General features: G+C 36.2%; 4 protein-coding genes across 4 annotated transcripts; 3 read left to right on the forward strand and 1 right to left on the reverse strand.

The window, feature by feature from the left end:
* Positions 1-34,309: 34,309 nt before the first annotated feature.
* Positions 34,310-40,567, forward strand: LOC113834987 (prolactin-3D1-like). The gene is made up of 6 exons (XM_027409249.1): positions 34,310-34,394; positions 35,186-35,370; positions 36,735-36,833; positions 39,129-39,308; positions 40,088-40,141; positions 40,376-40,567. The coding sequence occupies exons 1-6, from the start codon at positions 34,310-34,312 to the stop codon at positions 40,565-40,567; spliced, it is 795 nt and encodes a 264-aa protein (XP_027265050.1).
* A 16,737-nt stretch (positions 40,568-57,304) lies between these two features.
* LOC100751961 (prolactin-6A1-like) lies at positions 57,305-64,632 on the reverse strand. Its single transcript, XM_035441723.1, has 6 exons — positions 64,565-64,632; positions 64,082-64,233; positions 60,446-60,621; positions 59,861-59,974; positions 58,244-58,423; positions 57,305-57,496 (listed from the first exon to the last, which is right to left on the reverse strand). Exons 1-6 carry the CDS (start codon positions 64,630-64,632, stop codon positions 57,305-57,307), a joined length of 882 nt encoding a protein of 293 aa, XP_035297614.1.
* A 20,425-nt stretch (positions 64,633-85,057) lies between these two features.
* LOC100750601 (prolactin) lies at positions 85,058-92,408 on the forward strand. Its single transcript, XM_027409574.2, has 5 exons — positions 85,058-85,085; positions 86,530-86,702; positions 88,094-88,201; positions 90,607-90,786; positions 92,217-92,408. The coding sequence occupies exons 1-5, from the start codon at positions 85,058-85,060 to the stop codon at positions 92,406-92,408; spliced, it is 681 nt and encodes a 226-aa protein (XP_027265375.1).
* Positions 92,409-136,343: 43,935 nt separating this feature from the next.
* On the forward strand, positions 136,344-142,396 carry LOC100752249 (prolactin-3D4-like). The gene is made up of 5 exons (XM_027409248.1): positions 136,344-136,374; positions 137,467-137,624; positions 139,232-139,339; positions 141,098-141,277; positions 142,196-142,396. The coding sequence occupies exons 1-5, from the start codon at positions 136,344-136,346 to the stop codon at positions 142,394-142,396; spliced, it is 678 nt and encodes a 225-aa protein (XP_027265049.1).
* Positions 142,397-144,179: the final 1,783 nt, after the last annotated feature.

Below are 144,179 nucleotides of genomic sequence, written 5' to 3' on the forward strand. Positions count from 1 at the left end.
TGAAGAAAAAAATAACCTTAAATATGCAAATCAATTTATATATCCAAATATACACAAGGGAGAACATGGAATAAGGTAATGCATATGAGAAATGTTAAATGTTTAAAATGATAGTGTGACCTACAGAAAAAGCAGGCCAGGGACATTTAAGGACTTCCTTCACTGCAGTAAGTGCTATTAACATAAGCAGAGTCCCCAAAACACAAAACCAGGATAAGGCTGAACTTCAAAGAATAGACTAAGAAATTACAGTAGTCTCATGTATTGAATAATGGGGTGGATTATTCATTAGAGGAGATTGTAGTCTGAACATTTGGAAAATGGAGAACAGTCACTCTCTCATATAGTTCACACTTTGAAACTAAGCAAAAGGAGGAAGATTCTGTCAGTACTGAGGTATCTGACAGCTCTGAAATGGTCAAAGAATTTTAAAAGGAACCTATGGGAAGTCTTTGTAGCTTTACAGATCCTATTTAAAAATAATTTGTGACTGTGGTGGTAAACAACATAAGCCCATGACTCCTGCCTAGCTATTGGTCATTCAGCTTTTTATTATACCAATCACAGCAATACGTTTTCATACAGTGTGTATGCCCAGGTCCCCTCTTTATGCTTTCAGTGATATGTTGTTATAAATGCTGCAATTGCTTTAGAGGAGTAAAATATTTATCAATATTGTTATTTTTTAATTATGGTCCATTAGGTTTATAGTATGTTAAGATTAGTATCAAAGTAAAGGATCAAAGTACTGAAACTGTAGTGTATAGAGAATACCATGATGGAAGAGAGGTAGAGGCAGGAATTAGACATTAACAATGAACTTAAGGAAGGCTGGAATTACACAATGGTGAAGCTGACTGCCTGTAATTCCAGGCAAAGCTGACCACAAAAATCAAGTGAGAAACCAGGTCAAATTGTGACTGGCAGTGAAAGGAAAGATGAATACATTAAGAAATATGGTAAAGCATAAAGCAAGTTGTAGATGAGGAAGAGAGAGAGACTAATTAGCATATATGTAGATACTGATACTCAGAAGCTAAGTTCATAAGTGAATGCCAGGAAAGTGAAACACAAACACTCCTGAAAATAAACATCAAGATCTCCCATTAGTCTGATGGAAAAAAAAAAAAGCAGAAATGAAATTGGTAAAAGGATGTCAGTAGCTGAACCATGGGATGTTTAGGAGTCAACCAACAGTCCATTCTTAGAAGAAGAACCATGGATGTTCAAAAGAAAATGGTATAGGCTTAGAAGCAGAACCATGGGATATTCAGGAGTCAAAAGTCCAGGCTTGGGAACAGAAAACTGAGGTGTTCAAAGGAAGACATTTGGGTCACCTCTGCACAGTCCTCAGATCAACACCTCTTGGAATATGTGGCAAACACAGTACCCATTTGGGCGGGCAGAAGGCCATGATGAAGAGGCCTTCAGATGAAACTGAATTGAAGAAAATGCACTTGCTAGTTCAAAGTTCCTATTAAACTGTGAAAAACATACATATTCAAACCATCACTGAGGCCCCAGTTCATGGTCAGAAGAACCCATTCACACCCATATGGTATTTACACATATACCAGTAAACAATTGAGCATCCATCATTAAGACCTTAGCATAACTCCTCTTATTCACAAACAAAATCTAATTTAAATAAGACTGTAAGTGTTATGTATGAATAAAAATTTGAATTTATAAAATAGATTATATAAATATACAGAAAAGATATACACATACACTTATAAAAGCTGTTGTGCCCTTTTTTGCTACAATAAAGTCAGATTATGAAATAATTTATTAAATTTATATATTCTTTCTTAGAGCCATTTCTCTGTTTCCATTGTCTAATTATAGGTAAAATTTTGTCTTGGATAGTATACCCATTCACCACTAGACTGACACTAGAAAAAATATGGCTCATCTAATTGTCACTTTTCCAATATTAAGTTGAAAATTAGTCATGCTTCACTCTCAGGGAGAGAAACTCTTGTACATCAGTCTTTGTTAAGACTGAATTCTTTCTCATTATAGTCTTGGATTCTGATTCGTTTTAAAACTCATTGGATACATTATTCATCCACTCTTCATTAAGGCACTCAGTATTGTTCTTTTTTTTGGTTTTAGGATTAAAATGTCTCAATATTTAGAACTTGATAACAGCACAAAAAGTTAGGATCAACTGACTACAACAACATCCGTGGACATTCTTTCTTTCTTTCTCCAAGATAACTTTGAAATAAAATATTGAAATTAAAAGCATTTAAAAGAAATAAGAGACTCAATATTTTATATAGAAATGGACTTTTGATTATTTTCTTGTATTCCTTCTATAAAATGTACAATTAGTGCACAGTGTTGCAAACTATGGATAAATAGGAACACAGGAACTGTGTTTATTTAACTGCAGCTATCTTTATCTGTTTAAAAGAGTTAGTACTTTATATCAAAAATCATGGGGATATTTATGTTTTTTAATCCAGGATATCAAAAATACGTGTTTTGTTTGAATTTGAAAGGAAGTTTATTATCTTCATAATCTCATGTAAAAGAACCTTTTATTATGAATATACTGAAGAAAATGCTAGGCAGAAAACAGGAAAAGAAAGGACAACTAGAAGAATGAGTCATAATGAAAGGATGATGTAGGAAGAAAACATAAGGAGGGAGAAGAAGAGAGTGAGAGAAAAGAGATGGAGAGATAAAAAGGAGCAAACACAGCAAGAAGGGGCAGAATAAAAAAGAAAACAACAACACAACTTGAACTTCTAAAACCCTCCCTGAACAGTATAGACAGTGACACACAGACCCGAGACCCACAGAGGATGGTCTGCTTCTGAGAGAAGAGAAGAGTAAGGGATGTTTGCCTTTATTGCATAGTTCTGACCTGGGTTAAATGGTAATAATGCCATTCAAAGTGGCTAAATCTCTACTAGAGACCTCTACTAGAGACTAGAAATTGGAATGTGAAAGACAAAGTCAAGAAGGAAAATAGACTGAGAGGAGTTACCTTGAATTATGTGTATATGCTAGGCTGAACTGTGTGTGTTAAAGAGATATGAAGCAGTAGGACTAAGGATCATAAACACACATTTGATTTGAGAGCCTGATGAAGGATGGGATTTAAACATTAGAATCCTATCTTCTTTTATCAGCAACTAGAGAAGCAAACCAACAGCATTCTTCATGTACCATAACAAAATTCAAGCACAGCATGCAATTCACAATGTGGAGAACAATCTAATTGCCCAGGATGTGGAAACATGAAGACTTCAGGCATTATTGGAGAAAACTCAATTAATCTTGATATGATACACAAGGAAGCATGCACAAGAGAAAATGCTCATGGAAACATAAAAAATACCGACGAAATGTCTGCAGAAATAAAATTGGTAAAACTACGAGTGAAGTTTCTGGAAAGGTATAGTATCTATTTTTATTAATCATAAGTGGTTAGCAAAAAATGGAAACATAAAAAACAGAGTAGTGACTTTGATAATATAATAATAGAAATAATTAGTGAGGAATAAAGACTTTGAAGAGAACCCAAATAAAGCCACCAGAAACTGTGTCAATAAAACTCAATATTACTGAACTTGGCAGTAGGATCCAACACACCCAGACACTGCCAAGGCCCCTGTGGAAGTTCTGCCTCCATCCGTGAGAAGAGGACAGACATCAGAGTATTGGAACTGTTTGCATCTACCAGAAGGGAACCTTGGTGCCATACCCACATGGAGAGGAAGAGACTCCTGCTACACCCACCAAAAGAAAGGATGAGAAGAGGACAATGTAAAAGCACATTCATCAACAGAAAACCCAATATGACACCACCAGAGACTAGGAACCATGCACAAGGAAGACCTGAACATCACAATGAAGATGAACCAAAAGAGAATGACCTTAAACACATCATCAAGAGAATAATAGAGGACCTCAAAGAGGACATGAGAAAATCCCTCAAAGAAATGGAAGAAAAAACAAACCAAAAAATACAAGATGTCAACAAATCTCTCAAGGAAACAGTTCAAGACCTAAAAATTGAAATAGAGACATTAAAGAAAGCACAATATGAGGGAATGCTGGAAATAGAAAAGCTGGGTAAATGATCAGGAATTACAGACGCAAGCATAACCAACAGAATAGAAGAGATCAAAGAGAGAATCTAAGGAGTTGAAGATACACTAGGAGAAATAGACTCATCAACCAATGAAAATCTTAAGTCCAACAAATTCTTAACACAAAATATCCAGGAAATATGGGACCAGGAAAAGACCAAACCTAAGAATAATAGGTATAGAAGAAGGTGGAGAAATCCAACTCAAAGGCACAGAAAACATATTCAACAAAATCATAGAAGAAAACTTTCCCAACCTAAAGAAAGACATGCCAATGAAAATACAAGAAGCCTACAGAAGACCAAATAGAAGGAACCAAAAAAGGTCTCATTGCCACATAATAATCAAAACATCAAACATACAGAATAAAGAGAAAATGTTAAGAGCAGCAAAGGAAAAAGTTCAAGTAATATATAAAGGCAAACCTATGAGAATTACATCTGATTTTTCTATGGAGACTCTGAAAGCCAGAAGATTCTGGATAGATATTCTACCTACACTAATAGACCACAGATGCCATCCCAGACTACCATACCCAGCAAAGCTTTCAATCAATATAGATGGAGAAAATAAGATATTCCATGACAAAACCAGATTCAAACAATACATACCACAAATCCAGCCCTACAGAAAGTTCTGGAAAGAAAACTGCAACCCAAGGAAGTTAATTACAACCAGAAAAATATAGGCAATAGAAAATCCCACTTTACCAACAGCCAAAAGGAAAAAGGGATAGAATCCCACACATAATTTTGCCACCATCTAGAAATAAAATACAAACAAGAATGAACAATCAATGGTCATTAATATCCCTCAACATTAATGGTCTTAACTTGCCTATAAAAAGACACAGATTAGCAGAATGGATAAGAAGACAGAATCCATCCTTCTGCTGCATACAAGAAACACACCTCAACTTCAAAGACAGACAGTACCTAAGAATTAAAGGTTGGGAAACAATTTTCCAATCAAATGGACCCAAGAAACAAGTGGGCATAGCAGTCCTAATATCTAACAAATTAGACTTTAAACTAAAATCAATCAAAAGAGAAGAAGGAGGTTGATTCATATTCACCACAGGAGAAATCCATCAAGATGAAGTCTCAATTCTGCACATCTATGCCCAAAATACAAAGGCATCCACATTCGTAAAAGAAACATTACTAAAACACAAATCGCACATAAAAACACGTACACTTATAGTGGGAAACTTCAATACCCAACTCTCACCACTGGACAAGAACACCAGAGAGAAACTTAACAAAAAATCAAAGGAACTTATAGAAGTTATGGTGCAATTGGGCTTAACAGGTATCTATAGAATATTCCATCCAAATACAAAACAATTTACCTTCTCAGTGCCACATGGAACCTTCTCTATAATCGACCACATACTTGGCAACATAGCAAACCTCAACAGGTACAAAAAAATGAAATAACACCATGTATCTTATCAGACCACCATGCTTTAAAGTTAGAATACAACAACACGAATTACAGAAAACCTACAAACTCATAAAAATTAAGTAACACCCAATTGCAGAATTCCTGGGTCGAAGAAATAAAAAAGAAATAAAAGATTGCCTAGAATTCAATGAGAATGCAGACACAACATACCCAAGCTTATCAGACACTTTGAAAGCAGTGCTAAGAGGAAAGTTCATAGCACTAAGTGCCCACATGAAGAAACAGGAGAGTAATCACACTAGAGAATTAACAGCACAACTGAAAGCTTTAGAACACAAAGAAGCCACTACACCCCTGAGGAGCAAACACCAGGAAATAATCAGATTGAGGGCTGAAATCAATCAAATGGAAACTACCAGAACAATACAAAGAATCAATATAACGAAAAGTTGGTTCTTCAAGAAAACCAACAAGAGAGACAACTTTTATCCAAAATTAACAAACAGCAGAGAGTGAACATGCAAATTAATAAAATCAAGAATGAAAAGGGGGACATAACAACAAACACAGGAAATCCAGAGAATCATCAGGTCTTACTTCGAAAAACTATATTCCTCAAAATTAAAAAATCTAAAGGAAATGGACAATTTTCTGGACAGATTTCACTTACCAAAAGTAAATCAAGAACAGGTAAGCAACTTAACTACACCTACAGCCCGTAATCAAATAGAGGAAGTCATCAGAAGTCTCCAACCAAAAGAAATCACAGGGCCAGATGGCTTCAGTGCAGGATTCTACCAGAAATTCAAGGAACAGCTAATACCAATTCTCCCTAAAGTATTCCACACAATAGAAGCAGAAGGGACATTGCCAAACTCTTTGTATGAGGCTACAATAACCTCGATACATAAGCCACACAAAAACATAACTAAGACAGAGGACTACAGACCAATATCACTCAAGAACATTGATGCAAAAATTCTCAATAAAATACTGGCCAATCGAATCCAAGAACACATCAGATAAATCATCCACCATGATCAAGTAGGCTTCATCCCCGGGATGCAAGGATGGTTCATCATATGAAAATCCATCAATGTAATCCACCATATAAACAGACTGAGGAAAAAAACCCATGATCATCTCACTAGATGCCAAAAAAGCTTTTGACAAAATTCAACACCCCTTCATGATAAAAGTCTTGGAGATGTCAGGGATAACAGGAACATACCTCAACATAATAAAAGCAATATACAGCAAGCCGATAGCCAGCATCAAATTAAACGGAGAGAAACTGGATCCAATTCCCCTAAAATCAGGGACAAGACAAGGCTGTCCACTCTCTCCATACCTCTTCAATATTGTTCATGAAGTTTTAGCTAGAGCAATAAGACAACAAAAGGAGATCAAGGGAATACAAATCTGAAAGGAAGAAGTCAAACTCTCACTATTTGCAGATGATATGATAATTGACATAAGTGACCCAAAAAAACTGTACTAGGGAACGCCTGTAGCTGATAAACACCTTCAGCAAAGTGGCAGGATACAAGATTCACTCAAGAGAATCTGTAGTCCTATTATATACCAATGACATATTGGCGGAGAAAGAAATCAGAGAAACATCACCCTTTACAATTGCCACAAACATAATATAACTGGGGGTAACACTGACCAAACAAGTGAAAGACCTGTATAGCAAGAACTTTGAGTCTTTAAAGAAAGAAGTTAAATAAAATACCAGAAAATGGAAAGATCTCCCAAGCTCTTGGATAGGTAGGATCAACATAGTAAAAATGGCAATCTAGCCAAAAGCAATCTACAGATTCAATGCAATCCCCATCAAAATCCCAACACAATTCATCACAGAACTTGAAAGGACAATTCTCAACTTTATATGGAAAAACAAAAGACCCAGGATAGCCAAAACAACCCGGTACAATAAAGGAACTTCTGGAGGCATCACCATCCCTGACTTCAAGCTCTATTACAGAGGTATAGTCTTGAAAACAGCTTGGTATTGGCACAAAAATAGACAGGTAGATCAATGGAATAGAGTTGAAAACCCTGATATTAACCCACACACCTACAAACACCTAATTTTTGACAAACAATCCATATTTACGCTGGAACAAAGAGAACATCTTCAACAAATGGTACTGGCATAACTGGATGTGGATATGTAGAAAACTGCAGATAGACCCAAGCCTATCGCCATGCACAAAACTAAAGTCAAAATGGATCAAAGACCTCAACATAAATCCTGCTTTACTGAAACTATTAGAAGACAAAGTGGGAAATACCCTTGAATTAATTGGTACAGGAGACCGCTTCCTGAACAGTACACCAGTAGCACAGACACTGAGATCAACAATTGATAAATGGGACCCCCTGAAACTGATAAGCTTCTCTATGGCAAAGGACACAGTCAGCAAGACAAAATGGCAGCCCACAGACTGGGAAAAGATATTCTCCAACCCCACACCTGACAGAGGGCTGATCTCCAAAATATACAAGAAGCAAGTCTCCAAAACACCAAACAATCCAATTAAAAAGTGTGGTACAGAACTAAATAGACAGTTCTCAATAGAGGAATCTAAAATGGCTAAAAGACACACAAGAAAGTGTTCAACATCCTTAGCCATCAGGGAAATGCAAATCACAACAACTCTGATATACCATCTTACTCTTGTCAGAACAGCTAAAATTAAAAACACCAATGACAGTTTATGCTGGAGAGGATGTGGAGAAAGGGGAACACTTCTCCACTGCTGGTGGGAGTGCCAACTTGTACAGCCACTTCAGAAATCAGTATGGGGACTCTTCAAGAAAATAGGAATCAGTCTACCACAAGATGCAGCAATTCCACTCTTAGACATATACCCAAAAGAAACACATTCATACAACAAGGTCATGTGTTCAACGATCTTCATAGCAGCCCTATTTGTAATAGCCAGAACCTGGAAACAGCCTAAATGCCCCTCAACTTAAGAATGGATAGAGAAAATGTGGTACATTACACAAAGGAGTACTACTCAGTGGGGAAAAAAAAAACTATGGAATCTTGAAATTTGCAGGTAAATGGATCGGACTAGAAGAAACCAATCTGAGTGAGGTAACCCAATCACAAAAAGACAAACATGGTATGTACTCACTCATATACAGATTTTAGACATAGAGTAAGGATTATCAGCCTACTGTCCACACTGCCAGAGAAGCTAGTAAACAAGGAGGACCCTAAGAGAGACATACATGGTTCCCTGGAGAAGGGGAAAGGGTCAAGATCCCCTGAGCAAACAAGGAGCACGGAAAGAGATGGAGGGAGCTAGGAGAATGGGAAGGGTAGAAGAGGAGAGATGAAGAGGACATGAGGGAGCAGAAAGGTTGAGTCAGGCAAAGAATAGAAGATAACAAGAATGGAGATACCGTAATAAAGGGAGCCATTTTAGTTTTACAGAGAAATCAGGCACTAGGGTAATGTCTGGAGATCTACAAAGTTGACACCAGGTAGCAATCTAAGCAACAGAGGGGAGGCTACCATAAATGCCCTCCCCGATAATGAGATTTATGACTGACTTATATGCCATCCTATAGTCCTTATCCAGCAGCTGGTTGAAGTAGAAGCAGACACCCTCAACTAATCACTGAACTGAACTGGAGTCCAGATACAGAGAAGGATGAGTGAATAACAAAGCGGTCCAGACCCAGGCTGGTGAAACCCACAGAAACAGCTGACCTGAACATCAGGGAACTCTTGGTTCCCCAGACTGATTGCTGGGATACCAGCATTGGACTGATGCAGACCCCAGGAACATGGGTTTCAGTGAGGAAACCTTGGAAATCTACAGGACCTCCTGTAGTAGTTCAGTACTTATCCCTTGCATAGGTGTGGACTTTGGGAGCCCAGTCCACATGGAGGAATACTCCCGGAGCCAAGACACACGTGGGTTGGCCTAGGCCCTATCCCAAAGGATATGATAGACTCTGATGTCACCCTATGGAATGCCTCACCATCCAGGGGGAGCAGAATGGACATGTGATAGATAGGGTTTTCGTTGGGGTATGGTGGTAGGGGAGGATGGATGGGAGAAGGGAACTGGGATTATGTAAAACAATCTTGTTTCTAATTCAAATAAAAAAATCTGCAAGAAACCCCCTCAATATTAGTTGACTAGAAAGTAAGACAATCTCTTCAAATAAATAGTAAAAAGGAAGGAAGTTGGTGATTATAGTAAATGTATAGATGCAATTTTGTTAATGAAACAAAAGCAAGTAAATTCAAAGAAAGCCATGCATAAGAAAGAATGTGGTAGTAATACCCACTACAGAAAACCTGAAAACATCAAGAAGAAATACATTTTACTCAGGACAACCACAATTAATTTAACATTTGAAGATTAATCTAGAATTACAGTGAAAAGAAGAGACATAGCAAATAGCAAACTCATGAATTTTCAAAATAGTGAAAACTGGAATATGTTACTTTTATATGAGAAAAACTATTCTTGAGAAATAAAAGCAAAACTGGGCATGGTGGTGTAAACTGTAATTCTACCACTTAGAAGACTGAAGAAGGAATAGCATTAGATCAAAATGAAACTGAATTTAAGTAGAAAAAGTCCATCTTAAATGAAAAGAGATAAAAAGAATCAAAGAGAAAAGAAATAAGGAAAGAAGGAAGAGAGAAAAGATTGAAAGAATGAAGGAAAGAAGAGAGGAAGGAAGGAGGGAAAGAGGAAGAAAAACATGTAAATATGAAATGAATACATGCTAAAATTTTAAAAATAAGACAGTTTGCATAAATTTTATGGAATGTGTAATTATGAAACAGGTAATGTTAATCATGCTAAAGGAAATCTTTATGAAAAATGATATCACAAATAAACTTGGATCCCTAAGAAGAAGAGGAAAATACAAGAAAAAAAAATAAATACTATTTTCCTTTTCACATTCTAAAACAGAAAATAGCCATAGCTGTTTCAAAGCCAAGGTAATATTCTGTTGTGATTTGTAACATACTCTCCATATAAAGTATGACAGTAACAGGACAAAAGGCAAAGGAAGTAATTGGATAATTATGGTTCCAAAGTTTCAGCATTTTAGACATAATATAACATTATTAATTCTAAATATTCTGAAAGGAGTTTAATATGTGTTTCAAACTACTAAATCACAAAGGCTCAAACTTTTATAATAAACATTCCAAAACAGTGTCCATTGTTTCAGGCAAACCAAAGAAAACAAATACATTGAATTCTCAAAGAATAAACATCCACAGTACAGTCTTAACCAAATCTAACCTGGAGCTGTTCCAACATAAGCAGCATGCATGCATGTCAACGCATGACAGAAATTCTAATAGATTCAGAGAGACTGTGAAGAACAGACTCAGTCACAATAGTTACCAGACCTTTAATTTCAATTCTGTTCATTCTCTTTTTTACATAAAAACAGAAACAAAAGAATAGTGTTTTTTGTTTTTGCTTTTTGGTTTTTTGGGTTTTTTTTTTTGCATTCATGTTCTTAGAAAATGCTGTCTGTAATACTGGATAGGTAGAGTGGGAAGCATAAGTTGGAAACAGCAGATTATAGCAACATGAACACATCTGTATCCAAACAAAGAGTAGATAAAGATATACTACACAGAGCATACAGTGACATAAGAATCATGAGAATTCTGTTAATTATAATACAATCATATATGGTGATAAAAGAAAGTTGAGGAAGGAAGAAACATTAAGAAAAGGTGTATGATAGTTGATAGATAATGGATAAGGACATGAAAGATATAAACATATGGTATAAATTATCTAGATATATATAACACAGATAAACATATAGACATATCTAGATGATGTACAATAAATGCAAAGCTAGACAGATGATAGATGGATGGACATATTGATAGGTAGATAGACTGATAGATGCTTAGAGATAGATGAATTACAGGTATAAATATATAACAAAAAAGTAAATATATTTACTATATTAATATGTTATATATTTATAATAATAATGTATAAAATAAACTTGTTTAAATTAAATAATAAAATACATAAAAATAAAGCAGTAAATGTATATAAATAGATGGATAAAAAGACAATGGCTATAGAGATAGACAGTTGACTATATCTAAAAAGTGAGAGAAGTCATGTGATGAAAATATGTCAATATATTTTTTTGAAACACTAACAATGTGTAAAACAACTCCAAGATCTCTCTGCTTCCTAAGGTAAATTCAAAAGAGAGAATAAAATGAGCAAATAAGCTGTGATTTCTTTCTTTCTGCTTTTTGTTTTGTTTTGTTTTTTTTGTTTTTGTTTTTTCGAGACAGGGTTTCTCTGTGGCTTTGGAGGCTGTCCTGGAACTAGCTCTTGTAGACCAGGCTGGTCTCGAACTCACAGAGATCAGCCTGCCTCTGCCTCCCAAGTGCTGGGATTAAAGGCGTGCACCACCAATGCCCAGCTTTAAACTGTGATTTCTAAACCACCTTCCTTTATGCAGTGACTTATATGTGTGTGTGTGTGTGTGTGTGTGTGTGTGTGTGTGTGTGTGTGTGTGTGTGTGTACATATGTATGTATATATGTATCCACAACAAATAGTGAATTAGAATTTGTTCTGTAAACCTATCTATTTCTTCATTCACAGTCTTCGCTTTCACTCATACAAACCTTTCTACAATGACAAGTCTTATGCTATTAACTTATAATTTTGATGGTAATGACAGTAAGACAATCTTAAGGTCATTCTTATGAACTGTGTTCAGATGTGTCTGTTACAAGCACAAATAGATGTATCAAAGCCTTCCACAACATTACAGAACAACACTTTTGGCTGCATGATTAAGAGGTCTAATTTTTATGCTCGAATTGCCACTGAGGTAAACTACAATGCTTGATTTATTCTTCACAAGGTCAAAGCCATGACATTTTCACAAAGCCATTGGTCTTAACCTTGGAAATCCAGGTGCTCAGGAAAAAGGCAGAGAAAATTAACAGGAAATCTCTAAAGGTGCCTTTTTATTATTGAATGGAAATGTATTCATTAAAGAAGAGGATAAATAGATAGGTATACTCTACTTTTAATGAATTTGTTTAACACACAAAAAATCAGTGAGTGTGCATTTTAATTTAACCTTTGAAGCAAGAATGATTGAGTGGAAATAGTATGTCTGAAAAGATCCTATTTGCATCTTTCTATTTTCTTTTAAATCTGTTTCTTAAAAATGTAGCTGTGACATGTAAATTTTAGGTTCATAAAAAGTTGCTTTATTTCGATTTTGCGCCCTCAGCCTTCATGAAGAGCAACTCAAGGATCTATCAGAATCATTTTCATGTTTAGTTGCATTGCTAGAAACAGCCTTCTATTCTGGAAATAAGATGAATAGCTCTTTATAAATAAAGCTAAAAATTTAAAACACTGGAGAGTAATTTAATGAATTTAAACACAGTTAATGTTTTCAATGAAAATTGAACTTGTTATAGTCATCAACACAATTCATTGCATTACACAGTCACTCTCTGTATGTATGTATGTATGTATGTATGTATGTATGTATGTATGTATGTATCCCTGCTCCAATATACACAAAGGGTAAATATAATACTTATATGGCATTTACAATTAAATGGGTAGTACAGCTCTCAAGCAAGATTGATAACAATATGTCAGTGTTCATGTTACAACAAGATTCTGATAAGACTTCTGGAATGAAAGGTTTGGGGGCCCAAGGAATTCAGAAAATAAAAAGTATTCAAGAATACACTAAAATGCCAGGCATTGGTGGCATATGTCTTTAATCCCAGGACTAGGGAGGCAGAGGCAGGCAGGATCTTTGTGAGTTTGAGGCCAGCCTGGTCTACAGAGCAAGTTCCAGGCCGGGCTCCAAAGCTACACAGAGAAACCCTGTCTCAGAGAAAAAAAATTAAATCACACCCAAAAACCACTAAAATGTGTTTGGGCCTTCTAAGCTTAACAATTTGAGTGTTTTCAACCCTTCTTTGGTGACATGAAAAAAGTTTTAAACATTTTAAACAAAAATTAGAAGTTGAGCTGACAGGCTTCTTAAAGGTCCCCAGAAAGGCTCAAATTTTACTGGGTCAGGTGACACTATTATCAGGTGTGTAGGGAAGTCTTCAGAAATTTGATAATCTCTTAATCATAGTACTTTCTAGCCTTTCCCTCCCTCCCTCTGTCACTGCCCCCCCTCCACTCCCCCCTTGCTTCTAGCCACCAACTTACCTGTTCTGCCATGCAATTGCACTGAGCAATGCTGCTACCTCTCTCTCAGACCCAAACAACAGGAAGATCAGAGATGGAAGTCTCCAGAAGTATGAGCCACTGTCAATCTTTCATGATGTTAAGTAGAATATAGTTATTATAATGACAGAAAGCTGGCAACAGAGAAAACATACAGAAGAAAGTCTAATGGCATTTTTTGGAAATGCCTGAAAATTAAAACAAAAACAAACCATTTAAACCATTTAAACCAATTAAACAGATTGAAAATCTGTTTATATTGAATCACATGGGTTAATTGCATCACTACTAAACTCCATTTATAAAGAGAATATATTTCAAGATAGTGGTTTGGTATCCTTCAAAAATATTTTCATTTTACAGTTTATTACTCTAAAATGTAACAAAATCTGTCATCTATATCATCTCATTAATATGTTTATTGTCAAAATAATGAAATTCATTTTGGAAATCTTGTATATTGTCTTCTTTGATCATGGCTTCTATCCTTTCTCATTCTTAAATGATCAAATAGGTTTTTCTGAGCATTTAATGCAACTTTAATTAAGAGGTATTCTAGAAGCCAAATATGAAAACATACAACTCTATTTCTGCTTCCATATACCTAATCTACAACCTTCATTATTTCAATGGCTGTTTTGTTTGTGTTTTGGAAGCTACCAGAAACTGAGCTTGTATCCATTCTCTTCTTCTCTGCCTGAAACCAATGGCCTTTTCAAGAAGAAACACCCATTTCTTATCTATTCTATTGACTTCTAAGGCATAAGTACAAAGTGGCCTACAGAAGAGGGAAAATCCAAATGTCAAGTCACCCATAATGGTGTTAATAATACTGCCTTTCTCAAGTAGTTGACAGGTAACCTTTTATTTTCTTTTTAATCTGCAAAAAATCTGTGACTTTCATTCTTGTAATGATATAGAAATGACAAGTGGGAAAGTTAAATGAAGATTTTTATGACATATGCAAGACTCATATTAGTAAAGTAACTCCCAGAGACAAAAATAGAAGACAAATTGAGCACCAATTTTAAAAAGAAAAACATTTAAGAGCTTTGCATCACTTATCTAAATAGCATATTCAAATTGTCTAACATATGAATTGTTTTTATTACATGATTTAGAATTACACTCAAATACACTTTGACACGAACACTGTATCCCTGAAGGTCCCATTTCTCTCTTGTTACTTGTTGCTGATCCAATTACCTTGACATTTTTTTTCTTGAGGTAATGATGTGGTTTTCAATATACCTTCAAGGTCACATCCTCATTTTCTTATAAAGGCTTTGATATACAATGTTGTAAGCCAGATGACAGAAGGAAAGATGTATCACTGTGGAACATGTGTTTACAATGTCAGTTTATAAGTAAGTGTATACGTTTGCCTCATTTTCCCATCTGTAAAATGTTGCATTTGATCAGATTTAATCTATTATCCTTCTGGCTCACTGACGACCACACTCTAAAACAAGTAGGATGGCTCAGAAGTTGTTCTTGGGAATGATCAGTCTTCCTGATGAATGGGGTGGGGAGATTGAAGTTGTTTTGTTTAGAAAAAGAGAAAAGAAAGAAACTCAATTATAAATATCCAGGTCAAGCTAAACTGGAGGGAGGCATAATGAGGATTTCATGGAACTTCAGGGCAAAATAATATCCATGTGCCACCAGAATGAATGTGATGCAAGAGAAAGAAGAGGAAACACTGAGACATCAACTGAGGTGATATTAGAATCTATGAACTCCAGAGTGAAAATGAAATATCTTTAATAATTCATAGTGTTTTCCTTAAAGATGTAGGCTAAAATATATATCAGATGATTGGAAACTCAAGAGCACTAAGTTGGGATGTTACAGATTTGGGGACATGTTCATAGATCTGGTAAATCTGACACCATATTGATGGCCAAGCCCAAGAGTGTAGAGTTGACCAAGAAGTTAACAAAGATAATGATGCATGGTATATATACATATATTCTCTCTTTCTCCTTCATTTCATTCCCTTTCCTGTGTGTGTGTGTGTGTGTGTGTGTGTGTGTGCGCGCGCGCGCGCGTGTGTACAAATAAGCAAGAATGCTTTTTTGATGGTCAAAGGAAAACTTACAGGAGTTTGTTTTTTCTTTTTTTACCATGAGGATCCTGGTGATAGCTTTTTTATGTCATCAGACTTTTGGCAACACCTTAACAGTGTTTTTTATATTTCAACAATAGAATGACCACTACTGACATGGTATTGAATGTGTTGTCAGAGTCTCTATTAGTTTGTGTGAATATCAGTCCCCTTGTATGTAGCAGTTATTTTCTTTGAGTCATTCACCTCCTCTGGCTCTTAAAATCATCTCTTCTACAGAGATACATGAACCTTAATAGTAGGGGTTTGATAAAGACATCCTATTAAGGGACAACTGCTCCAAAATTTTTCCATCCCTGTACATTGTCCTGTTATGGATATTGTTACTAATTATCATCTACTGCAAGAAGGAAATTCTCTGATGAAGACTGAGAGATGCTTTGATACATGGGTATGGTGATATTTCATTAAAAGTCATTTTATCTTTATGTTCCTTTATCAGAATAAATCTTAACATTTTTAGGCACCTCATTATAAATCAGGCTTTCTTAATAAATTCTGACTAGCATTTGATGACATAATGATGCTCTGAGGTTGTTGCTATGCATGCAAGATGATTAGCATCACATCTGTCATTTAATTAGCAAAGGGCACCAGAATGATCAAAAATATTCTTAGGCATCCATATGAGTCCCAACTGAAAGAAAAAATTTTCCACTAACTCATTTGGTAAACCAGTTTTACATCTAAAGTATCTGAACTTCCTACCCTACTGACAACAGCCTTTTATTAAAGCGATCCTAAAAGCAGAGAGACCCCTCTTGGAGCTTCTCTCAACCCTGTTTCCTGTAGCAAGCTCATAAAAGAATTCCCAGACCTTTCTGTAAAGTAGATCACAAGACACTCTGTTCCTGAGATGCCTTCCTTCACACAGGACCTCATTTGTCTTACAATGACAGAGATATGATTAAGAGCTGAAGAACTAGACGTTTCTAAGTTCACATACAGTTATTACCATTAGCTCAGATGACTTTTCCTCTGGTTATCCTTCTACACAGCTGTCTACCCTGCCACCTACTTAAGCATAAACATGCATTTCTAGATTCCTTTGCCTATCCACTTCTTAAGGCTGTTTGACATTTAACATTTACGTTAAGTAAAGTTGTATATTTTGAACTTGTTTGCACATTCTAGCTATAATACTAGAGTAGACAAGGGAAGAAATGCTTCTTTTCCTAAAGTTTTATTACTTGAATGCAAGCATGAATTTGAATTTTGGTGTTTTTTAAAGAGAGTGCCTCATTATCTCTATCAATAAATAAAGATACCCCATATATTGGAGTTTGTTCTAATTTTGCATCTTTTCCTTCTATTTCTTTTATTCTTCACCTTTTCTTCAAATGGAATGTTTCATATTTTTATAAGCAAAAGTTTGCTATCTTTTTTTTTTAAAGAAGGATCATCTTTGTGAAATCTTTCTTTTTCCAAAATCAAAATAATTTTGACTGTTTATAAACTATGAAATCAATAAAACCATATTGCTCCCTACTTTTGATCACAGATATACATATTAGCTTTTTAAACATAATATCCATTAATTTCATCACAACCAGCCATAGGCAAGATTCTGTGATCTTCCTCCTTTCAGATACCTTCCTTGTGATCTTGAAACTTTGCTTTTTCCCTATCATTTACAGATGATGGATATATACTTTATTTATAGAACTTATCATCAAGGAATTGATTTATATCTGTATTTACATTTTCTCCTTTATTAATCCTAAAGGATAAGGAATACTGCTAAGCGATTATCATTTTAGTTACTATCTGAATATGAAACTCCATATAACATTAGGAAAACTTGTTTCAGGGATTAGATAAACTGGTGATGCCATGAACAATAGAGGAGAAGCCACTCCTGCTACTTTTCTTATTAAATCAGTGACCATATTCCAAATACTTATCCTCGTATCTATATAGGGTGTGGGTCTCACTTTTAAATAAAAACCTTCTTGTTGCAGCATAGAAAGCATATAAAAGAAGTTCACATCTGGTCAAATGGTCAAAATACAGAGAATAAATGGCTGTGAAAAGCCCAGCCTCAGCTGCTTAATCTACAATGCAACCCATACCCCTAAGTTTCATGGGGAAAACAGCAGAAAATATTTAAGAACCAGAGGACCAGGATGTGTACTGTGAACTATTGTCTTCTATGTGTGACAGGGAAACTGCACACAAGAAGACACAAAAATAGAGTTCCCTAAACAACACCTTCAAAACGACAGCACCAGTTTATATGTTTATGTGGATAGGGAAATATCACACAAAAACAACTTCTAAATGAAGAGCTATGAGAAATTAATGGCTGCAGAGAAAGAGAGATAGAGGAGAGAGAGAGAGAGAGAGCGAGAGCGAAAGAGAGAGAGAGAGAGAGAGAGAGAGAGAGAGAGAGAGGAGAGAGAGAGAGTCAGAAATGGTGCTCCCAAATATGTTATCCAATCCCAAGTGGATATATATATATATATATATATATATTATATATATATATTATATATATTGTACTCAGTCTTATGTGTGTATACAAAATATAAAACAATGAAAATTTGAAAAGAGTTAAACAATTTTGATGAGGAACTGGGGGAAACACAGGCATTTAAAACAATAAAATCATCAGGATGAATGATCAGTTGGTTGGAGAGGAAGATATTTCATTCAAGAACTTGCTCTGCTTCTCAGTATGAATTGGCAGTGAAAGAAGGCAGAGGAAATATGCAAACACATATAAAGCTCCATGAGTTGTCACAATATCGAAGAAGTTCTCTGTAGAATAGTGTCTTGACCCCCCAAGTGTCCTGATTCCCTCCAACTACAGCAGCAATCTACCCAGGACTCCCACAAGCTCTCAAAGCAGCAGCAAATAATTATTGCCTGTCATTCTGGTCCCCTAAGGACTAAAATTTTTGCTTTAACATTCTGTTGTAACTGGTAGTATTAGTGGTAATTACAATTTTGAATTATAAAATTTATGTCTGGGTCTAGTTAGAGATCATACTTCCATTTCTCACTAGACTAATAATGATAGATGAATGAATGGCTGGGTAGTTGGCTGTATAGACTGAACAATGAAGTGATTGATCAACTGAATTAAAAAAATCTAAGAATAGGAAGACACCTAGATTAGATAAATCTGTGGATAGATAGATAAATGATTACATGGTAGATAGATTATCATGAAAATGATAGGTAATGGACTAAATTGACACTATATAGGTAAATATATGGAGATAGACTAGGTTGAAATAGATTGCTATTTAGATGATACATTACGGAAAGATATAAATATATGCTTTATTATACATAGATAAATGATAGAGAATGATAACTGCTAAACAGATATACAGTTGACTGGTATTGGAAGTAAGTTCTTTTCAGATTTACTTTTCATTGGATCAGCAATGGATATGTACACACATGTAATATTGAAGATTAAAGAATTTTTAAGCAACTAAATCAGCAGCTTTCTCAATTCTTATCAACATACAATTAAATATTTTATGTTTTACCTGTAAAAGATCACCATAAAATGCCATAAACCTCCAAATGTGATGATTAAATCTCTGAGCACATTGTCCATAGATATGACAGTATTGAGTCATGAATTAGAATTTGTACATACTGACAGATTATTTAGAACAAGCCCATGAGGAGTTTACAACATACGCTAACAGAGAAGTGATATGACATGATAAAAGAACATAGAATATACAGGGAGATAAACCTAAGTACAGGAAATATTTTAAATAATTCTACTGTGGTTTACTTCAGAACCAAATGTCCTAAACACTACCAACAGAATAAAGATTTAGGTGCTTACATCACTCAGTCTTAGGCAAAGGTTAACAATGGACATAAACTTAGAAATAAAAGAGGTATAGATACTTGTGAAGTTAGCCTATATAATGGTATGAAATTAACCTATTACATTTTGATTGCCATGGCAAAAATATTCCATTTAAGAAATTCACCCTGGCCCTTTCTGCAAGACTTTCTTTATATAATCTGACCTATTATTTTGAAAATAATAATTATTTTGTCAGACCATTTATACAATGCTTGGAAAGACGGCTGTTAAACAATTTTAAATTTGTAAACCATATATCTTCATAATAATTAGTAAATGTATTTTGCTGAGCAATTAGCTACTAATGTAAGTTAAAATACCCATTAGGTACATTAAGTTTATTAGGAGAATTTTTTTGTTTGATATGTTTTAACAATTTCTTTATTCATTTAAATTAGAAACAGGCTTCATTTACATGTCAATCTCAGTACCTCTCCCTCCCCTCCTCCCCTGCCCCCTGATAAAACCCCATCCAATCCCCTTTCTGCTTCCAGGGAGGGTGAGGCCTTCCATGGCAGATCTTCAATGTTTGTAACATCACTTGTAGCAGGGCCTAAGCCCTCCCCTATGTGTCTAGGCTTAGAGAGTATCCCTCTTTGTAGAATGGGCTCCCAAAGTTCCCAAAGTCTATTCCTACATTTGGGATTAATACTGATCCACTACCAGAGGCCCCATAGATTGCCAAGGCTTCCTCACTCACATCCTTGTTCAGGGGGTCAAGGGTAGTCCTATGCTAGTTCCCCAGATATCAGTCTGGGGTCCATGAGCTCCTCCTTGCTCAAGTCAGCTGTTTCAGTGGGTATCACAAGCCTGGTCTTGACCCATTTGCTCATCATGTCTCCCTCTCTGCAACTGGATTCCATGAGTTCAGCTCAGTGTTTAGCTATGGGTGTCTGCTTCTGCTTCCATCATCCACAGGATAAAGGCTCTAGCTTCTTGAATTCTTTTTAAATTTTGGAGATCAGCCCTCTGTCATATGTGGGGTTGGAGAATATCTTTTCCCATTCTGTGGGCTCCCATTTTGTCTTGTTGACTGTGTCCTTTGCCTTACAGAAGCTTCTCAGTTTCAGGAGGTCCCATTTATTAATTGTTGATCTCCGTGTCTGTGCTATTGATGTTATAAGTTCATGAAGCAGTCTCCTGTACCAATTCTTTTAAGGGTACGCCCCACTTTCTCTTCTAAGATGTTCAGTGTGCTTAGGTTTATGTTGAGGTTTTTGATCCATTTGTACTTAAGTTTTGTCCATGGTGATAGATGGATCTATCTGCAGTCTTCTACATGCCAGCATCCAATTATGCCAGCACCATTTGTTGAAGATGCTTTCAATTTCATTGGTCTGTGTGTCTGTTTTTGTGCCAATACCAAGCTGTTTTCAGGACTATAATAGAGCTTGCAGTCAGGGATAGTGATGCCTCCTGAACTTCCTTTATTTTAAAGAGTTGTTTTGGCTATCTTGGGTCTTTTGTTTCTCCATATAAAGTTGAGAATTGTTCTTTCAAATTCTGTGAAGAATTGTGTTGATATTTTGAAGGGATTGCATTGAATCAGTAGATTGCTTTTGGCAAGATTCCCATTTTTACTATGTTGATGCTACCTATCCAAGAGCATGGGAGATCTTTCCATTTTCTGGTATCTTCTTTAATTTCTTTCTTTAAAGACTCAAAGTTCTTGCTATATATGTTTTTCACTTTTTTGGTTAGCCTTACTCCAAGGTATTTTCTGTTGATTGTGGCAATTGTAAGGGTTATGTTTCTCTTATTTCTTTCTCAGCCCATCCATCATCGGTATAGAGTAGGTGTACTGATTTTTTTGAGTTAATCTTTCATCCTGCCATGTTTCTGAAGTTGTTTATCAGCTGTGTGAGTTCCTTAATAGAGTTTTTTCGGTCATTTATGTAAACTACATATCATTTGGAAATAGTAAAAATTTAACTTCTTCCTTTTCAATTTGTATCCCCTTTATCTCCTTTTATTGTCTTATTGCTCTAGGTAGAACTTCAAGTACAATATTGAAGAGATATGGAGACAATGGACAGCCTTGTCTTGTTCCTGATTTTAGAGGAATCACATTGAGTTTCTCTCCATTTAGTTTGATGTTGGCTGTTGGTTTTCTGTATATTGCTTTTTTTTTTTTATGTTCATGTATGCTACTGTTACCCCTGATCTCTCCAGAACCCTCATGATAAATGGGTATTGTATTTTGTTTACGGATTTTTCAACATCTACTGAAATGATGATGTGGTTTTTCTTTTGCAGTTTGTTTATATGGTGGATTATATTGATACATTTTCGTATGTTGAACCATCCCTGCATTCTTGAGATGAAGCTCACCTGATCATAGTGGATAATTTTTCTGATGTGTTCTTGGATTCGATTTGCCAGTATTTTTTTTCTGAGAACATCTTTTCTTTTTATTATTTAAATTAAAACAGCCTTATTTTACATATTAACCTCAGTCTCTCTCCCTCCCATCCTCCCATGCCCCCACCAACTGCCCCTCCTGTCCTACTGCCTATCCATTCCTCCCTCTTCCCCCTCCCTCTCCCTTGTGCACCCAATTTGCTCAGGAGCTCTTATCACTTTCCCTTCTCCAGAGACTATGTATTTCTCTCTTAAGGTCCTCCTTGTTTCTTAGCTTCTCCATCGGTGTGGATTGTAGTCTGGTAATCTTTGTTCTATGTCTAATATCCATATATGAGTGAGTACACACCATGTTTTTTTTTTTTTTGTGACTGGGTTACCACACTCAGGATGGTTTCTTCTAGTTCCATCCATTTGATTGCGAATTTCAAGATTTCATTGTTTTTATTTAAGCTGAGTAGTAATCCATTGTGTAAATGTACCACATTTTGTTTATCCATTCTCCAGTTGAGGGGATTTTCCAGTATTTTATTGAGTATTTTTGCATCAATATTCATGAAGGATATGGGTCTGTAGTTCTTCTTCTTCGTTGTGTCTTCCTGTTGCTTGTATACCAAGGTAATTTTCACCTTGTAAAGAGTTTGGCAATGACCATTCTGCTTTTATTGTGTGGAACAATTCGAGGTGCATTGGTATTAGGTGTTTCTTGAATTTCTGGTATAATTCTGCACTGAAGCCATCTGACCCTGTTTTTTTTGGGGGGGGGTGGTTGGGAGACTTTGATGACTGCTATTTCATTAAGGGTTATAGGTTTGTTTAAATTGCTTGTCTGCTTTTGATTTTATTTTGGTAAGTGGTATGCAGAAAATTGTCCATTTTCTGTAAAATTTTGCATTTTGTGGAGTATAGGTTTTTGAAGTCTGACCTGAAGATTCTCTGGATTTCCTCAGTATCTGTAGTCATGTCACCGTTTTCGTTTCTGATTTTGTTACTTTGAATGTTATTTCTCTGCCTTTTGGTTAATTTGGAATAAGGTTTGTCTATCTTGTTCATTTTCTTGAAGAACCAACTTTTTGTTGCATTGACTCTTTGTATTGTATTGTTTTCTTTGTTTCTCCTTTGTTGATTTAAGCCCTCAATTTGATTATTTCATGGCTTCTATTCATCTAGGGTGAGTTTGCTTCTTTGTGTTCTAGAGCCTTCAGTTGTGCTGTTAATTCTCTAGTGTGACTATTCTCTACTTTCTTCATGTAGGTATTTAGTGCTATGAACTTTCTTAGCACTGCTTTCAAAATGTCCCATAAGTTTGGATATGTTGCATCTTCACTTTCAGTGAATTCTAGGAGTTTTTTAATTTCTTTCTGTATTTCTTCCTTGGTCCAGGAAAGGTGCAATTGTACATTGTTTAATTTTCATAAGTTTGTAGGTTTTCTCCAATTTGTGTTGTTGAATTTTAACTTCAAAGAATTGTGGTCTGATAAGATGCAGGGGGATATTCCAATTATTTTGTACGTGTTGAGGTTTGCTGTGTTGCTGAGTATGTGGTTGATTTTAGAGAAGGTTCTATGTGATGCTGAGAAGGTATATTCTTTTGTGTTTGGATGGAATGTTCTATAGATGTCTGTTAAACCCAATTGTGTCATAACTTCTGTTAGTTCCTTTGTTTCTTTGTTAAATTTCTGTCTGGTGGTCCTGCTTAGTGGTGAGAGTGGGGTATTGAAGTCTCCCACTGTGTGTGCAGTTTTTATGTGTGATTTAATCTTTAGTAATGTTTCTTTTACAAATGTGAGTGCCTTTGTATTTGGCGCATAGATGTTCAGAATTTAGAGTTCATCCTAATGGATTTTTCCTGTGATGAATATGACATGACCTTCTCTTTTGATTGATTTTAGTTTGATGTTTAATTCATTAGATATTAGGATAGCTATACCAGCTTGTTTCTTGGGTCCATTTGATTTGGAAAATCTTATCCCAAACTTTTATTTGAGGTAATGTTTATCTTTGAAGTTGAGATGTGTTTCTTGTATGCAGAAGAATGGTGGATTCTGGCTTCATATACATTCTGTTAGTTTGTGTGTTTTTTTTTAAAGATTTTATTTATTATGTATACAACATTCTGCTTCCATGTATATCTGAACACCAGAAGAGGGCAACAGATCTCATAACGGATGATTGTGAGCCACCATGTGGTTTCTGGGAATTGAACTCAGGACCTCTGGAAGAGCAGTCCATGCTCTTAACCTCTGAACCATGTCTCCAGCCCCAGTTTGTGCCTTTTTATAGGCAATTTGAGTCCATTAATATTGTAGGAAATTAAAGGCCATTGAGTGAGTGTTAATTCTTTTAAGTTTTGGATTTGTTTGTGGTCGTGGTATTGTATGTGAATTTACCCCACTTTTTCTTTTGACTTTTGGTAAAGTGGGATTATCCAATGCCTATGTATTTGTGAGTATAGTTGACTTCCTTAGGTTGGAGCTTTCTTTCCAGTACTTTCTGTAGGGCTGGATTAATGGATATGTATTGTTTAAATCTGGTTTTGTCATGGAATATCTTGTTTTCTCCATCTGTAGTGATTGAAAGCTTTTCTGGATATAGTAGTCTGGGCTGGCATCTGTGGTCTCTTAGTGTTTGTAGAATGTCTGTCCAGGACATTCTGGCTTTCAGAGTTTCCATGGAGAAGTCAGGTATAATTCTGATAGGTTTTCCTTTTTAAGTTACTTGGCCTTTTCCTTTGCTGCTCTTAATTTTCTTTCTTTATTCTATATGTTTGTTGTTTAGATTATTATGTGATGATGGTGACTTTTTTTTGGTCCACTGTCTTTGGTGTTCTGTAGGCTCCTTGTACTTTCATTGGCATGTTTCTTTAGGTTGGGAAAGTTTCTTCGGTGATTTTGTTGAATATATTTTCTGCCCCTTTGATCTGGTTTCTTCACTTTCTTCTGTACGTATTCTTTTAGGTTTGGTTCTTTCAAGGTGTCCCATATTTTCTGGATATTTTGTGTTTGAGATTTGTTGGACTTAAGATTTTCTTTGGTCGATGGATCTATTTCTCTTAGTGTATCTTTAACACCTGAGATTCAATTGGTAGACCAATGGAATCAAATTGAAAACCATGATATTAACTCACACACCTAGGAACACCTGGTTTTTACAAAGAAGCTAAATTTATACAATGGAAAAAAAGCATCTTCAACAAATGGTGCTGGCATAACTGAATGCTGGCACATAGAAGACTGCAAATAGATCCATATCTATTGCCATGCACAAAACTTAAGTCCAAATGAATCAAAGACCTCAGCATAAATCCAGGCACATTGAAACTCTTAGAAGAGAAAGTGAGAAGTACCCTTGAATGATTTGGAAAAGGAGACCACTTCCTGACCATAACAACAGTAGCACAGACACTCAGGTGGACAATTTGTAAATGGGACTTCCTGAAACTGAGAAAATTCTGTAAGGCAAAGGACACTATCAACAAGAAAAAAACTGCAGCCCACAGAATGGGAAAAGCTCTTCACCAACCCCACATCTGACAGGGGGCTGATTTAAAAAATATACAAGGAACTCAAGAAGGTAGTCACCAAAACACCAAATAATCCAATTAAAAACTGGGGTACACAAAGAATGCACATTCATGTATTAAGGACATATGTTCAACTATGTTCATAGTAGCATTATTTGTAATAGCCAGAACATGGAATCAACCTAGGTGCCCCTCAAATGAAGAATGGCTAGAGAAAATGAGGTACAATTACACAATGGAGTACTACTCAGCAGAAAAAAAAAAATCAATGGAATCTTGAAATTTGCAGGTAAATGGATGTAACTAGAGGAAACAACCCTGATTGTGGTTACTCAGTCAGAAAAAGATAAACATGGTATGTACTCACTCATGTAAGATTTTTAGACATAGAGTAAAGTATTTCCAGTCTGCAATCCACACTGCCAGAGGAGCTAGGAAACAAGGAGGACTCCAGAAGATTGCATAGTCCATGGAAGAAGTGGAGGAGGACAAAAACTCTGAGCAAAGTGGGAGCAAAGGGGTGGGAGAGGAAGGGGGTAGAAAAGGAAGAAGGGAAGGGGAAGGAGAACAAGAGAACTGAGACAGAAGAGGAATAGAGAAGGGCAAGAAAGGAGATGCCTTGATAGAGGGAGATAGTACAGGTTTGGATAGAGCTCTGTCACAGGGGAAATGTTAGGGGATCCATAGGGATGACCCTAAGAATCCAGGAAGTGGTGGAGAAGATGCCATTGTTCCTCTTCACCTATAATGAGATTGATGTCTATCTTGGTTACCATTTCTAGAGCCTTCATCCAGTAGCTGTTCAAAGCAGAAACAGGCACCCACAGGTAAGCACTGAACCGTACTCCTGGAATCCAATTGTGGAAAGGGAGGAAGGATGAGGAATGAGCAAAGGGAGGAGGAATGAGGGATGAGCAATGGAGCCAAGACGGTGCTTAAGAAACCCGCAGAAAAGTTGACCTCACCTAGAGAGCATGTAGTCCTTAGTCATAAAGCTGGGGAAACAGCATTGGACTGAACCAAGACGTCTGAATGTGGGTGCCAGCTAGGAGGCCAGTGCCATCTATGGGAACTCTAACAGTGGAGCCAGTCTTTATCTCTAGAGCACAAATGGACTTAGGGAGCCCATTCTCTATGGAGGGATACTATTGCAGCCCAGATACAGCAAGGAGGGTCAAGGCCCTCCCCCAAATGATCTGATGGACTTTGAAAGTTCCCTGTGGAAGGCCTCACTATTCCTGGGGAGGAATTGGGGGATGGTTGTGGGCTTGGTGGAGAACATGGAAGAATGGGAGGGCGAGGGAATGGGGGGATGGGTGTGTAATATGAGTAGTACTTAAAGAATAAAAATAATACAAAAGAGGAGTACAGAACTAAATAGAGAATTCTCAATAGAGGAATCTAAAATGGTTGAAAGGCACTTAAGAAATTGCTCAATATCTTTAGTCATCACTTACAGCTAAACACTGAGCTGAACTCTGGAATCCAGCTGCAGAGAGGAAGGAATGATGAGCATAGGGGTCAAGACCAGGGTGGAGAAATGCACAGATACTGCTGACCTGAACAAGGGGTTGCCCATGGACCCCAGCCTGATTGCTGGGAAACCAGCATAGGACTGTTCCAACCCCCCTGATGGAAGAAGTCAGTTTGGAGGTCTGGAAAATCTACAGGGCCACTGATAGTGGATCAGTATTTACCCCTAGTACACAAATGAAGTTCAGGAGTCCTCTCCTCATAGAGTGATTCTCTTGCAGCCTAGACACTGGGGGGGGGGGTCTATGCCCTGCTCCAAATCATATGGCAGACTTTGAAGATCCCCCAAGGAAGTCCTTTCCCTCCCTAGGCAGCAGAAAAGTGTTGGGATAGGGGGGTCCCTGGGAGGCAGGAGAGGAGAGTAGGGAGAGGGAACTGAGATTTACATGTAAAAGAAGCTTGTTTCTAATTAAATTAAAAATAAGATATGAGGCAGAGGAATAAAATATCCTTAGTCATCAGGGAAATGCAAATCAAAACAACTCTGAGATATCATCTTTCTCCTGTCAGAATGGCTAAAATGAAAAACACCAATGATAGTTCTGCTGGAGCGGATGTGTAAAAAGGGGAACACTCTGACATTGCTGATGGGAGTGCAAATTTGTACAGCCACTTTGGAAATCAGTATGGTTGTTTTTCACAAAAATGGGAATAGTGTATCTCAAGATCTAGCAATTCCAATCTTAGGCATATATCCAAGGGATGTACATTCATACAACAAGGACATTTGTTCAAATATGTTCATAGTAGAATTATTTGCAATAGGCAGAACCTGGAAACAACACAGATGCCTCCCAACCAAAGAATGGATAAATAAAATGTGATACTTAAACACAATGGGATTACTTAATGGGAATATAAAACACACCAGAGGAATCTTGAAATTTGCAAGCAAATGGATGGAACTAGTAGAAACCATCCTGAGTGATGTAACCCAGAACCAGAGAGAAAAGCATGGTATGTACTCACACATAAATGTAGAGTAGACACAGAATAAAGGATCAGCCTGCAATTTACAACCCCACAAGTGGGTGAAGGATGGGTGATATCTGGTTTTCCTTAGATGTGAGTACACATAGATGCATTGTAACTGGCAGTTTTTATCTTCACATGTTTTTCCATTATTCATCAACCAAAAATACTCCCCACATCTAATCTTATCATAAAAGAGTGTCTACTATCTTAGCATTTATTTTCTCCAAACCACTGTTTTTACTATATATCTTAAGGGTGAAAATACACCTTCACATACAAAAATCAAGTGAAAAACATATGAAACTATATGTTATAACCAAAAGTTACAACTACCATACATGCCACTTTTAAAAGGACAAAACCATTTATGAGATAGCAAAGGCAATTTAAAGGGGATCAGGGTGTTAGAGGGAACAGAAAATCCTGCCCTTTCAACTTAAGTCTACGCTCCTTGGTGTTTAGCACATACATTTGGAAGATTTTAATTCACCCAATAGTTTTCAATGAGAAACATTATAATCAACATTGTTCAAACCTATTTTGTAAGTCAAAAGCCATGATTCATGTTTCAGATTCTATGATGAAATTAGGGTGAATTTTAAAGGAATCACCTTCTATAAGTTTTATAGCTTCTCTACCTTAAACTACCTCAGTGTCTCACCTCATTCCTTTTGCTGCAATTAATCAAAATCCTTCATTTCTGGCCAATATGTCTTCCTGCATATGAATAAGAAATAAAATGCAACTTGATGTTTAATATTATGGGGGCAATCTTTATGATGGAAATAGATGAATAGGGTGCCTGATTATATATATTCATAAAGAAGTCAAAGGGTTATAAAGCCAATATCTGCAGTTGAGAAAGCTGTGTTCTCTCAAGTCTTCTTTGGTGAAGTGTGTTCCCAGGAATAATCATCACCATGAACATCCAGGGGTCAGACTGGAAAGGTATGTGCTGCAGCTCTGTGAATAATTGGCTTTCTCTGTATTCTTGGGGAATTATGGGAGTATCTAATGTAAGAATTTACCTAACACAGGTTTAACTCTAGAGGGGAGTGGGCAATATCTCCTTTTCTCTAAACATGACATGATTAGAACCAATATGGACCCAAGACAGCTGTGGTGATGTGCAAGAAAGGAAGGCTGTAGTCAAGACGTATCCTATGAGAGAAGAATGAAGAAAAAGTTCATTTCACAATTTATAAAATGAAGTATCAGGTCATCTCAATGGTTGTTGTTTTTTAGAAAAATGAAATATTTGAAAATTTAATAGGGAAACCCAATCTGTGGAGATTATTATGTATGGTTATATGTCATGTTTTCAGATCCCATTTTTAAGAATTTCTTTTTTATTAAAATGAATTTTTGTTATGACTATAAACAAGAAAAAAGAGTTGTTGCTATATAGCAATCATTCATTTTATTTATTTTGTGGTTATAAACTTCAATTACAAGTATATTTTTATCTACATTAAGAAAGTGAATATAAGTAATTCCTCCCAGATTTAATCAAGGAAAATAAATTTATTTTTACTTGTTCTAAACTCAGGTAAAAAGAAACTGCTGTAGCATTTTTACAATTCTATATGAAAGCTGAAATAACAGTCATGAAAACAGATAGTTTCTAAGGCTTAGTAATTACTTTCATGCATTTAATGTGCTCCCAGCAAATCCACATCCTATAACTTCCCTTCCAATTCTTCCCCCATCTGCTCCCTCATTTGTTCCCTTCAACTTTGTGTCTTCTGATTTGATCCCATGGAGTCTACTATGTACAGTAGGTACCATGGGGATAGGATCATCTACCTGAGCATTGGTTGTCTCTGAAAGCCTTCATCCTTATAGAAAACTCACATTCCTTCTTCCATAAGACACTACCCCGAGTAACAACTCAGAAAATTGTAGGACTTCATTAGTAAAACAAACTAGTTGCTAATTTAAATAAAAATAGAAAAAAAGAATCAATATTCCAAGTCAGCACTGGTTTCATTTATCCATACCCCATGATTCATGTATGTGGTGTGAGCATCAAACCAGAAAAGAGATGACACAGGTTTTTGTGAGACCTTGTCACAACTATAATGTACCAGGAACAACTTGTGTTCACATCTGATCAAAACTCACAAACACACACACACAAAAAGAGACAAAGACATAGAGAGACACATACAGAGACACACAGGAATATCACATGCATTCAAAACACACACATTCTAGCAATTTAATATTTTGAATATATTATCCTCAGCAGACAAAGGCAGCATCACTGTTTAATCTAAGTCACAGATATGAGATAGTATTGTATGACACTAATCCTCTCAATGAGACATGAACACACATTCACTCACAGCAGACATAGGAATGATGGTAGAATAAAGTCAGGTAGCAAAAATTCCATATTTGACAAACCAGTGATCTCATTGTGCTTATATGCACTAGTATAAGTGAAAGGATACTGACTGGAGAAGGCATTACAGAAGGAGAATTAGATCTCCCCAAACTCACACCAGGATGGATGAAAACTCAGGGGAACTATAAATCTAGAGCAAAATAGATACTATACCAGTACCTCAAAGGTTGTGTAACTGATTTTCAATCTGCTGGATCTGTTTATCCATTTACTTCTCTGTCTCCTGCATCAAGCACAGCTAGTCTGAGAGTGTTTGTTCAGCTCACCTTGTCCTGAAAGTCTCCCTGTAATCTTTATATGGTATATATTCTGCCACACAGAAGTCAACTGAATGTCATAAATTTCAGAGTCTTCCTGAAGCTGTGGAACTATTTTCTACCTCAGCCGAATGAGGTTCCCAAAAGAATGAAAATTTTCACATACTCTTAGGATATTTTGTTTCATGTAGCTTGTATTCTTCTTCTTTAAAAAGTTCTTACCAAAATGGAAGGATTGAATTGCTGTGAAAATGGCTGAACAACAGATGCTTTACTTCATAGAACTCCATATTAAGTATAAGATGAATCCATATACCATTGACAAAAAAATGAGGAAAGAAAGTTTAAAAAATTAAATACAAGATAAGTACATAAGACTAAGTAAAATATACAGAACCCTTTTCTATACCATGAAGACTTGAAAATAAAAAAAAAAAACCAATTGAGCAAAACATTCACCAAAATTGTTAAGATTATGTTGTTTACAAATTGTCAAAAGAAAACACAGAGAATTTTCTATAACTCTTGGAATCATGATATTTAGCAAATTTGACATTCCTTACATATAAAATCTGAATTCTAGGGTGGAGGGCTCTTTCTGTGAAGTGTTTGCCTTATAAGCACAGGTCCTGAGTTTGAACTTCAGAAATAAGAACATGTGCCATGAGCTTGAATCCTAGCACTGGGGACAAAGACAACCAAGACCTCAGGTTGTATGCCCTTCTAGTTTGTCTTAATTAGTGAGATTCACGTCAACAAGGCAAACTTTTTAAAGTGAGGTCAGCTGTGTTCTTCAGAATGACACTATGACTATTCTCTGGCCAGTATAACTGCACACACATAGCCAAAACACACATACATAGAGACATAGAAACACCTGAGAGAACCACAAAACCAAAGTGTGTGTGTGTGTGTGTGTGTGTGTGTGTGTGTGTGTGTGTGTGTGTGTGTGTGTGTATTTTTCAAATGTGCACTGATATAACATTTATAGCCTCAGTCTTACATCAGAACACCAGTGAAAACAAAATGAATTTTGTTTTATTGTTTTCCATCTGACTGAACTAGGGGGAGGGTAAAGTGTAAATGTCTCCTTCCACCCAATCCTGGGGGAGAGCCTACAATTTCTGAAACTATTTAGGAGATAGTTTAGAACATACGTTAGTCTGACTGTGATGCTGAGTGACTGGCCCTATCTTGAGGGTTTGGAGCTGTAAGCCTCGTATTGTCCTTGCTCTCTACAGCAGAGATATTCTGCAGGCTATAGGAAATACAAACACCACTGGTCTGCAGAGTTCTATACTGCATAGACAGACGAAAGGGACTTATCATCTCTTTTTGGAAATATCTATTGACTGAGATGCAACAAAACTGAAGAATATACTATAATGTATCAGCAGTGTTCATATTTAATACTCAGGAATCATAACTTAACCACAGGATGATGGTTACCATAAGAGAGATTATGGATGATCCAAGTATTTAAGCAATCTAGATGGGCTATGGGGAAAAAGTATGTCTATGGAAGCTAAATGTCATAATGTTGGTTTGAGGTCAAGCAGGTACTAAACATCACATATACTGTGATAATATTCTTCTTGTATTAACAATATAAAAAGAAAGGAGTTATTTTGATTCAAGTTTAGATAACTGTATGGTTGCTTCAGGGTTATTTATAGACAGTTGTACAATATTGTGAGTAACTGGAGATGTAACGATAGAAATTTCAAAGTCATTCTTGGGCCCTCTAAGTAAAAAGATTTTGTCAATAAACAACCTGTAGTGACCAGACTATTTTAGTGCATGTCACAGCCTTTAATGGGGCTTGAGGGAGCGGTGAGTGTGGCAGAACCAAGCAGGATGTGGTCCTATTTGACCCCTAATGTATCTAAGTATCCCCCAAATTCTTTTTTCTATTTTGAGGGGCAGTGAAATTCAATATCCCAAGGTTAAGAAAACAATATTCAGGAAAATGTTGGTAGATTCTAGATTGCTAGAGTAGTTTCCAGCAAATATTCTCACATAATCAACTTGCTCTCTTACAGTGGATAAGCCTAGTGCTTTTTCATTCTCCAGTTAGAGCTTGCTAAAATATTATTCGTATTATTACAGATTCTCAATGTCAATGACATTTTGCATTATCTCAGAAATGTCCATCATTTCTAATTGCTCCTTCAAATAGGACTATGTTGTAAGTGTCTTACTGATAAAGTAAACCATTTTGAACAAATATACATAGCAGTGAAAATGCAATTGTACAAGGGACTCTCGGGCATGGAACAGAAAATCCCAGATATATATCTTATTTGAAATCCTTGTATCCAAAGTCAGTTTCTTCTCTAGTAATTTCCATAGGAAGCACATGATACCAAAACTTATTCATGCTGTTGCTACTGTTGTTATTTGTATAGCAGAATTATATGATTACAACAATTGGTAAAGAAATTGAAAATTTTGCTCAAACAACATGAAAATTTTGGGCTTCTATGTTATAGAACCTTTTATAACATGGAATATCTTTCATGATGCCATCAGTCACTATGTAGAATATTTGAGGATAATTGCCTAAACTTGCTATTATTCAGAGACATGATGAGCACATTAGCAACCCTGGCAAAGTGTGGCAAGTAGGGAAACCATGGTACAGCAGATGCCATTGCAACCAATATTTACATGATTTGTTTTCAGTCTCAAGCCACATAAAGCAATCAATATATTATAGTGTAAGACAGGAAAACAAGATGTTTACAAATGTCATGATCTGCATTTATAAATAGACTTTGCATAAGTAGATATGATGTACTTGTCAAAATGCCTTCTAAATATTTGTGTTTAGACCTGTTGATATTGAGCTACATACTTTACAATGTTAATTCGTAATGAAAGAGATTTGTTTTTAGTTAAAACAGTCTGAAATAATTGACTTATGGGGACATATTAGATTATTGAAAGCATTCATCCTTACTGGAAACACTAGGGAACATTGCAGAAGACATGGTAGACATGTTAAGACCTTGAAATAGGGAAAAATAGGTTCTTTCTCCTGCTTACCTGAAACTGAGTAATGAATTAGAAGAGATTGTCTTGCTGATTTGGAGAAAGACTGAACTCTGTGGATCATAGTTGGGAAATGCAGCATGACACACATGGTCATATAACTGTAGTAAGAGTAGGGAGGATGCTAATACTCCCTGAGGGAAGAATGTTGGGCAATATAGATATTAATTAAAATTGGCCTCCAGGTCTGCCTGTATCTGCATATAATCTAGTAGTATAAATAGGATCTGTTGAGTTCACTGAAGGCAGCCCTTAGGTGAAGCAGCCTTCCCAAATTGAAGATTATATTGTCGATCATCTCAGAGATGCAGCTCTCTTCAACTTTACTAAGGCCTGGTAAGTAGACATTCAGCATGAACCTCTAAGTCCAGTATCTCAGTAAGCCTTATATTTATTATAGTATATTATCTTTGGTATGCTCTATTCCTTATTTCTTGGGAACTGATATTTGATAATGCTTCATTTAGGGACAAGTCAGTACAGAGCTGAAAAAGCTCAGAGTTTTTCAAATGGTATGCTCTTTGTGTTGCAGACACAAGGTAATGCTCAGAGTTATTTTGTGTTCTCTTTATTAACAGAAGGTTCAGTGTTAGTGGTATTTAAGAACTATTAGTTAGCTGGTCAGTAGTGGCGCATACCTTTAATGCCAGCACTGGGGAGGCAGAGGCAGAAGGATCTTTGTGAGTTGAGGCCAGCCTGGTCTACAAAGCTACACAGAGAAACCCTGTCTCCAAAACACCAAAAAAAATAAATAAAAAAAGTTAAAAAAAAACCTTCTGTAACACCTACCATTTCAAGTGCCACCATCTAGAACAACAACAAAAAAATAATACATCTCAAAGTGTTCAATTTACATTATAGATAAATGAGGCTATATTGAGAACACAAGACAAAATGAATGATGCAGTTTCTTCAAGCACAGAGACAGGAATCTATAATCAATCTGAATAAACTATCTCATCATGTAAGTTTTAAATGGCACATATGAGGAAAATAAATTAGATACAATAGCAATGTACTTAAAAATGAAAGACAACCATAAATTCTCTGGAATTTCATATATGTATAGATAATCATTTGGAATCTCAGGCCCACAGTTAGTCAAACTCCATGTGTTTGCAAAGATGAGACGCTCCTTTGGAGCAAATGCAAATTGTGAAAATTCTCTTACGTTTCAAAATCTGTACTGGAGAAAGATAGCTATTTCTCTGCATTTTCCCCAATTGTAACAGTGAATACTCTAGGAAGGTATATCAATCCAAATCACATACCAGAGGGTCTTCAGAGTACATTCCCAGCTTCTTTAACTGTTGTAACCTCATTTATATAGCTCATCTCATTGCCTTTTCTCTGACAGCAGGGGTGTCTATGTTGCTGCTAGTGTCAACTCTGTTCCTTTGGGAGCATGTGGCCTCCAATCCAAGTGACGCTCTGCCCAGTGAAGCCCTATATGAGTATGTGGTCAAAACGGCTAGTGCCACAGATGTCCTGGCTTCAAATATGCACGATGAAGTTGTAAGTAATGTCCTTTCTTCTAGATACTTATATAAATGGGACTTCTAATGGCTAATCACTAATTAAATTGGAATGAGTCATGTATCCAATTCCAAATAATTTACTTTTATTGGTAAGAAAGGAATCATATACCATTAGTTGGAATGGGAAGTTTCATAAGCTCTCAAAAGATTGTTAAGAATGAAATGATATTTCAAGATTTTCTATACTAACTTTAACAATAACAACTTTAAAGTTTTTAATTTGAAAGTTGATTTCCTGGTCATTTATCCAAGGGGGCTCTCTTTATGAGTATTCCTTACATACTAATATGAAGATAACTAGTGCTGGAGAACTGAATTGAAGTTAGTATGTGGAGAGAAATAAAACTAAAGAAAACTATAACAGTATAAACAGTGAAATACAAAACTAAAACAGAACAGATACACACAACTTGTAAATGGAAAGAATCATGGCTCATAGTTTTCAGTAATGAACGTTTTAGTGAAATTGAAGGGCTACTTTACACATAAATTATATTCTCTCTTCCTAAAGTATATGGCTTACCTATGCATGCTCTGTCGGTGGGGAAACAACAAGGCAAATTCCCATTGAAAATTGAATATGTGGATTATATTTCTCTACATTTATAGGTTATGCTTTCCCATTTTTCCTCATTAGTTTTTCTCATACCATTTCTTCTTCTCTCCTTACCCTTAGCTGCACCGCATTTCTAAGAACCCTTTAACTCTATCAAATTATGAGAAATTTGAATCAAGTATCAAACAACCTATGTAGTCCATGCTTCTTACCATTAATATAGAAACATTAAATATTTTTGTGAATTCTTGCTTCACTCACTGCTGAAATGTTTCTTAAAAATATGCCTAGAGATTAATGATTAAGTTTTGATCATAACAACATTAGTGAATCCTACATTTATCATGAACTTTTTATGGTACTTAGATTTGGTAATATTTGAGAGCAAAATTATAAACAAATAATTCTATTTTTAAAAATTAAACATTAGTTTGTGCCAATGAAAATAAGATCTTTATAAATATTGACAAATAACAACAAATATATTACTTTCAGTGTAGCAAAACTTATAAAGACATAAGAAATTAGAATTTTGTTTGGTTTCTTTCCAAACAATAACAGTACCAAGTAGAGTACAAGGGAACAGTAAAGAGGGGAAGAGAATGGGGGGACTTCAAGTATATTGCATATGTAAAGGGAGTGAAAGGTAGGCAGATGATATTTCCATCATTCTACTGTTTCAAAATTTTGTTTTTAAATCTCAAAAATGTACATAACATGTCATGTTTGTTTGTTTCTGTTCAATTCTGTATCCCCAATACATTAAATCATTTAATCTCTTCTAGAATTTAAGATTTCTCAGGAGAGTTGCATTTGCCAACAAGCCATGCCACACAGATGTCCTCAAATCTCCAGAGTCTCCTCAGGAAGTTCATAACACAAAAGTAGGTTTCATCCCTGTTTTCTACTATACAAGTAATGCTATACTCAGGCTAATTGTGTTGTGTGTGATTACAAAGCACATAAGAGGTATGGTAACTTCATAACTAATAGATAAACTAAGATGCAACTGTCAGAGAACAATCAGATCATGCAGTTAATGATATTAGCACTATGTAAAATGCCTGCCAACTCATGGTCCCAGAGCTTTACTTGTCCACATAGAAAACTTTTGTACCAGGCCTAGGCCCTATCCCAAAGGATATGACAGACTCTGAAGACACCCCCCCATGGAAAGCCTCACTCTCCCTGGGGAACAGAAATGGTATTGGATAGGTAGGGTGTTAGTGGGAGGGGAGAAGGAGAGGGAGAGGGAATGGGGATTGACATGTAAAACAATCTTGTTTCAAATTTAAATAAAAAAAATAAAAAAATGAATGTGAAATATCAAATGTAAGAAATCTCCAAATGAAATTACGGATTCCCCTCAAAAGAAAGAAAACTGTTCTACCAACAGCTTCTCCTTGTCCATGGAAAGTTTAATTCTGATCTTGACACTCATTTTTAACATATTACTACACATAGAGAGTAAAAGCAAATCCCCTTGTGTTTGTGATACAACATTAAAGGATCTTTGCTCTGGCATCATGTTACACAAGTGAGTAGTGTGTCCTTTCTTAAGTTTCTAAACTATCTTTGATCTATTTGTATTCTGTCATTATGTCTACTGTCCTCCCTGATTGGTATGCCTTTTCCTGCATCTTAACTGAAATTCTTTGCAAAAGACTCATGTGTAGACTATATCATTGTCCTCTGGATGACTTCTGTTTTCATAAGGTCCACATAACTCTGAGGATGTATATGTTTTATGATCTCTTGCCTCTGGCTACCTGTAATAAACATCAGTTTATTTATATAAAGTTAATGATATATCCATCCCATACACATAATCCACTCTGCATTGATGCTTGTGTTACTGAAACAGGTATCTCATATACAAGATATTCTCATCAATATAGTGTGGCTATAAAAGAAAAAGAAACAGAAGAAAACATTTGTACTGTTTACTTTTCTGGACAGTATAAATAGCATACTTTTGGCATTGAAATATTTAATATTGACAAACATTCTTTGATAATAATTCTTCTAAGAAGAAAATGAATTGCCAGGAGTTGGTGGTGCATGCCATTAATCCCTGCACTTTGGGAATCAGAGGCAGGCAGGTCTGTATGAGTTCGAGGCCATCTTGTTCTACAGAGTGAGTTCCAGGACAACCTCCAAAACAATACAGAGAAACCCTTTTCTTGAAAGAACCAAAAAAAAAAAAAAAAGCAAAACAAAACAGACAGAACAGACAAAACAAAAACAAAACAAAACAGAAGAAGAAGAACTGGGGCTCTAAACAATTGGCACAAATCATTTCTATTGCATCTTAAGAAGAATTTATGCTAAACTTTTTCTTGTCATGCAATCCTTCCTAACCATTATTGTCTACTGCTCCTAGCAATTGTTGACCATCACCATTGGTGTGTCCATTTCATTCATAAACTGTCTTTTCAATTACATGTGAATTTCTCTCTATTCTTTATTTTCATAGCCTCAGAAATATCATATTAAACAGCTAATATAAAATTTATTGTGTTTGACTTTGGTCTTGAGCTAATACTTACTGAGTTAAAATTCCATTCTGATTTCTACCAATGCCTGGAATGACAGAAATGCTTTGTAATAGATTTCCTTTTGTACTTGTCAATAAACAGACAACTCCTCTAGACCCAAGTGTAGGGGGAATCATGCAGATATGTGAAATTATGATTTGTCTGCAGTCAACTCATATGATAATTAGGGAGTCTAAAGTATATGAGAAACCAATTTGATCAGTAGTGTAGAAATCACTTGACTCATTTACTCCTGACAGTGTTGGCATCTATGTTTTATGAGTCATATCTTTGGACACCTACTGAGTCCTGTCCAACCAGTTTTTTCAAATGACAGTATAAGCAATGCAAGAGAACAATTCTAACAACTGGGACAAACGATAGAATGTAGAGGAAACACAAAATATGATCATTTTGAGTAGTCAAAATTATTAAGGCCTCATTTGTTTTATTTAACATAGTGGAATTCTGTAGGTGTAATTTTATATTCATGCAGTATTTCTACACTATGAAATCATTACCATATACTATTAAAAATAAAAGTATACTGTCATTTGCCTCCCTTATGAAAAATCTACAATTATTTCTCTACATAGCTGTGTGACACCTAGTTTAATATGATGTCCACTGATATTTGCCTAGATCCCAGACCTTTTGAAATCAGTCGGCATTATTACTCATGCCTGGGTAAAACCACTGACAAACCTGGTGTCTGCAGTGCCTGCTCTCCCGGGAGCTTCTGATAATCTGCTGAGAACAGCCACTGGTGTGATGGAAGGAAACAATATGCTTCGGGAGGGACTTAAGCCCATCCTCAACAGGGTAAGCTGTTTCGACATGTCTTTGTTTATCCTATTCCTAAAATTTGCAAATTATGTAATCCAAAACAATTTTGAGACACTCAAATACAAGGTTACTTAGTAATCCCACGGAACAGTGATCTCTGTAGAAAATAGTTGTGTGTGTCCTAGAAATTCCACAATAGCTTTCTGGAATGGGGTGGACACTCCAGACTAACTCAGATGGTCTTAGAGCATTCACTGTCTGGATCAGCTGTACCATAATGCATTAAGTGAAATATACTGCTCATGTGCAAGGATTCGTAAAGTATATAGAGTGTAGAAAGAATTTATCTGAAAAGAAGGAACGAATCAGAACACTGCACCAGAAGAAGTGTGGTATAAAGCACATATCAGGGAAAGTAATGAGTTCGTGTAAAAGTTCACAAAGTGAAAGGATGATACTAGCCCTTTCTTGATGTTTAGTTAATTCCATATATACAGCCAAATATTATATTGCTGATTTGCTATCTGTCTACTTGTGTATGGTTATATCTCATCTGAGATCAGTGACATGTCAGAAAATACATATTATGCCTGTCTCGAATTTATGTGTTGTCATCTAACACCTTTATGCTAATTTCCAAGTTTTCTCACTACAAATCTATAGTTCTCTATGTTCTACCAAAGTTCATTAAAAATTTACAAGGAATATGCATTGAGAGATTTCTCATGTCTGTAAGTGCCTGTCTTCCATGTGTGAGGACCATGTCCATTTCCAGAATTGGTGTCAAATGTCAATGTGGTGTCTTCGCTTTGTAGCCCTCAGAATGGGGAATCAGACTTAAGGAGATGTGTCATGAGTTTCAGGTGAAAGTAAGAACAACTCTCTCAAAAATCCAAGTAGATGTCACTGAAGGAATTATGCCCAAAATTGACCACTGACATCCAAATCATTTGTAGTACAAACACACACACACACACACACACACACACACACACACACACACACACAGAGAGAGAGAGAGAGAGAGAGAGAGAGAGAGAGAGAGAGAGAGAGAGAGAGAGAGAGAGGATAATGTCAATAATACGTTTGCATTTGATGTTTAGACCCATGTTGAAGATGATGACTACCCTGAGTGGTCTGGACAGTCAGATTTGCAGTCATCTGATGAAGACACTCTTCGTTCTGCCGTTCATTCCCTGACCACCTGCCTGAAAGGAGATATGCAAAAGATTACCAATTATCTCAGGGACGTGTGGTGCAGAACTAGCATTAGGGCGGAGTGTGGCAATCAGTAATGATTGCTGAGTGCGTCTCCCAGTAATGTTCTCCGGTCATGATACTTGTTGAACCAGATCTTTAATGTCTTTTTTTATGCTTCTTGGTGCATGCATGATTAAAATGGAATTCTTTCAATAAAATAAAATTCTTTAGAAACAACAGATTCAATGTGAAAATTTAAGAAAGTCTCTTGTGTCCATTTAATATAATTGAGTCTAGGCTTTTGTGATGTTCATTCAAAAACCTCAAGTTTGACAAGCACCAGTGTAAAACTGACTTTATATAATAGTGAATGAAGGTGGACAATTTACTTAAGAACAAGGCCAGAGCCTAGTGCTACTCATTAAATCAATTACATCAAGGGAGTAGATATCTGATGGAGCTTATAAAAGAAAACCATTCTGTGAGCAAAGTTTTAGTCTAATAACAATCAATAGAGGTTCAATAATATTGGACTATCCCTAAGTATCATTAATTTAGACATTCAAATATGTAGTAGGTAGAAGTAGGAAACAGATCTATATTTTTCTAGTGCCCATCTGCCACCTTGATTATCCTTAGGGCCTTCTTAGGAAAGAGGCAGATTTCCCTCTTCCATAGTTCAGAATCCAGGACCATTTTAATACTTTAAAAATAAAAATATAAAACAAACAAGCTTATCCCACATTGATAGACAAGATTCAGCAGGCCAGAGGACATGGGAACATATCTCTTTGTGGTTTGATTCTAATTGAAGTATGAAGTTTTCAGGCTAGATTAAGAGGAAGCCGATGCAATATACAGGATCACCAAATGAAAAGCAGAAAAATATTTGGGAAGTATTAGCAATTGCTCACTATCACACTAGAGTGGTTCTGCTTTCTATTACCTCTAGGGTATTCAGCTTACAAGATTACATTTGAAGAACTTGTCCCAGCATAAGAAGAATAAAAAGAATCATATTAAAGCAGACAAAACAGTAGAAAAATATTGAGCGGGGCACAAGTGATGCATTGTAAGCCTCAATGCTTGACCCCTAGTGATAATCTTCTCCAGCTATTTCCCACTTCCCCATGATCCGCTTCATTTCACCAAATTCCATGACCAAAGTTTACACATACTTCCATCACACTTTCAAGAATTATACAAATTTTACTACCTAGTATTGGACATCTTTCAAAAGTTACTGTTCCACTAAAGGATTTCATTATCTGTCATATTAGATGAGTATAAGGAGAACCTTGCACAGTTCTCTAGCTCAAGGAGATTACAGAATGGCATCTTTCCTCTTCATGTCATGTTATTAATCAGAAAACAAACTCAAATTCTATTACAATTACTGGGTAGAAATTAACAATTTATGAACTTCTCAGACTCTCCTATGTATGTAAAGGAAGTGGGGGCTAGGGAAGGCTGGACATGAACTGCTATCTGTAGAAACATTGGATACTCATTTTGTATAATCAGCCTTCCATGTGTTGCTGGTATTTGGAATTTTGATTTTCACATAGGCTGCCTGTTTCCCCTATCAACATGGATCCTATGTGCCAAATAATGCCTAGGGACCATGAAAATCACTAGGATTCTTACCTCTGACATGATTTTTAGGAACAATATTGCTATCAAATAATGTGTCCTGCTTTTATATGATTTTCTAAGTCATCAATGTAGTTTTTGAGGATTGGACTGGATGAAAGTGGGAAGAAGCCAGTTGCATCATTTGCCAATCAAACATCTATTCTTTATGTTAGGAGAAGTTCTATGTTTTTGATGTGTTTACTACTAAATACTAGGAAGTATTAATAACTGTCACATTACACTTAACATATATAAAGCACAATTTTGCTAATTTAGAAAAATAGCAATTTTGTAATACAGAGAAATATTACAGTCAAGCACATATTAAAAAAATCATTAAAATGTATCATTAAAGAGCGTCCCAGTCCTCTAAGTTGTAGCAGATGTCACCATGAATATGTACACACCTCAAGAATTTGAGATAAGTATTAACTTTATCTGTGTCAACACACAGGCTATAGGACAATTTATAAAAAGCCAAAACAACATGATTTTTCATTCACTGATTATAAGGATGCAAGCTCTGACCAGGCAGGGTACTACTCAATTTCTTCAATTCCAGATGAACCTAATGATGAATTTAATAGTTGCATTGTTACTGTTTGTACTTGATTGTCCTTTCCCTTCTAAGTATTAGATTATGCTTAAGATAATGCCATCAGTATAGGCTTAAAGAGAAATCTGGCACTAGGGAAATCTTCAGACATCCACAAAGATGATCCCAACTAGAATGTAAGCAGTAGTTCAGAGGCTGCCTTTGATGCCCTCCTTCACCTATAATGAGATTGATGACTACCTTAATTGCATTTCTACAGATTTCATCCAGTAGCTGATGGAAGCAGAAGCAGGCACCCACAGCTAAGCACTGAGTGATACTCCTAGAATCTAGTTGTAGAGAGGGAGGAGGGACAAGTAAAGGAGTCAAGACAATGCTGGAGAAACCTACAAAATCAGCTGACCTCACCTAGTGAGAGCACAGGGACCTAAGTCATAAAGCTGGGGAACCAGCATTGGACTGAACCAAACCCTCTGAATGCGGGTGCCAGTTAGGAGATCTGATCAGTCTATGGGATCTCTAATAGTGGAACCAATATTAACCCAAGTGCACAAATGGACTTTGGGAACCCATTCTTTATGGAGGGATATTATATCAGCCCAGATACATGGGGCCCTCCCCCAAATGATGTGAAAAATTTTTGATGATCCCCATGGAAGGCCTCACCATCCTTGGGGAGTGGGTTGGGGAGGGTTGGTATGGAGCATGGGAGGATAAGGGAAGGGGGGATTGATATGTGAAATGATTGTTTCTAAAGAAAAAAATACTTAGTGCATTGATATTTGTAAGCAACTCTGCGTTAATAAATGTATAGTCTATAAAGGAAAACAATATAAAGATATGAAGGAAAATACCATACCAAATGAAGACGGATCCAGGGAGCGTTGTGGAGGATCACTAATAGTGAGTGATTGCATTGGAAGGACCACAGACTCCCAATCTTACTGGGCAAGCTGGTGGTTAAAATTCTGTATAAAGTCTTCACTTTATATTTATCAGCCAGTGTGATAATATTCCATGTTGTAAAGACACTGGAGTGAAGTCAATACAGTAGTTTATGAAGTGTCTACCAGTATAAAATGTCATAAAATATTATTCCTATTTCAACCTCTACCTTCACTTCTCATTACTTCCATATGATTCTCAAATCAAATGAAATCATTTCAAGGTAAATTATGGCAAAGGTCATACAGGAATGATCATATCAATTATAAGTGAAAGGTGCCATAGTAAGTAGATCTCTCCGTAATATTTGAGGGCATGGTTTCATTCTGGGGAACATTATATAGCATATGCATGAGCCTCATGTTTAGTCTTTGTGTACAGTCATAGGAAATGTGCAAGAAAACAGAGAATAATAACATATAAATAAAGTTATTTATGGAGCTAGGATATTCTTGAGAATCAAGAGGAGCTGATTTCGTGGTCAATAGTATAAAATAATGCCAATGTGGTACCATTATTAATATGTGATTAAAACAACTGCACTTGTGTTGTTACGCATATACATGAATATATATTGAAACATGTATCTTCTTTAATTTCTTTCTTTAAAGACTCAAAATTCTTACTATCCAGTTCTTTTACTTTTTTGGTTAGCATTACTCCAAGATATTTTATCTTGTTTGTGGCAACTGTAAAGGGTGATGCTTGTCTGATTTCTTTCTCAGTGCATTTATCATCTGTATATAGTACTTGTACTGATTTTTTGGAGTTAATCTTGTATCCTGCCATGTTTCTGAAGGTGTTATCAGCTGTAGGAGTTCCCTGGTACAGTTTTTGTGTCACTTATGTAGACTTTCATATCATCTGCAAATAGTGAAAGTTTGACTTCTTTCTTTCCAATTTGTATCCCCTTGATTCCCCTTTGTTGTCTTATTGCTCTAGCTAGAACATCAAGGACAATATTGAATAAGTATGGAGAGAGTGGACAGCATTGTCTTTTCCCTGATTTTAGAGGAATGTCATTGAGTTTCTCTCCATTTAGTTTGATGTTAGCTGTTGGCTTGCTGAATATTGTTTTTTATTATGTTTGGGAATGTTCTTGTTATCACTTATCTCTCCATGACCTTCATATTGAAGGGCTGTTGGATTTTGTCAAAGGATTTTTCAGCATCTAGTGAGATGATCATCTGGTTTGTCCTTCTCAGTTTGTTTATATGGTGGATTACATTGACAGATTTTTGTATGTTGATCCATCCTGGCATTCCAGGGATGAAGCCTACTTTATCATTTTGGATGATTTCTCTGATGTGTTCTTGCATTCCAAAGATCTACAAAGTTGATCCCAACTAACAATCTAAGTAATAGTTGATAGGCTACCTTATATGCCCTTCTCCTATAATGAGATTGACCTTATATACCATCCTGTTACCTTCATCCAGTAACTTATGGAAGCAGATGCAGACACCCACAGCCAAACACTGAGCTGAACTCTGGAATCCAGTTACAGAGAGGGAGGAGATATGAGCAAAGACCAGGCTGGAGAAACCCACAGAACAGCTGACCTGAACAAGGGGCTGTGCATGGACACCAGACTGATACCTGGGAAACCAGCATAGGACTTTTTCCAGACTCCCTGAATGAGGAAGTCAGTTCGGAGGTATGGACAACCAATGGGTCTACTGGTAGTGGATCAGTATTTACCCCCAGTACACAAATAAACTTTGGGAGCCCTCTCCTCATTGAGGGATACTCTCTCAGCCTAAACACACTGTAGAGGCTGTAGTTCCTGCTCCAAATGATATGACAGACTTTGAAGATCCTCCATGGAAGGCCTCACCCTCCCTGGGGAGCAGATATGGGTTGAGATAGGAAATCTGTGGGTGGCAGGGGAGGAGGGGAGGAAAAGGGAACTGAGATTGATGTATAAAAGAGATTGTTTCTAATTTAAATAAAAAAGAAAACAAAACAATATTCTGACTAATAGATCCTTGGTGATGACAAATCCCAGTCAATGTTATATAGTTTTATTTATTATTTATATTATTATTTATATTATTTATAAATGTAGTAAATATATATATATGTGTATATATATACACATATATATATATTTACAATAAATCCTTTCAGTGCTATATATTTACTACATTTACCCTGACACATATTTGGAGAAGTTGATGTGGAAAAATTTTTGGTTGGCTATTAGAAGCAACACTGAAATTTTTTTAACACTTGACCCTAAGTTAATTCTAAGTGAGCATTTTCAAATCATTCACCAATGATGATTTAATTTGGGGAATTTAGCCTTATCTTCAGTGGTCTGATCTCTAAGCCTTTGTCTGTAGCTCAGCATGCAGTGTTTGAGTTTTTGACAAGGACAGCACACTTTATCTGTTTAATGTATCTTCATGTCTGATAATAGTAAAAACATGATTTCTATTTCTTGATGTTTAACAGTAAGAGTAATGAGCATTCAGTCATGAAAGCATACTGTATGCTGGATTTGGTAACTCCAATAAAGCCTTTCAGTGCTATTTTACCAGACTTAAGTGATATTTCCTATGAAGATGAACTTTACAATAGCCTGTGAGTACAGTGGGCCTATGTAATATTATCAGACTGTGCTGATGAAAGAGAGTCTTACAAAGTCATGTGATTGTTTTTTATTGCTGATCCCTGTTAATGCTGAGAGGCAGAATGCCACCACTATGGACTTTCTACCCTATATGGAACTTTACCTTTAATTACATGAACACAGAAGCCCTAGGAATCTTCATTTTATATACATTTCTTACTCTGTAGAAAAATTATGTTTATATTTTTGAGAATGACTACTGATGAATTTCTCCCTAGTTTGCTGAATAAATAAATAGACAGTGATGTGTCTCTAACATAGCAACAGTTAAATTCTCAACCCAAAAAACTAGATACAGAAACCAAGCTAACAGCACATTTTACATATCTTGACATTACCTACAAGTAATTAGTAATTTTTTTTTTAAATGTGATTCTCAGTAAACTACATTCTACACAAATTTTCACAAGGCACTGAACATGTGCTTAAGATAAAGTAGGCCAATGTTAAAGACTGATGAATAAGAATACCTAAACTCCCACAGTTGTGGTGGCACACACCTTTAATCCCAACACACAGGAGGCAGAGGCAGGCAAATTTCTGCGAGTTTGAGGCCAGCCTGATATACAGAGTTAGTCCCAGGATAGCCAGGGCTTTTATGAAGAGAAACCCTGTCTAAAACAAAACAAACAAACATTAAAAGAATACCTAAACTCAATTGATCAAAAGTAATTGGATCTAAGCATTTTATACTATGCAATTTTTCTGAAGGCTTCTGAAGAATTTCCATTATCTAATGTGAAGTAAAAGACACAATACTTTTGTTCTCTATTTCATGAAATTCATTGATCTCATTAATTTTGTTTTTCTGTGATGGTCACCTACAGAACTTTAGTACCAAAAACTGTTCATAACTACATGGTTTAGCTAACCATTACTCCTGTAAACAGAGCTGTTGTGTCAAAATGGTTGTGGTGGACACTCCTTGTTGTGCTTTGCTCTTAGCATTAGAATGTAACTGAGGTCTTTCATGGGTGTCACTTCGCCCCAGGCAGATCTTTTAGTGTCTTTGGACCTATGAAACAAGTAGCATGGAAGAAGATTCCAGTTCAACTCTAGTCTGATTTTTCCTTATCATGGAATAAAATAATGAAATGTCTTTCAGACACTGGTTCCAATCAGTTCCTTCCAACAAGTGTCCAAAAGTAGCCTCAATAGCATGAATTGTGTAAGATTTAGAAACTCTGCTTTCCATTAAGTCATAGTGAAATGTGGGAGCCCACACATTTGAATCCATCCATCTTGACTTAAGGTCAGAGAGTTCAAACCTATTCTTGATCCTCAAGGGCAGATAACAGGATGTTTGATCTAAGGCATGGTTACTAGATGTTTTACTCCTCAAGGCCAAATGGCACAATGTTTAGCAAAGGACATGGTTACTAGATGCTTTGAGAATTAAGGAATTAGCTACACTTTTTTGTTCCTTACAACCTGGTAAGAAAGTCTTTTGCCCTGCACGTTTGCTCTTGACATAAAAGTACAATGTTAAATAAAACTCAGAACTGCTGCAGTATTTACTGAGAGCCCTCCTGACTCTAACTTCTGACTCTTGTCTCTATCTTTTCTCAGTCCTCACTCCCTATCAGGTGTGTTCAAAAAGGTCAGATGGTTTCCAACAGTGAGGTAACTCATCCCAGGCAGTGGAATTTTGTCAATAAACTCAGAACTGTTTTTAAATGTGATTCTCAGTAATCTACATTCTACACAAATTTTCACAAGGCACTGAACATGTGCTTAAGATAAAGTAGGCCAATGTTAAAGATTGATGAATAAGAATACCTAAACTCCCACAGTTTTGTGGCACACAACTTTAATCCCAACACACAGGAGGCAGAGGCAGGCAGATTTCTGCGAGTTTGAGGCCAGCCTGATATACAGAGTTAGTCCCAGAATAACTTGCCTATTTATAACATCTTATTATTTTAAGAGCTGGCTTTAGCTGGTAATCTGTCAGTTTTCTCCTGATATATTGCTAAATTATTAAGACAAATAGAGGTTACCTTTAGATAATGGTAGCTTTAGAGAGGGTCAGCATGCTATGCCATTGCCAGTGTTGCCTACTTCATTGAAGTGTAGAACTGCAAATGTAATTTTCATCTATGTGGATGCTAAACAAAATCCTCTTTATTGTTCAATGCATGTGAACAGGTCCCAATCTCATTTCAATGTTTTCCTCTAGAGCAGTGCTTCTCAACCTTCCTAATGCTGTGACACTTTAACACAGTCCCTTATGTTGTGGTGAACCCTCAACCATATAATTATTTTCATTGATACTTCATCATTATAATTTTGGTACTATTATGAATCTTTATGCAAATATCTGTGTTTTCCAATGGTCTTAGGTGACTCCAGTGATAGGATCATTTGACATCCCTTAAAGTGTCATGAACCACAGGTTGAGAAACACTGCTCTGAAACAAAATTCTTGTTTATAGTATAATGGATATCAATACCTACTTTTCATAACCGGTAATCTATTTTTTTTCATGAGCTGTTTGCAGTAGCAGATGCTTTGCCATAGCTTCACCATCCTTGATAGATGTTGGTCATCCATGACTCAGTCAGTTGTCAACATTTGGCTTTGTGTAGCCCTGTGTAAAGGAGCTGTTTGACTGCAATGAATGGTTTTTGAAATGGCCTGGTGTTGGGTGAGCAGCTTCTTCTCCACAGATAAACATCTGGGAAAACAAATGATTTCCTAATATTTCCCAATCACAGAGAAAAGTTTACAAAAGATTGTAAAGCAGATGATACACGGAGCACCATCATGCATCATTCCTATGCTTAGCACAGAACTGTACCCAATGTACTCTTTGAGGAAGAGATCATTGTCCATGCTTAAGATGAGTTCAAGTTTGTTCATCTTCACATATCTGTGCTTAGCCACCCACAGTTTCCTGTAGTCTGGACAATTTTGATTTGAGGGTGTATCACATTTTATAAGTTTTTCAAATATACCCTCTTTAAAATATTTGTTAGAATATACTTAAAATGATAATAATGGGTTTCATCTTAGCATTTTGTGTTTTGATTGCAATGACTCTGTTAGCCTCTTTCCCTCCATCATAATGATCTCTGTCTTTGCTAATCTTCCCCTTTCTACTTAAAAATATTTTATTTATTTGATAAATTTGTATAACAAGTTTTGATTATATTCACCTATCTCCTCAATTTTCCCAGGGTCTACCCTACATCCTACTCACCCACCTTTAACCTTTTGTTGCTGTTGTTATACTTGTAAAGACCAATATTGTGTGCTGACAAAATATTTTTGGTTGTATGGATTATATTGAATCATGGTCATCTTTCCACGGTCTGAAATTTTAGAAAAATCTCTCTTTGTGTCTGTCTGTCTGTCTGTCTGTCTGTCTGTCTGTCTGTCTGTCTGTCTTTCAGCAGCTATCAGCGAAAATGGTCTTTGGATGGGGTGGAGCTTCCCTTCAAAATCCCCTTTCCAGATTGGGATTTTGTCTGGCTTGGGCAAATACAAGTCTTATGCATACTGCCAGAAGTACCATGAGTTCAAATGTGCAGCTGTCCCTCACATTCTTTTGGCACCCACTCTATAATGGATCCTTGAGTTATGAAAGGAAGGAGATATTCTGCAGTCCTTTATATTGTTTAACTTGTTCAAATGCAGATCTATTAATTAATCAACATCTGCTGCTAAAAGAAGCTTTTCAAATGATAACTGAAAAATGCACTTATCTACGAATATAATTAAAATTTATTAAGAGTCTTTTAAAAACAATGTCCATTAGGAGGAGACTAAGTAAAATACTCGACTATGGTCAATAAACTCTCTAGTTATGTGTTCTTTGTCCAATGATGGTGTCAGGATCAGGCTTCCTCTTGCAGAGTTAGCTCTAAAACCAATCAAAATGTAGCTGCTTACTCCCATGATGTTTCTGCCACTATTGAACCAGGGGTTATGTCTTGCCAGCCAGTCATTATTGTAGTTTGCATGTTTCATGACTGGGTCAGATTGGTAACAACTTTTTCTTCCCTGATACTGTTATTGGCATAATCTAGCACTATGGAATTTATGCTGTAGTGATACAGCTTCTGTATCTATATAACTTTAATTTCTCCGTTGTTATATGACTTAAATGTCAGTGCCTTCACCAATAGGGTCTTACCATTAAGTTTTGGAAAATATCACGAATATTTTCAAAAGCCTTTCGTGTTGGGTATGTATGGTACTTTACTGAGAAACAATTACAAAAATCACCATTTTTGACACTGGACTTTTTGTTTCTTAGTCTATGGTATCAAGTAAGATCTTGTTGCCCCTTGGATGAAACTTTGGTTTCATCTTCATTCTTTAATCTCCATTAAGCCGCACATATTACTGAAGTGCGCGCATCGACTCTTCTTTATACAGCAGAATGAGCTGCATGCAATGGCAGCAGAGAATTCAACATCTCCATAGAATCTTTAACAATATCAGACTCTTACTCCTCCATCCATTACATAAGACAATTATTTTCTGTACAAATTTAGTTTAAGACAAAGACAGGTGTTATATGTTTCTTCCTGTGCCTCCTACCCCTCCCCTCTTCTTTGTCTACCCTCCACTCACCTTTAATTTTCCTGTTTTCCTTCTCATTTTATCTATTTCATTGACGTTTTTCTCTCCCCATCTCTCTTTTTCCTCTTATATTTATTTTCCTTTTGATTTCCCTTTGTGTTGGTACTACTCTTAATTATTTTGTTATTCGAAGTCTACCCCAGAGAGACTTAATTGAAATTTAGATTTTATAATCTTAGGGAAGATTTTTAAGTTCTTCCATCTCCTAGATGTACAGCCTGGAAGGAAGTATAATCCCTTCAGGCTCACAAGCCTGTGAGAAATTTTTTCCTTAATTAATAATGTAATAATTCTTATTTCAATTCTTTTCCTACACATGCCTTTCTTTCGTTTTTATTGATTTTATTTAATTACAGTCTTTTTGTAATAGTTATTATTATTATTATTATTATTATTATTATTATATGAAACTCATTCTCTCTCCCAATACACACTGCTGTACATCTCTTTCATTTCTGAGGTCTTTTTCCTTTTCTCAGATAGTTCTATTTCTTTTTTATTCCTGGAGAACATAACTGGAATTTTGACGTGACGAGCACTGAACCTTCAGTGTGTTCTGTATTTTGTTTTTATCTTTGGTTTTGGTTTTTCTTTGTACCCATTTTCACATGACAAAATATGGCAGTCATGATATAGAGTCTTCTTTACTTTTGCCTTCAGAAAATATTTTTATGGTACAGCACTATATTTTTCACTTTCAATGGTAGGCTTATTCCCAGGTATAATTTAGGTGTTTCTCCATTTTTGTTCTGGTTCTTGGATGATAAAAGCTTAATATCTTCACATAACTAATCAAATCTCTTAGTTTCATATGACTCGTTCCTAGGAAAGATGATACCAAATAGGTCAGAGATTTCTGGTGTAAAGATAGGACTAGGGTCTCTCCCAACTAAAGGAATATGAATAGTCAAAGAAAAAGCTCTACCCAGATAGGAAGAAGTAGACACTCTAGAACAATTCTTGATCTGTAAAGCCTTGTGGTGCTTAAAAAATACTCTATAACACATGAATATTGATCCCTCCCTGACTCGCTGTGATTTTTTTAAAGAAACATGTTAGCTATTTTATTAATATACTAGATCACATATTCTTTTTTATTTCTTTATTTTTATTTTTTACTAGAAAGAAAATTATTCTACATATCAATCCAAGATCCCTCTCCCTCCCTTCCTCCCCTGCCCCCCCCAACTAACACCCTACCCATCCCATACCCTTTTTGCTCCCCAGGAAGGGTGAGGCCTTCCACAGGGGGTCTTCAATGTCTGTCATATTCTTTGGGATAGGGCCTAAGTCAACCCCCTTTTGCCTAGGCTCAGGGAGTATCCCTCCATGTGGGATGGGCTCCTAAAGTCCATTCCTATGGTAGCGATAAGTATTGATCCACTACAAGAGGCCCCATAGATTTCCAAGGTCTCCTCACCGTCACCCACATTCAGTGGGATTTCCCAGAGTGGGCAGTAAGAAGTTGAGCCCTAGGCAGGGGCCAAAGCAGCTCACCTCTGTACTCTGTGGGGGGCCAGAATAGGCTCCTGGCTGTGATTTTTGTTGCTTTCACATATGAGTAATTATCTATAAAATGTAATTATCTATCTTCTGTAATTATCTATAAAAATGAGGATGTGTCATTGTAACCACAGTGAGTTTTGTTCATTGTTTACATAATTATTTTGCTTTCAGAGTCTCTTGGGATTTACATTATTCAAGAAAAGATTCTAATGTGAAATTTCAATTCAAAATTTTATTATTTGACAAATTGACAATCAGATAACAAAAGGTCTAATTGGGATTAGTCATTGATCTCACTAACTCTTATGCATGCATATAGAGACATAATTTTATTACCAGCTGCTCCTGTAGTTACAAAGGCTTGGATTAAAATTATACATAAAATATTACTAAATTAATATTATTAATGTAAATAAATTCATTCTGTTTGATGACTATACAAAAGTTCATATATTTACCTATGTTTATAGAGCATATTGACTGTTAAGCTTTAACAATGAGTGTCCTTACCAAAATAGCCACATCTATTTTCAAGATATCTTGTTCTTCACTCAAAACTCTGTATGAATTATACATTATAATGCAACAGTAACAATATGCATGTTACAATTTAAATTACATAATGCTGAGTATTGGTAAGACTTGAATAAAGTGAGATATAGTTTCTATACAATGGAAACCATTTTAAACATTATTAGGCAATACATCCTAAATCTCCAGCTGTTTGCTGAACAATTATTCATACAAATCTTTCCATTTAACTGGAAAGTTTGCATATTTGGGACACTCTTGTTCAGATCAACCTCAAGTACACACCTGAAGCTTAGCTTGTGCTAAAAAGAGACATTGTGAAATCATGTAGGTGGGGACTTAAAAACTGAAGGATAGAGCAAACGCTTGATCTATGATACCAGAGAACACACATAGTCTGATGTAATACAAAAAAAATAAGCTTTGCCTTGGAGTTTACACTCCCCCAGAATCTGCTCATCTGCTTCACAGTGTTCTTGTATCCTGTTTGTGTTATGTGTCTCTCCCAGTTAGAAATTACTTGTTTGCTCTTCAGTGGGAAACCAACACTTGCCAAAGTGGCTGAGAAACTGGAAAAGAAAAATGTGTTAGTTAAGTGGCCTATAAATTTGGAGGATCAATTTATTGGCTTTTTAAAAAAATAATATTTATTTTAGAAGCACCCTTGTTTACATATCCATCCCCCCATTTCCTTGCCCTCCCATCCTCCCCTGCTCTCCACCAACCCTCCAGCACATCCCTACTCACTATTCAGGGATTGTGAGGCCCTCTACCTTGGATCATTGGGTCATCAAAGTCCCTCACTTCATTTGGGGGAGGGCTCAGGCCCTCCTTCCCATATCTGGGCTGCATTAGTACCCCACCATAGGGAATGGGCTCCCAAAATCCATTTGTGCTCTAGGGATAAACACTGGCTCTACTGTTAGAGGTTCCATAGACTGACTTTTGAAGATATATTATTCACTTTATCTGACATAGTTAAGACATTTTTATTCTCTGAGCAAGACCATGAACTACATTTCAATTGTGCTAAGCAGAATGAGAATTTACAAGAAGAGTCCTAAATGTTTACATCATTTAACTTGATCTTTATAGTATTTATTTATTTAATGCAATTAAGTGAAGTGAGTATTTCTAAGTAGTAATTTTGGAAAACTATCTTAAACACTGGGATTGATAAGCTTTTCCCTCCACCCCCTTTGTCTTTTGGTTTTCTGAGACAAGGTTTCTCTGTGTAGCTTTGGAACCTATCTGGAAATACTTCTTTAGACCAGGTTGGCTTCAAACTCACAGAGATCCACCTGCCTCTGCTCCCAACTGCTGGGATTAAAGGAGAGTGCCATGATCACCCATCTTTAAAACTCTCTCTTTCAGCTGGGCGTTGGTGGCACAAGCCTTTAATCCCAGCACTTGGGAGGCAGAGGCAGGTGGATCTTTGTGAGTTCGAGGCCAGCCTGGTCTCCAGAGTGAGTGCCAGGATAGACTCCAAAAGCTACACAGAGAAACCCTGTCTCAAAAAAACAAAAACTAAAACAAAAAAAACCTTCTCTGTCCCCTCTCTCTCTTTCTTTCTCTCTCTCTCTCTTTACAAAGATAAGCTTCTAAATGAAGTATTCACATGACTGTCCTGGCTGAAGTACCTCTATTTTGACTTATACATATTCCTTTATGGTATGTAGGTGCACAAGAGTACATAATAAAATAAGTTACCATATCTATATGTGGTGAAATGGTTCCCATGTTTTTCATGGTTGGATTTTTTTGCCTCTTCTTTCAGGTATATTGGTCATGATTTCGGTAAAAGATTTTCATTTAGAAGAAACAGTTATGGGTGCCTGTTGGGTATGTGGCGAAGGTGCTAAGGTAGAGACATTATACTGCTAATATACCTTTTACAAGATATTAGAATGTTTCTTTCAGTCATCAATGAAAGGAGCAATATTTTAAAAGTAGTCTTAGAACATAATTATTTTCATTAGTGCTTGGTTGACCATCTCTCAAGCATAAGACATGAGAAGAAAAATCACAGGGAGATTTGAGAGAAGAACACACAAAGCATTATTAGTAAACTTTTCATCGCTTTGACATAGTAATTGAGGCAATCATATTAAGAGTGAAATTGTATAATTGATTAATAGTTTAAAAGAGTTTTAGGTCATGGTACCTTGAAGGTGTTGCATTGATCCTAATAATGTATAGTTCATTATGTTGTGACTACGAGGAAGAGTGGAGGGCGAATTAGCATCCCAGTGTGTCAAGAATTCCAGGCACACCCTAGTGTGTGCCTCCTTCCACCATGTGTTCCTTGTAGAGTTATAGAGTTTTTCCCAATTAGTCATAGTGCCAATGGACTTCAAAATATACCTATTTGTAGATATTCATGATGGGGGATGTCCTTCTGTATACATGTTTCTCTTATTGAATGATGAACAAAACACTGTTTGGCCAGTAGAGGCAGGGATATAGGTCGGGCTAGCAGATGAGGAGAATGCTGGGGGAGGCGTGGAGAGGCAGAGAGATGTGGCAAGAATAGGCCATGTAGTCAAGGAAAGAATAAGAGGTGTGGACCTTTCTCCAGTAAGATAAGACCATGTGGAAATAATTAGATTAATGAAAATGGGTTAATAATTAAGAGATAACTAGCCTGTAAGAAGCCCTAGCCATCAGCCAAGAGTTTAATAATTAATATAAGTCTTTGTTTGCTTATTTGGGGCTAAAGCACCTGTGGGACCTAGCAGGACAAGAAAATCCAGCTACATATTCTAGTTTTAAACAAGAACAATTAGGAATGCTTAGAGAAAAAAGACAAAACTTTAAAGGGAGCAGGGTTTAAATTCTACCTTTAACTGAAATAGTCATAGTCTAATTCATGTTAATTTTTTCAGTCTTAATACTAGTGACTTATTGTGTATATCATATTTTACTTTCTGACCCAGTATGTGTTTTCATAAACAGGAAAGGAAGTGGTTGAGATTCTAGGAATGGTTCAGTAGTATTGAATGCTATTGATTTTCCTGCTTAAATAGACCCAATTCAGGTTGAGATCTTGTCAATATTATGTGTTCAAGTTCACTAAGCAAATTAGTAATGGGACATTTTTTTCCATTTCTACTAATTTACCATCCTATTTTAAGAACATGAAATGACTATATATTCAGTGGCAGAAAGATGAAAAGAAATGTTTTAGGGAAGGATCATCTCAATCTTCTTTGTCATGTGACTTGAGCCATGAGAAGACAAGTGGAATGGTTATACAATTTGAATGAAATGGATTTGAAATTATACAAAATAACTACACTCTTGTTAGACAAGAGTGAAAAGAACACATGGAGGATGCCCAATATGAATTTCAGGAGAAACTTTATGGGAACATGATAGAAGACTGTTGCATGTTTGTAACCTCACACTTTCTGCTGTTAGAAGTTTAATGGCATTTGGGGAGAGTGCAGTTACATAGTAGTATTTGTACTCCTTAGCATTTCACAATGAAAGTTGTCTTATACACAGTGTCGGCCTTTTTTCTTTGCTTTTTAAAGAATCCAGAGCATACCTTTAATCCCAGCACTTGGAAGGCAGAGCCAGGCAGATCTCTGTGAATTAGAGACCAGCCTGGTCTACAAGAGCTAGTTTGAGGACAGCCTCTGATGCCACAGAGAAACGCTGTCTTAAAACAACAACAACAACAACAAAGAATCCTTATTCTTGGTACAATAGGGCCATTAATTAATCACATTATCACCCTACTTTAATAAGGTGACCCAAACTGACTTGCTGTGACTTTAAGTAAACAGGGAATTGTCTTATTTGCAATCAAGCTTCTGTTAATGATAATTGTTGTGGAATATTTGTACGATGTGTGAAGATGTATTGCTCTGATTGGTATAAAATAAAGCTGAACATCCAAAAGCCAAGCAGGAGAGATTGGCAGGACTTCTGGTCCAAGGAGAGGAACCCAGGATGAATCTGGGTGCATGAGGGAAAGACTAATGAGACACAAAGGGAGTCAGATACACAATGAAAGAAAGGTAAAAAGTCATGAGACAAAATATAGATTGAAGGAAATAGGTTAAAGTTCTAAGATATAGATAAGAACAACTCTAAGCTATAGCCTGAGCTTTCACAATTAATATGAAGTCTCTGCGTCATTATTTGGGAACTGGCTGGCAGGATAGAGAAAGACTCATTACCTGTATGTCTATGCTAGTTATATATTTCCTACATCTCTGTATTAGTGAAACATTTGTATTTCAGGGGAAAATGAAATGTCAACAAACGTGGCTTTTAGATAATAGCAGGTATAAAGAATCTATTTTTATTTTTAATGAAGGATTCCTCATAGACAGACATGCATTCAAAGTTACAAATTAAAAATTTGTTAAAGCAAGACAGATTAACAAATAAACACCTCAAAATTAGTTTTGAGGGCTGGAAGATTAACAATCTGTTTGGTACAGAAGTTGACACTGCAGGAGCTTGAGATTAGAGTGAACCTTGCGTGAATCCTTGGTCAGGCAATGGAGAAAGTTATACAAGGCAAAAAAGCGAGTTTCTTCATCAGGTGACTGCAAAGATGCCAGTCCATTCCAGGTGGGGTATGCATAACTTTCTGGGAATCCAGGTTGAATCTAATCACGAAAAGACATTCATTTATCATTCACTACTTTTTGCTTTATGTTATTCATTTTAAATGTGGAGTGAACTCTTGGGATGAAGATAGAATTGTAAAATCACAGACAAAGTCATGAATTCTAATATTTATGTCCCAGAGTAGTGTGAATGTAGTGGTCATGAAAGTTCTACAAGAGAGACTCTTGGATATGTTTCCTGTGTATAGTGGGAGCCAAACTAACTATTTTTTTTTACATACAAGGCAGATAGAGGAGCATGAAAGTACTTCTTGCCTGTAGAGATGAACTTTACCTTGGAACAATGTCAGTTCTTTCATGATGGGTTTCAAACATGTCCTAAGCGATGGACCAGACCATGCTTCCCTGATCCTGAAGGAACCATTGTGCTTATGTACTTTTCAACTAAATTTATTGTCCACATAATACATGAAATCGAAATCTCAGACTTGGCCAGGACTGCACCTGATATTTTCAGATGCAGATGGTCAAGAGATGGTTGTGATGAGGAGATATGGTGATGTTAGGAGTTATTCCTTTTACCAAGCAAACGTAATTGCTCAAGGGAGTATAAAGAGCATCTACTTTGTATTGGGATATGTAAATACTTAGTAAAGCACCCTAGAGATGGATAGCACTGCCAGTAAAGCTTTAGTAAAGAGGCTGCATTTCTGTATTCACTTCTTACTACAGTGGTCACCTCTCTGATGAATTAGAAAAGCAAAGGAGTATGAGAAGACTACACACCTTGCTGAGTATCCTCTTCAGATCTGCTAGAAGTTCTTTGGTTTTTGCTTCAATGTTTTTGGCTCTTGATATGATATCATTGGGAGCGTCTTCCATATGACTTAGCACAGTTGCTATGTGATGCAGAGGATATTTCCAAGCTTCCAACAAACTGATTGTCTCTTTCAGAAGGAATACACCCTAAATACCCATAATTAAACAATTGTATAAAAATTGGTCAAATAGATATCAGAGTTAATCCATGTGGTATATTCTCAAAGAAAATGGACTACGGTATCCGTGTATTATATTTATGTAGATGGCAGTTGCCATGGGAATTTTAAACTAATCCTTTGTCTATAGCTTGATGGAGTCACACTAAATGTGTCACATTTGCTTAGATACTTTTCTTATGGTAAATATATCTTATAATATTTCTGTTTCCATCTGAATTTCTACCATCTATCCTCCTGCTTTATTCAATAATCTTTTGGGTTTTTTTTCCATGTGTTTTTTCTCCACAAGTAACCACAGGAACCGAGTAGGTTCATGTCTCATAGGACATGTCTCATATAAATTGATACCAGAACTGCACTTCAGTGGCAAGTGGCCCAAATGTTTTTCTCATAGGAATGCTTTTTAAAAACAGCAGGTTCTTCAATGATGCACTCATTTATGTATTTTTGCATTTACTTTAAGACAGTGGAACAAAATTCATTAATGACAACCAGGCCTTTATATGTGTGCTTTTCTCATGCTATATGAAACATAGCCACTTCCTCTTGCTGAGCAATTTATGTGTGACCAAGTACAGGTGAAGATCAGTGGAACAGCATTGCCTTTAGTAGATTGATGGAAAGCACAAGAAAATTTGATTTCCCAGTGTGTACTCACTGCCAAAGTCATATATGAAACTCATCTCTGAATAAAATACTGCTGTGCTGCTGTCTGATAGTCATTCTCTTCATAATGAAAACAAAGACAAGACTGGATTCCATTGATCTCGTAGTGTCTGACATTTTGACATTGTAATATGATATCAATTACAGATGTTCTTGATTAAAGCAAGGAATCAGAAAGGCTTGATACATGAACCTTGAGTATAGAGTTGTATCGTGCAAACTGTAGTGTTTTACAGGAACCTCTTGTTCAGATAATTTCAGTTAAGGCTTGGGAGAAGAGGAGTAATTTATTGAGGAATGAATGGGCAGGTTGGATGCAACCAGGAAGATCTTGAAAGTCAAAAGGAGATTTCTTTGTGATTAGTAGTATACAAAGGAGCAAACACAGTAGCATTTCATATGTATAATTAATGAAACTGTATTTGCATTTCCTATACATAATTATGAATATTTTAAGCATGTGTGCAATTTAGTTCAAAGTAGCCTATAAAATAATAACTATAATCCTAGCTATGGGCATTGGTAAAATAGTTCACCTGCATGCACAGTTTATGGTTCTATGACAAAATTATTTAATCTTCAGTTCTACTTAAGAATTTAGCAATTGTATAATGTGAATTTTCTTTGATTATTCCCTCCTACTTCATTCTTCTGCACGTGTGATTACCATAACTATTTTCTTACCTATAACCATCTTCAACTTAGTTCTTCAGCTTAAAGCAGGAGCTGTACTCACATGGATCTGTTGGGCTCCATCCTTAGGTATTGAAACAGAAACAGCAGATGTGTGACAGCCAGTAAGTTCTCTTTCGGGGAACCACCGCCCAGGAGTATATTGCACGTCCTCCAGCTGGAAAAAATCCATTTTGATTTGGACATGAGTAACTTAATCCTTAACCAGAGTATTGAAACATTTGAGATATATATATATATATATATATATATATATATATATATATATATGTACACACACACACACACACACAATCTGTGTGTTTGTTTGTGTTGAGAGAGTAAGGGAAAGAGTGAGATCAGAGGCTGTGTTCTAGTTTTGGCCCTTGCAATTCTATCCTCTTTGAGATACCAGGTCTTTCTCTTTGCCATAGCAAATAACAAGGTAGCTGAACTGGCACTTCCAGGGATCTTCTCTTCACTTATTGTTCCTTTCTCAGTTAAGGATTATTTATTTTGCTGATGGTATATCTGATGGTATATGTTATGTAATTCTGCTGCACACGCTTCCAAGCAAACTATTGGGCTCTGAATTTGCTGGCTTGAAGGTTCATTTTGTAAAGGAGCCAAATATAAGTGAGGTACTTACAAAAATCCTTTGAATTTCTGTGGTGAGCTCTGTGATATTATAAGACAGTGTAACAGCATGATCAAGTAGGTCTTTTAGAGACATCATATCATGGTCAATCAAACTGGCATGCATGGGAACAGAGGCTGCCCTCTCCCATAGGAGGAGGTTCAACACTGTCAGCATCAGGAGTGTCCCTGCTAAATAGAAACAGAAACTAACATGAGATTCATTCATCAGAGGTTATGAGCATTAATATCTCTGTCAGATGTCCTTGAATATATGTAGTAGTAAATAAATATTTACTACTGAAATATTCAGTTAAACAATTAATTTATATACCTATATAAATAAGTCAGTTATTTTCCAGATTTTTGGATTGCTATCCAAATGAACATAATGTGAGATTAAGATCCAAAAACTAAACTGCAATATAGAAAAAAGACTATACTGGAAAGCATGATACACACTGGAGCTATTTCACAGACATACAGAAGAGCTTACATCATCAACAAGATGAAGCTGCTACCCAGAATGTCAAAGTTTCATTTTTCTCAGCCTGAGACCTCCACTAATTTCAAACTGCCTGTGGTCCACTCAATCCAGTAATTGTTGTGTTCAATGTACCTTCTTGCTCTCAGTTTTACATGGCCAGTGGTTCACCAATCCTTTCTTCCTCCTTGAAGTGCTCACAGTTCAATTTGAACTTCTCAAGGGTGTTTGTTTTCTTTTTTGTTTGTTTGTTTGTTTTGTTTGGGGATCCCTGAAATGATTGCTCACACCATGTAATGTTTGTATACTCACAAAGTAGAGAGTGATGACACCTGGAGAGACAATTGGCCTCTGGTTTTTCTTTCTCACCTCGCTTGAGGAAATGTTTGGCTTCTTTAGATACAGTATCTACTTCCTTGGTCACTGTCATTACATCACCAGCAAAGTGAAACCCTATGGTGACTATCCCTTTCTATTTCCTTGGCTTTCTCTAGATTATCTGCTCTAACCACCAGCTGACTTCAACTTGTCTCTTATTTTGTTTCCTCTGCTGCCTTAGCTTGTGAATTGGGGCCTGCCTTTTCTTTAGGCTCCACTACAATAATGTGGCATAGTCTATTTTCAGTCTTTTCCCATGCATTCTCTGGCCCAAGGCCACCTTCTTTTTCAATGTCTTCACTGATACTAACTCCAGATTCTTCTTCCCCATCCTTACGTCCCTCATTCAACAAAGCATGATACAAACAAAAAGCTACTTTGTTTGCTCTTCCAGTATGAAATTCCCTGAGCCTAAGTTCTTTTCCCTTTGGATTTCTCAGCCTACTTTGCACCATCCTCTTCATCTTCCCTCACTATTGCACTGACATCGTCTTCATTGAACTCTCCACTCACTTTCACATTTTCCTTATCCTCCTCTGACATGGAGAAGTATTCGAAGTTGAATTCCACCATGAAGTTGAGGCATTGTTCCTGAAACCCCAGAGAACCACAGTCTTTGCCCACAAATGGCTAAGTCTACAGAGAGAACATAAAGCTGCAGAACCAACAGCTAAAGTGGCCCTCTGAGTGAGCCTTTTAAAATCATTCACTACAGACAGATTAATGTTGGGAATTAATGCTGATTTTCAGTAGTCTGATTCTTCAAGACTTTGTCTCTAACTCACCATGCAGTGCATGCATTTTGGCAAGGACACCACACTTTTATCTTTTGGTTGTATGTTCATGCCTGATAAGTATAAACACATGATTGTCTGGTATCTAGTAACAAGAGCAAAGAGAATCCAGTCATGAAAGGGTACTGTATGTTTGATTTGCTAACTCACAACAAAGCCATGCATTATTATTTTAGCAAACTGACAGATAGTGCTTTCTATGCAGTTGAACTTTACAATAACTTGTGAGTATGAAATATAAAATATTGCAAAACTGTACTGATGAAAGAGAGTCTTACAGGGTTATATGATTTTTGCTACATCCTATTAATAAATGCTGAGGGCAGAATGCCAGTACTATGTACTCTTTACTCCACATGGATAGGTCTTCAGTATCTGTGTGGCAGAAACCCCCACTGATGATTCTGACTCAGTTCTACAGATGTTGCTGCTTCTCAAGCATCAACTTTACCCATCAGCCTAGAAACCCTAGAAATCACCATTTTATCTATACTTCTTGCAGTATAAAGTGTCATCTTCACACTTTTGACAATGATCACTGTTGGAATCTTCTCTAATCTACTAATTACACACACAGACAGATCTCCTGTCAACAGTTTCCCTCTCAACACAAAAGAAGCATTGTACAGAAAACAAGTTAAAATTAGTTCGTACATTTCTTGACACTTTCCTAAATAATTACTGAAATAAAAAATGTGATTTTCATAAATCTAAATTCCACAACATCTTTCATGATGCACTAAATGTGAGTCCAGAAAATACCAGGCCAATGTTAAAGATTTCTGCTTGAAGAACATCTAAATTCATGCACTCATCAGTAAATATATCTAAATATTCTGTAGTATACAATATAAGTAAAACCCATGTTTTCTACATAATAAAGTCATTAATATATGAGTCATATACTTTCATTTCCCATAAAAATGACGGTTCTATATTTTGTGTATATAAAAATGTGTATCTATGTATAGACGTACATATTTTCTGTGTATATGTAATACATATATATTTATATATATGTATATAGGTATATGTTAATCTCGATTTTTCAGCTGTGTAATTCTCATAATCTAAGAGGAAGTGAAATAGGCAAATACTCAGTTCCCCATTTCTAAGAAATTCATGACTGTCGTGACTTCTATTTCCTGCCAGAGTCATCTATAGAACTTTAGCACCACCGACAATTAACATAGTAATATCATTCAGTTTACTCCAAATTGACAAAGAGAGGAAGACAGGTATCTGCTATTACTGTCTACTTTAGGCTTCAGTACTGTGCATTAGAAAGGTTGATTCAAGCAAGCAAACTCATGTTTAAGATGCAGGAATAAGAACATATTTCCTTCTTTCTAGAGTCATGACAATTTGAACACATTGTTTCTAGGTTCCCCAATGTACTATCATGTTTTATTCTCTGGAACATCAGTTATACTGTATTTTTTTTTGTTCCTCTGGGAGCTACCCTGGCATTTGAAGATATTAAAACAGCACCCATGGTTTCTAGCCATTGTACACCACAATAATAATCCCTTCTTTTATGTGTTTATGTGTATATGCGGTATTTTTTAATTTTTTTGAAACTGAATGTCTATTTGGCTTGAAATTTTCTCAGTAGAATTGGATGGCAGATTTGCCAAAATTAACAAGTGAGCTGTCTTTTTAGTTCCAAAATTAGAATTACAAGCTTCAACTACGTCATGGACCTTTCCCCATCCTCTTGCTTTCTTTAGTCTAAGTAAGATGCTGAATCATCTTAGAAATTTCTCCTTATATCAAGGAGAAAATTCCCATGTCTAAAAACTGTTCTAAGTTGTCTACTTTGCCCTTAAACAGGTTCCTTATAGACTACAATTTTCCTAATCCTTTGTTATGGTACTTTTCAATTTAATATGTCTATTAACACCAGGTACACAATATAGGATTCTAAGGAAAGAATACCATTTGATGGATTTATCAAATTTGCTGAGAAAAGCATTAATGAGAGTTTACTTACAGAAGCAAGGTTGACTCAATGACAACTGCATCTCAGAAAACTTCCACGATGGTAGATGGGCCACTGGAGAATGCTGCTGCACTGAAGTCCTAGTCTCAGTTAACTCACTGCCATCTAAATACTCTGTCAGTTTGCCCCAAGGCCCCTCGCTGCTACGGCAGGAAGGAAATAAGAATAAAGCCCTAGGTAGGGTTGCACTTAATCTCCTTCTTCAGGCAATGTCAAAAGTATTGCCACAATTATCATGAACTTGCTAAAATGGAGGTCTAAACAGAGAATTTTCAACTTAAGAATGCCAAATGGCTGATACATTTAAGGAATTGCTCAACATCCTTGGTCATCAGAGAAATGTAAAACAAAATGACTCTGAGATACCATCTTATACGATTGAGAATGCATGAGATCAAAACACTGATTACAGCTTATGTTGGAGAAGATGTGGAGTAAGAGAAACACTCCTCCACTGCTAGTAGGAGTACAAACTTCAACCACTTTGGGGATCGGTTTGGCAATTTCTCAGAATACTGGGAATGATCTACCTCAAGAACCATTGATACCACTCTTGGGCATATGCACAAAGAATACTCAATAATTCTATAAGGACACTTGATCAACTATGTTTGTAGCAGCATTATTCACAATAGCCAAAACCTGGAAACAACCTAGATGCCCTTCAACTGAAAAACAAATAAAGAAAATATTGTACATTTACACAATGGAGTATTACTCAGTGGTTTAAAAAGAGGAAAGCAATGACATTGTGAAATGTGCAGCCAAATGGATGGGACTAGAAAAAAATCATCCTGGATGAAGTAACCCAGACCCAGAAAGAAAACCATGGTATGTACTCACTCGTAATTGGATATTAGGTATAAAGCAAAGGATAACCAGGCTACAATTCACAGCCCCAGAGAAGCTAGGTAACAAAGAGAACCCTAAGAAGAACAGAGATTGCCCTGGGAAGGTAAATAGATGGGATCTCCTGGATAAATGGGGATGGACAGGGTTTAGGAGAGGGAGGGGATGGAGGATGGCTGAGTTTGGGGAGGGATGTAGTAGGAGAGCAATGAAATAGATATCTTGATAAAGGAGGCCATTATGGGGTTACAGAGAAACTTGGTGCTAGGCAAACTCCCAGGAAACCACAAGGATGCCCCCAAATAAGTCTCCCATCATAGTGGAGAGGGTTCTTGAACTGCCCTTCTGTCATCAGATTGGTGATTACCCTAATTGTCATCATAGAACCTTCACCCAGTACCTGAAGGAACCAGATGCAGAGATCTACAGCCAAGATCATGACATGGGAACCCATGGAGACAGCTGACCTGAGGATGTGGAGTTCATAAACTCTGAACCAACAGCTAGTGAGCCTGTATTGGACTGACTGAGGGCCTCTGCATGTGGGTGACATTGTGAAGTTTGGTTTGCTTGTTAAGCTCCTAGAATGTCTCTGGCACATGAGTTAGCTTTTTGGAACCTGTTCCTTATGGTAGGATTCCTTATGGTGGGTCTTGATGCAGGGTGGAAGAACTTGGTCCTGCCTCAACTTGATATGCCATGGTTTGCTTATATGCATGGGATGCCTTACATTATCTGAGTAGTGGATGGGTGGATAGAAATAAGGTTGCGGGAGGGAAGACGAGAAAATGATGGAGGGAAAATTGTGGTTGGTATGTAAAATAAAAAAAATTTAATTATAAAAAGTTGCAAAATACAGAAATGGTTTGTTACAACGTAAGTTACATAATAGTAATTAATAGTAGCAGTTAGTGAACAAATCTAGATTTAGTTTTCTGAAATATAGAAATAAATTTATATCACTGCAATCAAGATATAGTGAATTTTCAGGAGTTTACTGCAGAATTATTCATCAACCACATCAGTTGCCTTTTTCCTAGAGGTCTGCCTTGAACTTGACAGGAATCCCTTCCCCAGCATCTGTTCTCTCTGAGCCTCTTGGAGCTCTGTTAATTCTTCCTTTCTACAGCATAGTTCACCTGCTCTTTGGCTTCAGAGTGTACATATGCTCTGTTTGTGTGATATATCTTTTCCAGTTAGAATACATGTTGAACAAGTTCAGGTGTGTTTGTCTTTTTGCTCATCAGTTTAGACCCAAAGACTGCAGAAGGGCATGAGTAAGTAGACAAGGACAGACATGTTAAGTGGTCAATAACCCGCTACTTGGGCTGATTGATATATCAAGTTTAGGGATTCAGTAGGTTATTGGTGATTATTGGTGAAGTATTATCTATTTTCTTTTTCTTTCTTTCTTTTTTCGAGACAGGGTTTCTTTGTGGCTTTGGAGGCTGTCCTGGAACTAGCTCTTGTAGACCAGGCTGGTCTCGAACTCACAGAGATCCAACTGCCTCTGCCTCCTGAGTATGGGAGTATTATCTATTTTATCTGACAAGGTTAAGATATTTTTCTTTCCAGTTTCTGAGTATAATCATAAGCTACATTTGAAAGCTATTGTTAAATATATCAGGCTAACATGGTTGAATATCTAAGTCGGTACTAAAAAAATGGTGTAATCAAACATTTCAACTTTTTTTGAAATACCATTGTTTCATTTAAATTAGAAACAAGCTTGTTTTACATGTCAATCCCAGTTCCCTCTCCCTCCCCTCCTCCCCTGCCACCCACCAACTCCCTATCCCATCCCTTTCTGCTCCCGGGGAGGGTGAGGCTTTCCATGGGGAACAAAGTCTGTCATCATTTGGAGCAGGGACTAGTCCCTCTGTCATGTGTCTAGGCTGAGAGAGTAACCCTCTATGTGGAATGACTACCATATATGCCATCCTAGAGCCTTCATCCAGTAGCTGATGGGAGCAGAAGCAGACACCCACAGCTAAGCACTGAGCTGATCTCCTGGAATCCAGTTGCAGAGAGAGAGAAGAGATAAACAAAGGGGTCAAGACCAGGCTGGAGAAACCCACAGAAACAGCTGACCTGAACAAGGGGAAGTTCATGGATCCCAGACTAGATTTCTACCAATAGTTGTTAATTAAGCTGCAAAGGGAAACAACAATCAACATTCCTTCCCAAATGTGATGCCTACAAATCACAAGAAAGATCAGTACAAAAAGATATCCCTAGAGCTGCAATAATGACGCGTCTATCTTTGCAGTGGGAAACTGCTGTCTAAATGTTCTCATGTCTTGTCAATAGGAAGGAAATAATGTCTGTACTAGAATCATAAACAACTGCCCTTGGCTAGTATGGTCCAAGATCTCACAGCAAAACATAATACTGCCTATTTCTTAAACCAGTATAATTACTAATTGCATTATTCATACTTTCTCTTATATCCACAGTTAGGTATAGCAATTACTCCTTATCAAAGAAGTTTCTATTTGCATTAGCCCAAGACCATTATAGAAAGGCACAACGGGCCAGAGAAAAACTGACCATGGGGTTTCCTGTGTGTGTGTGTGTGTGTGTGTGTGTGTGTGTGTGTGTGTGTGTGTGTGTGTGTGTGTATTTACAGCACATATTCCTAAGGCCCAATAACCATCATGAAGGAGATAGCAGAAAGCAGAAAGATTAGAACAACCATGAGATTACATTTTTAGATATAACAAGAAATCTGTACCAGTGTAATCTCAAAAATATTAATACCCAAACAAGTCTTGAAGAATTTTAACATGAGTTGACAAGCCAAAGTACATGACAGAATTCTCAATGCACACTGATTCTACTTGAACTTTAAACTAATCACTACTGAGAGGAAGAATTAGTCTTCTTTAGGGATGAGTCCTATAATTGACAATCTGTCTGTCCTAGAAAGAGAAATAGAATAACACTAAAAAGACTCAGCAGTGTCAGAGTGTGTATGTGTGTGTGTGTGTGTGAGTGTGTGTGTGTGTGTCTTTGTGAATGTGTTTAACTAAAGATAATAAAATAAAAAGACGATATGAACTTGAGTAGATGTTGGGATACATGACAGGGGTGGGGAGAGGAGATGGGCAAATGGTATAATAATATTTTAATTAAAAATTAGACACATTAAAAATTGATGACATCTAAGTATAGTGCATTTTCATAGTATTTGTATTGTTTATCATCTTGCTATTAAAATTAGCCCATAGAGAGTGTCAGCTTTCATAAAGTACTGAGACTTTCTCAGTTCTTAGTAGAATGGATGAATTATAATATCACTCTTTGCTTCAATAGGACTGTAAGCTTTGAATTACCTTACTTGCAAACAAAACTTCATTTAATTATGACAAATTTTGTCTTAGACATCCCAATACTATTGGTAAATTTTGTATTGCATTAGCAAAAGAAAGGTTCAAAATTTGGATTTTTAAAAATTATCTTTTTAAAGAGTCAACTTTTATTCAGGATAAAAGAATCCATCATGTCCAGAAGTTATAAAACATAAATTTCCATAAGAAAATGTTTTAAACAATCCTGTCAAAATTGAATGGACATAAAATTAACAATCACGGTCATAGACAAACTGGTACTTCAGAAGCTTTAGATTGGAATCGATCTTCCATGAATCCCTCGTCAGGCACCGAAACAGACTATTAAATGCAAAAACATGAAGGTCTTCATCATGTGACTGAAAGGGCGCCAGTCCTTTCCAGATTTGGCACTCTTCAACTTCTTTGAATCAAGGAAAAATCTAATCACCAAATGGAAAGTAAGTTATTATTATTATTTGTTGTTCATTATTCATTATAATGGTGAATGAATATTTGGGAAGAAGTTAGGATTGTAAATTTTCATACAAACGCATGGAATCTAACATAACAAAGTGAATGTAGTGGCAATGCATTTGCCACAACATTTCAACGAGAGACCCTGGGATATATTTCCTGCATAGAGTAGATTCCAGATTATGTATTTTCTTGCATATAAGGCAGATGCAGGAGCAGGAGCAGGAAGGTACTACTTGCGTAAGGACATGGAGTTTTACTAAGGGACAATATAGGACCTAGTGTCCGTTTTGCCCTGAAGGAGCTTTAACATGTCCTCAGTATTGGCCCTCACTTATAGTCTATACTTTCCTAATCTTGATGGAAATCATTGCCCTTTTCTATGCTTCAACTGAATCTCTTTCTGCAGAATTCATGGAATGAAAATCTCCGATTTGGTGAGGACTACACCTGACGCTTTCATGTGCAAATCATCCAGGGATTGTTGTGATGCAGAGAGCTGATGATGTTGTTGGAAATCTTTTGAACTACTACAGAAAGGTAATTTCTCAAAGGACTATGAAGATCTTCTATTTTGTATTGAGATTCTTGAAATATGGAATAACATATCCTAGAGAATTGTTGTGTTGCTAGTAAATCCTTAGAAGCAAGACTTCCTAAAATACTAGCTGACCAAATTTTGCTATATCAAACTTCTCCTTACAGGACTCATCTGTTTAAGTAACAAGCAAAACAGAGGAACATAAGAAGACTACAATCCTTGTCAAGTACTCTCCAAGAGCCTTCTTGAAGTCCAGTTATTGCTGTCCCTACAATGTTGGCTCTTGCTATGACTGAAGTAGGGGCTTCTTCCATACCACTCAGCTAAGTCACTACATGATCCAGAGGACCTGTCCAAGCTCCCAACAGAGTGAGGATCTCTTGAAGAAGGAATATACACAACCAAAATTGAACAATTATATTAGATTTTCTGCAATAAAGCAGTGACAATACTTCATGTGACATTTGCTCAAAAAACTGAGCAAACAAGCACGTGTTATTATATTTTCAGGAAATAATCTTGTAATTGGTACATGTTATATAAATGTAAAATTCAGCCATTGATCTGCAGTTTGATTGAATCACACTAAATATGTTTTATTTGACTCCTACACTTCCTAATAATAAATATAGTTGATAATATTTGGTTTTCCTCTGAGAATCTACAATCTGCCTTCGTGGTCAAAAGAATAGTTTTTGGTTCCTTTATTTGTACACAAAAATGGAGAGTAAGCAGGTATTGGACAGCTGGTCATAGAACCACATTCGCATAAAACTGATGCCAACAATTAAGTTGCAAGTGACCCAAATCCTTTCACATAGTATTTAATGTATAGTAAAAGTACAAATTGTTCATTGATTCATTCATTTATTTTAGATTATTTGAATACCTTATAACAAGTATTCAATGATGTAGCTTAACTTGATATTCTTGCTTTCTTCAGTCTATATTGAAGCCAGCAGAGGAGCCAATGTTTAAACATGCATAGCTAAAGAACTACTGAGCAGTGTTGCCTTAAATAAGATAACTGATGGATAGTCTGTAGACATGGCACAGTAGTTAAGAGCACTGCCTGTTCTTCCAGAAGATGCAGGTTTAGTTCCTAACAGCCACACATTGACTCACAGACATGTCACTGCCATTCTTGGAGACCTTACACTTTCTTCTGGTGTTCTCAGACATGCGAAACACATGTTGTACACATAATGCATCAAGGAAAAACATATTATATAAACTAAAAGCAATTTTTTCCAAAAAGAGAGAAAACTGATATGAATAACCAGAGTTTGCCCTCTCAGGGTGTGCTTGCTGTTAAGATAATAGTTGAAAACCACCCCTGATTAAAATGATGCTGCACTGATGTCTGATAGCTACTCTATTGGTAATGAAAAAATAGGAGTACAAAGGATTCCATTCATCCAACATTTAAGCACAGTGATATGACATAATGTACAACTATGTTAGGCTTCATTTATAGCTCTTCTAGCATTCATGTGCAATGTGAGCAAAAGTTTGTGCATGGCTCCTAGATTCTGCATAGGAAATACCTAAATGTGATGGAAAGCTGAGTAAATGGGGACAAAGAAATAGTTTGCTGAGAACAGGATTAAGAGTGTAGGATTGAGATCAGTGCAGGCTATACAGCCATTCTTACCGGTCACAATGTGAAATAGATTTTATACAATCTCTGTGCTTCAGGCACTGCAGCAAGTGTGTCTTATGTAATAACTTCTAGCAGGATTTATAACAGTAATATCAGTAGACTGTTCTGTGAAGTTTCCAAAAACGAAGTATATGTCTATATATATTATCTCTTCATCTTTGATCTTTCATTTTCCCTTATGTCATGATACTTAATATTAATGAGAATAATATTATTCACATTAATGTACAAATTAATGATGAACTAAAAATCATGTAAGAATTAGACATAAAGTTTTCAAGTTTGATGTTTGACATTCAGGCTAAATCATGTAAAGTTTGATTAAATCAAGCAGAGATAGCATGGTATATAGACCATTTTTAAATTAATTTTTATTTTAATTAAAAGCAAAAGCGCAAAGACAACAGGAAGGGGCAGAATAAAAGAGAAAACAATAATACAATTTGAACTTTTCAAACCCTCCCTTAACAGTATAGAGAGTGACACACAGACCAGAAATCCACAGAGGATGGTCTGCCTCTGAGAGAAGGAAAGAGTAAGAGACTTTTGCCTTTATTGCATAGTTCTGGCCTGGGGAAAATGGTAATAATGCCATTCAGAGTGGCTAATTCTCTAATAGAAACCTCAGAGTCATTAGAAATTGGAACATGAAAGACAAAGTCAAGAAGGAAAGGAGACTGAGAGGAGGTACCTTGAATTATGTGCATATGCTAAGCTGAACTGTGTGTGTTAGAGAGATGTGAAGCAGCAGAACTAAGGACCATAAACACATTTGATATGAGATGCTGGTGAAGGATGGGATTTAACTTTAGAATCCTATCTTCTTTGATCAGCAATTAGAGAAACAAAAAACAGCATTCTTCATTCAGCCATAACAAAACCCAAGCACAGCATATCATTCACATTGGGAAGAGAGCAGTCTAATTGCCTAGGATGTGGAAACATGAAGACTTCAGCTGAGCATTATTGGAGAAAACTCAATTAATCTTGATATGATGCAGGTGTCAGCATGAACACACAAGACTTTCATGATCAACTCATATGAAGAGAAAATGCTCATGGAAACATAAAAAATGAAACAGGAATCTTAGCAGAAAAAAATTCAGTAAAACTACAAGTGCAATTTCTAAAAAAAGCATAGTTTCTATTTTTATTAACCATAGGTGGTGAGCATAAATGGAAATATGAAATACAGTCAGTGACTTTGAAGATATAAAAATATAAAGTATTATTAAGGAATAAAGCAAAGATCTTGAAGAAAACCCAAATAGAGCCACCAAAAACTATGTCAATATAATTCAATTTTAGAAGACTAGAAAGTGGGGTACTAATCCCCACAAAAGAAACCCTGAAAACATCAAGAAGAAATTAATATATTTTACTCAGGACAACCACAATTAGTTTAACACTTGAGATTAATCTAAAATTACAGAGAAAAGATGATACATGGTAAATAGCAAATTCATGAATTTTCAAAATAGTGAAAACTGAAATATGATATTTTATACCACCAAAACTATTCTTCATAAATAACAGAAAAACTGAGAATGGTGGTGTACAGTGTGATTCTAGTACTTAGAAGCTGGTTAAAAGGAAGTCCATGAGATTAAAATGAAACTGAATTTATGTAGAGAAAGTTCATTTCAAATAAAACGAGAGAAAAGAATAAAAGAGAAAAGAAATAAGGAAAGAAGAAAAGAAGAGAGAAAAGGTGGAAAGAAGGAAGAAATAAAGAGAGGAAAAGGAAAGGAAGGAAGGAGGATAGGAGGAAAGGGATGAAAGAAAACATAAATATAAATGAAAACATTAGGATTTTAAAAATAAGAGTATTTGCATAAATTATATGGAATGTGTAATGATGAAAAAGGTAATATGGATCATGCTAAAGGAAATCTTTATGAAAAGTGACATCACAAATAAACTTGAATCCCTAAAAAAAGAGCAAAATACCAGAAAAGTACAAATACTATTTTCCTTTTTCAAGTTCTAAAAAAGAAAATAGCCATAGCTGTTTCAAAGCTAAGGTAATATCCTGTTTTGATTTGCAACATTTCTCTCCATATAAAGTACGACAATAATAGGACAAAAGGCAAAGGAAGTCATTAGATAATTATGGGTCCACAGTTTCAGTATTTTAGATAGAATATAACATTATTAATAATAACTTTGATGAAAGGTGTTGAATATGTGTTTCAAACTGTACTGCAGCTACTAAAATCACAATGGACAAAGGGATATAATAAACATTCCAAAACAATAGTCATTGTTTCATTCAAACCAAAAAAAAAAGAAATATATTGAATTCCCATAGAATAAGCATCCACAGTGTAGTGTTAACCAAATTTTAACCAAATCTAACATGAAGCTGTTCCAACATAAGCAGCATGCATGTCAATGCATGACAGAGACTCTAATTGTTTCAGGAAGACTATTAAGAACAGACTCAGTCACAATAGTTACCAGACCTTTAATTTCAATTCTGTTCATAAGAAATTATTATGTCACTCTTTTACATAAAAACACAATCAAAAAAATTCTTAAAGTATTCTTTGAATTCACATTGCTAGAAAATGCTTTCTGGAAGACTGAATAGGTAGAATGGAAAGCATAAATTGGAAACAGTGGACTAGACCAACATGAACACATCTGTATCCAAAGAAAGAGTAGATAAAGATACACAGCATAGAGCATAAAGTGACATAAGAATTATGAGAGTTCTGTTAATTATAATATAATCATATATGGTGATAAAAGAAAGTTGAGGAAGAAAGAAAGATTAAGAAAAGATAGTTCAGAGCGAGTGCCAGGGTAGTCTCCAAAATTACACAGAGAAACCCTGTCTCCATAAACCAAAAAAAATAAAAGAAAGAAAAAAAGAAAAGATAGTTGATAAACGATGGATAAGGAAATAAAAGATATAAGCATATGGTATTTAGATAATGTTCAATAAATGGGTGTTTAGATAGATGATAGATGGATGGGCATATTGAAGATAGATTGATAAGTAGATAGAATGATAGATTGTTATATTAATGACAGGAATAAATATAAAATAAAATATATGTATTTACTATATTAATATGTTATATGTTTATGAAGATAAATATATAAAATAAATTTATTTAAATTAATAAAATGTATAAAAATAAAGGAAAAAATGTATAAATAGATGAATAAATAGAAATAGGTATAGAGAGAGATAGTTGACTATATCTAAAATGTGAGAGAAGGCATGTGCAGAAAATATGATGTCAATATATTTTTTTGAAATACTAACAATGAGTAAAACTACTCCAGGGTCTCTCTACTACTTCAGGTACATTCAAAAGAGAGAATGAAAAGAACAAATAAGTTGTGATTTCTAAACCACCTTATCTTATACAGTGACTTGTATACGTGTGTATATATATCCACAACAAATATTGAAATACAATGTGTTCTGAAAAATTATGTATTCCTTCATTCACAGTTTTGGCTTTCACTCACAAACCTTTCTACAAAGATAAGGCTTATGTTATTAATGTGTATTTTTGGAAGGTAATGCAAGTAAGACAATCTTAGGTCATTCATATGAACTGTGTTTAGATGTGTCTGTTACAAACACAAATAGATGTAATGAAGCCTTCCACAACATTACAGAACAACACTTTTGCTGCATGTTTAAGAGGATCAAATTTTTATGCTTGAAATGATACTGAAATAAACTATAAGACTTGATTTATTTTTCACAAGGTCAAAACCATGGCATTTTCACAAAACCATTGGTCTTAACCTTGGAAATCCAGATGCTCAGGAAAAAGGCAGAGAAAATTAACAGGTAATCTCTAAAGGTGCTTTTCTATTATTGAATGCAAATATATTCATTAAGGAAGAGAATAAATAGAAAGGTATACTCTACTTTTAATGAATTTGTTTAACACACAAATAATCAGTAAGTGTGCATTTGAATTTGACCTTTGAAGCAAGAATGATTAGGTAGAAATGGGATGGCTGAAAAGATCATGTCTTCATCTTTCTTTTTCTTTGAACCCTGTTTTTTTTTTTTAATGTACCTGTGACACGTACATTTTAGGTTCATAAAAAGCTACTTTATTTCCAATTTTGCGCCCTTTGCCTTCATGCAGAACAACTTGAGGATACAGAAAAATCATGGTGCTTTTATGTTTAGCTGCATTGCTATAAACAGCCTAGTATTCTGGAAATATGATGAATATCTCTTTAAAAATATATAGAAATGTTAAAACACTGGAGATTAATTTAATGAATTTAAATACAGTAAATGTTTGCAATGCAAATTGAGACTATTATAGTCATCAACATGATTCAGTGCATTACACATCACATACATACACACACATATATACATACATGCATATATACGCATATATATATATATATATATATATATATATATATAGTCTTGCCCCAACATAGGAGAAAAAAAACACTCATATGATATTTACAATTAAATGATCATTACAATTTTCAAGGAAGGTTGATAACAATATTCCAGTGTTTATGTCACAACAGAATTCTGATCAGACTTCTGGAATGAAATCTTTGGACCTTAAGAAATTTAAAAAATAATAAGTATTCAAGTATTCACTAAATTTTGTTTGGACCTTCTAAGCTTAACAAGCAATTTGACTGTTTTCAATTTTTATTTGTTGACATGAAAAAAGTTTTAAACAACTTAAACAAAAATTAGAAGTTGAGATGACAGGCTTCTAAAAGGTCCCCAGAAATCTGAAATGTTACCTGGTCAGGTACATGGCTACAGCTTCCCCTACATGCCACTACTATCAGTTTGTCCAGTTGGAAGTCTTCAGAAATTTGATAATCTCTTAAGTGGATAGCATGGTCTAGGCTTTACTCCCCACATCCTGCCTTCTCTCTCTCTGTCTCTGTTGCTTTGTCTCTGTCTCTGTCTCCTTCTCTCTGCTTCTAGCGACCAACTGAGTTATCTGTTCTGCCAGGCAATTGCACTGAACAATGTTGCTACCTCTCCCACAGACCCAAACACCAGGAGGAGCAGAGATAGAAGCACCCAGAAGTATGAGCCACTGTCAAACTTTCATGATGTTAAGTAGATTATCTTGATAGTTATTATAATGAGACAAAGCTGGCAACATAGGAAGTGTACAGAAGAAAGTGTAATGCCTGAAACCAATCAATGCCTCTTTCAAGAAGAAACACCCATTTCTTATCTATTCTATTGACTTGTAAGACATGAGTACAAAATGGCCTGCAGAAGAGGGAAAACATAAATGGCAAGTCACCCATAACTGTGTTAATAATACTGCCTATCTCAAGTAGTTGACAGGTAACATTCTATCTTCTTTTTAATCTGCAAAATGTCTGTGACTTTCATTCTAGTAATAATATAGAAGAGACAAGTGGAGAAATTAAATGAAGATTTTATGACATATGCAAGACTCATATTAATAACATAACTCACAGAGAACAAAATGGGAGGTAGATCCATCACCAATTTTATAAAGAAAACATTTAAGAGTCTGAATCACTTATCTAAACAGCATTTTCAAATTGGTTAACATATGAATTGTTTCTGTAGCATAATTTAGAATTGCACTCAAATACACTGTATTCTTGACAGTCCCACTTCTCTCTTGTTACTTCTTGATAATCCAATTACATTAACATTTTTCTTGAGGCAATGATGTGGTTTTTCAATATACCTTCCAGGTCACACCTTCATCTCCTCATAAAGACTTCAATATACAATGCTGTGAGCCTGACGACAGAAGGCAAGATGTATCACAATGGAACACATGCTCACAATGTCAGTTTTTAAGTAATGGAGTAGCTTTGCCTTATTTACCCATCTGTAAAATGTTGGATTATATCAGATTTAGTGTACTATTCTTCTGAATCATTGAAGACCACACTCTAACCAAGTAGGATGGCTCAGAAGTTGTTCTTGGGATCATCAATCTTCCTGGTGAATGAGGAGATTACAGTTGTATTGTTTAGAAGAAGGAGAAAAGAAAGAAACTCAATTATAAATATCCAGGTCAAGCTAAACTGGAGGGAGGCATAATGAGAAATTCATGGAGGTTTCAGTCAAAATAATATCCATGTGTCACCAGAATGAATGTGATACAAGAGAAAGAAGAGGAAACACTGAGATATCAGCTGAGGTGTTAATATTAGAAGCTATCAACTTAACAGTTACAATGAAATATCCTCAATAATTTACAGTATTTTTCTTAAAGATGTAGATTGAAATATCTATCAGATGTATGGAAACTTGAAACACTGAGGGGAAACAATACATATTTGGGGGCATGTTCACAGATATGGTGATTCTGACACCATATAACTGGTCAAGTCTAAGAGTGAAGAGTTGATCAAAAATTAACAAAGGTATTCTCTTTCTCTCTCTCTCTGCTTGCTTTCCTTCCTTTACCAGTGTGTGTGTGTGTGTGTGTGTGTGTGTGTGTGTGTGTGTGTGTGTTTGTGTGTGTGTGTGTGTACACATGTGCACGTGCATGCATGTATGTGTACAAAGAAGCAACAATGCATTTCTGATGATCATAATGTCTGATGGTTAGAAGACAACTTATAGGATTTTGTTTTTTCCTTTTTACAATGAGGGTCCTGGGAATAGTTGTTTCATGTCTTCAGGCTTTGTGGCAAGTGGCCTTAACATTGTTTTTCTATATTTCAGCAATAGAATGACTATTGCTGACATGATGTTGAATATGTTATCTATGAGTTATGTTATGAATGTTATGAACATATCTATGAATATGTTATCTAACAGTCTCTATGAGTTTGTATGTATATCAGTCTACTTTTATCTCGAAGACAGTATTTCTTTTGAGTCATCTACCTCTTCTGGCTCTAAAAATATTTCCATCTCTTCTTCTACATAGATAACTGAGCCTTAAGAGTAGAGATTGATAAAGACATCCAATTTATGGACAATTGCTCCAAAATCTTTCAGTCCTTGTACATTGTCCAGTTATGGATCTTGTTACAAATTATCATCTACTGCAAGAAGAAGATTCTATGATGAAGACTGAGAGATGCTTTGATACATGGGTATGGTGATATTTCATTAAAAGTCATTTTATTGTTATGTTCCGTTAGCAGAATAAATCTTAACATTTTTAGGAACATCATTATAAATCAGGCTTTCTTAATAAATTCTGACTAGCATTTGATGACATAATGATTCTCAGAGGTTGTTTCTCTGTATGTCAGATGATTAGCATCACATCTGTCATTTAATTAGCAAAGGGCAGTAGAATGATAAAAAATTCTTAGGCATCCATATGTGTCCCAACTGAAAGAAAAATTATCCACTAACTCATTGTCCTTGGAAAAACAGTTTTACATCTAAAATATCAGGATGCCCTACCCTACTGACAACAACCTTTTATTAAAGAGAACCTAGAAGCAGAGAGGCTCCTCTTGCAGCTTCTCTCAACCCCTGTAGCAGCTCATAAAAGAATTCAAAGACCTTTCTGTAAAGTAGATCACAAAACACTCTGTTCCAGGGATGCCTTTCTTCACACAGGACCTCCTTTGTCTTCCATGACAGGGATATGGTTAAGAGCTGAAGAACTAGACGTTTCCAAGTTCACTCACAGTGATTACCATTACTCAGATGACTTTTCCTCTAGTTATCATTCTACACAGCTGTTTACCCAGCTGCCTACATAAGATTAAACACGCACTTCTAGGTTCCTTTGCATATCCATTTCTTAAGGCTATTTGACATTTTACATTACAGCTGGCCTGAACAAGGGGGAAACATCTACCCAAGGTGCTGTCTGGGAGGCCAGTACAGGACTGATCCAGATCCCTGAACATGGATGTTAATGAGGAGGCCTCTGCACTCTAGGGGACCCCTGGTAGTGGATTAGTATTTTTCCCTGCTGTAAGAAGGGACTTTGAGAGCCCATCCTACTTGAAGGGATGCACTCTTTCCCTGGACACATGGGAAAGGGCCTAGGCCCATCCCAGGATGATGTGGTGGACTTTGTGGAGCCCCAGTTGAGGGCCCTACCCCTGACTGGGGAGTGGAGGGTGAATGGGGTGGGGAGTAGATCAGGTTAGGGTAGGAGGGGTAAGGGAGAGGGGAGGGAGAGAGAGAGGGAGAAGGGATTGACATGTGAAACCAGCTTGTTCCTAATTTGAATATATATATATATATATATATATATATATATATAATATATATAGTGAAATTGTATATTTTGCACTTCTTTGCACACTCTAGCCATAAAACTAGAGTGGACAAGGGAAGAAATGCTTCTTTTCCTAAAGTTTTTTTACTTGAATGCAAGCATGAATTGGAATTTTGATATTTTTTAAGGAGATTGCCTCATTATCTCTATCAATAAAGATAACCCATATATTGGAGTTTGTCCTAATTTTGCATCTTTTCCTTCTATTTTTTTGTATTCCTTATGTTTTTTAATGGAATGTTTCATAGTTTTATACATAGAAAGTTTACAATCTTTTTAAAAATTATCTTGTGAAATCTTTCTTTTTCCAAAATCACAATCATTTTAACTGTTTATAAACTACAAAATCAATAACCATACTGCTCCTTACTTTTGATCACAGATATACATATTGGCTTTTTAAAGCATAATATTCATTCATTTCATCAGAACCAGCCACAGCAAGATTCTGTGATCTTACTCTTGTCAGATGGCTTCCTTGTAACCATGAAACTCTGCTTGTTCCCTATCATTTAAAGACTATGATTGCATACTTTTCATATAGAGCTCATTATCAAAGAATTGATTAATATCTATATTTGCATTTTCTTCAATGTTAATCCTAAAGGACAAGGAATATAGCTAAACAATTATCATTTTAGTTACTATCTGAATATAAAACTCCATATTTCATTAGGAAAATTTGTTTCAGGGAGTAGATAAACTGGTGAGGCCCTGAATGATAGAGGAGAAGCCACTCTTGCTAATATTCTTATTAAACTACTGATTGTATTCCAAATACTTATTCTCATATCTTTGTAGAGTGTAGCTCTCATCTTTCAATAAAAAGCTTCTTGTTGCTGCATAGAAAGCACATAAAAGAAATTCACAACTGGTTAAAGGGTCAAATGCAGGGAATACTTGGCTGTGGGACACTCAAACTCACCTCATGAATATACAATACAACCCATACCTTTAAGTTTCATGGGGAAAACAGCAGAAAGATTGTAAGAAGCAGAGGACTGGGATGTCTACTGTGAAATACTGTCTTCTATGTGTGACAGGGAAACTGCACACAAGAAAACACAAAATAGGGTTCCCTAAACAACACCTTCAAAATGACAGCACCAGTTTACACGTTCATGTGAATAGGGAAAACCTCACAATGATCCACTTCTAAATGAAGAGCTATAAGCAATAATGGCTGTGGAGAGACAAGACAGAGACAGAGAGAGAGAGAGAGAGAGAGAGAGAGAGAGAGAGAGAGAGAGAGAGAGAGAGAGAGAGAGAGAGAGAGAGAGAGAGAGAGAGAGAGAGAGAGAGAGAGAGAGAGAGAGAGAGATGAAGAGAGAGAATCAGTACTTTTCAGAAATGGTGCTCCCTGATGTTATACAAACCCAAGTGGTCAACCCTAAATACATGTATAAAAGTACACTAAATGGACTCAGTACCATGTATGTATACAAAATACAAAACAATGAAAACTTGAAAAGAGTTCAAGAATTTTGATGAGGAAGTGGGGGAAACACAGGATGAGATATACGGGTAAATAAAATTTAAAATAAATGAACACACGGAGTTTGATGTGTATGTGATAGAAGGCAAATATGGGAAAAGCAGTAGGAGAGAGATGAAGGTAAGCATCATGCCCGTATGTAATAAACCAAAATCTCAGGGAATTAATTGAGGTATTTTAAGTAAAAATATGAAAAAGGACATAATGCAACAAAGGTATTTAAAATTAATAAAAATCATCAGGATTAGTGATCAGTTGGCTGGAAAGGAAGACATTTCGTTCAAGCTCTTGACAGTTCTCAGTATTGGATTAACAGTAAGGGAGGGCAGAGGAAATGTACCAACACATATAAAGCTCCATGTGTTGTCACAATATTGAAGAAGTTCTCTGTGTCTTGACCTCACAAATGTCCAGATTCCCTCCCACTACAGCAGCTCTTGTCCCAGGACTCCCACAAGTACTCAATGCAGCAGCAAAGAATTATTGCCTGTCATTCTAGCACCCCAAGGACTCAAATTTTTTTCTGTAGCATTTTGTTGTATCCTGTGGCATTAGTGGTAATTACAATTTTGAATTATAAAATTTATGTCTGTGTCTAGGCGGGGAACAGAGTCCCATTTCTCATTAGATTGATAATGACAGATGAATGAATGGCTGGGTAGTTGTTTGGCAGGGTAGACTGAACAGTGAATTGATTGATCAATTGAATTCAAACTATTAAGAATAGGAAGACACATAGATAAGGTAAATCTGTGGATAGGAAGATGAATAGATTAGGCAGTTGATAGATTATCCTGAAGATGATAGATAAGGGATTAAAATGACACTGTATAAGTAAATAGAGATGGATAATAGACTAGATTGAAATAAATCGCTACTTAGATGATACATTATGGAAAGATATAGATACATAGATATACAAAGATATAATACATAGATAAATGATAGAGAATGATACCTGATATGCAAGCAGACAGCTGATTGATGCTGGAAGTGGGTTCTTTTCAGATCTACTTTTCATTGGATAAGAAATGGATATGTACACTCATGTAATATTGAAGATTAAAGAATTTTTAACCAACAAAATCAGCAGCTTTCTCACTTCTTACTAGCATACAACTAAATATTTTATACTTATACCTGAAAAAATAACATAAAATATCATAAACCTCCAAAAATGATTATTAATTCTCTGAGCACATTGTTCTTAGATATGACAGTATCCAGTTACTAATTAGAATATGTACATAGAAACAAATTGTTTAGAACAGGCCCATGAGGAGCTTACAGCATAAGTTAACAGTGAAGTGATATGATCAGGTAAAGAGAACATAGAATAAACAGGGAGAAAAACAAATTACAGGGGATATTTTGAAATAATTCTACTGTGGTTTTTTTTTTTTTTTTTCAGAACCAAATGTCCTGAAGACTGACAACAAAATAAGTATTTAGGTACTGAGATCACCCAGTACTAATCTTTGGGCACGCACTTAGAAAGAAAAAAGGTATAGATATTTGTGAAGTTAACCTAAATAATAATATGAAATTAACCTATTACATTTTGATTGCCATGAAAAGAATTCCATTCAAGAAATTTGCCCTGGCCCTTTCTTTATATCATCTGACCTATTATTTTGAAAATAATGATTATTTTGTTAGACCATTTACACCAAGTTTGGAATGATAGCTGTTTAACAATTTTAAATTCATAAACCATATACCTTTAGTAATTAGCAAATTTATCTTGCTAATGAATTATATCTACTAATGTAAATTAAAATACCCATTAGCTACATTTATTAGGTTTATTAGGAGAATTTTAAGCAACAATTTCATTTCCTCCTTCAGATCTTACATTATATCTTATATGACTTTTTCAGGTGATAATGATACTTTAGAAGTATGTGCTTTATCATAAATTGAAGAAGAAAAACGAAACTATTACTAACTGTAAAATAGTAAACAAAAGAAAACACAAATAAAATAAAGATCTAAACAAAATCTGATGTCTTTGAAAGAAATTCATTGTCAGCTCAGTTTTTCTAGGAACCATCAAAATCCAAAGTGGAAGCAAATAAACTTTGAAATATAAGAATACACACAAATCCCTTGTTCTTTATTTCTCTTATTAAAGGACACACTTTGACAAGCAGAAATATTTACAAAATAGTATATACTAATATTAAGTGGAAATAAAACATATAAAGTGCTTAAAAATAGGATGATTACCAATTTTCATGTAAATGTAATTGTGAGTCATTTTGGCATTTTGAGATCTCCATTCACAGGAAATGTGGGGCTGGGAAGCTGCAGACAGCACATTCTAAACTTTACAGGGAAGTGCTGTTTTGCAGTCCAGTGAATCAATGAACACCATTCACCTTTTCTCTTTTCCTGGTATCCAAAAAAGCTACAACACATTTAAATTTCAAGACCATGTTGTCAGTTTCCATTTTATGGCAGATTTCCTTATGCTGAAGCTTATTGAAAATAAGGAGAGTGTTGCACAGAATTATTTATCTTACTTCTGGAACAATTCGGACTTTTTATCCAGGAGGATAAATGGATACTAAGTATGCATTCAGGAAAGACCCTAAACCTACATTTATACAGACAGGTAGATACAGAGGTACCGCACTTGATTGTTCTGGTTTGAAACTTGTCATTGATTATACAGAGGCAATTATGAAGAAAACTAAGGCATTTACCAAGGAAACAGCTCAAGATAGTACTTCTCAGTAAGATTTCCAAATTCTCCTAAGAACCCAAACTAGGATGTTCAGTGAGGCACATATATGTGGAGCTAAAAGCAAAAAGGCTGGAGAGATGGCTTAAAGGTCAGCAGCACATTTACTGACTTTTCAGAGAACCCAAGTTCAGTTCCCAGCACCTCCTCTGTAGGCTTATTCACACCTCTCGTTCTAGCTCTATGGCATGTAACTCCCTCTTCTGGAATCTGTGGTATTTATTGTCATACTCATGCCTGTACACACACACACACACACACACACACACACACACACACACACACACACACACACAGCAAAAAATATTTTTAAATCTCTTTAAAAGAGATAGAAGGAAAAAACTAAAAGAATATATGATTTGGTTTAAAAAAAATACTGCATCTGTCAGTACATATTCAGCAAATCCAAAGCTAAAGGCCATAAACTGCTTCAGATGCATGAACCCCAAAATTAAGAAAGTCATCAGCAAGTTCATTATTATTCACTCTAATAATATTACTTAGGTAATCTCTAAAAGGTGAATGGAACTTATGCGTGGACAAAGGCAGTATTGCCAGCTTGTCCCAGTATGGTTTTGTGTCAGGAGAGGCAGGTAGATCATGAGTTCATAACAGGTGAGTGGAGATAGTGTCTAGACTTGTGGTTGACTGCAATGTGTACTTGTGACTATGTGAAAATATGTGTCTGTGTGTAGTGTGCTTTAGTATATTTTGCCCTAAAAATAACTGTGCTCCTTTCCTAAATAAACTGGGTGAGGGATGGGTGATATCTGGCTCTCCTTAGATGTGAGTACACATTAGATGCATTGTAACTGGCACTTTTCTGTCTTCACAAGCCTTTCCTATTATTTGTCGAGCAAAAATACTCCCCATATCTAACCTCATCATAAAAGAGGGTCTACTATCTTAGCATTTGTTCTCTCCAAGCCACTGTTTTTCACTATATAGCTTAAGGTTGAAAATACAACTTCACATACTAAAATCAAGTGAAAAACATGAAACAATGTGTTATAACTAGAAGTTATAACCATCATACATGTCACTTTCAAAGGACAAAACTGTGTAAAAGAAAGCAAAGGCCATTTAAAGGGGATCAGAGTGTTAGAGGGGACAGAAAATGCTGCCTTTTCAAGCTTAAGTCCACACTTGCTGGTGTTTAGCACGTACATTTGGAAGCTATTAATTCACCCAATAATCTTGAATGAGAAACTTTATAATCAGTATTGTTTGAAGCTATTTTGTAAGTCAAAAGTCATGATACACGTTGTAAATTCTATGAAGAAAGAAGGGTAAATTTTAAAGGAATCACCTTCTATAAATTTTTATAGCTTCTCTACCTCAAACTAGACTCAGTGTCTCACCTCAGCTTTTCTCTCATTTCCGTTTGCTGTAATTAATCAAAATCCTTCATTCCTGGCCAATATGTCTTCCTGAATATGAATAAGAAATAAAATACCACTTGATGTTTAAAATTATGGGGGCAATCTTAATGACGGAAATAGATGCCAAGGAAGTGAAAGAGCATGCCTGATTATATATATATTCATGAAGATGTCAAAGGGTTATAAAGCCGATATCTGCAGTTGAGAAAGCTGTGGTTCTCTCAGGCCTTCTTTGGTGAAGTGTGTTCCCAGGAACAATCATCACCATGAACAGCCATGGATCAGATCGGAAAGGTAGGTGTTGCAGCTCTGTGAATAATTGGTTCTCTCAGTATTCTTGGGAAGTTGTGGGGGTGATTAATGTAAAAATGTATCTAATACAGGTTTCAGCTTTAGAGGGCAGTGGGGGAATAACTGCTTTTCTCTAGACATGACATGATTAGAACCAACATGGACCCAAGACAGCTGTGGTGGTATACAAAATAACTTGATCACTTACTTGTAGCAACAGATAACAGAAATACAGAAATAACTAGATTTAGAGCAAGGGTGATGGGGTTGTTGATATTCCACAGAAAGAGATGGGTACATCGTGGGGCATTCACCTTTCGCTCAAGCTATGAGTATCCACCTACTGTGAGATCAGTTTCTCAGAGATGCAGTTGGTTTTGAGTTAACAATGGAGGAGTTTAGAAGACTATCCAGTTAATTGATTTAGGAACTGTTCATACCTAAGGGTAACAGACCACTGTATCAGTGGCTTTCTAATGCACAAGATAGCCTTCTTCCAGGGATATGACAATAACTAGAGATCATTTGTGCTAACACAATGGAAGTAAGAAAGGAAAAAGGAGGGCATTATTGGTTGCTAATGGGTAGAAGCAATGGATGCTCTGTGATAGCCTTTACTGCAAAGTCAGCTTGAGAACACTGAGCAATCCAACTTATAAAGCTGGTGTTGCTGAGACTGAGAACTTGTACTGACACAGACTACTAGAACGTTAGGTACACCTATCAAACACTAGAAGGAAGCAAGAAATATTTTCTTATTGCCAAATCTCTATGTAAGTTGGCCAGTTTAAAAAAATATTACCAAACTTTCAGTGATGCAAGCATAAAGAACATGATATTAGTTGTCTGTTTGACACTGCTGTAACAATTTGGTTGAAGCTAAATAACATTTCGATAAAAGGGGAATAAAGAAGGAGGCGCGCACTTGTTAATTACCTTTAATTTCTTGGTGTGATTAAAAAACAAAAGAATTAGTGGCATCATAAAATTTGTTTTGTAACATGTATAACAACCCCTTTTTTATTTTATCTCACTTAAACTGAAAACTCTTCAGATGATACACGTTCAGAAACTATACTCAGAGTTAGAAAATATCCAACTAGTTATGAATTTTCAAGAGCTACCGCTACAGCTCCATTATCTGCAAAGCATATTTCTCTCACACATATAGATACATTATCAAGTCTAGTGCATGTAAGTATGAGCACACACACACACACACACACACACACACACACACACACACACACGCATGAATGTGCACACATACACATCCTACTCGCCCTACATATCTGTGAAAATGTCAATATATGGGTAAGCATGCAACATGAAAAATGCTGAGTCTTCTTTCCCCACAAATGCAACCATACGTGTAAAGTGCTAGAGACAGATAAGGTTTCCCATCAATTGAACAGATCATTTCACACTGGTTCCTGTGTTTACATAGCAGGGACACTACTGCTGCTTGTGGTGTCTAACCTGCTGTTCTGCCGAAACGTGCACCCCTTGCCAATCTGTCCTGGTGGGAATTGCCAGATGCCTCTCCAGGAGCTGTTCGACCGGGTGATCATGCTTTCTCACTACGTCTATCTGCTGTCTGCAGACATGTTCATTGAATTGGTAAGTATTTCACTCATTTCTGGTGTCTGTTGTAAAGGATCTGTCTGCTACAATACAGTTTAAACCATGATCCAGACTTCAAAAATTGTATTTTTGTGGGTAAAAGGAAATGTTAGCTGATAAAAACTAGAACAAGAATGGACCAATTACATGAAATTTTAAAGATTTGCAAAAGTGAAATAATTTTCACTTTTTTGGGTAATTCATGTGTCTAAACTTAAACTTGAGATGTAATGTGCTCAGTGTACTTGGGGAAGACTTCTAAATTTCCAGTCTTTCATGTGTGGGTCCAGACTCCAGAGGAATTTTTTACTTAGTGCTCTGCTAATTGCCAGTGAAGGGGAATATCGTGGAAGTAGTAAGCTTTGTGGACAGGCTACAATTAACCTAAACTGAAACCACACAAAGAGGGGAAAATAAACGCTGAGTCATTGTTAAAAACTTTTAGAGCATGGTTTCCCTTACAGTAGGAAGGTTGGTTCAGAAGCAGATAACAGTCTTCTCTTGCTGATAAAGGTCTTTCAGAGGACTTAGGTTATTTCTTTGAGTCAGTCTGCAAGTTCATGTCTGGTGACAGTTTCAGTACATCCGTAGGTATTTAGAAAGTGAATCATCAGTGGCAATAAATATGAATCCATAATATTCTCTTACTCACTAGCATTTCTTTCAGTTATTGATTGATCATAATTTCATAATCTACCTTTGAAATTTTCCTAGAAATTCTTCTAAATTTTTAGAATTGTTACTGACTTTTAGTTTATAATAATGCTTTATAAATAAATAATAAAGTTATATGAATGATTAAATATTAATAGCAAGTTATATACTAAATAAGTTTTCTATTTTATTGCTCATTGTTTAACATTTTTCGAAGGTATGCCCAGTGTTTTGTAGTTCACATTTTCACAATCCACATAATTATATTCAACATTTATGAGGAACTTTGTACTATTCAAGTATTTAGCTTCAGAAGGACTTGAAAGAAAACCTGTGTTTTATAATAACTACTTAAAAGAATAAAATCAATCTGAAACCATGGTAAACAACAAATAAAGTAATATAGATAACACATACTATGGAAGTTTGCTCAAATATGAGCAATGACATTTAAAAGAGATTTTTGGATTTTATGTATTTTAATGCTTATTTTCTGAAGAGTAATTTATAAAAAGATAGAAAACAAGACAGTACAGAATTGTTTGGAAGATTAGAAATTTATGGTCAGAAAAAATGAATATAATTGAGAAATAAGTAGGAAAAGTGTAATTAAGAAAATAGCCCTAAATTCGTGTTATGCTAATTTTCAAACATAAATATACAAGTGCTTTATTATTCTAGTTTTATATTTTTAATTCTCAAACTTTGTTAATGGGATTTCCTATCATTTCCAGGATAAACAGTATGCTCAAGACCACGAGTTTATTGCCAAGGCCATCAGTGACTGCCCCACTTCTTCCCTGGCTACCCCTGAAGGCAAGGAAGAAGCCCAGCAGGTCCCTGTGAGTCCTCACCCCATTTTATTGCCGACAACATTGAGGTAGTACACGGGTTTTGGTGTTCTCTTGGTTACTAGAGCACTGATACATGTATAGTAATCACACATGAAGAACAAAAGAGAGGAAGAGTAATATTCTAAAACAAATACACATTATAGAGGGGGTAAGGCTAAAATGACATACTTATAATATTGTAACTGAGCCATGAGCTGTCCATGAAAATAATATTATATATGTTATTCCGTTAAAAACCTTGAAATGGATTTCACGATCATGAATAAATTGACATTAATGCATATGTAAGAAATGCAAACTTAGTTGCATTCTTGCTATGTTTCTGCAACTCCTCCATTGGCAGTGTCCATTACTGACCAACCACTGTGATTTCACTTCTTAACTTTCAAGTTTTCCTGGTCTAGCTTTTAATTCTTTAATAACATTTGCATTCTTCCTAGACTTCATTGCCTTCTTCTGTACCTTAATTGAAAGTCTACTTATGAAGCAGTAACTGAAAAATACTTTCTTGTGCTTCTTACAGTTATGACTGAGGTCTCTTATAATAATAATGTCTAAATGTTATAGCAGGTCTAATTATTAATTTTATAAACCATGTCTTAATCAATATCAACATGACTGAAATCAAAATATATACATAAGATGATTATGTTAGAGAGATGTCAAAGAGAGATCTTTTCTCAAAAAATATTTTGGTCTACTTGATTAACACTAGTGATATTTAACTTTTCTCAATCAATCAATGTTAATCTCTCCCTCTCTCTCTCTCTCTCTCTCTATATATATATATATATATATATATATATATATAAACTTATGTGATATATAACATATCACATAACATATCACATAATATATAATAAATATATTATATTTATATATAAACTTATGTGATATATAACCATATATGTTCCCAAAGTACTATATGTTCTTTACTTTATTAGTCATATCTGAGTTCTATATTCTTGCTATTTTCGCTAATATTATAATGATAACCAAAGAGAAACTAAAATAACAGGATGAGGACCAAAAGAAAATAATTGGTGAAAGATGTTCCATATCTAGACTCTCCACAAAACATACTATTTACATTGTTTAAATTCTTCTTTATAAAAAGTTCCATGTTACAATGTATTATTATTTCACTTGCTGTGGTAAGGAACTTGGGATCCAAGAAGTAATACTGCATTTTATCAGTTTCAGTGCTAGGAGACAAAGAGTGATGGCTTCATCTAACTCAAGCTCTCACTCCTCCTAGTGTGCTGTCATGCTCCCAGGAATCTATGCTGTCATTACCATTTGTCCTTCTCTCCCTCAAATCTTTTATATTTTTCTATTGCAATATTCCTTCGATTTCACTCTACTTACCATTTTCATTACCACTTGAGTACACAACAGACATCTGTACAGCAAGTATTTCAAATCAGGGATAAGTTTAAATTATTATTTGGGAAGTGAGTAAACACTGGGTGTTTAAAACTCCATTGTGGTTTTCACTCATTCTTTGATTTAAATACAGTGCTATGTCTTTATTCCCAGCTATCTCACTTCCTGTCTGTGTCCAGCCATCTCACTTCCTGTTTCTGCCCAGCCAACTCACTTTCTGTCTGTCTGTACAGGCCTCCAGACCTCTATGGTTAGCTAATGGCAAGCTGCATCCTCTGAACTTCAGACAGGCTTTATTTGTACAAGCAAGATAACACCACAGGTGGATTTATGTTCTAGGTCAGCCAAGACACAAAACAGAAAGAAAAATAGACCATGGATATCAAAACTGCCAAACACAAAAACAAAACAAACAAACAAACAAAACCAGAAGTTACATGCTTGTTATCTCAGAACTGGAAAAGTGAAGACAGTGTAGCCAGTCAGCCTAGGCTACACGGAAATTTCCAAGCTAGGGAGATACTATGTACCATGTCTCATAAAACAAGGTAAACTGCATTGAGTAATAGCACCTAACATTGTTTGGTAGTATTCAAGTGTCCAAAAGACTGTGCATACACACACACACACACACACACACACACACACGCACACGCACACGCACACGCACACGCACACGCACACGCACACGCACACGCACACGCACACACACACGCACACGTGCACACACACATGCACAAACATACACACACACACAAAGAAACACACAGATGCAAATATAGATAGAAAATTACTCATTTAAATAAGATATTTTTTGTTTGACTCTTTCAAAGTATATGCCAATAGCTAAAATTTACTTTTCTGCAGCATCTGTGGTCTAGAACAATATTAATATACACATAGTTATAAAAATGAATATTTTAGTTCCATCTTTCTCAACAAAAGTCATATGTAACTAACTCACCTGTATTTCCCTTATTTTAATCATTGTCCAACATGGTGCTTAGCCGGAAGTCCTTCTGAACCTGATACTCAGTTTGGTGCACTCCTGGAATGACCCTCTGTTTCAACTAGTAACTGAAGTAGATGGTATTCATGAAGCCTCTGATGCTATCATATCAAGAGCCAAAGAGATTGGGGAACAAAACAAGCGCCTTCTAGAGGGAATTGAGAAGATACTTGGCCAGGTGAGCAGTACCCTGAAACTTCATTGCTACTTTCATTATTTCAAAAACTGATGTCTACAATGAGGTACAAATTTTGAAAAACTCTTCTTTGCAAGAACAAAGTTTAGGCATACTACATTGTAGAGTTCTATTAAAGCAAGAGCAGATTCATACTCTAGTAGCTCCTAATGCCTCTGAATCTTGAAATTCAACTATGGTGTTTGACAGCTGTGGCTTTCCCAATGTTATAAACAAATCCACAAGTGGCTTTCTGTTTCTTGGGAACTTATGGTTAAACATTCCACAATAATAGGAAAACATATTGTAAAACTGACAAGATAATGCTTTCTTGAAATTTCATATATCTCAATTGACATTCTGGTTAGATACCCTTCCACAAATACACTAGAGAATTAACATATGAAGGGAGAAAAAAGAAAATCAAAATCAAATTAGAAACCCTCCTGCCAAATTGACTCTTATCCATAGGAAAGATAAGGATGGGTTATCAATACATTCAGAAACTCTCAAAAAGACACATTTTCTTTAAGATGCTCTTTATTTTATCATGTAAAAAGAAAGGCAGTTTTTCCTACATTTTGCTTCACTCCAGTTTCCTACATCAAACTCATGTTATTACATTTGATATACCCAAATCATTTGGCATACTAAAGTTGATTTAGTATTTTGAATTTTTTTTCAATTAAGATAATTGTCAGTGCTAGTGAGATTAATAGCTAATCAGGTTTCTGAAAATAACATAAATAAAAACATATCTGATGAAAAAAAGTAGGAGTACGCACATACTAATTATTTTATATTTCTCCTGAACTGTTTGGGGCATATGTTAACACGTGCTATATTTTTGTAATTTCCATGAAAGAATGCACATTTGATCAACATATACACAAAAATGAAAATGCAAATAAAACCATTAAACCAGCAATATATGCAGTAAACACTCTAATTTTAAGGTATTATCTTCATTTCATGAGGCTTCATTCATGAGGCTATATACTGACTTAGTGATGATTTTATAATAAGGCAACAAGCATCCTCATTATTAAGGTTTCAAATATGTGCAATTTAGTAAAAAATGAGACGGCAAGTGATTAGTTATCAGAACAACAAAGTGCAAAGTTGTTGGTGGTACAGTTAAGCACTTTAGGTAAGAGAGCCGACACTCCCTCTTCTACCATACCTTGGCAAAATCCTAAAACCTGATTATCGTTTGTCCACATAGATGAGACAAACTTCAACTCAGATTACTTGCCTAATACAAAACATAGCTGTATGCTCTGCTTCAAACTGTTAGATGGCTGACAAACATGTACCTTGCCTATGACTAAAATTTTACATTGTTCTTGCCCTAAAATATGAAATCAACAATTGGAAGAAATAAGTATGTAAAAATGCTAACATATGAATTGGAATTTCTGTTTTCTAATTAGGCCTATCCTGCAGCCAAAGGAAATGAGTTCTACTCCGTTTGGTCACAATTTCCATCTCTGCAGGGAGTTGATGAAGAATCCAGAGATTTGGCTATTTACAATAAGATTCGCTGCCTGCGCAGGGATTCCCACAAAGTTGACAATTATCTCAAGCTCCTGAGATGCAGAATTGTCCATAACAACAACTGCTAAGCCCACATTCATTCCATGTACTTCTGAATGGCCTTTAACGGTCTTTTCCTTCAAAACTTCTAGTAGTATTACAGCTTTCAGTGCATGCTTGGGTGCAATGCGTTTCTCCTTATAGAATAAAAACTAACTTTTAAAAATGATAAAGTCTGAAAAGGCAATCTGTCAACATCTTGTTTGTTAATTTAATAGAAAATATTTCACTGACATAGTGTTATCAAATTTTGTCACAACTAACAGACTCAAGGTTTATAAATAAGGCAAATGATGAAATAACTTACAAACACAGAAAGTTAATATGGGCCAAGAGTTTTAGAATTGAGGTCACTATTAGATGTAGTCTAGCCAAAAGCTTAAAAACTAGATAATTTCCATGAGACAAATTTCTAATATATGATTGGATAAACCAAGTGCTATGGAACTGAGTTGCTTCTAGACAGTACACTATCAGCTAAGCAATCTCAAACTGTTAGGAAACCATGCCATATCCCTAGATAGCTCTAAAAATTGATTTTAGCAATTTTCCTTTGTTCTCCCAAGCCCTTACATTAATCATTTTACTCAATATGACAAGGTGAATGATCTGAGGTTTGGGCAGAATGATAGCAGATTACAGAAAATCAAGTAGAGCAGTGTTTTCCATACAAAGTGAGCTAATCAACTTGCTCCCAGGGTGAAAGAGTTGATATATGATTAAGGACAAACCAAACTGAAGGAGATTTCCTTAGAATTTTCTTTTTGTTTCTACAAAATATAAATCAAATGACAATTTCACTCTTTTGAAACTGGTCACTGTATGTAAATTTCCATGACATTTATTTATTTTCTTTCTTTCTTTTATTTTTATTTTCAGTTTGTTTTTAGAGGCAAGGGTTTCTCTGTGCAGCTTTGGAGCCTGTTCTGGAACTAGCTCTTGTAGACCAAGGTGCTCTCAAACTCACAGATATCTGCCTGCCTCTGTCTCCCAAGTGTTGAAATTAAAGTTGTGCACCACCATTGCCTGGGTGACATTTTTATCCTCTACATTGCTTATTAGAGACAAAATGCACCCGGAAAACCAGTAAATATAAGAGTTTAAAAATTTGTACATAGGTACCCATTAGACATAGAAGAAGGCTTGCCTGACATTTTTAAATTAATTGACTAAATGGCCAGTGCATACGGTCAGTTTCTTAACTAGGAGATTTAGGGAAAGGAGGCACATGCTTCTCCTAATATAAATATGCTTCTATAACTGTTGTTGATTTCACAGCAAAACTAAATGCACAGATGCTATTACTAAAGGTATTAGAGAACACTGGTGCAAAATACAGTTTTAAAAAATTGAGCTTATAATGATGTAGAAATTCCCAACCCTAGGAACAACTTCCACAGTACCAAAAGCATTTACCATCACCCAAAACACACACACACACACACACACACACACACACACACACACACACACACACACACACACAGTCATTATGGAGACCTCAGGATAATTGTCAAAAATTGTTAGATCTCAGCATGATGGTAAGGCAAGCCTGGCAAAGTTTGTCTGCTAATGAAACAGTGGCACATCAGTTACAAACTGCAATTAACAATTATTTCATTTGATTTAAGACTCACTGTACATGAGAAAGTCCAGATGTTGTAATTGAAGACAGTAAGGAAAACAAACAAAATAACAGTGCTTGAGGAGGTCATGTTCTCCACCAATAAGGATATGATCAGATTTTTGTTAAATGGATGTGATGTGCCTGTCCAGTACATTCTAAACATTTATATTTAGATTTGTTGGTTAGTAGAAGTGTTACTTACTCTGTGGAGAGAAACATTTCCAAGTGTCAATGGCTAAAGAAATAGATTTGTGTTTGATTAAAATGTCTAGGATTATTGACTGTTGCTGAGATAGGGTGGTTCATGCTCCTGTAAGCATTGAAAGCATTTATCATCACCTTAAACACTAAGATTAACATTGGAGAAGATATGACAGACAAAAGATCTTGAACTAAGGCAATGTATTGGGAAGAATATTCATTTCTCCTGTCAATCTGGAAATGAGTAATCATGAAACAGAGATGGTATTGGATATTTCCAGAATGACTTGAAGCCTACAGGCAACATGACAGAAAGTAAAGCAACACATAGAAGTAGGACTGTGTTAAAAATAAATAGGATATCAGTAACCCCCTAAAGGGAAGTGTCACTGATCTACAGGCATCGATCCAACCCATAAGCTGTGTCTGCTTGGCTTTGAGTACTTCTGTTTGTATATATAGGGGGTGGAAGGTTGAATGAAACTGCAGCATGGTGAAACAGCTTTCCTGAGTTGGAGAACACATTGTGGTGTAAGTTCTGAGGTGCAGCTGACTGGTTCAATCATGTTCCTTTAAGTAGTCCTCCAATATGTTCCCCTAAGATTTATCAATGCATTATTTCACGAAGACATGTCTGTATAGTTTATTTTCCATGGTGTTATCAGTGCTGTATCTTTTAAGAACCAGTGTTTGATTATGCCTTACCTGGAGACACTTCAACAGAGAGTAGAGAATGTTTTGGAGCACAATTGCTCTATCAACTTTGAGATCAGTGATTTTCATTTTTTATTTTATTGATAGACAGGTGAAAGGGAAGAGTGTTACTTGCATCTAAGGGTACCTTTTAGTAAACATTTTCATTGCATGCGCTCCTCCCAGTGCAAGAAATAATAAAACTCAAATAACCAATTTGCATTACTGATTAAGGTTTCCTTATGAAGAACATGAGATTCAATGGTCCAATTATTTCAGCTACAGAAAGAGGAAGTTGTGATTATGTTTGGTCACCAGGGCTTGGATATGTATTTGCATACTTAATACATCAACGAGAATAAACACTCATTTCTGAAGCCCAATGTACATTATGATAGCAAATTTGTGTCTTTATCAATTTAGAATATGTCAAATTACATGAAAAAAAGTACACTTGAGCTAACAAATAATCTTACCAGTTAAGGGTTATTTACAAGAAAATAGATTAGTTACAGCCATCCAGTTTATTTACTGAAATGGAAAGTGAGCATAAAATCATAAGTGTAGTGATATATTATTTATGTTTTATTAAACTTGCCTGAGGATTCAGAAAGCAAAGTTATCCACAAACCATAGAAGCCAGGCACACACCTTTAATTCCATCAGCCAGTAGCTAGGAGGTGGTGGTACATACCTTTAATCCTAGGACTCAGGATTAAGAGGGAGATGGATCTCTGTAGGTCCAAGGCCACCCAGATCTATACAAGATTAATCCAGTCCTAAAGATAAACAGCTCTCACAAAGACGATCTCAGCACTTGGGATCACACTCCTTCAATCCTAGCACCAGAGGAGTATACAAGATAGGAGCAGGGTCTTAGTAGAGTATCGGGCATTCATTCTCCATCCACATTCAGAATAGGAGGCATTAATTCTCCAGCCACATTGAGGATAGGAAGACATTGACGTCCTGGATTCTATAGTCACATTGAGGAAAACATAGTACTCTGGGATTACAGTCTCAGGTTTGATGGAGCCAGGATTGCCTTTCTGTCTGAGGAAGAGGTGAAAGATAGTGACCAGTTGCTTTGCTTTTCTGATCTTCAGCTTGAAGGTTTGAATCCCATCATCTCTCTTTGGCTCATTTATTTTTTTATGCAACACTAAGACTTTCAGACATGTGCAGGCAATGACTTGAAGACCCTGGCTTACACATAATTAAAACTCAATGTTTTTGCAAAGTTGAGAAGCTCACCTTAGCAAGCTCCAAATGTGGAAAATTTGCTCTGGTTCAAGCTGTGTACCAGAGAAATGTATTTACTTCCCTGTATTTGCTCAGTTTAAAAATATCAGCCTGGTGAAACCCACAGAAACAGCTAACCTGAACAAGGGAAAACTCTTGGTCCCCAGACTGATACCTGGGAAACCAGCGTGGGACTGATCCAGACCTCCTGAATGTGAGTGTCAGTGAGAGACCTTGGAAATCTATGGGGCTTCTTGTAGTGTATCAGTACTTATTGCTAACTTAGGAATGGACTTTAGAAGCCCACCCCACATGGAGGGATACTCCCTGAGCCTAGCCACAAGGGGGTTGGCCTAGGCCCTATCCCAAAGAATATGAAAGACTTTGAAGACCCCATATAGAAAGCCTCACCCTTCCTGGGGAACAGAAAGGGTATGGGATGGGTAGGGTTTTAGTTGGGGGGTGCAGGGGAGGAGGGAAGGGAGAGGGACCTGGGCTTGACATGTAAAATAATTTTCTTTCTAATTAAAAAAATCATATTCCCTCTTCAGCTATCTCAAACTATGGAGCAGAGGGCCCACAGAACAGACACATTTCCAGACAATTTAACTGTTGAAAACTCAATTGAATAGATTATCTCATTTCATTTCTCTTAAAGCAGTGATGCCTCTGTTGCTGCTGTTGACATATCTTCTCCTTTGGGAACATGTGTTCTCAGAACCAAATGTCCTATCCACTTCTGAGCTGTGTGATCATGTGGTTGGGAAGTCTCAATCCAACTATGACACATATGCAGATATATATCATGGGTTTGGAAGTTCCTCACTTGCTTAATAAGAGAATATTAACTAAGGGTTGGAGGTCAGTAAACTAGATTGAATCTCTAAAGGGAAGAAAAAATGAAAAAAATATATATTTGCTTTATTCCTATATTTTAATTTTTATGTAATACTTATTTTTTAAAAAATCAAATTTCATCAAGTTATTGATAATATGGTCATGTATGTTTTCATTCAGTTTTAAAATCCAACACACTAAATCATTTAATTTCTTCCAGAATGTAAAGTTTGCCAAAGCAAGTTGGTTACAGGACAGGATGCCCAGCCTGTGCCACTGCTTCCATCTGGACTCCAAAGAGCATTAAGCAACTCCATAAAACAAAAGTAGGTTTACTTCCTAGTTTTCATTGAAACAAATAAAGGTGTCCACAGTCTAGTTGTTATATATGTGATTACAGGAGCCAAATATGGGTAATTTCTGATCCATAGACTGGAGGAAGAAGCAACAGTCAGCAAATAATCCACAACATCTCATAGTTGATAATTTACATACCATGCCAATGCCAATTTATACGACAGCAGATTCAAAAGTTCCCAGGACAATTTTTAACATCACCATGGTGGGATTGTTCTTATTACTCTCTGGGAAGCTTTGATATGAATTAGACAACTCTGCTTTAGTATACATTTACAAACATGTGCAAGAAGTGCAGAAATAGTAGTGTTTATGGTATAATAATAAAGGCTTCTCCTCTAGTATCATGCTACTTAACTAACCATTGTGACATTTAGTTTCTCTTTTCAAGACTTTCTTGGTCCATCCTCAGTTTCTTTATTATGGGCAGCCTTTCCTGACTGTTCTGCCTTCTCTTATATCATAAGCAAAAATCAGTTGTATAAGAGGCTCCTCTACATATTGTAACTTTTTTCTCAGCATGACCCTTGTTTGATGAAGTCTGTATGAGCCCATAGTTATGTGTTATGATCTCTTCCCCCTGAGTATGTTAAGCAGAGTTTGACTTGATTTAGCATAAAATTCATATTATACACATATAGCAGAGAGTCATGCAGAGGTAGAAAAATACGGTTTTGAAAGCTATGTTTCCATCAATATATTGCTTTAATACTCTATCATAATATATAAGTCCAAAGTGAATATAGAACAGGGCAATTTTATTCATTTGTGTGGTAATTATTTGCCCCTGACAGTGTTGGTGTATATGTTATCTAAAATCAGAACCTAAGGACACTTACTAAGTCCCAATGAGCTTAGATTTCTCACAGAGAAGGTTAGGAATAAAAAAGAATATTTTGTCTTAGTTAGGGTTTCTATTGTTGTGAAGAGACACCATAACTGCAGCAACACTTACAAAGGAAAATATTTAATTTGGTCACTTCTTTATAATTCAGAGGTTTAGTCCATTATTTTCATGGTGGGAAGCAAGACAGCATATAGGCAGATGTGGTGGTGGAGCTAAGAATCCTTGTATATTGATCCACAGGCTAAAGGAAGTGAACTACATCTCACTGGGCATGGCTTAGGCATCTATGACACCTCAAAACCCAATTTCATAGTGGCACAATTCTTCCAGCAAGACCACATGTTCTCCAACAAAGCCGTACCTCTTAATAGTCCCACTACCTTTTAGGGCCATTTTCTTTCAAACTACCACAAGGACAGATGGTTGAATGTAGAGTGAAAGTAAAGTAAAAATATTTTGACCTGTCAGTAGAAAAAAAAAGATGTTTAGTTCTAACTAGTTTTATTTAGCAAACGTTAGTACAGTGGCTAAAATTTTACATTTGTACAATTGTAAATAGTATGAAAATATGAATAAATAAGAAATATATACTGTAGTTTACCATCTTTGCGTAAAATCAACAGATATCTACCTTCTTGTATCTCACTTAGTAAATGTGGTATTGAATCATGCTCTCCTAGATGGAAGACATTCTGAAAGCAGTTATTTGTATCTCCCATGCTTGGGACTATCCCCTGTTACATCTGGTACTTGACATGGCTGCTCTCCCAACAGTGTCTAATAATATTCTGCAAAGAACCAGTGATCTGATGAATGAAATTAGAAGACTTCTGGAGGTACTTGAGATCATACTTAGCAGGGTAAGCTGTTTCCTCACATTTCTTTCTTTGTTTAATATACAATGAAAAGAGAATTTTTAAATAAACCATTTACAAGAGTGAAATTTTGGTTTCACATTTGTTGAAAATTGAGCAAGTAAGGGACCATTTGCAAATCTAATACCCGAAGTGCTTATTGAGAACTATATAAACAAGTGGTTTTAATAGAAAAACCCTGTTCTTCATAATCACTTGAAAAGTAGACTTTTGGGGGATGCAGTTGACAACCTTGCCTTAAAGTATAAGCTCTTGTTATGAAAGCCATTTCCTGGTTCTCTTGCATCTCAAAACTTTCCTGCTTCTTTTGCATCTCAAAACACTAAATTAAATATGCTCAATTTGCTTATCATGCATACGGATTCATAAAATGCATAATAAAAAGAATATATTTAGTTGAAATTTAAAGGATGAGGATACTCTACTAGAATAATGAGTATGAAAGGCATATCAAGGAAATTATTAAGAATATGTAAAATTCCTTGAATTGAAAGAATTCATACTAGCCCCTACATTTTTCTAGGTTTCAAGTCTATATTCAGTCAAGCCACAACTTTTTGGCTCTCCATCTTACTACTTGTATATTGTTACATTTCATTAGGGATCAATGGCACACCCAAATACATACATCATCACACTTCTAGGTTTAAATGACTAATGCATTTATGGTACTTGACTCAAGTAACTGAAAATTCATGATTTATAACTAGCTTTATATGACTCTATTTTCCACTAACCAATTCAAATTTTAGAAGCAATATATATTGGGGCTGAAGATATGTCTCATGTCTGTAAATATCTTCCTTGTATGTTTTAGGACCTGATTTAGTCTCATGATACATGTCAATAGGGGGTGTACTATCTTCCCCATGTAGGGGCAAATTAAGGGAGGAAGACATATGGAGATCTATGGTGGGCTCTGGGTAAAATATAAAAAGTGATCTCAAATCACATTACAAAAGTCATAGAAGGATATTTACTTATGACTGACTACTGACCAGTAACTGCATGCAAACACCCACACCCACACACCCACCCACCCACACACACACACACACACACACACCCCACACACACGGAAGGAGAAACAAATGCTAATAATGTCACTGATATCTATCCATTTGATGCACAGATGCAGACCACACAGAACATGACTATCCTCACTGGTCAGGACTCACTGAATTTCAGTTGTCTGATGAAGACACATTTTTGCTATGTAAAATCTGTACACTGCCTGAAAAGGGACACTCAAAAGGTTGAAAGTTACCTCAAGGCCCTGGAGTACTGAATCATCCTTAAGAATAACTGTTAGTCAGAGAAGCTTCATTCTGCAGCAGATGGAGAAAAAATATGAAGCTATGATATGGGATTTCCTTCTATATGTTGGGAATATGTATTGCTTTTATTGGTTGATAAATAAAGCTGATTTGGCCAATGGCCCAGCCGAATATAGCTAGATGGGCGCTTGTTTGGAGGTTCTAGCAGGGGAGAACTAAGACCAGTCCTCCTCTATTCGGGGAGCATGCAGCTTTGGGAGGGACGCACATGGAGAGGTAAGGGAGGAAGGGGACAACCACCTAGCCAGCCAGATCAGTCTAATCAAGCCTGGCAAACAATGGGGTGACAGATGTCACAGCCAGATCGCTCTCACAACCAAGAATATAGCTAGATGGGAAATCCAAACAGAGACAGCAAAAGTAAGAAGAAGGTGGAATCAGGGAGCCAGACACCATGCAGCTGCTGGAGGGTAAAATGCTAGAACATTACCCAGAAGCCATGGCCATTAGATGATACACAGTTTATTACAAATGGGTTAATTTGTAAGAGAGAGCTATCTAGCAATAAGCCTGATCATTGGCCAACCAGTTATACTTAATATTAGCCTCTGAGTGATTATTGCATAAGCAGCTGTGGGGACCAGCAAGAGGGAGAGAAACTGGTCCAGAGAGACTAGCAGGACAGAGAAAAATATTCAACTGCCCAAAGCGGGGTAAAAATTTCCATGTAAAACCTGACAAAAGCTTAAAAAGGGATTCTAAACACAAGGGAACAGAATCAAACACAGCATCTTGATAGCAGTATTTTCTTGGATGGGCTCTGTTTGCTAGAGGAAAGCAGAGACACAGCTCCTTTAAGAGAGAGCTTCCTGGATATGCTGGTGGCATGAATGGCTTGGGCTCTTTTGGGAGGTCCTGCTACAGAGCTCTTAAATGGGGTTTGTGAGCAGTGAACTGTAAGTTTCTTGATGATGCCATGGATTTGCTGTATCCCTGGAGTTTGGGCAGGGAACATGGCTCCCACAGCTGGTGGTGAATGTACCTCCACCATGTTGAAAAGCCCAGTGGTCCCCCATCTTTATTTTATAGATGGTACCTGTCTTAGGTTCAATCCCATATAAAAATAATTTCTTTACCCATCCCTGAGTATCATGCCAGTCTTCATGACTTCTGTCTTAGGCAGAAGCAATATGGGAAGGTTGCCTGTCATAGGTAGCCATCTGTCAAAAAGACTAAGCTAGACTTGTGCAGAAGGATTATCTGCAGCCAGTGACAGAAAAATTTGCCTGGTAATGGCCTGAGACTGGCATTGCTTACGACAAAGTTGGCAAGCAAAATTAATCCAACACAGGCAATGGCTAAGGTAATAAAGCCCAAACAGCCAAGACCTGCCAAATCTTTTACAAGGTGGCCTATATAGGCATCCAGGTGTAGGATTCCTGCTTCGTCAAGAGGGGGCACACATGTATCATTAACTTTTTAAATGCTGAAGGTAAGCTTACGCATGAAGTTTACAAAAGTATCATCCCAAGGCCCTTTAATATAGGCATTCAGTTGTTATACAATATAAGATAAATTTGCCGCTTTATGAGGAGTAACACAAATGGCACAATATCCAAAAGAACAGGTTACTCCATGAACTTCCCAAACATAATCAAAATCCCTTCATTAAAATATTACATAAATACAATGCATTACCCCTGTACAAATGGAAGTTCAGTATTTCTAGACCAATATGGCTGTTGATTTTTGTGCAACGCCAACTCAACACGGTAAACTGGGATAATTTTTTCCAAAGTTGATAGCACAGCTGAAGTTTCCAAAAATTCAAATTATATATATATATATATATATATATATATATATATATATACATATATATATATGAGGGTATGTTATGCATCAATAGCAGCAACAGCTTTTCCAGGTTCTGCAGTCATTTGAACAAAATTGTAGAGACAGCCAGCACTCTCCATTTTAAAAAAAAAAGGTAAAAAACAAAATCCCAGAAAAACAGCACAGTTCTGTTACTCTTGTGGTACCTGGCACCATTTTTTTTAAATTAGCTTCTCAATCATCATCTGGAAGGAAAGCATTCTGAGAAACATCATTAAAAACAGCTCTGATAAAGCACGGTCACTACTATGTATCATAAAGCAGGTCCACATATGAGTGAGTACATATCATGTTTGTCTTTTTGTGATTGAAAGGTTTCTTTCGCTCAGAAAGGTTTCTTCAAGTTTCATCCATTTTCCTGCAAATTTCAAGATTCCATTGTTTTTTTCTGCTGAGTAGTACTCCATTGTGTAAATGTACCATATTTTCTGTATTCATTCTTCAGTTGAGGGGCATCTAGGCTGCTTCCAGTTTCTGGCTATTACAAATAATGCTGCTATGAACATAGATGAACATATGTCCTTGTTATATGAATGTGCTACTTTTGGGTATATGCCTAGGAGTGGAATTGCTGAATCTTGTGGTAGACTGATTCCCAATTTCTTGAGGAGTCACCATACTGATTTCCAAACTGGCTGTACAAGTTGTCACTCCCACCAGCAGTGGAGGAGTGTTCCTCTTTCTCCGCATCCTGTCCAGCATAAACTGTCATTGGTATTTTTGATTTTAGCCATTCTGACAGGAGTAAGATGGTATCTCAGAGTTGTTTTGATTTGCATTTACCTGATGGCTAAGGATGTTGAGCACTTTCTTATGTGTCTTTCAGCCATTTTAGATTCCTCTAATGAGAATTTCTATTTAGTTCTGTACCCCACTTTTTAATTGGATTGTTTGGTGTTTTCAAGAATAGCTTCTAGAGTTCTTTGTATATTTTGGAGATCAGCCCTCTGTCAGATGTGGGGTTGGGGAATATCTTTTCCCAGTCTGTGGGCTGTCGTTTTGTCTTGCTGACTGTCTCCTTTGCCTTACAGAAGCTTCTCAGTTTCAGGAGGTCCCATTTATTAAGTGTTGATCTCGTGTCTGTGCTACTAGTGTTATGTTCAGGAAGGGGTCTCCTGTACCAATTAATTCAAGGGTATTTTCCACTTTATCTTCTAGTAGGTTCAGTGTGGCTGGGTTTATGTTGAGGTCTTTGATCCATTTTGGCTTAAGTTTTGTTCAGGGTGAAAGGCTTGTGTCTATCTGTAGTCTTCTACATGTTTGCATCCAGTTATGCCAGCACCATTTGTTGAAGATATTCTCTTTGTTCCAGCGTATATATTTGGATTGTTTGTCAAAAATCAGGTGTTCGTAGGTGTGTGGGTTAATTTCAGGGTTTTCAACTCTATTCCATTGGTCTACTTGTCTACTTTTGTGCCAATACCAAGGTGTTTTCAGGACTACAGCTCTGTGATAGAGCTTAAAGTTAGGGATGGTGATGCCTCCAGAAGTTCCTCTATTGTACATGGTTGTTTTGGCTATCCTGTGTCTTTTGTTTTTACATATAAAGTTGAGAATTGTTCTTTCAAGGTCAGTGAAGAAATGTGTTGGGACTTTGATGGGGATTGCATTGAATCTGAAGATTGGTTTTGTTAAGATTGCCATTTTTACTATGTTGATCCTGCCTATCCAAGAGCATGGGAGATCTTTCCATTTTCAGGCATGTTCTTTAATTTCTTTCTTTAGAGACTCAAAATTCTTATGGTATAGGTCTTTCACTTTTTTGGTTAGTGTTACTCCAAGGTATTTTATGTTGTTTGTGGCAATTGTAAAGGGTGATGCTTCTCTGATTTCTTTCTCCACCAATGTGCCATCCATATATAGCAGGGCTACAGATTTTTTTGAGTTAATCTTATATCCTGCCACTTTGCTGAAGGTGTTTATCAGCTGTAGGAGTTCCCTGGTTGAGTTTTTTTGGTCACTTAGGTAGAATATCATATCATCTGCAAATAGTGAGAGTTTGACTTCTTCCTTTCCAATTTGTAATCCCTTGATCTCCTTTTGTTTTCTTATTGCTCTAGCTAGAATTTCAAGGACAATACTGAAGAGGTATGGAGAGAGTGGACAGCCTTGTCTTGTACCTGATTTTAGAGGAATTGCATTGAGTTTCTCTCCATTTAATTTGATGTTGGCTGTTGGCTTACTGTATATTGCTTTTATTATGTTGAGGTATGTTCCTGTTATCCCTGATTTCTCCAGGACCTTTATCATGAAGGGATGTTGGATTTTGTCAAAAGAGTTTTTACCATCTAGTGAGATGATCATGTGTTTTTTTTCCTCAGTCTGTTTATATGGTGGATTACATTGATGGATTTTTGTATGTTGAACCATCCTTGCATCCCTGGGATGAAGCTTACTTGATTGGGATGGATGATTTCTCTGATGTGTTCTTGGATTTGATTTGCAAATATTTCATTGAGAATTTTTGCATCAATGTTCATGAGGGATATTGGTCTGTAGTTCTCTTTCTTAGTTGTGTCTTTGTGTGGCTTGGGTATCAAGGTTATTGTGGCCTCATAAAAAGAGTTTGGTAATGACCCTTCTTCTTCTATTGTGTGGAATACTTTGAGGAGAATTGATATTAGCTGTACTTTGAATTTCTGGTAGAATTCTGCACTGAAGCCATTTGGCCCTGGGCTTTTATTGGTTGGGAGACTTTTAATGACTGACTGCTTCAATTTCATTAGATGTTATAGGTCTATTTAAGTTGCTTATCTGTTCTTAATTTAATTTTGGAAAGTGAAATCTCTCCAGAAAATTGTCCATTTCCTTTAGATTTTCAAATTTTGAGGAATATAGGTTTTCAAAGTATGACCTGATGATCCTCTGGATTTCCTCTGTGTCTGTTGTTATGCCCCCCTTTTCATTTCTGATTTTATTAATTTGCATATTCACTCTTTGTTGTTTGGTAAGTTTGGATAAAGGTTTGTCTATCTTGTTGATTTTCTCAAAGAACCAACTTTTTGTTATATTGATTTTTTTGTATTGTTCTCCTAGTTTCCATTTTATTGATTTCAGACCTCAATTTGATTATTTCCTGGCATCTGCTCCTCTGGGGTGTATTGGCTTCTTTATTTTCTAAAGCTTTCAGTTGTGCTGTTAATTCTCTAGTGTGATTATTCTCCTGTTTCTTCATGTGGGCATTTAGTGCTATGAACTTTCCTCTTAACACTGTTTTCAGAGTATCCCATAGGTTTGGATGTGTTGTGTCCACATTCTCATTGAATTCTAGGAAATCTTTAATTTTTTTTTTATTTCTTCCTGGACCCATGAATTGTGCAATTGGGTGTTACTTAATTTACATGAGTTTGTAGGTTTTCTGTACTTCTTGTTGTTGTTGAATTCTAATTTTAAAGCATGGTGGTCTGTTAAGACACAGGAGGTTATTTCAGTTTTTTTGTACCTGTTGAGTTTTGCTATGTTGTCAAGTATGTGGTCAATTTTAGAGAAGGTTCCATGTGGCGCTGAGAAGAAGGTAAATTGTTTTCTATTTGTGTGGAATATTCTATAGATATCTGTTAAGTCCAATTGCCCATAACTTCTATTAGTTCTTTTGTTTCTTTGTTAAGTTTCTGTCTGGTGTTCCTGTACGGTGGTGAGAGTGGGGTGTTGAAATCTCCCACTATAAGTGTATGCAGTTTTATGTGTGATTTGAGTTTTAGTAAAGTTTCTTTTACAAACATGGATTCCTTTGTATTTGGGGCATAAATGTTCAGAATTGAGACTTCATCCTGATGGATTTCTCCTGTGATGAGTAGGAAATGACCTTCTTCATCTCTTTTGACTGATTTTAGTTTAAAGTCCAGTTTATTGGATATTAGGATTGCTACCCCCGCTTGTTTCCTGTGTCCGTTTGATTGGAAGATCTCTCCCCAACCTTTAATTCTTAGATACCGTCTGTCTTTGTGGTTGAGGTGAGTTTCTTTTATGCAGCAGAAGGAAGGATTCTGTCTTCTTATCTATTCTGCTAATCTGTGTCTTTTTATAGGGGAGTTAAGACCATTAATGTTGATGGATATTAATGATCACTGATTATTGTTCATTCTTGTTTGTTTTTGATTTGGTGATGGTGGCAAGATTATGTGTGGGATTCTATCCCTTTTTTCTTTTGACTGTTGGTATGTTGGGATTATCTATTGCCTATGTTTTTCTGGTTGTAGTTAACTTCCCTGGGTTGCAGTTTACCTTCCAGTACTTTCTGTAGGGCTGGATTGGTGGATATGTATTGTTTGAATCTGGTTTTGTCATGGAATATCTTATTTTCTCCATCTATATTGATTGAAAGCTTTGCTGGGTATAGTAGTCCGGGCTGGCATTCATGGTCTTTTAGTGTAGGTAGAATATCTATCCAGGACCTTCTGGCTTTCAGAGTTTCCAAGGAAAAGTCAGGTATGATTCTGATAGGTTCACCTTTATAGGTTACTTGACCTTTTCCCTTTGCTGCGCTTAATGTTTTCTCTTTGTTGTGAATGCTTGGTGTTTTGATTATTATGTGGCGAAGTGACCTTTTTTTTGGTTCCATCTATTTGGTGTTCTGTAGGTTTCTTGTATTTTCATTGGCATGTCTTTCTTTAGGTTGGGAAAGTTTCCTTCTATGATTTTGTTGAATATGTTTTCTACGCCTTTGAGTTGGATTTCTTCTCCTTCTTCTATACTTATTATTATTAGGTTTGGTCTTTTCATGGTATCCCATATTTCTTGGATATTTTGTGTTAGGGATTTGTTGGAATTAAGATTTTCTTTGGTTGATAAATCTATTTCTGCTAGTGTGTCTTCAACTCCTGAGATTCTCTCTTCCATCTCTTGTATTCTGTTGGTTATTCTTACATCTGTAGTTCCTGATCATTTACCTAGCTTTTCTATTTCCAGCATTCCCTCAGATTGTGCTTTCTTTATTTTCTCTATTTCAGTTTTTAGGTCTTGAACTGTTTCTTGCATTTGTTTGGTTTGTTTTGTCTTCATTTTCTTTAAGGGATTTTCTCATGTCCTCTTTGAGGTCCTCTTTGAGGTCCTCTATCATTTTCCTGAAAATGTTTTTAAGGTCATTCTCTTCTGGTTCATCTGCATCATGATGTTGAGGTCTCACTGGTGTATGGTTCCTAGTCTCTGGTGGTGTCATATTGGGTTTTCTGTTGTTGGATGTGCTTTTACCTTGTCCTCTTCTCATCCTTTCTTCTGGTGGGTATAGCAAGTGTTTCTTGTTCTCCTGGTGGGTGTGGGACCACGGTTCCCTTCTGGTAGATGCAAGCAGATCCAATACTCTGATGTCTGTCCTCTTATCATGGATGGAGGTGTCACTGTTACCTGGGTGTTGGCAGTGTTTGGGCATGCAGGGTCCTGCCAGGCCAGCAGTTGGAGGCAGAGCTGTCAAGGGGCCTCGGGGTTTTGGATCCTGCTGCCAAAGTCTGTATGGCATGCAGGTCGCTTTCGTCAGATGACTCTGAGCAGCAACGCCGAGCAGGAGCCGGAAACAGCCCCTAATCCAGTTGTTCTTATAATAAAGTTATTTGCTGTTTTAAATTCAAACGTCCAAGTTGTATATGTCCATTAATAACATTTTGCAGTGACAGAGCTGATGCAACCTCTCCAGAAAGCTGATCCAAGGTGGCAGCAACAGCAGTTGTCTGCATCAGGGCTACACCAGCAACTGTAGCAGCAGTAGCAGCTGCAGCAATATCAGTCACAATGGCAAGGGTAATTTCAAAATCTCTTTTTCTGGATAGAAGGTTAGGGGAAACCTCGTGCTCCCATTCACCATCAATGGAATCACTCCTGGAACTCCCACCAGCACCAGTCTTCAGCTCCACAGCAATTTGTCAATTTGCAGAATGTAGAAGAACAATTAAGAGACCCTCCCTCTGGTGGTCCAGTTTGTTGTCATCATCACCAGCCAAACTGGGGCATGCAGACCCACAGGCATCACTATCTCGGTACCTTTATCAACACCCAGAAGATTGTGAGGCTGGACCTTTGTCAACAGTAACAGGGTGCTGTTGTGCTCAGGGTGCACACAGTGCTCAGGAACCGAAACCGGGGAAGAAGCATTCCTGGGAAAAATGCAAACAGATCCCCTTGCCCACACTAAAGCCTTCCAGGCCCTAAGCACACTGGTAGCATTTTGTGCATAAACAGCCAAGTCATATGCTATTTGGGCTGGCAGGTTATCGTAAGCTCCAGCTCCAGTAAGCATATCAACATTTCTTTGAGGAAAACCTGCCTGTGCTTTCATTTTGGCCATGGTGATGCATGCCTCCTAAAATTCCCTAGCCACAACAAATAATCTCCTTCCAATAAGTGTTGCTCAAGCAAGCTGTTGCCAATCACTTGGGGTAAAATTATGTGCTGAGAAGGACTCTATCATAGCTATTGTGAATGGAGACAAAGGGCCATTTACTGCAGACAGCCTCTTTCAATTGTTTAAGCTCCTTAAAGGTATGGGGTACATATTGCCTCATCACCTGTCCTTGATTATTAGGATCAGGGACTTCTATAATGGGGAAAACCAATGACTTCCCCAAAACTACCCCTCTGGGATATGAAGCATTAGGATCAGGGACACAAGTAGTATAATCCTCATAAGGGGAGGCAGAGGTGCAGATGCAGGCAGGGGCCAAGATTTATTCTTTATGCTCTTAGGTTTTTCCTTCATTCACATCTCCCTTAACCGCTTTTGTAAATCTTTAATTTTCTTTTCTGATGCCTTTTCTTGCTCAGAATGGTCCTCATCCTCATCCTCCTTATCGCTGGACTCAGATCCCTTAGCAAGATATTGATGAGAAACGTCATCTTGTGCAGTTGCAAATGTTTTCTCTATCAAGGATATTTGTTCCTTAACCTCAACATTCTTACTCAAGGGGGCATACTTGACTAATCTACATAAGGAAAAACTGACATAGGCACTCCATCTGGCCCTTCCTTCTGAAGAGTCTTTTGTAAATCACTCCTTACTTGTTCCTAATCAGGAATGTTTAATCCCCCACTAGTCAAAAACCAGGGACTGGTCCTTTCTAAGACCCCAATAAAACTGCAAACTGTCTTTGTTTTAATGCCTGTGCCTTGCTGTTTCAATAACTGAGTGAGTTGGTCCTGCAAAAGTAACGAGCAACTTGAAATCCACATTCTGACAGTCGATTACCGACAGTAGCACTACTTCCTTGGATTTTGCCACTGTCAACCCCAATGTGCTCCTCCTTGTCTTGTGACCACAATTCTTAGGAGCAGTTCCTCAGGATAACTCTGCTTTCCTGGATGTCTCAGTGAGGCCTCCAATTGTCACTGGCACCAACACCAGGGACTAAGAACCAGACCAGGAGAGAGTCTGCAGATTAAGAAGGACACAATTCTGGTCATTTGGTAGAAGCGATGCCATCAGTTTATTGCAGCCAACTGTTTATACACAATCATAATAAGAGGAAATGAAAAATTACCACCTGCTAGCAGTACACATTCCCATGCCCTATCATAAATAAGGAAACCACAACCCCTGCTCAAAGCCAAAGAATCAGGAAGGGGATGGGGGCAAGGCACAATGTTTCAAAACAGGAAGTAACAAAAGGTCAGCACAGTTCTGAAGGGTTGGTCTGTACCCAACATCGAGGATTTGAACAGGATGTTGATGCTAGTGGGGCGAGGCAGGAAAATAGGCAGTACCTGTGGTTATGCTGGAAAACAACTCACAGAGACCCCATGGGGGCTGGGTCCCAATAGAGTGGGGTGGAACCAACAGTCAAAACCACCACCTTAGTCCTAGCCATGCCTGCTTAGCATTTTAAAAAGCACTCTTGGTCAAAAAAGGATTAGAGATACACCAAAGGAGAGATTCAGACATAAAAGGACTCTAAATAGGTCACTGTGTATTTGAAAATGTGCATTGGCTTGAGAGAAGATAAAAGATACAGTCATACATTTAAAAAACAATTTATTGATAATAAACTGAGATACATAAAAACAGAGTAAAAAATTCACAGTGGGTCATGTAAGTATGAGAAATACACAGAAAGTCTGGATTATGTATATTAATATATTTCTTTAAATTTTTGACTGTTAATGAGCTAACTTCAAAGAAACATCTGATTATTGGGGCTGCTAAGCCAAACCAACATACATATTTTAAGGCATCTTGACTCAAAATTTAAGTTCAAGGACATGATACTTTGGAAAAGAGATTTAGCTTCTGCTTACACAGAAGATAAAAAGCTGTGAATTCCTTCCAGGCTAATATGGTTCAATCAAACAAGATCCCCTTAAACAATGTACCAGGTGATCCAAAATTCATAACAGTTTCAAGGAAACTGGATGACATGATGGAGCCTCACAGACAAGATTTAACCATAATTCTTAATTTTCTCATGGTTACCATAAGATAACTGCATCTAACAATCAACAGAAAGTAGTCTAGAAAACTATGCCCAAATTCCCAAATATTGTTTATAAATATTTGTTTTATTTTAAAAAGGGGTTGTTTATAAATGGTTAATGGTCACAGTCAATCTCTTTCTAAAGAAAAAGGGGAATATGATATAGAAATAAATACATTGGTATGGATTTTGGTTTACTGATACAAATTGTAAGATCAAATTTGTTGTACTATATATATTTGTGCATGTATGTGTGTTTATTTGTGTATGCATATGTATCTTTCTACTCTTGTTTAAGTTATGCTTATGTGGCTCATTTAATAATATTGTGTATAGTTAAGAAAAACAGATTAATAGTTAGGGGGAGGGAAAATGCGTTTTCCCCAATGGAGTGCCACTGTGTACAACCACTGGCAGAGCAAGTCTTTGGTTAGGAGTAGTTGACGAACATATAATTGACTCCACAGAGTTTTTTTTTTAATGTGTTATTTTATTTAGTTAAATTTTGGTGTTTTTCCCCCCTTAGGTGGTGGTTTATTATTTATTTTTTGTTTCTGTTTTTTGTTTTTTGTGTTGGTTTGAGGAAACTTCTTTTTTGTATTGGTTTTTTATTGTATTTTTTGAGAAAGAAATTAGAGTTGGATAGGTGGCAGGGAGAGGAGCTGGTAGGACTTTCAGGAGGGGAAGAATATGATCAATATGTATTTAAATTTAAGAATTGTTATTAAGTAATAAAATGATATGACAAACAGGAAGAAAGAGAGAGTAATAGTGAACTGTATGTCCCTGCAACATGTTGCTGAAATGGCCCTTGGTGAATCAGACCTTGATCTCTTACAAAATAAAATTTATTCTTTAGAAATGCCCAAATTGAAAATTGATCATTTTCTTATGTCCATTTAATGTACAATTAACCCTTAGTTTTGTGATGTTCCTGCAAAAATTTTTACAAATATGCCATTTGGAGAGCAAATAAGACAACTGACAACTTACTTTATAATCAGAGTAAATGAAGAAGGCCAAATTAATTTAAACTGAAGCAATTATTTGTTATTACTAAGTAGATCCTTTGAATGGACATCTGGGATAGTTTACAAAGACAAGCCAATTAGTGAGTACATTTTCAGTGTAATAAGAGAATACAAGTGTATGCTTTTGCACTGTCCTGAAATATCACCAATTTTATATGTTCCAAGATGTATTAGGAAAGAAGTATAAAATGGCTCTATATTTCTCCACTACCCATAACCAACCACGATATGTCTTACTGCCATCTTAGGAATATTCAGCATGTTTGGATTACTGTAGTTCTGATAACATTTTGTCTCACGCAGGCTATTTAACCTCCTCTCTGCACACCAGTGGAAGTCAAAATTACATGTTCTTCCAACATCTCTCCCTGTTCTTTCTTGTGCATATCTATCTATGCCTTTGACTTTGTCAAAATTCAGAAGAAATGATCAATATAAAATCTTGATATGTTAAATTTGATAGCTAATGTGTTTTAATGACTAGGGATCACATAAAATTCCTTTGAGAATCACATGCTTTTGGGGGGCACACAAATGTTGTCCCAAGAACACCAGTAGGAAAACATCAAAGGATAGTGGCTTTTGTTAGGAGAGATTCCCTGGCTAGATCCTGTTGTCCCCAACAGAGCTCTACCACCTGTGTCATGCTGTAGCCTCTGTGCATGGTCCTCTTATCCTGGAGGCACTCTGCTAGGGAAGCAACTCAAAGAATTGCCTCCACTAACTGACACAGTTGTGACAGGTATGGGGTCAAATTCAGCAGTGGAGCAGTGACAACATTGGATCTCTGTGGATCTGCAGTTTACCAATTTTCTTTCCTGTCTGTTTTTATGTATGTAGAGTATATCAGATAGTTACTTTATTTATTTTCTGTAACAGACACTCATGAGAGAGATTTGGACCATGTTTTATAATTTTAACCCTAAGAATAATCTTCTGAGAGTTATAGACACTCCATACCAATCTATATGTGATAACCATGCCCTAAAATAAACCAATTTTCTGACTACATGTGTTCACTACCTCTGGCTCTGACAATTTTTCAAATCCCTTTTCTATGGTTATCTCTGATAATTGTAGGAAGAAATTATGATACAGATACTCTATTTAGAGCTTAATTCTCCACTAGGTCTTGTAAGTATGTGACGATCAGTTGTAAGTTTCTGAATAAATTACTATATAGTGCACAAAAGCTGTTCTGATGAAAGCAAAGAGATGCACATCTATGTGTAAAAAAAAGGACTATGTGACAGTTTATGTAATTGGAGAAGAATAATATAACAAAGTTACCCATTAGGTCCTATGATATAAGAAGTAATACGATTTCTGGACTAGGTAATAAAACCAGGAATGATTTTTGTCTTGTAGAGTAGACTGTAAATCTCATCACTCATGCCATTCCTGCTAAAGAGGACATATTCTCATAAGATACTTACTAAAAGAGCTCATAATTTTCTTGAGTTCTTTATATGTTTTGGAGATTAGCCCTCTGTCAGACATGGGGATGATAAAAATCTTTTCCAGTTCTGTAGGCTGCAATTGTGTTCTATTTACAGTATATTTTGCCTTACAGATGCTTTTCAGTTTCATGAGGTCCCACTTGTTAATTGTTGATCTTATTGTCTCTACTACTGGTGCTCTGTTCAGGAAGTAGTATCTTGTGCCAATGCATTTAAAGCTACTCCCCACTTCCTCTTCTAACAGGTTCAGTATAACTGAATTTATGTTGAGGTCTTTGATCCACTTGGATCAAAGTCTTGTCTAAGGTGATAGATATGGATCTATTTGCATTCTTCTACATGCATACATCTGCTTATACCAGCACCATTTGTTGAAGAACTTTCTTTTCTCCATTGAATAATTTTGAAAAGAGCTCAAGAATCTAGACATCAAAAAACTAAATAATGCAATAAAAATGTGGTACAAACCTAAACAGTGAATTCTCAACAGAGCAATCTCAAATATCAGAGAAACACTTATAAGAATTTTCAGCATCCTTAGCAATCATGGAAATGCAAATCAAATTCCTTTCAGATTCTGCATTAATACCATCAGAATTGCAAAGATAAAAAAAAAACACAAATAACTTCTTATGCTGGAGAGGATGTGGAGCAAGAAGAACACTCCTCCATTGCTGGTAGGAGTGCAAAATTGTATGGTCATTTTAAAAATCAATATCACAGTTTCTCAGAAAATTGAGACTCAATTTACTTCAAGACCTAGCCAAAGCACTCCTGTGCATATACCCAAAGGATGCTCAATCATACCACAAGGACACTTGATCAACTATGTTCATAGCAGTTTTATTTGCAATAGCCAGAGCCTGGCAACAGCTCAGATGTCCCTCAACCAAAGAATGGATAAAGAATGTGAGGTACATTTACAGAAAGGAGTATTAATTGTTAAAAATAAAGACATCAGGAAATTAATGAGGTAACCAAGGCACAGAAAGACAACCATGGTATGTACTTACTCATAATTGGATATTAACTATGAAGTAAAGGATAATCATACTACAATCCACAGATTCAGAGAGACTAGGTAACAAAGAGTGTCGAAGAGGCAGGGACAAATGAATCTCCCTAGGAAAGGAAAAGAGAAGGTATCTCCTGGATGGAAAGGGATCGAGTTGGGATGGATAGAGGGAGATAATACTAAAAAAGATGACTGGAAACATGGTGGGGGACATTTCCGGGCCAGGTAGAAAGCTGATGCAAGGGAAATTCCCACAAATCTACAAGGATGATCCCAATTAAAACTCCTGGCTATAGGCTCTGATTGCCGTAAGGATGGTCGGTCATGTTTGCAGATTGCCACTGGAGGAACATAGAGCCATTTAATACTTCCAAATACTTTTTGGAATATGTAAAACTAAAAGTACTGATTGATAGTGCAATAATAGAGAACCTGTTTTGTCTATTATTAGACTGAAAGTTCACCCACAGACTAGTTGCCTTTGTAAACTACATGGGAAGAACTATGTCATATAATACTTTTAATATCATCATCATTGAAAATGAAAATGGAATTTTTACCTGCTAATTGATAGCTCTATACTTGAATAATACATGAAAGTAAATTTTCTTGTAAGCTGTTTGCTATGGTGTCTCTCAGATACTTTACAGTCCATAAAATGAGGAATAAACAAGAATTTAATAGCATTTTCAAAATAATAATCTGAGGAAATGAGCAGTATAATGGTGATGGCCAACAAGTTGCTGTGAGCATTGGACAATAATCAGTAACAGTGATCGCCATACATAAATGAAGCTCGGGCCAAATTCTTGCTTGACATGCAAGGGACAATGTTCTGCATACTGTTTCTCAGCCTAATTTTATTGTCTTCCTAAAATTCCCTGTTCAGCTGATTGTCTATAGTGGTTAAATATTCCAGTGTCAAAGAGTGCTTTTTGTGTTGTCTAGGAAACACAAAGTTGTCTATGTCCAAAAGTTTTATTTTCAACATCTGTTCCTTTCATTTTTATTCCAATCACACTTTAGTCATGAAGATGTCATGTGTATAAATTACTGGTGTTGGTAATGAAGGGTGAATGGAGAATAGATTCTCTGGATTAAATGCGTACATTATAAATTTTGTGTAAATTAATCAGTCGTGTTTTTGCAGGTTTTGTGACTAGAACTCATCAAAACAGAAATCATCTTGAGAAAGTAGGTATTGTTTATGGAGGAGCCTCTTGTGCAGCTGATTTTCAGGTAATAGGTTATAGGGGAAGGGAGACCAGTCATGGAGGACAGTAAAAGTAATGAAGAATATAGAAATAGGACAAGGAAAGTTTGAAACTAAGGAAGAAATGCTACCTCTGATCAGTTTTCTGACAGGCTGCTGGAGGTGTAGCCCTTAGTACTATACCATGAAACAATTAGACTCCAAATGAATATGAATATATTCATTCATGAGTTTCCATTTGAGATAAAACTCCCCATAGATAATAAAAACAATCCCATTGGTAAGGGTGAGGTGCTGATAAAATTCCTCCTCCTCCTCCTCCTCCTTTTCCTCCTCCTCCTCCTCCTCCTCCTCCTCCTCCTTCTTCTTCTTCTGTGTCCTCCTACTTACACTTCTCCTCCTTCCCCTTCTTCTCCTTCCCCTTCTCCTCCTTCCCCTTCCCTGTTCCCTTCCGCTACCCCTTCCTCTTCCCCTTCCCCCTTCCCTTCCCCTTCTCCTCCTTCCCCTTCCTCTTCTCCTTCTTCTTCTTTTGATAATTTCAACTCTTTGACATTGTGAGCTGGCATTGATTGTTTTTTGACTTTTGCTTCTTCCTTCATTTGTTGAGTATGAGATTACCACACTGAAAGGGCTTATTAATCACATTCAGTAAAACTAGCCTGTGTACAACTTCACTTATTGGGCAAAACCAGGGAGGAAACCTAATTTTGTTTAATGAACTAACTGGAAGCTGCGTGGAAAATGCTGGGTATCCTGTCTAAAAAACTTTTCAGCGTTTCTTGAAAAACTTTAAGTCCTGTAAGAAACAAAATGATTCAATTAAATTGTGGCTTTTAGAATTGAATAAAAAACTTATATGACCTTAACATGAAGAGATTTCATGAATTTTAAATTTTTAACTGGTTCTAACTACATTAGATTTGATAAATTAATGAAGGAAGCCTCATCAGCCTACTTTGTTTCCTTTTTATATATGCTGTCTATTTTACTGGCTTTCTGAACTATTCACTTGTTTACTATTCTCTTGTTTTTCTTGTCCCTTCCTAAATACCATTCTTTAGAAATAAAGCATTAACAAGCATGCAAACTACAAAAACATTAAGATTTTTTGTACCATCTTTCCCTAGGATAGAGGTGTGTGTGTGTGTGTGTGTGTGTGTGTGTGTGTGTGTGTGTGTGTGTGTGTGTTTTGTGTAGTGTATGTGTGTGTATGTGTGTGTGTGTGTGTGTGTGTAGATATCACATATAGGATATATTCTGATTTTACTTCTATGGCACTAGGATTTCAATAAACATAAATATCTGGCTTTGTTCTTGCCATATTTTGAGTAAGTTTGAATAGTTTTCCCTCTATGTTTGGTTTTCAAAATGATTTCTCAGTCAGTAAGCCATTTAGAGTATATCCCTATTTCATGGAGCCATGACAAATGCTGAACAGCTTCAAGAGAATGCATGGAGATTGAGAATAGGTAAGGATGCAAATAAACTTTAACAAAGTCTAATTCAGTATGAAAAATCTTAAACACTCATCAACTATTAGACAGTAAAGTGGTAATATAAGAATCATTAGGAGAAAGCATACTATTTAGTTGTATGTGATGTGTCATCATTCTGCCTGAACCTCAGTTTCCTCATCTAGGATCTAGGATCTAGGAACGTTGCACAATGTTGTTCCTCTAACTGGATTGAAGCATTTGAAGACATACTTAAGAGAAATATGGAATCAAGGAGGAACACATGCTGTTCTGTTATGCTACACTTACTCCTCCTGCAGCCACCTTAGGTGTTGTGACATGTGACTAGATGGGTCTGGTGACTACAGATTGTCTGTTGACCAAATTTGTTTACCCAGAGGTCCTGTGGCTTAGTGGGCAATTTCTATTTTAGAATCTCTAATTTCTTGCAATAACACAGTTGCCTCTGATCCACCATGAAGCAAACTTCCCCCAATATTATAGAAATATAGCTCTACATGACTCAGTCGCTTTTGGTATTCTTACTTCTGCATGGAGAATATGACAGTATGTATTCAGATGCCTTAGTACCTGCTTGTTCTAAAGCTAATATTGTGCCATTTAGCTTCCAATGACATCATATTTCATCCTTTTCTGTACTCAGCCCATCTTGATTGCTTCAATACTAGGATCACCCAATGTCTCTCCTACTTAGCAGTCATGTTGTGGTTGAGTTCTGATGGCTGTGTATACATTATGAGTAGCTTGACTGTTCTCCAGCCGTTGACTAACTACCTGCCACTTTTTTCATAGACACATTAAATTGTATCTATCAGTAGCAATTGGGTCAATAGATATCTCGAAACAAATATGATATGTTCCCATTTTCTGTCTATTCAGAGAAGAACCTGAAATTCAAGGGTGTATGTGGTTCTTCTATCCCACAAAAGTGTTTCTCAAGTATAGACCAGGATACATATGGAGTCATAGCTCTCAAGTCCCCTAAATGGACAATTTCTCAGTATCACAATCAAACTTCGAGCTATATTGTTCCCTACAGATTTTAAGCATTGTAGCACAGGCCCCAGCTTAGGTGGGAGGTAAAAACTACTCTTTACTCTCTCCCTTTCTTCAGTCATAAGGTAGAGAAGAGAATCAAGTTCCTTTCCCTTTAGCAATTCTGTTTACACCTTATTTGTGTTGATTCATGGATCGTCTTGCACATGAACAATTTTGGTCTAAATCAACCATCAAGCAAAGATGTGTCAAAACTCTCCATGTGGAATTCCATTATGTTCGTAGAATTTCCCATATTATTCTAATGTTAGGCTGAAGTTCTAGCCTTCATACCCATATGTATATGGTGGGAATTTAAAAATAATGAAAAAATGATTACTGGTTGTACCATGAAGTCATTATATGTGGTAATAGGTCTACATACTTACAAGCCTAACTTTTCATGTTGTTACCAACATATAGAGTTTCTTCAGAAATAGGGTCTAACTATTTAGTTCTATTGTGCAAGCAACAACAGTCATAGTAGCACATATATATTTTGGACCCCATGTGCCTTCCATAAAAGATTCCTGAAGAAGAAACCTTTTGGACACTAGTATTTTCAATAAATTTATAAATAGCTACTGTTACTTTCTCTGTTTGATGAGTATTCTTGCACAAATTTTTCATTATTGCTTTATTGTTTTACAATATGATTTCACAACCCATGAGCAAGTTAGAGTATAGTCTTAATTTATAGAACAATTACAAATTGTGAACAGCTTCAAGATAACGCAAGATGTCATTGAATACAAATCAATTTTTAACAAATTCTACTTTAGTATGGAAAATTCTGAAGGCTTTTCTACTAAGAGAGAAAGTTGAATATCTAGAACTATTAGGAGAAACTATTTTATTGTCAGTTATTTAGAATAAGTTTAGTATCTAGAGTATCTGCTCTGTATACTTGTCAGTATTTAGATCAATTTGAGAATCTATAATTGATAGGAGAAACTACTCTATTTTGTTGTCAATAGTCCACCATCAATGCATCTTCCTCATTCTGGTAACTTACACAGTGCTGCCCCTATATTTACATGAAGGTATTTGGCATGATGCTTAATACATTATGGGTTCAAGTAGGAAAACACACAGTCTTCCATCTTTGGACACTTGATGCTCCTCCCAACTGCCTTAATGTTTGTTACAGGTGTTAGATGTGTCTCATGACTACATATTGTTTATTATCAAATCTGTTTACACAAAAGGCCCAAGGATGAGAGAGCAATTTAAATCTCAGCATATAATATGATATTGCCTACAGTCAACTCTGAACCACCAAAATTTTATTTAAATATTAGACTATATAACTCAGTTCCTTTTAGTATTCTTATTTCACAAGTGAATATTTCACAGTATACTTTTAAAAAGGTTATTCTTCTCTCACATATTACATATACCCTGACCACATTTTTAATCTCCTCTTAGTCCCTTCTCTATCTCTTCATCGCCCCACTCCTTCTCTGCTTACTTCAAAAAATTAGGCCTCCCAGAGATATCCACCAATGTGACCTAACAAGACTTAACAAGATATAGCAGGACCATGAACAAACTCTCAAATCAATGTTGGATTAGGCAACCCAGAAGCATGAAAGGGGTCCCAAAAGTAGGCAAAAGACTCAGTCAGAGACAGTCCTCCACATTCCCAACAATTCCCAAAACCATGCTATACAACCATAAGTTATATTTAGAGGACCTAGCTCAGACCTGTACAGGGTCCATGTTTGCCACTTCTGTTTCTATGAGCCCTGCTTAGTTGATTCTGCAGACCCTATTCTCATGGTGTCCTCAACCCTTTGGCTCCCACAATCCTTTATTTCCTTGTTCTCCCTGTCTCTACATAGTATTTGGCTATGGTCTCTGTATCTATTTCCATCAGTTATTAGACTACATCCCTTGATAACAATTGGGGTAGGCACCATTCTATGAGTATAGCAGAATATCATTAAAAACCATTTCTTTGACTTTCTATTTTCAATCACATTTGGTTCTATCCTGGGTCCCTTCGATGCCCTGTCTCTTGTTTCTGGCCACCCAGGCAGTGTCAGGTATGGATTCCCTCTTTTGGTATGGCATGAGTTTCAAGCTGAGCCAGTCATTGGTTGGTCACTCCACATCCTGTAGGCTGGGCAAATTGTAGTTTGAAGAGTGTGTTGCTGGGTTGGTGTCTCAATCTTTCTCCTGGAAGTTTTGCCTGGTTATAGGAAATGGCAAGTTTGGGTTCCATATCCCCACTTCCTATGATTCTTAGCTAGGATCCCCATCATAGATTCCTGGGGGTTTTCATTGCACCATAATTCTAGCTCATCCAGGGATGCTCCCAGATTCCAGTTGTCTCTCCCAGTACTCTCTCTATACACCCTCCCACCCCTGCCTGATCTCACATGTTTTCATCCTCACTTATCCCAAGTCCATATACAATATATAGTCTAATTCACCTTCCCAGAGAGATCCATGTGTCCCTCCCTTGAGTCATATTTGCTACTGATCATCTCCAGATCTGTGGATTATAACATGATTATCCAGTGCTTAACAGCTAGTGTCCACTTAGAAATGAGTACATACCATGTTTTTCTTCTGCATCTGGTAACCTCAATCAGAGTGGTCATTTCTGGTTCCATTTTCTTGCCAACAAATTTCCTGTTGTCATTGTTATTAACAGCTGAGTAATGATTTTGTAATTATACCACATTTTCTGTATTCATTGTTTGGTGTTCAAGAGTTCTTGTACTTGGTTTTTAAGTGTTTTATTGAGTATATTTTTGAATGAAGCATATTGTTTTTTTTTGGGGGGGTGGGATCTTTTTGAGGTTTAAGCATCAGGTTAACCACACTACAATAAAAATAATTGGGTAATGTTTCTTCTGTTTTTATTTTGGAATTCTCAATTAAGTAACAAAATATTGTAAAGCTCTTCTAAGGCATGTTGTATAACACATAAAATTTTTATATTGTTAACCATTAATATGTTGTAAGTCATTCAACTTCTTCAACTCTTTAAAAAAATCATAAAGATAAGATAAAAGAGGAGGGAAAGGAAGGTTTGAAGAAATCAGAGAGGATATGGACACCACCAGAACATAGCCCATACAATCAACTGAATGGGACTCATGGGGCTTGCAGAGATCAGAGATCCTGTACAGGTCTGACCTAGATTCTCCACATACATGTGATGTCTGAGTAGCTTAGTGTTTTTTTTGTTTGTTTTGTTTTGTGTTTTGTGGAACTCCTAGTAGTGGCAGAGTGGGGTATCTCTGACTCCTTTGCCTGCATATACGACCCATTTCTCCCATTGGGTTGCCTCATCTAGACTTGAAATTATGCCACATCTGGTTGATATCCTTGAGATACCTGCTTATTTATTTTATATAAATTAGATATAATCTTATTTTATATATCATTATCTGTTCACTCTCCCTTTCATCCCCCCATGCTTCCCACAAACCCCCATCCCATCCCTCTTCTGCTCCATAGAAAGGGTGAGGCCTTACATAGGGATCATCAACATCTGTCAAATCATTTGGGGCAGGGTCTAGGCCCTCCCCTCCCCCACTGTGTATCTTGGCTGAGACAGTATCGCTCCATGGGAATGGGCTCCTAATGCCCAATCTTACACTAGCGATATTTACTGTTCCACTACCAGAGGCCCCATAGACTGCCTGGATCTCCTAACTGAAACCCATATTCAGCGGGCCTGCTTCTGTTCTATGCTGGCTTCCAAGCTGTCAGTCTGGTGTCCATGAGCTCTCCCTTGTTCAGGTCAGCTATTTCTGTGGGTTTCCTCAGCCTGGTATTGACCATCTTTGGTGATCACTCCTCCCTCTCTGCAACTGGTTTACAGGTATTTGGCTCAGTGCTTAGCTATGGATCTCTGCTTCTGCTTCCATCAGCTACTGGAGGAAGGTTCTAGGATTGCATATAAGGTAGTTATCAACCTCACTATAGGGGAAGGACATTTAGGATAGCCTCTTCACTATTGCTTAGAATCTTAGTTGGGGTCATCCTTGTATATCTCTGTACAGCTCCCTAGTGTCAGGTTTCTCTTTAAACCTGTAATGGCTCCCTCTATTAAGGTATCTCTTTTCTTGTTCTCCTCTATTCTTACCCCGACTAAATCTTCCTGCTCATTCATGTCTTCCTCCCTGCTCCTCTTCTCCATTTCTCTTTCTTCTACCTTGCTCTCCCCTCCCCCATGCTCCCAATTTCCTCAAGAGATCTTGCCCTTTTTCCCTTCTCCCATGGACCATGTATGTCTCTTAGGGTCCTCTTTGTAGGGTGGTAATCCTTTGCTCTGTCTAAAATCCATAAATGAGTGAATACATACCATGACTGTCTTTTTCTGACTGGGTTACCTCACTCAGGATGGTTTCTTCTAGTTCCATCCATTTGCCTGTGACTTTCAAAATTCCTTTTTTTTTTTTTCACTGAAAAGTATTTCATTGTGTAAATGTACCACATTTTCTTTATCAATTCTACATTTGAGGGGCATCTAGCTTGCTTTCAGGTTCTGGTTATTGTAAACAATGCTCCCATGTGCTTATTAGCTACCTAATCTCGGTTGGTGTTTCTCTTAGGTAGGGTTTCTATTATGATAAACATCATGACTGATGGCATCCTTAAGTGGAAATTAAAGGTTTATGTCACTTCCCCTTCTGAATCACAATTTATCACTGAAGGAAGTCAGGGCAAGAAGGAAAGTCAAGAACCTATAGGCAAGACCTGAAGCAGAGGCCATTGAAGAATGCTACATACTGACTTGCTCCCTATGACTTGCTCATCTTGTCTTTTCTGCCCTATCATATCACCCACGTGAATTGTTGTTCAATATGTTATCTATCAAGGAAATGTACAACAGGATTCTTCACAGGCCAATTGGGTGAAGACATTTTCCTCAATTGATGTTCCCACTTCCATGTTACCTCTAAATTGCATTTAATGACATAAAAAGGCCAACATAGAAGTCAAATAACAAACAGGTAAATATATACAGCATGATATCTAACATCCACATATAAGCAAAAACCAGAAAATATTTGTCCTTTTTGATCTAGGGTATCTCACTAACTTATACAAGATAATCTATTCTGACTCCATTCATTAACCTACAATTTTAATTTTTTTGTAAACAACTTAATGATACTACATTTAGGCTGTTACCAATTTTGGCTTCAAAAACATGACTTAGCAAGTATCTGGGTCACAAGATTTATAGTCATTTGGGCCTATGCTTATAGTGGTATGTGTAAATCTTCTGGCATATCTATTTTTAGATTTTGTGTGTCCTCCATACTTATTTCCTTAATGGCTGTACCACTTTGCACTCCCACAAGTAATTCCTTTCTCCACATCCTTATCACCATTTGCTGTCATTTGTTTTATTATTTTTTCTATTCTTACTGAAGAAGAGTGAAAGATTAAAGTATTTTTAATTCACATTTTATGAATATCAAACATTTCTCCACCACTTGTGTTCATTTTTAAGAAATATCTATGCAGTTCCATGTCTCATATATTTGACTGGGTTATATTTTGTCTCAAAGTTCAGTTTCTTGAAGCAATTTGAATTTTCTGTATACTGGACCTCTATCAAATGATAGTGATGATGATCCCCAGTTGTTGAAGATAATGTTTGCCTTTCAAGATAACATGGAAAAATCTACCTGCTACTTCTACTTCTGCTCCACTACTGATAGCTTTCATGCTGGAGTTGCCATAAGTCCTACCAGAGTAGAAAATAAGTCGTCTCTGTCAAACATCTGTTGACTCTAAGAGCTACAATAATGACCTGCCCACAAGGAATGCCTAATGTTGCATATAACATAAAGGTTGCAGTGGCAATGAATACTATTTATTTTACTCAAAGACTTCTCCATGAGATGGAACACATATAAACATGCTATGTGAACATAGCAATAAAACAACTCCTATAGCACATTGTTGTAGCCATTGGTGTGTACATTAATCATCCCATATCCAAGAAACTAATTATATCTGTAGATGGTAATTAATATTGTGAAACATAGAGAGACACTGTGTAGGATGTAAGAGGCTTTGGGATGTTCTTTCATATGAGAATTGTCTCAATTAAACCTCTTTCCTCAAGCCTTAGGGTTCTTAATGGAAGATGGAATTGAAATATTGTAAGAACCAGAAGTGTTGGATGATTAACAGGAAATAACAATTCCCAGAAAATCAGACACACACACACATAAACTCACAGTGATTATTACAGTAAGTACAACCCCTTCATAAGATAAAGCCATACAATGTCCAGTCACAGAGGAAGAGATATTTGCCCAATATCTCACCCATCACCAGGAAACTCATTGCAACAGATAGCTTCTGTTGATCACTGCTGTTGAAATGCAAACTATGCTCCTGTCTTGATGCAAATGTGACTTTTTCTCATTTGCTAATGAATTAGTAGCCACATTTCTAGAATGTGGCTACTAGAAGAAAAAAGACAGGTAATACTCTTAGGATTAAATACTCTAGATAAATTGAGTTCTATGTTTTAACTTACTGTTTTTCTTTAACCTTTTAATTGGGAAGTAAAACATTAAGTTGGGTATGTAGAACATGGGGGAGGAACTAGGAAGAGTTGAAAAGGAGAAGTTATATGATCAAATAACTTCAATACAATTCTCAAAGAATATATAAAAACATAAAGGGTAAATAATTTTAGACATCTGCTTCCAAAATAATACTCCATTTTGGTCACTGCTGAAACTTGGAAGCTCTCTAAATTTTTAAAAATGAAACTTCTTAGAGAACTGACTCCTTCCCAGTGGCTTTCTAAAATGCACAATAGTAGCCAAAATGTCCTTTCTACATGAAAATCTTTCACAGCCACAAAAGATTTGTATAGAAAGGATAAGAAATCAAGAGGAAACAACAGAAGAAATGTGGCTACTAATTCATTAGCAAATGAGAAAAACTCACATTTGCATCAAGACAGGAGCATAGTTTGCATTTCAACAGCAGTGATCAAAGGCATATGAGCATACTTGGGAGTGGCTCCTATTTTAAATTAGAAAAAAAAGTAGTGTAGTTTTTTCAATCAGAAAATTGTTATTCTAGTTAAACAGTGGTTGTTAAAGTTTATCTCCAAATGTAGCTTTTACATACACCAAGATAGTGGATATACATATTTTTTATACATATCTGCTGAAGGAAAATAAATTTATTTATATTTGTGCCAAACCCAGGTGTAGGGAAACTTATAGCATTTTAAAATTTTGTAGCAAAAATGAAATAACAGTCAGAAAACAGGAAGTTTTTCATTGTTTGAAAATTTCTTGTGGGATGTGATTGTTTAAATGAGAAGCCTTGCTGGAAGAAGAGTGTCACTGAGAGAGGGCTTTGAGAGTTTACAGCTCTCTGTGTTTGTGTTTGCAGATGTGTTTGCAGATGTGATCTCTCTGTTTCCTGTTCTGCCACTTGCTGCCATTTCTACCACGCTATTATAGACTCGCCTTGTGAATATGTAAACCAAAGTAAACTTTCTTTCATGACTTCTTTCTAGTTATTATATTTAATCACAACAACATAAAAGTAATAAATACCTGGGACATTTCAAATAAAAAGGACACAGTCAGCAAGACCAAACAGCAGCCCACAGACTGGGAAAAGATATTCACCAACCCCACATCTGACAGAGGGCTGATCTCCAAAATATACAAAGAACAAAAGAAGTGAGTCTCCAAACATCAAGCAATCGAATTAAAAAGTGGGGAACAGAACTAAATAGATAATTCTCAATAGAGGAATCCAAAATGGCTGAAAGGCACATAAGAAGGTGTTCAACATCCTTAGCCATCAGGCAAGTGCAAATCAAAATAACTCTGAGATACTATCTTACTCCTGTCAGAATGGCTAAAATCAAAAACACCAATGATAGTTTATGCTGGAGAGGAAGTGGAGAAAGGAGAACATTCCTCCACTGCTGGTAGGAGTGCAAACTTGTATAGCCACTTTGGAAATCAATATGGTGACTCCTCAGGAAAATGGTAATCAGTCTAACACAAGATCCAGGAGTTCCACTATTAGGCATATACCCAAAATATGCACATTCATACAACAAGGACATCTGTTCAAAGATGTTCATAGAAGCACTATTTGTAATAGCCAGAACCTGTAAGCAACCTAGATTCCCCTCAACTGAAGAATGGGTGGTGAAAATGTGGTACATTTACACAATGGAGTACTACTCAGCAGGAAAAAAAAGAAAAAGAAAAAGAAAAAAAATCAATGGAATATTGAAATTTGCAGGCAAATGTATGGAACTAGAAGATACCATTCTGAGCAAGTTAACCCAATCACAAAAAGACAAACATGGTATGTACTCACTCATATGTGGATTTTAGACATAGAGTAAAGGAATACCAACCTATGCTCCACACTGCCAGAGAATCTAGTAAATAAGGAGGACCCTAAGAGATACATATATGGTCCCCTGGAAAAAGGTAAACGGATAAGATCTCCTGAGCAAATTAAGAGCAAGGGAGGAGGGTGGAGGGAGCTAGGAGAATGAGGTCCATTTTCATTAATGATGGATTTTTGATAGATTGATTATACAGAGTACTTATAAAAATATTCACAGCTGTGATTTAATGTGTGCCTTGGACCTATCTGATCCAGCAAATATTGCCACAGATATCTATTACCTCTAGCTCTGGTATTATTTCAAGTCCATCTTCAATTATGATCCCTGAGTCATTTGGGGAGAAGTTGAGAGAGCAGTACTCAAATTAGAGGCAAACACTATTCTGTGTATTTTACTGTGCCTGTTTGACAGTTGTCAGTTTCTGTATAAATACACACATGGCTTCCTGTATATCTGGTCAGAAATATTTTCCTAATTTGTGAGATTTAGGTCAACAAATCAACCAGCTCCCTGGCCTCTATAATTGTGCACACACCTTAAACATGAAACACATACACACTTAGACATATGCATAATGACATGGAAATGCCCAAGAGCAGCAAAAAAATCAAAGGACACATCCATTACTTTTGCTTAGTCATCATAAACTGTGCATCAATGTAAAAGTTGCAACCTCGGTTTTACATGAGAACGCCATGGCAAATCTACCAATCTAAAGGTATTCCCTGAAAAAATAACCACAGTAACAGTTAGTCATGAGCTTCCCAGATGATAGATGTGGAGCAAAATTGTTCATTTACAGGTGGATTCTGTAAACCGGTTTCTGAGATTTCCCCAGAAATCAAGGAAAAAAAATTAGTAAAGGAAAATGAACTTGATTTTGTTTTTTACCCTATGACTGAACTAAGGGACAGTGTAAAATATAAATTTATCCTTGACCCATGCCTGGATAGATCTATACTTTCTGAAATTATGTAGAACACAGTTTATATTGTATCTAAGGATGAATGTGATGCTGAGAATCTGGCCCTATCTTTAGGTCCCTGCACACTACTGCAGAAATATTTTTCAGGATATGAGAAAGTCAAACAGCACTGGTTTGCATAGATCTAAATTGGATAGACAGAAGATAGGAACTTCTTTCTTTTTGGAGATTTCTACTGAAAGATACACTACAATACAGTACAGAGGGGAAAAAGTGACAGTGTGATAGCCAAGAGAGGGACACGGTAACTGTATTCATAAAGTATATTCAGAAATCATAACTTGACCCCAGGATGATGGTTACCATCAAAGAAGTATTGTACAGTGCAAGTATTAACACAAACAATTGGATTGAGAAAAGAAAAAGCAAGCCAAATGGCACACACTTTATAGAGGATGCTCAAGTGGAATTCAGAGTTCTACCTGCCTCTGCCTCCCAAGTGCTGGAATTAAAGGCATGAACCACCACTCCTGGACTCAGGCATTAAAGTCTAGGCTCACAACCAAAAAGGAATCTAGGTTTTAAGAACAAGTACTCATTGGTTTTATATAATTATCAAGAATAGTCAGTACACATTTAGTTATAGAGGTAAATACCTCTCATTTATCTATGTCCTGTGTGTTCCAGGACAAGTAGGGCTGTTATATAGAGAAACCCTATATAGAAAAACAAGCAAACAAACAAAACAAAGCATCACTACCACCAACAACCAAAAAACCACCCTGAATTTTGTAGTAATTACCTTTTAAAATTCTGTGTCCCAAAAAATCTATATTAACTTCTAACTTCTTTCATCTTTTCCTTAATCTGCTAATTGATAAAGAAATACAACATTAAACAAAAAGATGCTAAGTGATTTGGAAGTTGAGTATATTTTAGTGCTTTTTTTTTCAAACAATATAATTGAGAAAGGAAAAACAATAGTGAAGAAGGAAAGGTTAGCGGCCAGTAAACCAGATTGCATATGTAAATTGAAGAAAAGTAGGCAGGTGGTGTTTCCTTCTCTTTCCTATTTCTAATTTTATGTAGTTATAAACTGTTAAGAAAATAAGGTTCATCAAATCCATTTATGTCATGCACATACTTGTTTATATTCAATTCTAAAATTCCCCAAAATTGAATCATTTAATTTCTTCTGGGATTTAAAGTTTGCCAAGAGAAGTTGGTTAAGGGACAGGATGCTCAGCCTGTGTCACACTGTTTCCACCCATACTCCAGAGAACCATGAGCAAGTCCATGAAAGAGAAATAGATTTCCTTCCTTGTCTCACCAAACAAGTAAAGTTAAGCAAAGGATAATTGTGTTGTGTGTGATCACTGAGACCATATAGTGTGTGCTAATTCCACACCCAACAGATGAGGGAAGATGTAACTGTCAAAGAACCATCATAACATACGGAGCCACTGACATACCTGGTGTCTGCAGGGGCCACTCTCCCAGGAACATCTGATAATATGTTGAAAAGAGCCAATGATGTGAAGGACAGGAACTCTGGGCTTCTAGAAGTACCCAAGACCATGCTCATCAGGGAAAGCCATTGCTACACATGCCTTTGTTGATCCTATGCATGAAATTAGCAATTTTTAAAGGTCAATGAATTTTGAAATACTTCATTTTCCAAGAGTAAAAATTATCTCTCCAATTCGTTGGCTGTTATGCTAGTTAAGGACTGTTTGCAAACCCAACTATCTACAAGTTTTGTTTTTTTTTTAAAAAAAAATTTAGAAGCACTCTTATTTACATATCCATGCCCCTATTCCCTAGCCTTCCCATGCTCCCTTACTCCCCTCTAATGCCCCAACCCATCTCCCACACCCTCCCCAGGGATAGTGAGGTCCTCCACAGGGGACCTTCAAAGTCATTAACATCATTTGCCTGCGGGCCCAGGCCCTTCTTCCTGTATCTGGGAGGCAATACCATCCTTCCCTAAGAACTGGGCTCTCAAACTCCATTTGTGCTCTAGGGATAAACACTGGATCCACTCTTAGAGGTCCCATAGACTGTCTTGGCCTCCTAGCTGGCATCCACATTCAGAGGGTTTGGTTTGGTCCAATGCTGGTTCGTCAGCTTTATGACTAGGGTCTTCTTGCTCTCACTAGGTCAGGTCAACTGTTTCTGTGGGTTTCTCCAGCACTATCTTTGTTCCTTTGCTCATCTCTCCTCCCTCTCTGCAACTGGATTCCATTAGAATGGCTCAGTATTTAGCTATGGGTTCCTGTTTCTGCTTCAGTCAGCTACTGGATGAAGGCTCTAAGAATGGTAACCAAGGTAGTCATCAATTTCATTATAGGGGAAGGAGATCAAAGACAGCCTCTCCACCACTACGGAGAATCTTAGTTCGGGTCATCCCTGTGGATCCCCTAACACTTGCCCCGTGCCAGACCTCTCTCCAAAGCAGTACAGTCTCCCCCTATCAAGGCATCTCCAAGGTTCTTTAATAATGCTTCCAAACAGCAGTCATCTCAATATACAGTAGCTGTGATGCATAATAACTTCAGAGATATCTTTTTGATGGGATGGATACTCCTTAATTCAGAAGATCTCATGACAGTCAATGATTGCCTAGATCTTCTGCAGATTAACACATTAAATGACCTAATAAACAAGTATAAGGATTCAGAAAAAGTACATAAAATGTAGAAAACATAGCTGAAAAGTCTCAGGGATTCAGGTTACTTGCTCTAACAGAACCCATGAAGTATCAGGGAAAGCACTGAGAATATGTAAAACTCCCCAAAGTAGAAGGATTGATTTTATTGCTTCCATTGTCCTTTAGATAAATCCATATCTACCATCAAGAAACAATGGGTTGATTTACAATCTGCTTACTCAGTTACTGATCCTCATTAGGATCAGTAACACATTAGAAATTGTGTATAACGTCCCCCTTCTAGGGAAATTTTCTTTACCTAAAAAATCTATGATTTTTCATTAATACTTTCTATATTTTCTACACAACACAATTAAATTTTTTTGTAGCATTTGTTCTAGGCATGTTTGATATCTCCTCTCTGAAAGTTCTTTCCTTGGATGTGTTAGAACCTGTCCAAATACAGAATTCTTATGAAAATGGAATGTGGTACTCTTTCTTGGTAACCCTAGCACTAAGGAGTCCAACTTAAGGAAATAAGCAATTAGTTCCCAATAAAAAGGAAAAGGTGCTGTAATAGTCACTGGAGAAACATTACCCAAAGCTAACATCTGACATTTAAAAATCATATGTGTATAAAACCACACATACCCATCTGTGTATTAATATACACATTTCTAAATGTACAAGGATACAGAAAGTGATAATGAAATACTACTATTAATAATGCCAATAGCACCTGTCCATTTGATACTCAAAATCAGTCTGGTATTGAAAATGACCATCTTGACTGGTCATAATTGGGTAACTTGAAGTCATCCTATGAAAATGTTTGCATTTTTGCGTCTTATAACCTGTGCTACTGCCTGAAAAGATACTCATAAAGACAATAGTTACCTCAAGGTCTAGATATGCTACATTGTTTTTAAGAATGTATGCTAAATGGACATCCCTGGAATGTCCTGCTGACATGGCCCATGCTTAAGCAGAACCTAAGTGCCTTTAAAAATTTGTCTTTTCTATGCATGCATGGCTATAATGGATTTGTTCTTATAAAAACATCTGATTGTTCAGAATCATCAGAATCAATGTGAAATTTCATCAGGTTTTTTTTTTGAGACAGGGTTTCTTTGTGTAGCCCTGACTGTCCAGGAACTCACTCTGTAGAGCAGGCTGGACCTCCAACTCAGAGATTCCCCTGACTCTGCCTCCTCAGTGCTGGGATTAAATGAGTGTACCACTAGAGCCTGGCAATTTATCAGTTTCAGTGTCTATTCAGTATAATATGGATGCAAAATTTCATGATGTTCTTCGAAAACTGTTTAAAATAAGTGAAGTATAGAAAATAAATAAGACAGTGGACTGGCTATATCAGAATCATAGTGAATGAATCAAGGAAAATTATTTAAAACCAGGAAAGAGATTGTTACTGATCAGTAGATCTTTTATATCAAGCTGAATCAAATCTGAGAAGAAAGACACACATCCTGTGATCAAATTTCCAGTCCAATACCATCCAATATAAGTTGTACACTATTTCACATTCCCTCGGTACCCTTGATTTACATGTTTCAAATTGTTTAAGGAAAGAAGTACTACATGGCTCTAAAATTCCTTCATTTCTCATCTACAACCATGGTACTCCGTAAGGCTATTTCCACAGATTTGCAAGTTTGGATCACTGTGGTTCTGACACATTTCATCTTATATGCAAGTTAGTTTACACCTTTCATTCTTCCTCCAGGTATTAAGGTCACATATCATTGAAGGCTGAACTTATGTTGTTCCAAAATTTCTGCCTTTTATTCCCTACTGAATATTGTTGCCGGTGAATTCCTCAGAAATCAGAAGATAAGGACAAATGTAAAATCACGATATATTAAATTGGTAACTAATGAGTTTTACCTGCTTGGGCTCAAGTTAAATTCCTGAGATTTAGTGGGTTTTTGTCTTAGGGTTTCTGTTGTTTTGATAAACACTATGACCAAAATATAAAATGGGGAAGAAATGTTTATATCACTATACTTAGTTATGACATTCCATCACTGAAGTCATGGTAGGGACTAAAGGCTGGTACCTGAACCAGAGGCCATAGAGGTATGCTGTTTCTGGACTTGCATTGCTATCTCTTGCTCATCTTGCTTTGTACACTTCAGGGTATCACCCACCATTGTCATTGCCCAAATCAATTGACACTCAAGAAAATGCACAATAGGACCAATAAAAGGAGAAGCTATTCAGGAAATGTTCCTCAATTGATGTTCTGTCTTCCACAATGCCTCTTGATTGTGTTAAGTTCATGTAAATCATCCAAGCAGTCTAGTCTAAAGAAAACAGACATGGTTTCAATTATAAGGGAAAGCATAAATGTCTTTCTGGATCCAAGGTACCTCACTGCCTCAATCAGGTTAATATGATTTTGGCTTCATCCATTTACCTAAAATTTTCATTTTTTCTTAAGAATGGAATAATGCTACATTGTGTAAGTATACTACATTTTCATCATTGTCCATTCTTCAGCTGATTGACACTGACCTGATTTCCAATTTTGGATACTATGAATTGAGCAAGAATGAACATGTTTGAGCACCATTCTGGGTTATAAGATGTAGAGTCTTTTGAGATTATGCCTGTAGTTCTATGGATGGATCTTATGGCAGATATGTTGTCATCTTTTTGTTGATCCTTCACATATATTTCTGCAATATCTATAACAGTTTTTACTTGCATCCTTTCCCCACATTCTTACCACCATCTGTTGTAATCTGTTTATTAATATTGCCTATTCTGACTCAAGAATGATGAAATATCAAGGTAATTTTAATTCACAGTTAACTTATGGCTAAGGAAATGATTCCTAATGATATTTTGCTATTGTCATAAATCAATGCCTAGTCTAATCATCATTAGAGAGGTTTCCTACTGCAGCCCAAAGGAACAGAAGCACAGACCCACACCCAAATATTAGGTGGTACTCAGGAAATCCTGAAGAAGAGGGGAGGAGAAACTGTTCGAGCCAGAGGGGTCAAAAACACCAGAAGAACACTGCACACAGAATCACCTAAGCAGGACTCATAAGGGCCCACAGAGATTGAAGCAATAGACAAAAAAAGCCTTCTTGGGTCTGCACTAGGTCTGCTGCATAAATGATGTAGTTGTGTAGCTTCAGGTTTTAGTTCGACTCCTAACAGTGGGAGTATGGGTGTCCCTGACTCTTTTGCCTTCTCTTGGGACCCTTTTCCTCCTACTGGATTTCATAGTCCAGTCTTGATAAGAGGGCTTGGGTCTGCTTTTACTTAATCATTTTGTGTCAAGTTGAGTTTGTTCTTTTCTGAAGGGAGAGGAGGAGCACTGGATCCAGGCTAAAGGGAAGATGTTGGAGGAGGTACTAGGAGGAGTGGAGGACTGAATTGCTGTGAAAATGCCTGAGCACAGATGCTTGCCTTCATAGAACTTCACAATAAGTATACTCCATATGATGATTCCACATACCTTTGACAAAAACAATGGAGGAAGGAAAGATTAAAAAATAAACACAAGAAAACTATATAAAATTAAGGAGATTATACACAACCCTTTTCTGTACCACAAAGACTTGAAATTTATAGTCACATAGAAAAACCAACTGAGCAAAACATTCAACCAAATCATTAAATGTACATTGTTTACACATTGCCAAAAGGAAACACAGAGAATTTTCTATAACTCCTGTAATCATGATATTTAGAAAACACAATACTTCTTACATATAAAATATGAATGCTAGGGTGGAGGGTTCTGCTTGTGAAGTGTTTGCTTTATTAGCACAGGACCTGAGCTTGAACCCAGAAATAAGGATCATGGCATGGTGACATGTGCTTGAATACTTGCACTGGAGACAAAGACACACCAAGATCTCTGGATGTCTCCCCATGTAGTTTATCTTAATTAGTGATATTTAGGTCAAAAAAGACATCCTTTTTAAGTGAAGTCAACAGTGTTCTTCAGAATGACACTATGGCTATTCTCTGTTCAGTATAAATGCACACTCATACTCAAAACACCCATACATAAAGACACAGAAACAGCTGAGAACACCACAAAAATCAAAGTGTGTGTGTGTGTGTGTGTGTGTGTGTGTGTGTGTGTGTGTGTGTGTGTGTGCCTATTCTTCAAATGTGCATTGATGTGACATTTACAGCCTCAGTCTTACATCAGAACAATAGAGAAAAACCTACTAACTTAAATTCTGTGATATGACCATGGAAACATTTGATCATGAATTTACCTGATGGCGAGTTTAGAGCAAAGTTGTTTTTTATCAGGAGATCCTTAAACAAGTAATTCGTATTTCATCTGAAATCAAGGGAAAAAAAGTAAAAGAAGATGAATTCTGTTATGTTGTTTACCATCTGATTGAATCAGGGAGAGTGGAAAGTATAATGTCTGCTTTCATCCAAGGCTGGGAATATCCTACAATTTCTGAAACTATTTAGGACACAGTTCAGATCATATCTTAATCTTATTGTGATGCTTAGAATCTGTACATATCTTGAGGGTTTGTAGCTATAGTCCCTGTATTGTCTCTGTTCTCTATGGTAGAGATATTCTGCAAAATTTATGAAATATAAACACCACTGGTCTGCAGAGTTCTAAGCTGCATAGATGGAGGACAGAGACTTATCTCTTTTGGAAATAACTAATAAGCTAAAATGCAACACAACTGAAAGTACAATATAATGCAATGTAGCAAAACAAAATGTAACAAATTGATAGCCAAGGGGGGAGGGACACATTGAATGTGTTCAAATTTCATGCTCAGGAATCATAACTACAGGATGATGGTTACCATAAGAGAGGTTATGGATGATCCAAGTATTTAAGATGGGCTATGGGAAAAAGTATTTCTATGGAAGCAAACTGTCATAATACTGGTTTGAATTCAAGGAGGTACTATGGCTTTAAATATACCGTGATAATATCCCTCTTATATTAAAACACAAAAAGAGATGAGTTATTTTGATTTATGTTTAGAAAATGTGGGGTGGTTGCTTCAGGGATATATATATATATATATATATATATATATATATATATATATATATATATATGCAAATTTATGATATGTAAGTAATTGGAGATGTAAAGATAGAAATTTCAAAGTCATTCTTCTGACTTCTAAGTAAAAAGATTTTTGCCAATAAACAACTGTAGTGACCAGACTATTTTAGTGCATGTCACAGCCCTTAATGGGGCTTGAGGGAGCAGTGAGTGTGGCAGAACCAAGCAGGCTGTGGCCATATTTGACATCATAATGTATCTAAGTATACCCCAAATTCTTTTTTCGATTCTGAGGGCCAGTAAAATTGAGCATTCCAAGGTTAAGAAAATAAGATTCAAGGAAATGTTGGAAGATTATAGACAGATACAGTACCTTCCAGCAAACATTCTAACATAATCAGCTTACTCTCTTATAGTGGATAAGCCTGTTCCTTTTTCATTCTTCAGTAGATCTAGAAAATTTTTATACGAGTCACATGATACCAAAATTTTTTCCATGCTGCTACTGCTGTTGTTAATTGCACAGCAGAATTAAATGATTACAACAATCACTAAAAAAGTGGAAAATTTGGCTCAAACAACATGAACATTTGGGGCTTCTATGCTATAGAACCTTTTATAACATGGAATATCTTTCATGATGCCATCAGTCACTATGTAGAATATTTAAGGATAATTGCATAAAATTGCCATGATTCAGTGACATGATAAGGCCATCAGCAACACTGGCAAAGTGTAACAATTAATTAAACCACTGCAATCAGATGCCATTGCAACCAACAATTATATGATTTGTTTTAGGTCTCAACCCACATAAAGCATGTCATAGTGTAAGATGGGAAAACAAGTTGCCTAAACATGTCATGTTCTGCATTTATAAGTATATTTCATAAATAGATATGATTTGATTGTCAAAATGTCTTCTAAATATTTGTGTTTAGACCTATTGATATTGAGCTAAATATTTTACAGTATTAATAGTTATGGAAAGATATTTGTGCTTAGTTGAAACATTCTATTATAATAGGCTTCTGTGCAGAGAGATTTGTTGGATTTTAAAATCATCCATATGTACTAGGACCACTAGCGAACATTGCAGAAGACATGACAGACACATTAAGATCTTGAACTAGGGAAAAGGATTGGGAAATAAGTTCTTTTTCTTGCTTACATGAAAATGAGTAGTGAATTACAAGAAATGCCCTTGCTGATTTGGAGAAAGACTGAACTCTATGGATCACAATGCGGAAATGCAGCATGACACATATTGACAAATAACTGTGGTAAATGTAAAGAGGATGTTAATATTTCCTGAGGGAAGAATACCGCAGATCTATAGACAATGATTCAATTTTCCCCCCAGCTCTGTCTAGCTCTGCCTATAATATGGTGGTATATATGGGAGGTGGAAACTTCACTGAAGGAAGTACTCAGCTGAAGTAGTTTTCCCGAATTGAAGATCATATTGTGGTGAATCATCTCAAAGATGAAGCTTGCTTTTACTTTACCAAGATCTGGTAAGTATCCATGCATCAGGTACCTCTAAGAATAGAGTCTAACTAAGCCTTAGATTTTTTTTATACAGTACATTTTCTTTGGTGTGCTCTGTTCTGTATTTTTGAGGAGCTGATATTTGTTCACTTTAGGGACAAATCAATACAGACCTGAAAGTTCTCTGTATAGGATATTTGCTCAATTAAGTTTGAGCTCAAGAGTTTCTCATACAGTATCTTCCTTGTTTTTCAGACACAAGGCAATGCTCACAGTAATTTTGTGTTATCTTTTTGGGGAGTGGTTTTCAAGACAAGGTTTCTCTGTGATTTTGGAGGCTGTCCTGGAACTAGCACTTGTAGACCAAGCTGGTCTCAAACTCACAGAGATACTCTGCCTCTTCCTCCTGAGTTCTGGGATTAAATGTGTGAGTCACCAACGCCTGGCTGTTTTCTTAATTAACAGAATGATAGAAAGGGACAGTGTTACTGGTATTTAAGGACCATCAGTTATATAACACCTTCCCTTTCAAGTGTTAACTTCTAGAACAAAAAAATAATACAACTCTAAGTGTTCAATTCACATTAAAGAAACTTAGGCTATATTGAAAACACAAGATGAGATGAATGGTCCAGTTGCTTTCAAGCACAGAGATAGGAATTTATAATCATTTTGTGTGCTCAATAAATAAATCTGAATAAACTATTGGATTATCTAAATCTTAAGTGATACATATAAGAAAAATGAATTAGATAAGACACTAATATATTTAAGAAATTAAAGACAACAATAAATTCTCTGGAATTTCATATATGTGCAGATAATTACTTGAAGTCTCTGGCCCACAGTTAGTCAAAATCCATGTGTTTGCAAACTTGAGGAGCTCCTTTGTAGCAAATGAAAACTGAGAAAATTGTGTCACATTTCAAAATCTGTACTAGAGAAATGTAGCTATTCAATCTGTACTGGATAAATGTAGCTATCTCTCTGCATTTTCCCAGTTGTAACAATGAATACGCTAGGAAGGTATATCAACCCAAATCACATGCCAGAGGGCCTTCAGAGTATATTCCCAGCTTCTTTAACTATAGATCACCTCATTGCCATTTCTCTGACAGCAGGGATGTACATGTTGCTGCTAGTGTCAACTCTTCTACTTTGGGAGCATGTGGCCTCCAAACCAAGTGGCCTTGTGTCCATTGAAGCTCTGTATAATCGTGTGGTGGAACACTCTCATACCTCATATGTCCTGGCTGCAGATATATATCGTGAATTTGTAAGTAATGTCCTTGCTTCTGGATACTTATATTAAAGGGACTTCTAGTGGCTAATCACTAATTATATTGGAATGGGTCATGTAGCCAATTACAAATAATCCACTTTTATTAGTAATAAAAAGAATCATATACCAAAATGTGGAATGGGAAGAATGTGAACTTTCATAAACCATCAAAATAATTTTAAAAAATAAATGATATTTCAATCTTTTCTATATTAATTTTAATAAAAACAACTTTAAACTTCTCAATTCAAAAGTTGATTTCCTGATCATGTATACAAGGGTTCTGACTTTAGAGGCATTCCTTACCTACTGATATGTAGATAACTGGTGCTGGAGAACTGAGTTGATGTTAATGTTTTGACAGAAATAAAACTAAAGAAAATTGAAACAATGAAATACAAAACCCAAACAAAATAGATACATACAATTTTTTAAATGGAAAAGAATCATGGCTCATAATTTACAGTAATGAATGTTTTAGTAAAATTGAAGGGCTACTTTACACAGAAAATATATTCTCTCTTCCAAAGTTATATAACGTACCTTGTCATGCTTTGTCAGTGAGGAAAAAACAAAGCAAATTTCCATTGAAAATTGAGTATGCAGATTATATAACTCTACATTTATAGGGAATATACATTCCCATTGCCATTTTTCCTCATTAGTTTTTCCTATACCATTTCTCCTCTCCTTCTCTTTTAGCTGCACCGCATTTCTAAGAACCCTTTAACTCTTTCAAATTCTGAGAGTTAGAATCAAGTATCAAATAACCTAAGAAGTGCATGCTTCTTATCATTAATATAGAAACATTAAGTGTTTTTTGAATTCTTATGTTACTCACTGCTGAATTGTTTCTTAAAAACATGCTTAGAGTTTAACGATTCATTTTTGATCATAAAAACATTAGTGAATCCTACATTTATCATGAACTTTTTATGGTAGTACACTTGGCAATATTTGAGAGCAAAATTATAAAAGAATAATTATGTTAAAAACTAAACATTAATTTGTGCCACTGAAAACACACACACACACACACACACACACACACACACACACACACACACATATATATATATATATATATATATATAATATATATATATAATGTTTTTTTTTGAGACAGGGTTTCTCTGTGTAGCTTTGGAGCCTATCTCTCTGGAGACCAGGCTGGCCTCGAACTCACAGAGATCCACCTGCCTCTGCCTCCCAAGTGCTGGGATTAAAGACGTGTTCCACCAACACCCAGCTGATATTTATAAATATTGACAAATAACAACAAATCTATTACAATCAGTGGGGCAAAGCTTATAAAGACATAAGCAATTAGAAGTTTGTATTCATTTTAGTGGTATCGTTCTAAACAATAACAGTAGCAAGTAGAGTAAAAAGGAACAGTAAAGAGGGGAAGAGCATGGGAGGACAGTCAACTCTATTCAATATGTAAAGGGAGTGAAAGGTAGGCAGATGATATTTCCATCATTCTACTATTTCAAAATTTTGTTATTAAATTTCCAAAATGTAGGGTTTATCCAACATGTTATATTTATTTCTATTCAATTCTGAATCCCCAATAAACTAAATCGTTTAATTTCTTCCAGGATTTAAACTTTTTCAAGAGAAGCTGGTTTACAGACAGAACACTCAGCCTATGCCACACAGCTTCCATCTATACTCCAGAGACTCGTCAGGAAGTCCATGACACAAAAGTAGGTTTCATCCCTGTTTTATAATGAAAAAGTAATGACATCTACAGGCTACCTGTGTTGTGTGTGATTGCTAAGCACATAAGAGGTGGTAACTTCAGACCTAATAGATAAAGGAAGATGCAACTGTCAGAGAACAATCATATCATACATGTTGCAAAACTGAGTAGTGTGTCCTTCTTAAGTTTGTAAACTGTTCAGGACCTATTTGTATTCCATCATTATTTTTACAGTCCTCCCTGATTGGGCTGCCTTTTCCTGCATCTTATCTAAAATTCAGTTGTACAAAAGTCTCTGCTCTAGCATATATCATAATCCTCTGGATGACTTCTGTTTTGATGAGGTCTAAATAACTTTGAATATCTAATGTGTGTGTATTATGATCTCTTGCCCTGGCTACCTGTCATTACCATCAGTTTATTTATATAAAATTAATTGTATGTACATCTCACACACATAATTACTCTGAAGTGTTGCTTGTATTACTAACACAAGTATCTCATATACAAGATATTCTCATCAATACAGTATGGCTATAAAAAGAAAAAAAAGAACAAAAGAAAACATTTGTAATGATTACTTTTCTAAAAAGTGTAAAAAGCATACTTTTGGCATTGAAACATTTAATGTTGATAAACATTCTCTGATGAAACTTCTTTTAAGAAGACAATGAAATGAGACTCCAAACAAAAGGCACAAGTAATTTCTCTTGAACATAAGTATGAATTTACACCAAACTTCTTCATGTCATACAATCAGTGTTAATGCTATTGTCTAGATCTCCTAACAATATATTTGCTAATACTTGTTCTGTCCATTTCATTCATAAACATTTTTGAAATTCTAGGTTAATGTCTTTCTAGTCTTTATTTTCATAGCGTGTGCATTTCCTCACAAACATCATTGTTAACAGCTAACAAAAGTATGTATTTGGTTATACTCTGGCCTGGAGCTAACACTTTCTGGGTTAAAATTCCTTTCTGATTTTCAAGATGCCTGGAATTAAAGTAATTCTCTGTAATAGATTTTCTTCTGTATATGTCAATAAGTAGGCAACTCCTCTAGTGTTAAGGGTGGGGGGAATCATGCAGATATGTGAAAATCATGTTTTGTCTTCAGTGAACTCTTTATTCTAAAGAAGTTTCAAGTAAGTATATGAGAAACCAACTTAATTCAGTAGTGTAGAAATCATTTTGCCTGGCATTGGTGGCGCCTTTAATCCCAGTACTTGGGAGGCAGAGGCAGGTGGATCTCTGTGTGTTCGAGGCCAGCCTAGTATACAGAGTGAGTGCCAGGGTAGGCTCCAAAACTACACAGAGAAACCCTGCCTCAAAAAACCAAAAATAAAAAGAAACCATTTTAACCATTAACAGCCAGGGATGGCATGTATGTTACATAATTCAAATCTTTTGACACCTATTGAGGCATGTAAACCCTGTTTTTTCAATGACAGTACAAACAATCCAAGAGAACGGTTCAAAAAACTGGGACAAATGATAGAATGTAGAGGAAACATAAAATATGATCATTTTGAACAGTCAAAATTATTAAGACCCCCATTAGTTTTATTTAACATAGTAGAATTCAGTAGGTAGAATATTTATATTCATGCAATATTTATATTATGAAATCATTAGCATATTACTATTAATGAAAATACTACCTGAACTGAAGTTTACCTCCCCTGTGAAGAAAAATACAAATATCTCTCTACATAGCTTTGTGGCATCTAGTTTAATATGGTGTCCACTGTTTTCCTAGACTGAAGACCTTCTGAAAGCAATCGTCAATATTACTCATTCCTGGGAAGAACCACTGAAACACCTGTTGTCTGCAGTGCCTACTCTCCCAGGAGCTTCTGATAATATGCTGAAATCAGCCAATGCTGTGAAAGAAAAAAATCATATACTTCTGGAAGGAATTGAGGCCATCCTCAACAAGGTAAGTTGTTTCAACAAGTCTTGTTTATCCTATTCCCCAAAGTTTGCAAATTATGTAATTCAAAACAATTTTGAGACACTCAAATACAAAGTTAATTACTAAGCCAATGGAACAGTGATCTCTGTAGAAAATAGTTGTGTTCCTGTATGAATTTTACCAAAATACATTAAGTGAAATATACTGCTCATATGCAAGGATTCATAAGTATATAGAGTGTAGAATGGATTTATCTGAAAAGAAGGAAAGAATCAGGACACTCCACCAGAACCACTGTGGTATTAAGGACATGTCAGGGAGAGTACTGAGATCATGTAAAATACCCCCAAGTGAAAGGATGATACTAGCCCTTTCCTTGATTTTTAGTTAATTCCATATATACAGCCAAATTTAATCTTGATGGATCACTATCTGTCCTCTTGTGTGTGGATATATCTCATCTGACCTCAGTGGCATGTCAGAAAATACATGTTATTACTGTTTCAATTTTATGTGTTGTTGTCTATTTCCTTTACAGTAATTTCCAAGTTTTATCATTACGACTATATAGACCTATATATCCTACCAAAGTTCATTAAAAATTTACAAGGAATATGCACTGAGAGATGTCTCATGCCTTTAAGTTCCTGCCTTCCATGGTTGACAAAATTTGGGTAAATGTCACTGTGGTGTCTTCCCTTTGTAGCCCAACGGATAGGCAATGAGACTTATAGAGATGTGCTATGAGTTGCAGATAAAAGTAAGAAAATCTAAGTAGATGTCACTGGAGGAATTTAGCCCCATATTGACCACTGACACCCAAATCATTTATATCACACACACACACACACACACACACAGAGAGAGAGAGAGAGAGAGAGAGAGAGAGAGAGAGAGAGAGAGAGAGAGAATGTCAATAATACCTTTGCATTTGATGTTTAGACCCAGGTTGAAGTTGAAGATGACACATACCCTGATTGGTCTGGACTGTCAGATTTGCAGTCATCTGATGAAGAGACTCGTCTTTTTGAATTTTTTAACCTGTGCCGTTGCCTGAGAAGGGATACACACAAGGTTGACACTTTTCTCAAGGTCTTGAGGTGCAGAGTTGTCTATAATAATGAGTGTATGTATTATCAATGAGTGCTGAGTGCACATCCCAGAAATATCCTCCTGTCATGGTCCTTGTTGAAGCAGAACTTTAATGATTTTTCCCCTTCCCAGTGTATGAATGATTATAATGAAATTCTTCCTATAAAATAAAATCTAATTCTTTAGAAACAACAGATTCAATGTGAAAATTTAAGAAAGTCTCTTGTGTCCATTTAATATAATTTGGGTCTAGGATTTTGTGATGTGCATTCAAAAACCTCAAGTTTGACAAGCACAAAAGACAGCATAAAACTTATTTTAGATCACACTGAAGGAAGGGAGACAATTTACTTAAGAGCAAAGCCAAGAGACTGGTGCTGCTTATTAGATCAGCTGTATCAATGGAGTAGATATCTGAGGAAGGTTATAAAAGATAACCATTATGCCAGCAAATTTTTAGTCCAATAACAATCAATAGAGGTTCAGTAATATTGGACTATCCCCGGTATCATTAATTTAGACATTCAAATATGTAGTAGGTAAGAAGTATGAATCAGATCTATATTTCTCTAGTGCCCATCTGCCACCTTGATCCTCCTTAGGCCCATCTTAGGAAAGAAGATTTCCCCCTTCTGTATTTCAGAATCCAGGACCATTTTAATACTTTAAAAATAAAAGTATAAAACAAAGAAGCCAATCCCACATTTATAGACACAGTGCAACTGGCCAGAGGACCTGGGAACGTGTCTCTTGGTGGTTACATTCTAAGTGAAGTCTGAAGTTTTCAGGCAAGATTAAGAGGAAGCTGTAGTGATCTATATAGTCACCAACTGGAAAGCAGAAAATATATTTGATAAGATTTAGAAGATGCTCACTGTCACACCAGGGTGGTTCTACTTTCTATTACCTCTAAGGTATTCAACTAAGAAGATTACATTTGAAGAACTTGTGCTATCATGAGAAGAGTAACAGCCATCATATTAAGGCAGACAAAGCAGTAGAAAACTTTAAATGAGATAGATTAATAAATCACACCATGAACAATAAAGCTACAATTTGAGAAGAAAGAAATATGTTTTTTCATGAGGATATTTTTCTTGAAATTGTGATGCTTACACAAATAAACTAATGTTATATTAAGATGAGTATAATAGTTTATGCACTCATATCAAACTGCATCAAAAGAAGTTCAGTCATTAATGGAGATGAAAATATGGAAAAAGTGTATCAAGATGCAAATGGCTAAGATCTGGAAAACAGAAACCATGATATCACAATTTAATAATTCTTCTTGAATATTGTATGATGTAACTCTATTTTGATTTTGAACAAAACTCTGAGATATTCTCTTATCCAGCACATAAAGAAGTAGTAAATAGTTATAAATGATATTCTTCAAAATGGTTATTAAGTATCTCCTCTTACAATGTAATATACACATTAGCCTAGGGTAAATGCAAGAAAAGCCTGGTGAAGCCTGTTTTTTTTTATAGCAGATGCATATCTTCGACTTGGAAAATTCTTATCCATGTGGTAGAGGACAATGAAAGTAAGAATAGGTAAAGAAGGCAGTTTAGGGATATAAGAAAATTTTTTAGATGTGGAAAATAATATAAAATTAATCTAATTTTGAGGTCTGTTGTAGTGTGAAGTTAGTAGGGTCTGATTATCAAGTTCTGGAGAGTAAGCAACAGCAATGGCAATAACCTGTATCATTTGACAGTCTATGAGGCCTCCCAATGGCCAGCAAATCTGATAGAAGTGATCCATTCCTAGCTTTGAACTTTTTACTTCTTAGCTTCTGACATCTAATAGGGATATTATTTTCCCACTG

Source organism: Cricetulus griseus, chromosome 3, assembly GCF_003668045.3.
Source record: "Cricetulus griseus strain 17A/GY chromosome 3, alternate assembly CriGri-PICRH-1.0, whole genome shotgun sequence".
In the NCBI taxonomy this organism is placed as follows: domain Eukaryota; kingdom Metazoa; phylum Chordata; class Mammalia; order Rodentia; family Cricetidae; genus Cricetulus; species Cricetulus griseus.

What these genes read in the sequence shown, in the direction of transcription:
- LOC100752249 (XM_027409248.1), top strand. Translation starts at nt 136,344, where the DNA reads ATGAAGCTTGCTTTTACTTTACCAAGATCTG. An exon ending in CAGATATATATCGTGAATTT is followed by an intron (nt 137,625 to 139,231) that starts GTAAGTAATGTC and finishes AATTTCTTCCAG; the next exon opens with GATTTAAACTTTTTCAAGAG. An exon ending in AGGAAGTCCATGACACAAAA is followed by an intron (nt 139,340 to 141,097) that starts GTAGGTTTCATC and finishes CTGTTTTCCTAG; the next exon opens with ACTGAAGACCTTCTGAAAGC.
- LOC113834987 (XM_027409249.1), top strand. Translation starts at nt 34,310, where the DNA reads ATGCTTCATTTAGGGACAAGTCAGTACAGAGCTGAAAAAGCTCAGAGT. An exon ending in CAAATATGCACGATGAAGTT is followed by an intron (nt 35,371 to 36,734) that starts GTAAGTAATGTC and finishes AATCTCTTCTAG; the next exon opens with AATTTAAGATTTCTCAGGAG. An exon ending in AGGAAGTTCATAACACAAAA is followed by an intron (nt 36,834 to 39,128) that starts GTAGGTTTCATC and finishes ATATTTGCCTAG; the next exon opens with ATCCCAGACCTTTTGAAATC.
- LOC100751961 (XM_035441723.1), bottom strand. Translation starts at nt 64,632, where the DNA reads ATGGTTCTTGAGGTAGATCATTCCCAGTATTCTGAGAAATTGCCAAAC. An exon ending in CGATCCCCAAAGTGGTTGAA is followed by an intron (nt 64,234 to 64,564) that starts GTTTGTACTCCT and finishes TTCCTGCCGTAG; the next exon opens with CAGCGAGGGGCCTTGGGGCA. An exon ending in TGAAGAGGATACTCAGCAAG is followed by an intron (nt 57,497 to 58,243) that starts GTGTGTAGTCTT and finishes TTTCGTGATTAG; the next exon opens with ATTCAACCTGGATTCCCAGA.
- LOC100750601 (XM_027409574.2), top strand. Translation starts at nt 85,058, where the DNA reads ATGAACAGCCATGGATCAGATCGGAAAG. An exon ending in CCATGGATCAGATCGGAAAG is followed by an intron (nt 85,086 to 86,529) that starts GTAGGTGTTGCA and finishes GTGTTTACATAG; the next exon opens with CAGGGACACTACTGCTGCTT. An exon ending in AAGAAGCCCAGCAGGTCCCT is followed by an intron (nt 88,202 to 90,606) that starts GTGAGTCCTCAC and finishes CATGGTGCTTAG; the next exon opens with CCGGAAGTCCTTCTGAACCT.